A 144,179-nucleotide genomic window follows, 5' to 3' on the forward strand; every position below is an offset into this window, starting at 1 on the left:
CTCCTCTGTGTCTTGAATCTCCTTCTGCCCTCATCTTATAAAGACACTGTCATTGGATTTAGGGGTCACCTGGATTATCCCAGATGATCTCATCTCAAACTATTAAATGAATTACATTTACAGGAATGCTTTTTTCAAATAAGGTTACATTCAGAGTTTCTGGGGCTTGGGACATGGATGTCATTTTAGGGAAGCATCAGTCGCCCGCCACCACTCCTGAAAGCAAGACTCTGAAAGAGGAAGTGGGAGCTGTCAAGTTTCATTAGACTCAGGGCTGGCCCCGGGGTGGCCTTTGCCCCATTCTCTGGCTGTTGTACATCACAGGTCCTGTTAAGATTCAGTGCACAAGGGGTCTCCATGTGGGTACCAGCCAAGAAGGATGGTTTATCGGAGTAATAGTTGGCTACAAGCTACCTCACCTGCTGACCTCGCTTCTCCCAGAACTATCTTTTTCTGGACCCATTCTCCCTGCAGCCCCACATGTGACCCTGCCTTAGTAGTTAGTCTTAGAGGGACTGAGAAGGAACCTGGCCCCTTAGAATAAAAAGGTAAATGAAAAATAACAATGTTAGGTGGTTCATTCCCTTCCATAAAGAGTTCCCTTTTAGTCATCCTCTTCAAGCTTTAATTCAGATTCACAGCCTGTATGAAACATATTTTTGATGGAGTGAGGGCAAGGGTGGTTGTTGGTGCTTTCCAAGGCCCTACATGAAGGCCGACTCTTGCTTTGCTATATGTGGCCTAAGCACAGAGCAGATTATTGCCAAGGAGATGTAGCTTGGAAGGGCACGGGCTTTGCAGGAAGATGGCCCCACACTCTTGTTCTGCACTTATGGAGGCTCTGAGACCTTGAGGGTAATAAGGTGCCTCCCCTGTGAAATGCAGGGAATAAGGCTTAAACTCCCAAGGTGGACTTGAGGATAGCATTAGTGATGAGGAGGAGGAAGATGTGATGTTGTGAAATCAAGGCGACCTGCCCAGGGGGGATATAAAACGTATTGAAGTAAAGTCAATTCAAATGAAACGAAACAAAACAAAAAATGTGCCTTTGCTGGATATCTAATAGTCAGCTACATTATAGAGATGTAACTCTTAATTCCTTTTATTTATATACATTCTCTCTTTTTCTTTTATTCATTAATGCTTGTTCCATACATCTGCTGGTTTGTGAATACCATGGAAGAACTTGTGATAATCTCACATCTCTGAACTTGATTCAGGGGTAAGAAAAAGAACCAGCTCAATAATTTCCAGAGGACTTTAGTTTGGATTTACCCTGCATGGGAAGGAAACACCAGATTAGGTAGACTCCAAGGTCACCTGAGTCTCCTTCCCTCTCCACATGTACATGTGGTTTCTCAGAGTCCCTTGCACAGAAGTGAACATCAGAGCAAGAAGTCACACTCTGATGAGAGGAGGGTTCAGTTTTACTTTGGGTTTCACTTCCCCTCTGTGCTATGTTCCTCAGAAGTTTCTTAAACTTGCTGGCAAACCATGTCTTTGTCTCTCTAAACAGCCCCTGTACCACACGGGGCGCTTTGTTGGTTCACGAACAGGAGCTGAGAAGAACTCCACAGGCCACAGAGCTGACGAAGGGTCCAGGTGTCAGGGGTAGAAGTAGACTTGTCCAGGTCTGCTTGCTGGGGTGCTGGGCCAGGTGGCAGCTTCTGGGGTCCTTTGCCTCTGCTGCACTGGTCAGAAGTCGCTCTGTGTTGATGACACTCCCTGTCACCTGTGGACTACATTTCCTTAACCATCAGGGCCATTGCTCTCTTCCTCCTCTCTCCTCAGTGCTTTCCTTTCACACTTACTTCCTGATCTATACAGGTATGAAATGGGGAGTTATAAAGCCTGGTTTTAAATTCAGTTTAATTGCCATTTCTTCTTCTCAGATCTTTGTCACGTTTTCAATCTGTAAAAGGGAACGTTTTCAATCTGTAAAAGGGAAGGACAACATCTTACCTGGTCCTGGTGTGTGTGAAGATGATGTGATTAAATGAGGTAGTGTCTCTGAAAGCTCTTTGTAACTTGTGCACGCTTCCCAAAAGTGAGCAATCATTTGTATGTTCCTGGTGGATGGTGAGTGGTCAAAAACGTGGACTGGTCAGAGTGTTTTGAGAAAGTGCAGAAAGGAGGACAGGTAGATTTGGGCAGTTGGCACTGAGCTAGGTTTTCTAGGTGCAGGGGAGAGGACCTTGAAGATTTTCCACAATCATGCCCATTTTATAGATGAGGACACTGAGGCCAGATGGGTGAAGGGCTGGGCTTAGCCCCCAGACTTCCTTCCCTACCTTCATGATTTTACCTGAATTTATTGTCATTTGCAAATATCTCATCTATGGATTTGTTTATTATCTGCTCTCACCTCCCGCACACCCACCTCCAATACTACCCAGACTCTCAGCCTCCTGGGAGCCAGAACCTGATTGACTGGTTTGTCTCCATGTGCCCAGAGTTGTGGGCAGTGCTGGCACAGACCTGGGCCTGATGGAGAAGTGCCCAGTGGGTGATGTGTCCAATCCCTCTCTTGATTCCTAGTCTGAGGTTTTGCTGGCTTGTCTACCTTTCCCTGTTTCAGGGGTGGTGTGTGTATCCTGGGAACGTCTGCTGGGTTGCCCTCTCTTTCTTTTAGCCCTTGGGAATCTCTGAGGGAGAAATCTTCAGCAGAGACTTAGCTGTCATTTCCCACCCACTTCTAGGAAATGAATAGTCACAGAGGTTGCTAGAGGTCAAGAAGCTACTCATATGGAAAGTGTGAAAGATGTGAACTCCATGAGGTCATGGATAGGGCTGCGTGCTTGTGAGTGGGTTTCAATTACTTGTGACTGGCCCAGAGGAGACCCGGGGTAATGTCTGTTGAAAGAGTGAGGGAATGAATGAATGGCTTCTTTAGAATATTGATGAACTGGGAGCACAACTGCAAGATGGCTGTTGGAACACCTCTTGGATGGCCCCGCAATACTCTGAAAGAGGGGGATGAGGGCAGTGAGATGACGAGAGGACGTGACGTGCTTTCATCTGTCACTGGAAGTCAGAGTATCTGGTTGGGTAGTTTTCATGCAGATGGGGGTGGGGCGAGGAAGCAAGTGCAGCTGCGGTGGGGGTGAGCAGGCCATCACTGAAACCGTAAATATGCCACGGACCCATGCTGTGATGCTGACAGATGCCCTCCCTGCAAGACTCAGATGGGAGGGACTCGCCAAGTCCAGATTTTAAATTAGATTCACCTGAGCCCAGTCAGGGACCTGTCATCCTTCCGATGGAATGGAAAGGGGAGGGGGCTGAACGGAAGGAAATCTTTGTAGCTGAGCCTACCTGACTTTCCTCAGTGGGAGACACATGAATCCTGTTTCATGTCAAGGAGAGGTAGTTAAAATGCAGACTGCTCACTCCTGGTCTCAGAATTCGGGAGGTGTGGTTCATGCCTGTAGACCACTTATCTTCCCTTCCTTTGATCTATCACTTGATGTGGAGAAAGGCTTTTATGTGTGATTCCTATATAATGGGTAATTTAGTCCATCCCATTATGAAAAAGTAGTAAGTCTAGTTCTAGTACATTTGCTTCAGTTATTCTTTAAAGTATCTAGTAATGTATTAATCTCATGTGCTGAACACTTTTTCTCAGTTGTTTAAAATATAATTTGGGGGCTCCTTTTAGACAGTTTAAAACTAGTAAGCTGTGAGTTAAAGAAATAAAATAAAATAAGGATGAAGGCATGTACTCTGCCAGTGCGCAAAGAAAGGTGAGGTCAAGGGAACATATTGGCACAGCAACCAAATAGGACTTGCTTTATTTATCATTGAAATTAGCATATCTTAATTTATGCTAAATTTTAGGTCCATTTCTGATCTTTTTATGCAATGACCCGTGCTTTAAAAAAATGTCCTCCCTCGGTTCAAAGTCTGAGCATTGTATTTCTGAATTATCTTTCTCAGCTGGTCAAATGAAAGTCCTAAACTAGTTTACAAGGAGTCAGCTGTGGAAGTCTAGCTAGCTTTGAGGCTCAGACCTGATCCTGTCTGAACGAAGTGGCTGCCTGTAGAAAACTTCAAGTTCATCAAATTCATGTGAGCCATGGCAAACCAAGACTAGTAACTCTCGATTCACAAACCATGTCTGCTCTTTATTTTAAAAGGATTCAGAACTTTCAAAGCTGAAGAAAAAATGTTTCTTCATGTTTGTGTTTCTCAGAGGAAATTCTCTACAAGACTGATGATTCCCCAAGAAAGAAAAGACTTTAAAATAATAATTGGCTAAAGTGCCCTTTAAAATATCATTTAAACCCTTTGAAATAGATACTACCTGCACTTGAGTTTTCTTGGAGAGGGCTTAAAGAAGTAGAAAGTGAAAAGCAACAATAACTTTTGAGTTTGGGCTTTGATTGAAGAAGCATGAGGATCTTGGAAGCCCCCAAGGTCTTACAGGATGGAGGGAGTTTTGATTTCTTTTCTCACTGAAGGAAGAGGGTAGGAATGTGTGTTTGACCATGGTCAAGTAATTTCTGAATAATTCTGAGTATACCTAATTCTGTGGTTTATGGACTTCCTGCTCCAAAGCAGAGCTCTGCCCAGTGAGTTGCTTTATGGACCAATTTGTGGTGGTATTGAGGTGACAGTCCTTGTGAACAGGACAGCATGAACTTGGAATACGTGTGCAGGGTATAAAACCTTCGTGTAGCCCTGTGGGTGAGGGGAAGCCTTGGCTACTGAGAAGAGGGGTGGTAAGGCCAGCACATAACTTCTTCTGCTTCAATGCTAAAAAGTTCTCTTTCAAAGCAAAATATTTCACACTTTCCCATACACCTTCTTCCTCCTTAAGGGAAAATAAACACTTTTAAACATTTTCAACTCCGTACAACATACCATTCTGTGCTTCAGAGTGTCACTTTTACATGGTAACCTAAAAGTATCTGTAACATGGCAGAATACATGAGACAGGTACGTGTCTCTCTCCCTCTCTCTCTCCCTCTCTTCCAAACAGGACATGGATGTTCTTGTTTCTAGAGAGGCAGGGCAGAGAGAAGCTCATCAAAGCTATGGTGCTTGCTGTCCCAGAAAAGGAGGGAAAGATGGTTCCCAGGCTGGTAGGGATTCAGGTTGATGGGTGCTGAAGCAGCTGAGACCCTTGAACTGCTCAACGGTAGACCTCTGGGAAGGAGATGGGGGTCAGAGAGGGAGGAAGGTAACATCTGACTACACACTGGGCTTGCCTGCCTGGTGACTGCTCCGTGGGCCACACCTGAGAGCAGGCAGAGGTGGACTGCGGGACACCTTGCAGGCTTTAGCCATGATGATACTGTGCTCAGGATAGTTTTAGATGTTAGAGGCTCTTCTCCTCTTTCCATGGAGCCAAGTTAGTCCCATGGATGCTGCAGTGAACCTGGGAGAGGGAACATGGCCCACATAGTGGCAGAATTTCCTTGTAACCCAGTCAGATGGGGGCCAGGGTAGTGTTTAGGTCCACAAATTCATTGACATTTCTCCCTTCAAAAAGTGCAGTTTGTTTCCTTTCTCTTGAATGTGGACTATACACCATGTCTTACTTCCAATGAACAGTCTATGGCAGAAGTGATGGATGCCACTTCCAAAGACTATGGCTTCTATCTTGGGTGTGTTGCTGCCACCCGCTCTCTAGCTGCCAGAGAAGAATTGATGGTGTCTGCCAATAGCCATGTGAGTGACAATGATCTCCTAACTGACAATCATCACCTCTGCCGGACGCTATTCATTAGAAGTGAGTTACTAGGACCAGCCCAGACTCACGGGAGGGGTTTACACAAGGGTGTGTATATGAGGAGTTGGGGGACCACTGGAGGCTACCATATAGGCCACTACAAGTACCAATTTAGCTTCAAAACTATATTTTAAGGATGAGGCAAAATTTTCCTTCTGTAGATCTGGCTTGCTCTAGTATTGAAGAAAATTTGCTGAAGAGATATCCTTGGTACAGTGTTTTATGGAAACATCAAAACAGGAAGCAAAGCCCTGATTTCTTGTCAGGTCACAGGATCTGCTGGATAATGTGTGGAGAGCATTGTCTGTAGCCTGATGTCAGTCTTTCCTCCCTAACAAACCAGGTCTTATGAATAATCTCTACATCAGAGCTTCTTAAACCCAGGCAGGTGCAGCATTAAGTCACTTCACGTTGACTCCAGAATCAGCACTTTGGCTTGGGAAGGTGGCATGTGGCACGCTTTCCACAGTGATGGGATTGTTCTCAAGAATCAAGGAAGACACAGATTGCCCTCATTAAAATCATCCACTTAGGGAAATAGTTACTTTAATGGCATCTATAGAACTTAAAAATGAAAAAAACAGTATTGATAGTTTTCTTTTTTAATTGGCAGTATAAACACAGAGAAAGAAAAATGAGGATGAAACAAAACAGTAACACATCAGGAACTTTCTGCTACCAGGCTTATAATAACCTTTTAGCACAGAATCCATTCTAGTGCCTATCAGAGAATGAGAGAGAGAGAGAGAGAAAGAGAGACAGAGACAGAAAGAGAGTGACAGCGACAGAGAGAGAGAGAGTGAGGGAACCTGACTGATATACTAGAATTCTGCAGTTACTAGACCTTAGAAACTGCAAAAAGATGAGAGGCTGTAAATAATATATGATGCCAGGTACTGAACCAGGAGCAGTTTTCTCCCTGTGAGTCCAACCATTTACATTTCCCTGCATGTGTCCCATCGATGCCTAGCCAAGTGAGGGAACACTCCCTGTTGGGTTCTGTCCCTCTTATTTTGTTGGGTTCTCACAGGGCTTCCAATTTCCAAATCCCTGCCTCCTGGGTGTTGTGTGTTCTCCTGTTCTTCAGGTCTGTTTCTCAGGATTTTGAAACACAGATTTGTAAAACTATGATCTCTCTCTTTTTACAGAAGGAAAAAAAAATGTGCTAAATGAGATTTTACATAGACACAATAAAAGTGTCTAATAGTAACTCTTGGACTGTGTGTCTGACCCATGTAATAAACTGTCAAGCACCAGGACTGTTCAGGCAGCAGGTGGTGACATTTAGCCCAGCAGCTGCCCCAGGGACGTGGGGCTCACAAGGGGCTGGATTTGCTGAGTCCTTCCACTTCTAATGGCCAAGGACTCCCTAACTATAAAGCTCCTTGGAGACACTGGATGTGTCTTGTTGATGTAAGTTTTGTCCCAGCTTCCTGACTATATAGGGCTTTTTGAATGAATTTATATATCCCTGAATCTGTGAACAAAACATTCTAACATTGTACCAGGTTTTGAATGAGCTACTGCAATGTGGGTTAAGCCTTCCTCTTTGTACCAGCTGAGGAAACTCGGACATGCTAATTAAACTCCCTTCTATGCAGTGCAATACTACACACTGGTAGTATTGATTCTGTAGGGTCTAAAAGTATAAACACAGGAAAGTCACTAGAGACTGCCTGGCATTTAGTAGATGCTCAATAAATGTTTGTGCCTCAGGCATAGTAAGCAAATGAATGATATAAACTTCTTTTTTTAATGTTAAATTTGTGTTTATTCTTTTTTATACAATTTTTAAAGGTTATACTCCATTTACAGTTATTACAAAATATTGGCTATATTCCTAGTGTTGTACAGTGCATCCCAGTAGCTTGTACCTCTTACTTCCCCCACCCCAGTATTGCCCCTTCTCCTTCTCCCTGTTGGTAGCCACTAGTTTGTTCTCTATATCTGTGAATCTGTTTCTTTTTTGTTATATTCACTAGTCTGTTGTATTTTTTAGATTCCACATATGAGTGATATCATACTGTATTTGTCTTTCTCTGTCTGACTTATTTCACTTAGCATAATGCCCTCCAAGTTCATCCATGTTGCTGCAAATGAAAAAAATTCATTCTTGTTTATATCTGAGTAATATTCCACCATATGTATATATACCACCTCTTCTTTATCCATTCATTTGTTGATGGACACATAAGTTGTTTCCATATCTTGGCTATTGTAAATCATGCTGCTATGAACATTGGGGTGCGTGTATCTTTCCAAAGGTCAGGGTACCAGCATCAACATTGCTAATTATCAGGGAAATAGAAATTAAAATCACAATGAGATATCACATCACACCGGTTAGAATAGCCATCATCAAAAAGAACACAAATAACAAATGTTGGTGAGGATGTGGAGAAAAGGGAACCCTCGTACCCTGTTCGTAGTAATGCAAATGTGTGTATCTTTTCAAAGTTCAGGGTACCAGCATGGTTGGGCTCTGGTGACACCTCTCTTAGTGGTTTACAGATAGCATCTTCTCCCTGTACCCTCACATGGCTTTTCTTGACGGTACATGCATGTGCAGAAAGAGAGATCTCTCTCTTCCTCTTCTTATAAGGGCACTAATACCACTATGAGGAATCCCTCGTGACCTCATCTAAACCTGACTACTTCTCAAAGGCCCCATCTCCAAACACCATCACATGGGGGTTAAGGCTTCAAGATAGAAATCCTGGGCCTACAGAAATATTTGGTCCCTTACAACGATGGTACAAAAATGGACTCAGACTCTTCATATTTTCCCCTTCAATACAGAGGGTCAAATTAGGCTACAAGAGTTGTCAATTTTTAAATTTGTTCAGTGCAGTTGGAGCCCCATGTAAACCAAACTATTTAATGGGTTTGAGAAAAGACATAATGTCTGTGTGTATAACACTCAATATTTTGAAGATTAAAATGTTTTTATCCTGGAGAAGGAGTCTTGGGTTCTTATTTTTCACTAGAATTTCTTACTGCTCTACTGTCAAACAGGTAGCCCATCTATCAAATGTGGTGCCTGCCAGCATTCCTGAATAACCATATTGGTGTCTACTGCATATCACTATAGAGATCTGAGAATTCTAGAAAAGAAAGACTCCTGTTCAAAATACTCCAGTGATTTGTGCAACACATGTGCTACTTGAAATCACTCAGAATTGGATCACTGCATTTGTAGAAGTAGGCATCTTCTTTTGAAGTCATTGTATTTAATTGAAATTAAAAAAAGAACTGTTTTTTAAGGCTACAGCATGAAAAAATGAAAAATGGTGACTTTCTTCCTGCATCTTCCCAAGAAGTTTAAATATTGTTTTAGTGCTTGGCTTATGGGTCCTGCAAGTTCTGCAGAGTTCACAGCTGTTTAGGTTTAAAAGGTAATTGCATTTAATTATCAGTGTCAGATAAAACATGCACAGCTACTCTGGCCCATGTGGAACCACAGTAAGGAGGAAAGTGAGGTTGGCCACAGAAAAGTTACCCTTGAAGATACAGCTCTGACTCTTTTGAAAAGAAGTTCCTCACCGTAAGACTTCTCTGAACATTTATCAGAAGAAATTACGGTAGAGACTCTGGATATGAAGACTGTTGGAAGAGTGGAAGATTAATGTGCCACTTCTCAGATTTATTTTGATAAATTGTACTGTATCAATATGTAAAAATCTAATAAATATAACTCTTTAAAGAGGGGGCTGCTCTAATTTTACTGTTTCAGAGAAGAGGTTTGGCAAAAAGTCAGAATGTGCATTAAAAACACACTTTCAAGAAGTCTAATAAATAAAGTCTTTGAATTATGGTTTCCCAGTGAAAGGCGCTTTAAATCATTTGGATAAAGAATTTAACTTAGACCTTTAAATAAGAAAGGCAACTTTTCCTTAACTTATTATTTATAGATAGTTTGAAAATAAAATCTATGCATGCTGATTTCTCCTTCCATTCTTTGTAAGGCAAATAAATATATTGTCAAATTTTAACAGCTCAGGTGGTTAGCCAGAGATTGTCATCATTTAAAGGGGAGACGCGAAGGCTAGCTGGCATTTACTGAGCACCTAGTGCTGGGTGCTGTGTGAAATGGTTTGCATATACTGTGTCATTTAGTCCCAGCTGTAGAAGTTAAGCAAGCAGGCCCTGTGTCCAGAATGCTGTGTGACCTTGAGGAAATTACTTACCCTCACTGTGTCTTAATTGCCTCACCCTATGAATGGGGTCAATAATAGTACCCAACTGATAGGGTTGCAGGAAGTTAACTGAGTTTGGACATGCGCCATGCTTAGCCCTGTGCCCAGTATATGGAGTATCAGTAAATGCTAACTCCTAGAGTAGTCCCCGTTTTCCCCAGGCTCAGATGAGTAAGAGACTTTCCCTCAAGTATATATCTGGTTAGAGACAGAGCCTGGACCCAAACCGTGGGTGTCAATTGTATCTGGAGACATCCTCAGAGCTGTGCGCATTCAGAATAAAGCTCTTCACCACCTTCATCTCAGACTCTGTTGTACTTTTGTTCATTCATCATGTATATATTTTATATATATGTATGTATGTTATATATCTATAGTATGTAATATATATAATATAGTATATATATGGATTATAGTATATTGTAATACAGTATATTGTATGATAAATTATATAGTAATATGTAACATGTTCCACATATATGATGAATAATATAAAGTATATGTTATATACTATTGTATTATATAGTGATATTACATGTTACTATATAATATATTACAAGGTAAGGTATATTTTATGTTATGTATCATGTTTTATATTACATATAATGCATGTTATATATTTACTGTATACTTTTATCATATACTGTATTACAAAATGCAGTACATACACTATGTAATATATAATATTCATACATGTATATATATGTGCACATGCATGTATGCATGTACAAATAATACACATACACAGATAGCTATGCATATATGTCCTGAGGATTTACCCTATGCTGTGCACTGGGGATAAAATGTGGCAAGAAAGATCCTGTCCTCAGGGCCTGGGTTACAATTGAACGGGGAAGACAAGATGCACCAACAATTACAAGGAAGTGTGTTAACTGTTATGGTCAAGGGAAATGCAGGTTGCAAATAGGGCACATAATGATGATGGAGTAGGGGCAGCTACCTGCTGTGTGATGAATGACAATCTGGTCATTTCCACTAGACCGCATTTGTTAAGGCAGAATTTCAATTGACTAGAACGCCCCGTTTCCTAAATAACTTGGATAATTGAGCTATTACTGAAATAGCCACAAAGATCAGAAACAGTCAAGATGATGCTCAAAGCAAAGTTTATGTTGACTGCAGGCAGCTTGGTAAGTAGAAAGAAGATGCGCTCCAGTCAGCCACACTCGCGTTAGGATCCTGTTGCTACCGCTTATAGGTTGGGTGATTTTACTGGGACGTTCAACTTGCCTGAAATGCAGTTCCTATGTCTTTAATAGGGAAACGATGTTTCCTTCATAGCAGCTGTGTTTCAATGCTTTCTTCCCCTAGCTTCATGCCCAACATAGAGTCTCCTTGTCCCTGGCACATGTGCGGGTGAAAAGTGTCCAGGCACTGAATAGGTCAGTGGGTCGGGCTCCTGGTCCCGGGATACTTTAATGCTGAGTAACTAGCCAGAGCATGAACCCTCTTGGCGACTGTCCATTCTTTCCATAGGTTTTTTTTTAAGCTCTTTATTGGAATATAATTGCTTTACACTATTGTGCCATTTTTGCCGGAAGACAAAGTGAATCCTCTGTATTTATACATATATCTCCATATCCCCTCCCTCCCACGACTGCTTCCCACCCTCCCTATCCCAGCTCTCTAAGTCATCACCCATCATTGAGTTGACCTCCCTGTGTTATGCAGCAGGTTCCCACTAGCTATTTTACATTTGGTGGTATATGTATGTCAATGCTACTCTTTCACTTCATCCCAGCTTCCCCTCCTTCTCCTCCCTCCCACCCCTGCCCCGTTCCTCAAGTCCATTCTCTACATCTGCATCTTTATTCTTGCCCTGTCACTGGGTTCATCAGTACCATTTTTTTTAGATTCCATATATATGAGTTAGCATACGGTATTTGTTTTTCTCTTTCTGGCTTACTTCTGTGCCATAGATTCTTGATGAAAAGTCTAAGCTTTGGGTGGGATAGGAAAACAGTCAAGGATTTTTGAATTTGTGATTCATTATTGGGAGTTCATCAGCGCAACCTCCCTTAAGTCAACTTGTGGGTCGGCTCTGAACTCTCTAGGGCTGTGGAGTTTGGGGCCACTTTCTTGGCTAGTTTGGGATCAGTCTGTCCTTCCCTTTGTATGCTCAAAGTCAGTCCCGAATTCCTTCCCTAACCACCAAACCCTGCTTCTCTCTTTAGAAAATAACGCTCTGCCCCGAGGAAGCATTTTATGACTTGGTAGTGTTTGGAAGATGATGCTTCAAAATGAATTAGAGCTTAGTTTTGCGCTTAGTGGCTCCCCTAGGCATTGATTTGAAAGGCACTGGACTCAAAATATTCACTGGGGAGAGGTGCGTGGACTTTCCCATCTCTTTTCTGAATCTATCATCTAGAAAGCCTCGCTGGAGAACTTCTGCAGCTGCCGCATGCCTTCTTCCATCCCTGGATGGCCAAAATGCCAGGGAAGGGTGAGTTGGGGAATTATAAATGCTTCTGGTATAAACTCTCCATCCTCTCCTATGCTGGCACAGGAACACATATTTAGTGGGAAATGTATTTGCTTAACACTGTATAAAACTATTTAAAAATCAATTTTTATTTACAAAAATGCTGTCTTGTGTCACTGAGCCTTAGAACCAACCCTTTAGCCGTTCAAATATAATAGCAAAATACATCAAAGAAAATGACTTCATTCCTTTCAACATTCATCTTCAGGCAGATGCCAAGGGCCATCACTTTTCATTATTAAGGTAATCCACATTTGTTCATCTCTCCAGCACCCACAGAACACGAAACTGCATCCTTGATGAATAAATTTTATTTCTCCGCAAGAGGAAAGACACACAGCAAGGCAGTTACCTGTCAGGAAAAATCACATTGAAAAGCCCATCTGAAATGAAACGTATGCCATGAAATGTGAGATTCTTAACTTCATCGCTACTGAGCAATTGTTAATTAGATTAATTACTCTTTGGTACACTGAGCTGGAAACTTCATCTTCACGTAATAAGGTGTGAGTTTGGTTGCTTTGCTTGCCAGGGACTGATCTTTGGGTTTAAGAAGCTGTGGGAAGAAGTACAGCCATAAGATTACTGCAGAGGCAGCAAAAAAATAAATTAAAAATAGTCTCAAAAGCCTTCAAGTGTCTGTGCTTCCTCCACAAACCCACTTGTCGATTAAATTAAGACATTCCTTCCAGCTCAGTTCCCCAGTCTTCAAATGCTCCTCAATAAGCTGTTTGAGATCTTAGCCCTTCTAAGAAATGAATCATATTTTCTCTGTCATACTTGATCGCTGTTGACTACTAATTCACCCTGTATTGATCTCAAGTCCATATTTCTTACCGTTTAGATGGAGAATTATCTCATGCTTTTAAAATGCTGCCAAGTTTCAGAGGCCCTTACAATGGCAGTACCCAGAGGCCAAGCTCATCCTTGTGAATCTTGGAAGAACTGGGCACTTAGGCATGACTTTTTGCCTCTTAATTTGTTGTGCCTTCTTTGGTCTGTGGGTCAACAGGCCTTGTTATTTGAGGGGAGGGAAAGGAGACACAGTGGTTGAGAAGGAGTGAAAGTAGGTTTATAAAAAGATGCCATCTCTATGGAGAAGCTTGCTGAGTTGCCTTTTTCTAACATTTTTCTCTGGTTCTGGAAATTCAAAAGAAAACTTTATGAAAAATGCTCCTTGGTGCTGAGTTGTTGTTGTTGTTTTTTTTTTTTTTAATCTTATCTGAATTGCAGACAATGTGACAAAGGGAAGACTTTAAAATATCATTTTCTCCTAATTAGAAATATAATATCCATTCATTATGGAGAATGTGGACAACTAAGGATAGCATATATAGGCAAATACAACTGATCCACACCTCACCTCTCAGAGGCTGCTGTATTGTCAGCCTCTGTATTTTGAAAGAAAATAGCATATAGTGTTCAAGAATGCAGACTCTGACCCCAGGTGCTTGGAGTGTGAGTTTAGGCACCACTATCTACTATGTGACCTTGGGCAGTGTGTTCGTCTGCATCATGGGGATCAGGTTAGTGATGACTTTGACCCTTTAAATGGAACAAATGAGATGGTCCACGTAGGGAACCCAGACCTGTGCCTGGGGTATGTGCAGCTCTCACCCTGTGATTTTTTTGTGCTAGGATTTCCTCCCTCTATAAGCAGGCAGGTACACATGCGATAAACATTTTTAAGATTAGCTGCCATGTCAAAAATGTGTTGATCGGACATTTTGTATTATTTCATATTGAGCACCTGAATTTAATGTACTTGTTATACAACTCCACTATATCGAGTCATAGTAATTTATATTTTTGCATAAATCATAAGCCTGAATAGGAAATGAAGGTCCGTTTTTTTTTCCCCGGGCAGCCAAGAGTGCGATTCCACTGTAGATCTTGGAAATGAAGCCAGATGCCTTATGGGATGGTAGAGGGCCAACTTGGCTCTGGGTACTGGCCTCATATTAGAACAAGGGAAATGAAAGAGAACCTTCCTGTTACCTTTCCCAATAGGACAGTTATTGAGGCAAAGAAAGGAAAGCGAGGAAAGCATTCCCAGGGCCATTTCCCACCCCTTGAAGGTTAACAGAAGTCTTATTGAAAGCAGCTCCTCAACAGGATTTGAACCTGTGACCTATGAAACCTGAAGCGGCCTCACTGCCCGGTCTCCTGGAAAAGCTCTCATTCCTGTGAGTGGAATCAAATTGACCAGAACTGGCATCCGGCCAAGATCCCACGGACAATACATACTTTTTCTTGGAGGTGGGAAGAGATGGTGGGAGGGAGTGTCCAAGTTGCTGTAATGACTGTCTTTGCAAGAGATGCCTTTGGCAGGCAGAGTGCAATTACCTGGGTTGAAGTATAGCCAAGACCTCGGGGTTAATATCTCTGCTTATGTAAAAGTGCCAAGGGGTTGTTAATGACCCTCCAGGTTAAGACCTAGGCTTGTAAGAAAGAAGAGACTGAAAGAAGAGAGGTTTTGGATTAGAAAGAAGGAGGTTTTGAGTCCCCTACCTCTTCATCAGTCATGACTTCAGTGTTGGCTCAGAGGCACAAGCAACAGCACTCTGGTTGCCCCGAAGGCCTTTCTGACCTGCTCTGTACATCAACCTTTCCGAAGTTATTCACTGGTCTTCTTGTTGAGGTGGGGGCCCTAGTTTAATGGTGTAGCGGAATAATGCCAAGTTGGTTAGGAGTGGGTTGTTCTGCTGACCACGGCTGGAATGGTTTCCAAACTTCTTAAGTCCTGGAAGCTCTAATGGGTCTGGGTCAAGGGTCTTTAGAATAGCAGTGCTGCTACACCCACCCCCAATCCCAGACCTAAACTGTCCCTCCCCACATCCATCGCAGCCCATCCTTCCCTTGTACCCACCCGATTTTTCTCGCTCTTTCTCTATCATGCATTTATTGAAATGCTGCATTTGCAATACTTAGAGATTTTTGCCAAAATTATGAATATACATTTGTCTTTTCAATATATCTATACAGTTTTTATACATACTTTTAGTTTAGTCTGGAAAACTAGCTCACTTTCCCACCACCTACATTATCTGGAAGGTGAGCAGGCCAGGTCATTTCACAGATGAAGAAACTGAGGTCAGAGAGTGCAAACAACTTGCCCAAGAGCAGCAGCTGGTAAGTGGTGGAGCTGAGGTTCGAACCAGCCTTGACCTCAGAATCCTCCTGTGGTCTTTCTACTTATATTAGAAAGGAGAATACAGAGTATCGTGACTCAATCCCTTTTCCACATTGCTTCTGCAGGAGAAGGGATGGAGCTCTCTAGCTATGTCTCTTGGTTTTAGATAGTAGATCAGACCATCACTCAAATTAAGGTGCTCTGTGCTTGCTGTTTGCAGGAGATAGACCTGCATCCCTTCAGCGGGGCTGCCCTGAAGGCAATGTCTCCAGCTAGTCTTTCAGCCTCATAGCTCCTGTCCTGTGGCTTTCTGGCTCCTGGTGCCTCTCCGTCTTCCTTGTCCTGGATTAATCGATTTTATTTTTTTTCTGATCAACCCTCCCCCATCTGTGCAACGTACCCCGTCTCATCAGGATGTCTTTTTGATTTAAGACCAAGCCTCTTCTCTCAGGTCAGAAGGGGCCCTGCTGGGAGCCGCTGCTGCTTTCAGCATTCTCCTCCCCAGCAATCTTTCTCTGGAATGACATGCCTCTCCTCACACCACACCTCATTTGGTGCCTTTGTTTTCTCGTTTCTTTTCCAAGTCCTGGCAACCAAATAGCACCTCACCACGGTTATAAACTTCCACTGTACGTTGTCACTGATGTTTCCCAGGATCGAAACTGCCTTTTTTTTTTTTTTTAAACTTCTTCCATCTGAGGCTCAACGTCATCCCTGGAACAGCCCAGAAGAGCCCGGTGAAGCACAGAGCAAGCAGGGAAGACTCCATTCTGGCTAGAGAAGGGACAAGATCTCAGAGCTGTAAAATTGCAAGGGAAACAGAGAGAAGTCACTCCCCACCACCACCGGTATGCCTTCTCCACTGTCCACTCACACATTTGTTCAACAGACATTTATGAAGCACTGGTTTCTTAATGCAGCAAACGTGGCGTTGGGTGCCAGGACTACACTGTAGAGTAAGAAGTGGCTCTCATCCTGGAGGAGATACTGAAATGAGCGTGGTGAGCACAGGGGCCAGGCACACTTCAAAATGAAATGAGAGGCACAGATCTGCAAGCATTTTCTGGAAGGGGAGGCACTCTACAAACATGAGGGCAGTTAAAATTTGAGCTCAAGAGTTCAGAAGAGGAAGGGACAAGTGTGATCAGGCAGTAGTCACAACAACTGCAAAAGCCCAGGGAAATGAGAGAGCATTGGTGGAACTGCAAAGAAGGGAGAAGGATGAGGTTACTGCAAAAGGAGACAGACTACAGGGCTTGAGACTGACTAATGAATGAGTGAGATGACAGGTTATTAAGAGGTCCTATTTCTGTCCAAGGTGATGATTGCATAGTGGATGCTGCCACTTGTGAGATGGGTATGCTAGCATAAGTCTGGTAGAGTGGAGAAGATGGGTTTTATTTTGCACATGAGTATTAAGGAGGGATTTGGACAGGTTGACAGGAGCTTGGTAGATAAATCTGAACCTAGAAGTATATTCTAGTGAGAAAGGTGTTTGGTGGTCTGCTGTGTAAATTTCCTGTGACCATCCCATTCAAATCCCTTGGAGAAGAACAAATGGCATCAGAAAGCTAAAACATCAGGACAAGTTCAGCTGCCCCCAGGATATGGACAACACAAGAGAGCATGGCCAACTCAGGTCCTTCTCTGTCTTCTCCTTCCAGAATCTTGTAAGAGGGCAGGAGCTCTGATTTGGCAGTGAATGAGGTTGGCAAAGCTGTTGACTGTGCAATTGACACAGTTGACAATGCAGTTCTCAAAGCGCTTTCAGCATCTCCTTTGATCTACCTAACAATAGTGTACAAAGATATTTTCATTTTTCCTCCTTGACAGATGAGGAAATCAGCTCAGGGAGGTCAGGAAACTGAGACTATGCATCTTGAAATTGGTGGAGCTGAAATGAAAACCAAGGTCTTCCTCATTTCTGTTGCTCATCTTTCCCCACACATGGCCCTCATCGGTAATTGGAGAACAGCTACATCTGTCCTCTCCGAAGCCAGGGCTTTGGAGGCATAACCCTAACAATTTCTGAGCCCTCTCCTTGTGCTTACATCTCTGTGTGGTTTCTATGGGAATCACTTGCATGCTATGGTCCTATGGCGAATAACAGACACCTCATTGAAATGAGGACATTAAGGTTCAGAGATCAAGTAGCCTGACCAGTGGCAGGACAGGAATTTGAATTTAGATCCCTTTAACTCAAAGCTATGATTTTGTAAATGAAGGCTGGGAAGGAAGGAAAGTGCTTGGCCACAGAGAAAGCAAAAACAAAGAATTACAAGCGGAGAGGTTTGTCTTATTTTTCTTAACTAATACTTTTGGCTGACCAGAAAATAACACATTACATTGTAGAAAATTTAAAAATGCAAAAAACCAAATAAAATCATTAACTCAATAAAACTGCTCACCAGTCTGTAAGCTGCCTGGAGGTCAGGATATTTTCTCTTTTGTTTACTGCTGAGTCCTAACAACTAGAAGACTGAGTCATTGGCACATTGAATACGTGGAAAATGATCTGAAATTCCACTACCTAAAGATAGGAACTATTTTTGTGCCTATTCTTCAAGAACTTAATCTGTTACATATATATTATCTATCTATCTCTATCTATCATCTATCATCTGTCTATCTATCTATCATCTATCTATCTATCTATCATCTATCTATCTATCTATCTATCTATCTATCTATCTATCATCTATCTATCTATCATCTATCTATCTATCATCTGTTTATCTTTCTATCATCTATCTATCCATCTATCTCTGAGAAAGAGGGAAAACACACAATATAGGATTCAATGGTTGAGTTTATTTCATAAGCTACTATTTTTTTTCCTTTCCTGGTAGAATGCTTTCCCTTTCGTGGAGGATTTGATTTCACTCACTCCAGTGAAGGATTATTCCCCTGTGGATTTGGCTGGCCTTGGATTCAGGGGGCCTACTTAATGCCTTCCCCGCTTACACGTCCCTCTTCACTTCTCACAGCTTGGGGAGCTCCAATCAAAGCTCAGAGAGTTTGTTCCTACAGTAATAGAGGTCTTGGGTACATTTTGCTGAGGAGAGTGGCCCTAATGCCAGGATAAAAGCAACTTTGCAGGAAGGGCAGTTGGCCTGAGTGTGGGATGTGTGCATAGACAGCAGGGTGCACCCCATCAGGGGCTGTTTCCTCCTCTGGCCTGGCTCCTCATAGTGGGACTTCAGGGGGCCTTTTCTGGATTTAGCAGGCCCTTTGGAGGAAGACTATAGCCTGAGGAAGCTGCTCTATGTGCATTATATGCAAACTTTGGAAATGTGGCCTCTTCTATTTGAAATTTTCCCTTTCCACTTTCTCGGGATTTCAAATAACCCCTTCCTTCCTGACAGTGGTGAGCTGCCAACTCTGACACAAATGAAGAATCCAATTTTCTTTGAATTGAAAAAAGGAAAAGTACCGTTAGTGAGTTTTCATCATTAATTTGGCTTTTATAAAATATAAAACACTTGGTTACTGCAGTCCAAACACACATCAGCCTTGTGGTGAGGGACTGGGGCTGTGGAATACAAATCATTCTGACCAAGTGTATGGAATAAATTTGCCCTGTGTTCACATATTACTAATGTAAACTCCAATAAAAGACAAGGAACTATTTACAAAATCATGAGATACTGGACCCCTGGGAAATTTTTTCTACCCTCTTTGAAGGGGAAGGAACTGAGGCCCAGAGGGCCTAGTGACTTGCCTGGGGACCTCAGAGTCCCAGCCCATGCTCTGCTCCCCAAGCCCAGGAAGTCTGCTGAGCTTTAGTTCTACCCCCTACTTTGCCCAGCACAGGCCTCAGAGTCAAGCCTTTCCTGGGGCTCAGAAGGTCTGGCACCCTCCCTTACAACTTCCTCCAAGGCCTCAAACATAGGCCATCAGTCCCAGACTGGACATCTCATGCTCAGTGGAAGAATGCCTTTGCCTAGGCATTCATGTCCATCTTAAGAAGCCAGGGAGTGGTACAATGTCCCAAGAGCCCCATGAGACATAATGTGGTCATTTTACACATGAAGAAACTGAGTCTCAAGAGGATAAGGTTACTTGCTTAACAAGAGGGTGGTGGGCATGTAGGGCCTGTGTCCCATCTCAAGCTTGTGTCAAAGCTCTTTGTTTCTTTACCCAAATGTTCCACAGTCTCCACTAATGATAATAGCTACTGCCATTTACAGTTATATGCCAGGATTTGTGTTAATATAATCCTCACACCAATACTATGAAGTAAGGATTGAAGCAATGGTGGAGGGCAGAAGGGGCAAGGGAGAGACGCAAACCTGATCTGGGGACCATCCTAATGTCTGCATGCCTTCATCTTGCTGCAGACACCAGCCTCTGTGTGACTTTGGACACAATGTGAGGATGATGATGCAGGCTTTGGAAGCAAGCCAAAGGGAGAGATTTCCTTTCCCTTCCCTCCTTTCTTAGAATTACACACAAACAAAACTCTTATAATAGTCAGCTCAGGCTGCCATAGCAAAATACCACAGACTGGGCAGCTTTAACAGCAGACATTTATTTTCTCACAGTACTGGTGGTTGAGACATCCAAGGTCAAGGTGCTGGCAAATTCTGTTCTGGTGAGAGTCCCTTCCTGGCTTGTAGATAGCTACACTGCATCATCATATGGGCTTTCCTGTGTGTGCATTCAGAAGCAGAGAGAGAGAGAGACAGAGAGGGAGAGAGAAAGAGAGTGCTGTGGTGTCTCTTCTTATAAGGGCACTAATCCTACCAGATAAGGGCCCCACCCTTTATGACCTCATTTTACCTTAATTGCTTACTTAGAGGCCTCCTAGCCAAATATAGCCATGCTGGTTATTAGGGCTTCAACACAAAGACTTTGGGAGGGGCACAAACCTTCTGTCATTACAAACATCAAAGTGCAAATGCCAACAAACAAGCCCAACAACACTCCCCCGGGGCCTCCTACTAGTCTGTTGGGCTTTCACAACTTAGGGGGCTTCCAGCTTTGTCTAAATAATTTTTTAAAACATATTATTAAAATGCTGGTTTCTTTCAAATTAACTTTCCAAATGTGGCACAGTTAGTCTTCTACTGTGGGTCAAGACAGTTCTGCCAAGGGTGCCCAGCCTGGCTGCCTGGAAGAAATGGTCAGGTTCAAGGTCAAGAATGTTCTTTTCATAATTGAGACTTGTGATTGTGCAAGGCACTTGCCATGATCTTAGCAAAAATAGACACCCTTTCCTTGTCACTATGGTTAAGACTAATCTTAGCACTTGCATTAGGGGTCACTGTTAACATGAATTCATGAGTATCATATGAGTTCATGCACATAAACAGTGCCTTGCCCACAGCAGGCATTATATAAGCAAGTGCTGTTATCATTGGTGTTTTGTTGTTATTGTTGGTTGTTGAAGTCATTCTCCAGTTCAATTTAACTTCATTTTACTAAGACCTTGACTGGCTACCCTGTACTATGCTAGGCACTGGGGATTCAGTGTTGGAAATGCAGACATGTCCTCTAAATGCATGTCATCTCAGGGGTACCCGAATAACACTGGAGCAGATTTGCTTGGACAGTTGGTAAGTGCCACACTCAGTTTGGAGGTAGCAAGGTGGACTAAGGGGTGTCCTGGGCCTGTCAGAAGGTCTGGGTTTTAATCCCAGACCAGCTGCTGACTAGCTCTGCCACAGGGAGAAGCATTTCTCTGGCTTTAGTACTTTCCTCTGTAATGGAAAGGCTTAGATATATAATTTCTAAGGCTTCCTCACTCTGGGTATTCTCTGAGGTAAGGTATGGAGACATCCATGTCAATGGACTTCTCTGTCCCAAAATATCTGCTACAAAATTATTTTTCAGTTCATCAGCTTCTGTAGATTAAATTTAGATTCAGTTTGGATCTATATATCATAAGATACAACTATAAAAAAGAATCAATTTTCTGAACCATTTAGTCATTAGTGAAATCTAAATATCTAGATAGTTCATGGACTTTACAGCTCTTGTTGACATATTTCCCATCATGAATGACAGAGCTGTCACTCACCATCTGGATGAACTGGGATCCTTTGCCTGACAACTCACAGTATCATCTTTTTAAGGATCATGCTGGATAGTTCTTAGGAGATGGCCCATCACCTGTAAGGGATTGCCATCTCAAATAGAACATCTTTTAGCTTTGACTTTGTACAGTCCCATATGCAGGCAGTTTGAGATGGAATATATGAGAGCTTTCTTCTAGAAGAGGAAGAGCCAAGAGCCACATCAAAAGAGCAGTGAAAACAGGAACTTCTAAATGTTAGGGCTTACGTCATCCTGGCAAATTGTTTATTTGCTTGTTTCCTTTCTGGTCCACAAAGCCTGATGATGGGTTGCCATTGGAGCTCATGATGTTAACCTAGTGGCTAGACTGATGAAGGGCATCTGTTCTCCACAAATAGCAGGTCTCATTCTAAGAGTGTTGACTATGGTAAAGTCTTTTAAGTTTTGATGAAAAACTCCTTGGCTTAGAGGTCTTCCCTATACCCGGAATGAATGCAATTGACTGACTGTTAGAGAAGACATTTATCAGCAGGCAGGAAACACACTCAAAAATGTCTTTTCTCACCTTGTGGGTAGGCATGTTCACTGAGACTTTACCAGCATGTTTGGAATTTGTTGAATTCAGACAAACCTGTGATGTAATCATGCTGTTGATGAATTATACTGCACATCACAATTCCTAGGGGTGGATACATCATATTCTTAGTGGCTAGAAAAGAGTACAGAGATCCTTCCTACTTTTCCTAACTTTACTTAGTTATAAATGACATGAGAGCCATAACCCATCATGATTTTCCCCTCTTTGAAGGCATTCTAACAGATACTAAAGGTCCTAAGAACTCACATCTGTGTTAATATCTGCAAAGCTATGACATTTTGCCTCACTCCTAAAGAAGAAATCATTCAACTTATTTTCCTTTGATTCAAAGCAATACAAAAATTTCCCCCAGAACTCTGTTTTACAACATCTCCAGAGAGAAAATAAGAAAACATTCTTTAATTCCAGGAACTTGGAAAATTCCAATAAAGTTCTTTACAGCTGTGTTACCTAGAATCAAAATCTTTACCTTATAATTCCATCTTCATATATTTTAGAAACATATTTATATTTTTCTAAACTTAAATATTTACAAGCTTTCTCTTTTCATCATGAGTATTTGACCAATCTTAAGGAGAAGGTTGTTTCATTTAGAACTGCAAAAAAGAGTGGCATTTGTAATAGGGTTTCTACCTCATATTATTCATCTGAGAATTTTGTTTGTGGAATCCCCTTTCCAAATGACTTTGTAGTGAGCATCACAGTAACATTACCCTAACATAAATTTCCCTAACATAACATTACCCTAACATAAAATTCACTTAAATTGTAAATCTTAGCAGTTTATCACCAATTCACAAATGGTACCATTTTATATATCAAATGAAGAAAAGTAGGGTATTAGAAAATTATTTTAAAATGTGATTTACAAATTGCTTATATTGTTGATATATGCAACAAGTGAAAAGAATCAAGTCAAAACAAAAAACAATGGAAAAGTTAAATGGGTGTATGCTTTCTGCCTTGAATAGAGATTTCAAGCTTTTAACTTTTTTTTCCATGTTAGTGCTCTAGAGAATTTTTAGGTAAAAGTCAGTTCACTTTATGGTGGAAAGACTGTCTTCATTCTTTATATGAATACAGAAAATAACCAACACCATCAGTAGTTATAAAATATTGCCTATTGAGGTAACCCTTAGACACTGAATCATGAGTTTCTGCCAAATCTTGTTTTTCCATAAGGCTAGTTATTTTTTCCTCTCTTTGGTCATATGAAAAGCATCTCACAGGATCATAAGGATTGTACATCATCTGTAATAATATACTATCCCTTTCTTTAAAGGTCACCATAGAATGAACAATTGATTTCCCTTCTTATTTAGCTTAAATGCTGGCAGCAACCAAGACATTTTTGTCATTGCATCTCGCCAGCACCTAGCATGGGCATTGAACCCAGCGATGCTCAATCAACATAGGCTGAATGCCTGTTGATTCGCTGATTGGAGAGATGGCTTTCCTGTCCCATTGCACAGTGTGTTGGGATCCTGACACATGTGAGGACCAAAATTGTGACAGTGCTGCTGAAAGCTGAGTTGCAAAGGGCTCTCCTCCTATATTTTCTGGGGTTTTCCAGCAATGAATACTGAGAATTGTGTTCTCTCAGGTATTTGAAAGTAGAATATAGGAGGGTCTGTTTGTTTCAGAACAAACCAATAAGTGATAAAACCATTTGGAAAGCTCTTGGAATGCTAACTTGAGCCTGGTCTTTGCTTTGGAGGACTTTCTGGGACCTTCCCCAGCATAACAGCCACTAGTAGAGATATACTCTAGAGCTGGTTGTATTTGGTTTAGTTTTGAGTTATCTTGGTCTATAAATAGTAAATTAGAAATGAAATGATTTTTATACTATAATTTTAAAACTGAGCTGTAGATTACACCTTCCATTACAGGTCTCTGGATTAGGGACCACTCAGTTTATACACAGGGACTTGGGCCTTTTTGAACACTTCTTAAGTGTCATTCTACTTAATAGGAAAATAGGCTACAAATATGGCAACCTCCCAGCATGCCAGATGCTCCCTCTGATCTGCCGCTCCTTAGAGGAGGCCAATTAAAGACTGCATTGATTTGTTTATGTTTCTGTTAAAAACAAATTTCCAGCCTTTCTTTTGCCACATGAAACATAAGGTTTCATCCATATTCCTTATTGTTCATCCTGTGAACAAAAAGGAATGATGAACTGAGTGTTGGGTGTAGCCTTGATGTGCAGTTGTCACACCTGAGCCAATGAGACAAGATTGCAAAGGACCTTGTTAATTGCATGCTGAGGGAGAGACCTTTCTTCTGAGGATGGTTTTAGGATAGATCTGAAACAAATAGCCCCTTTGCCTCTTGTGAGGACTCAGGATGCACGTGTGCAATGCAGTTATTTCCTCTTATAGACCCATGATGCTGACTGAACTTGGAAACACTGCCTGAAGATCAGGAGGAAAAATAAGAAATTTAGAACATCTTTCTCTGTGTGTAGCATATGCACAAAATATATGCTCACTCTTTAGAGTTGTGGGTGGCAGTATTTTTATACTCACAGAGAAAACTAGCACATTTCCCAACTCTAATTTTTTGTTGTTGTTGTTCTTCCTGTTTAGAAGCTGTTGTGATGTTTATAAATACCCCCAAAATAGCTCAATGTGAATTTTTTTGTGAATAGCAATTGTTTGAGAAAAAGCAAAAGGAAATATTCGCAGTAGAGGCGGCTTTGCTTCTCTTGAAACGGGTGATTTGCCTAAAGCACGTATTTCAGAGGCTGCAGAAACAAGCCCATTTTCTCTCAGCCTCTGTGCCACATGCAGGTCAGCCTTCAGCCGTGTATTAATTTTTATGAGCAAGTTACAGGCTTGGAGAGAGGCGGGGGCTTTGGTAACAGAGAAACAGAGTGACCTACACTCTGGAAGAGCAGGGAGAGGATTCTTTAACTACAAGCAATTGATTTTATTTTCAGTTTTAAGGATTTCATCACTAACAAGGATATACAAACTAATGGAGCTCTCTCTGTCACTGGTGGATTAAGTCCTACAGACAACATCTGAGGGGTCCTTATTATCAGCAGTAGAGGGATTAAAAGCACTTGGGTCATTTAACTCCCATCTCCCCTCCATATCACCTCCAGATGAAAGTGGAGAGAAATAGGATTAATAAACATTGCAAGAAGTTTTTTTTTTTTTTTGTTTTTTTGTTTTCCCCTGGAGACCACAACTTATCACGCTGTTCTCTCGTTATATATTTCCCTATCAAGCTCTGCTTCTTGGTGAAAAAATCAGTGCTTCTGTGTCTTTTTAAAGTAGTTGGGATCATTGGAGCACATAGAGGAGAACAAACCAAACTTGTGGTCCAGAGACAAGAAGGATACAGGTGTTGATGTTCAGGTGGGGAAGAAAGTATGCCAGGAATGCTGACCTATGCGTTCCCAGGAGGAGTACTTGCTTTCTCTGCTCTTACAATCTATTGCCCCCATCATGGTGAAAGGCTCAGATCTACCTTGCTAGCGAACAGCAGGGACTTGGTAAATTAACTTGTGCTATTTTTTACAGGATACACAGTGCTTTCCTGGATGTTACCACATCTGATCTTCACAATAGAGTGTTGGTGTCTGCATTGCACAAGAGAATTAGAGCTCTGACAGGTGGAATGAAGGGCCTATAGTCATGCAACAGGAGTGTAGCAGTTCCCATGGAAGCCAGATCTTTATCTACGATCTGAGTTCTTTCTAAGTTACCAAATTTCTCTGAATTACAGAGGAAAGTAGAAAGAGAATGTGTGTGTCTGCTCCCCCTCCCCCCCACACCCCACGCTGCACCACTTTGTTGCCATCTGGTTTTTCTTGCATTTTTTATCATATCCAATTCTGGGAAATTAGGGTTTATGAGATAGGCCCAGCTGCCCACTGGCTGAGTTAAGTTATGCTGCCTCTCTATGATGTGTAAGTACCACATAGACAAGACAAGGCTTCAAGTTCAGAGAATCAGGAAAATGGTACCAAAATGTCCCTTAGTTATGGGCTGAACCCATCACTCATCTTCCTAAAACTGTATCTTCACCTTCCATGGCCTTTTAGTAGTGAAAAGCTTCCATGATTGAGAACAAAAGTCCCATGGGTTTATTGCCTAAGTTGGGGGCAGTGGCCATAATACTTTATGATAATTTGTATTTTCTAACAATGAAAACAAGCAAATAGTTCACCTGCAATCTCGCATTCATCTTATTCACTTTGAATCTTTTCTTGTCCTTTATATCCTATTTATATTTTCCATATCATATCATGTTAAGAAATCCCATATAGTAGAAATTATTTCCAGCAGGAAGAATTATTTTATATATTTATGTCTAATTTTTGTGATATTTAAGCAGCTTTACTGAGAAATAAGTAACAAACAATAAATTGCATCTATTTAAAGTGTACCATTTGTTAATTTTTGACCTACAAATACATTTGTGGAACCATTGCACTGTAAAGACAATGAACACATTTATCACTTCCAAAAGATCGCTCATGCCCCTTGGAAATCCCTCTCTTCTTGCCTCTCCCACCCTCCATCCCCCATGCAAACATTAATTTATTGTCTAACTATAGATTAGTTTGTATTTTCTAGAATTTTATGTAAATGAAATCCTATCATAGGAACTATGTTTTGGTCTCACTTCATTCACTCAGCTTAATTTCTTTGATTCATCCATGTTGTATGTACCAAATGTTCATTTTGTTTAACTATTCAGTAGCACTCCAATTTATGGATATACCACATTTGTTTATCTATTCATCTGTTGATGAACATTAGAGTTGTTTCCAGTTTTGGGCTATTGAAACAGACCTTTGTATGAACACGTTTAATTTATCTCAGGAAAATATCAGCGAAGTGAAATTGCTGAATCATGTGGTAAATCAATGTTTAACATTTTAAGAAGTTGCCAAACTGTTTTCTAAGGTGATTCCACCATTCTGCTTTCTCTGCAGTGTTGTAGGACAGTCCCTCCATATCATTGCCAAAGCTTGAAATGACCATTCTTAATTTTAGCCAATCTAATAGGTATAAAAGCGTTTTCTCACTGCAGTTTCCATTTTTATTTACCTGATAACTACTGGTGCTGAGCAACTTTTCTTGTCTTATTTGTCATCCACATATCTTTTTAAATATTATGCCCATTTTAAAAATGTGGTCATGTCCTTATTAGCAAGGTTTGAAAGGTCTTTATATATTCTGGATACAAGTCTTTAGTAGTATGTGGTTTTCAAATTTTTCCTGCCATTCTGTGACTAGTCTTTCATTCCCGTGTCTTTCAAAAGAGCATAAGTTATTAATTTCGATGAAGTTAAAATTATTAAATTTTTATTTTATGAGATGTTCTTTTGGCATTATGTCAAAGAAATCTTTGCTTAACCTAATTTTGACAAATATTTCCTCCTTTATTTTTCCCTAGACATTTTATAGTTCAGTTTAGTCCTATGATCCATTCTGAGTTAATTGTTGTACATAGTGTAAGGTATAGATTAAAATTTATTTGTATGTGGACATCAGATTGTTCCAGCCCCATATGTGTTTTTTTTTTTTTAAATTGAAGTGTACTTAATTTACAAAATTGTGCTAGTTTCAGGTATACAGCAAAGTGATTCAGTTATACATACATGTATATATATCTATTCTTTTACAGGTTCTTTTCCATTATAGGTTATTACAAGATATTGAATATAGTTCCTTGTGCTATAGAATAGGTTCTTGCTGTTTATTTTATACATAGTAGTGTGTGTATGTTAATCCCAAACTCATAATTTATCCCTCCCCACTTTTCCCTTTGGTAACCATGTTTGTTTTCTATGTTTGTGAGTCAATTTCTGTTTTGTAAATAAGTTCATTTGTATCAGTTTTATTTAGATTCTGCATATAAGTGATATCATATGATATTTGTCTTTCTCTGACTTAGTATGATAATCTCTAGGTCCATCCATGTTGCTGCAAATGGCATTATTTCATTATTTTTTGTGGCTGAGTAATATTCCATTGTACATATATACCACATCTTTATCTATTCATCTGTTGATGGACATTTAAGTTGTAAATAGTGCTGCAATGAATATTGGGGTGCACATATCTTTGAAAATTAGAGTTTTCATCTTTTCTGAATATATGCCTAGGAGTGAGATTGCTGGATCATATAATAACTCTATTTTTAGTTTTTTAAGGAACCTATATACTGTTTTCCATAGTGACTGTACCAATTTACATTCCCACCAACAATGTAGGAGGTTTCTCTTTTCTCTACATCCTCCCCAGCAGTTATTATTTGTAGACTTTTTAATGATGGACATTCTGACTGGTGTGAGGTGACTTCATTGCGTTAATTTTGTTCATTAATCTTACATCCTGGAAATTTACTAAACTCATGAAATAGTTCTTTTAGCTTTTGGGTAGATTCCATTGGATTTCCAATGTAAAGGGTTATGTTGTCTACAAATAAAGACACTCTTAATTCTTGCTTTCCAATATTAATGTTTTAAATTTATTTTTCTTGCCTTATTGCACTGCCTAGAACATTCAGTGCAATGTTGGGTAGAAGTGGTGTGAGTGATTATCCTTGTCTTCTTCCTGATCCTGGGGGAAAACATTCAGTTTTTCATATTGATTATTATGTTAACTGTAGGTTTTGGTAGATGTTTTCTATCATGCAGAGAAAGTTCCCTTGTATGCCTAATTTATTGATATCTTTTGAGAGGGCTGCATGTTCAATTTGTCAAATGTTTTTTGCACCTTTTGAGTTGATTACGTGATTTTCCATTTTTACTTGATAATATGGTAAATTACATAAATTGATTTTCTAATATAAATCAAACTTGCATTTCTAGAATAAAGCCCAATTAGTCTTGATATATCATACTTTAAATGTATTGTTTTAGTCATTTTGCTAAAAATTTTGTTTAAAATATTTGCATCTACATTAATGGGGAATACTCTATAGTTTTCTTGTTACATTTCTATTATATTTTGATAGCAGGGCATTCTGGCCTCATAGAATGACTTGAACTTAATTTCCTCTTCTTCATTATTCCAGAAGAACTTTCCTAGAATTGGTATTCTTTCTTTCTTAAATGTTTGGTAGAATTCACAAAGTAAAACTATCTATAGTATTCTCTTTGAGAATATTTATAATTACAATAATTAATTTCTTTAATACAAAGTTATTCCAATTAATTTCTTCTTGAGTGAACTTTGATCATTTGTGTCTTTTTTTTAATTTAAAATTAAAAAAAAATTTTTGGCTACGTTGAGTCTTCATTGCTGCATGATGGCTTTCTCTAGCTGTGGTCAGCAGGGGCTTCTCTTCGTTGCAGTGCACAAGGTTTTCATTGACGTGGCTTCTCCAGTGGAGCTCGGGCTCTAGGTGCATAGGCTTCAGTATTTGCATCATGCAGGCTCAGTGGTTGTGGCTCACAGTCTCTAGAGTGCAGACTCAGTAGTTGTGGCACACAGACTTAGTTACTCTGTGGCATGTGGGGTCTTCCTGGCCCAAGGATCAAACCTGTGTCCCCCTCATTGGCAGGAGGATTCTTACCCACTGCACTACCAGGGAAGTCCTGATCATTTGTGTCTTTAAAGGAAAATTTCTATTTCATCTAACTTGTCAAATTTTTTGCCATGAAACTTTGAAAAGAAACAATTATTATCCTTTTGATAACTGTATAATCTGTAGAGGTGTCACTTCTCTCCACCCTAACTTTAGTAATTTTTTTGTTTCCTGATTAGTATGGTTAGAGGTTTATCAATTCTACTGATTTTTTTAAAAGCCAATTACTGATGTTATAAATTCTCTATTGTTTCTGTTTTCAATTTAATTGGTTTCTACTCTGATCAGCATTATTTCATTTTTTTCTGTTTGCTTTGCTCCTTATTTTTTTATTTTTAATTTTTTTGTCTAGTTCCTTAAGGTGGAGGCTGAGGTTACTAACTGAGACCTTTCATCTTGTCTAAATCAGGCCTTCAGTATGATAAGTTTAACTGCAAGTAATGTTTTTAAGATGACTTACAGCTTTGTATATGTTGTGTTTTAATTTTCATTCAATTCAAAAATGTTCTGACACTTCCCTTTGAACTTTTTGAACCATATGTTATTTAGAAGTATGTCATTTATTATTAAATATGTAGTGATATTCCAGAGATCTTTATCTTATTGATTTCTATATTAATTCCATTTTGGCCAGAGAACATACTCTATGTGATTTAAATCTTTTAAAATGTATCAAAATTTCTTTTATGTTACAGAGTATGGTATATCTTGGTAACTGATACATTGTGTGCTTGAAAAAAATGTATATTCTGTGCTCTGGGGTGGAGTGTTCTATAAATATCAATGAGGTCTAGTTGGTTGATTGTGTTATTCAGATCTATACTATTACTGATGTTTATTTACTTATTCTATAAATTATTGAGAAAGCAGTACTGTAATCTCCGACAACAGCTGTAAATGTCTATTTTTCTTTAGCATGCTATCAGTTTTTCTTCATGTATCTTGAAGATCTTTTATTTTTTTTTTAATTTTTAAAAATTTTTTCTATTTATTTATTATATTTTTGGGGACACCAAGTTCAATCATCTGTTTTTATACATATATCCCCATATTCCCTCCCTCCCTCGACTCCCCACCCACCTTCCCTCGAGTCCCCCCCATCCTCCCCATCCCAGTCCTCTAAGGCATCTTCCGAACTCGAGTTGAACTCCCTTTGTTATACAACAACTTCCCACTGGCTATCTATTTTACAGTTGGTAGTATATATATATATCTGTGCTACTCTCTCGCTTCATCTCTTCTTCCCCTTCACCCCCCGCCCCCTCCTAAACCTAGGGTTCTCCAGTCCATTCTCTGCATCTGCATCCTTATTCTTGTCACTGAGTTCATCAGTACCATTTTTAGATTCCGTATATGTGAGTTAGCATACAATATTTGTCTTTCTCTTTCTGACTTACTTCACTCTGTATGACAGACTCTAGGTCTATCCACCTCATGACATATAGCTCCATCTCATCCATTTTTATAGCTGAGTAATATTCCATTGTATATATGTGCCACATCTTCTTTATCCATTCATTTGTTGATGGGCATTTAGGTTGCTTCCATGTCCTGGCTATTGTAAATAGTGCTGCAATAGACATTATGGTACATGTTTCTTTTGGGATTATGGTTTTCTCTGGGTATATGCCCAGTAGTGGGATTACTGGATCATATAGTAGTTCTATTTGTAGTTTTCTAAGGAACCTCCAAATTGTTTTCCATAGTGGCTGTACCAACCTACATTCCCACCAACAGTGCAGGAGAGTTCCCTTTTCTCCACACCCTCTCCAACATTTGTGGTTTCCAGATTTTGTGATGATGGCCATTCTGATGGGTGTGAGGTGATACCTCATTGTGGCTTTGACTTGCATTTCTCTGATGCTTAGCGATGTTGAGCATCTTTTCATGTGTTTGTTGGCCATCTGTATGTCTTCTCTGGAGAAATGTCTATTTAGGTCTTCTGCCCATTTGTGGATTGGGTTATTTGCTTTTTTGGTATTAAGCTGCATGAGCTGCTTGTATATTTTGGAGGTTAATCCTTTGTTTGTTGTTTCGTTGGCAACTATTTTTTCCCATTCTGAGGGTTGCCTTTTAGTCTTGTTTATGGTTTCTTTCGCTGTGCAAAAGCTTTTAAGTTTCATGAGGTCCCATTTGTTTATTCTTGATTTTATTTCCATGATTCTAGGAGGTGAGTGAAAAAGGATCTTGCTTTTATGGATGTCATAGAGTGTTCTGCCTATGTTTTCCTCTAGGAGTTTTATAGTGTCTGGCCTTACATGTAGGTCTTTAATCCATTTGGAGTTGATTTTTGTGTATGGTGTTAGGAGGTGCTCTAATTTCATTCTTTGACATGTTGCTGTCCAATTTTCCCAGCACCACTTACTGAAGAGGCTGTCTTTTTTCCATTGTATACTCGTGCCTCCTTTGTCAAAGATAAGGTGCCCATATGTGTTTGGGCTTACTTCTGAGTTCTCTATTCTATTCCATTGATCTCCTTTCTATTTTTGTGCCAATACCATACTGTCTTGAGCACTGTGACCTTGTAGTATAGTTTGAAGTCAGGAAGCCTGATTCCACCAACTCCATTTTTCCTTCTCAAGACTGCTTTGGCTATTCGGGGTCTTTTGCATTTCCATACAAATCATAAGATTTCTTGCTCTAGTTCTGTGAAAAATGCCATTGGTAATTTGATCAGGATTGCATTGAATCTGTAAATTGCTTTGGGTAGTACAGTCATTTTCACTATGTTGAGGCTTCCAATCCAGGAACATGGTATGTCCCTCCATCTGTTTGTGTCGTCTTTGATTTCTTTCATCAATGTCTTAAAGTTTTCTGCATACAGATCTTTTGCCTCCTTAGGCAGGTTTATTCCTAGGTATTTTATTCTTTTTGTTGCAATGGTGAATGGGAAAGTTTCCTTAATTTCTCTTTCTGCTCTTCCGTTGTTAGTGTATAGAAATGCAAGAGATTTCTGTGCATTAATTTTGTATCCTGCTACTTTACTAAACTCATCAATGAGTGCTAGCAGTTTTCTGGTAGAGTCTTTAGGGTTTTCTATATATAATATCATGTCATCTGCAAAGAGTGACAATTTTACTTCTTCTTTTCCAATTTGGATTCCTTTTATTTCTTTTTCTTCTCTGATTGCTGTGGCTAAAACTTCCAAAACTATGTTGAATAATAATGGTGAGAGTGGGCACCCTTATCTTGTTCCTGTTCTTAGAGGGAATTCTTTCAGTTTTTCCCCATTGAGAACGATGTTGGCTTTTGGTTTGTCATATATGGCTTTTATTATGTTGAGGTAATTTCCTTCTATGCCCATTTATCATAAATGGATGTTGAACTTTGTCAAAAGCTTTTTCTGCATCTATTGAGAAGATCATATGGTTTTTATCCTTCAATTTGTTGACACGATGTATCACATTGATTGATTTGCATATATTGAAGAATCCTTGCATCCCAGGGATAAACCCCACTTGATCATGGTGTATGATTTTTTTAATGTGCTGTTGGAGTCTGTTAGCTAGTATTTTGTTGAGGATTTTTGCATCTATATTCATCAGTGATATTGGTCTGTAGTTTTCTTTTTTTGTGACATCTTTGTCTGGTTTTGGTATCAGGGTGATGGTGGCCTCATAGAATGAGTTTGGGAGTGTTCCGCCTTCTGCAATATTTTGGAAGAGTTTGAGAAGGATAGGTGTTAGCTCTTCTCGAAATGTTTGATAGAATTTGCCTGTGAATCCATCTGGTCCTGGGCTTTTGTGTGTTGGGATATTTTTAATCACAGTCTCAATTTCTGAACTTGTGATTGGTCTGTTCATAGTTTCTATTTCTTCCTGGTTCAGTCTTGGAAGATTGTATTTTTCTAAGAATGTATCCATTTCTTCCAGGTTATCCAATTGATTGACTTATAGTTTCTTGTAGTAGTCTCTCATGATCTTTTGTATTTCTGAGGTGTCCGTTGTTACTTCTCCTTTTTCATTTCTAATTCTGTTGATTTTCATCTTCTCCCTTTTTTTCTCGATGAGTCTGGCTAATGGTTTATCAATTTTGTTAATCTTCTCAAAGAACCAGCTTTTAGTTTTATTAATTTTTGCTATTGCTTCCTTCCTTTCTTTTTCATTTATTTCTGCTCTGATCTTTCTGATTTCTTTCCTTCTGCTCACTTTGGGGTTTCTTTGTTCTTCTTTTTCTAATTGTTTGAGATGTAAGGTTAGGTTGTTTATTTGATAATTTTCTTGTTTCTTAAGGTAGGACTGTATTGCTATAAACTTCCCTCTTAGAACTGCTTTTGCTGCTTCCCATAGGTTTTGGATTGTTGTGTTTTCATTGTCATTTGTTTCTAGATATTTTTTGATTTCCTCTTTCATTTCTTTAGTGATTTCTTGGTTGTTTAATAGTGAATTGTTTAGCCTCCATGTGTTTGCATTTTTTGCAGTTTTTTTCCTGTAATTGATATCTAGTCTCATGGCATTGTGGTCTGAGAAGATGCTTGATATGATTTCAGTTTTCTTGAATTTGCTGAGGCTTGATTTGTGATCCAAGATGTGATCTATCCTGGAAAATGTTCCATGTGCACTTGAGAAGAAAGTGTATTCTGTCGTTTTTGGATGGAATGTCCTATAAATATCAATGAAGTCGAGATGGTCTAATGTGTCATTTAAAGCTTGTGTGTCTATTTATTTTCTGTTTTGGATGATCTGTCCATTGATGTAAGTGGGGTGTTCAAGTCTCCCACTATTATTGTGTTACTGTCGATGTCCCCTTTTATAGCTGTTAGCATTTGCCTTATGTATTGAGGTGCTCCTACGTTGGGAGCATAGATATTTACCATTGTGATATGTTCTTCTTGAATAGATCCCTTGATCATTAGGTAGTGTCCTTCCTTGTCTCTTTTAATAGTCTTTACTTTCAAGTCTAATTTGTCTGATATGAGTATTGCTATTCTAGATTTCTTTTGACTTCCATTTGCATGAAGTATCTTTTCCCATCCCTTTACTTTCAGTCTATATGTGTCCCTTGGTCTAAAGTGGCTTTCTTGTAGGCAGCATATAGAAGGGTCTTGTTTTTGTATCCATTCAGCCAGTCTGTGTCTTTTGGTTGGAGCATTTAATCCATTTACATTTAAGGTGATTATTGACATGTGTGTTCCAATTAGCATTTTCTTAATTGTTTTGGGTTTGTATTTGTAGGTGTTTTCCTTTTCTTGTGTGTCCTACTTAGAGAAGTTCCTTTAGCACTTGTGGTAAGGCTGGTTTGGTGGTGCTGAATTCTCTTAACTTTTGCTTGTCTGGAAAGCTTTTGATTTCTCCCTCAAATCTGAATGAGATTCTTGCTGGGTAGAGTCTTCTTGGCTGTAGGTTTCTCTCTTTCAGGACTTTCAGTATATCCTGCCATTCCCTTCTGGCCTGCAGAGTTTCTGTAGAAAGGTCAGCTGTTATCCTCATGGGTTTTCCCTTATATGTTGTTTGTTGCTTTTCTCTTGCTGCTTTTAATATTTTTTCTTTGTGTTTAATTGTCGTTAGTTTGATTAATATGTGCCTTGGTGTATTTCTCCTTGGGTTTATTCTGTATGGGACTCTCTGTGCTTCTTGGACTTGGTGAATTATTTCCTTTCCCATGTTGGGGAAGTTTTCCACTATAACCTCTTCAAATATTTTCTCAGACCCTTTCTTGTTTTCTTCTTCTTCTGGGATGCCTATTATTCGAATGTTGGTTTGTTTAACGTTATCACTGAGGTCTCTGAGACTGTCTTCTATTCTTTTTATTCTTTTTTCTTTTTCCTGCTCTGTGGCATTTATTTCCCCCATTCTGTCTTCCAACTCACTTATTCGCTCTTCTGCCTCAGTCATTCTGCTGGTTGTAGCATCTAGTGTATTTTTAATTTCAGTTATTTTGTTATCCATTGCTGTTTGTTTTTCTGAGTTCTTATGAACTGTTTCTTGTACTTTCTCTATTTTGTTATTGAGATTTTGTATCATTTTTACTATCATTACTCTGAATTCTTTTTCAGGCATTTTTCCTATTTCCTCCTCATTTATTTGGTCTTGTGGAATTTTTTCCTGCTCTTTTGCCTGCATGGTGTTTCTTTGTTTCCTCATGGTTGTCCAAACCTTTGGGGTTGCTTGTCCTGGTGATAGAGGTGTTTATAGAAGACTGTCCAAACCTCAGACTAATGTCTAAGTGTTGGATTAAACAAATATTAAGTCTAGGAAACACATACATGTATAAGACACACAATTACTGAATCCATTAGGACATAAGGCTCTGGAAAGACCTGACAGAACCCCAGTATGCTATCAGATATTCAAAGAGAAACCCAACAGAAATTGACAACTGAAACAGAACAAATCAGAGACAAAAGCAAAAACAAACTAACAAACAAATAACACCTTATACATACAAACACTAATCCAGGGAGATTTTGTAAGCTAGAATCAAATATAGAGAAGAGCTAGAGTACCACCAGACAGAATGGAGATTCTCAGAATGAAATTAGACAATTATACTAAGAACTAAGATAAAGACAAAAACCTGATATTAAATACCAAGGCAGTGCGTCATCTGGAGAATAGAGCAAGGAGTCTGAGCAGATCGATAGTGTTGCTTATAAGTATGTTAAGATAAAATAAACTAAAAATGGCTGGAAGAAAGGGGAACAGAAGAGCATAGTGTGATTGGAAATATGTAAATAAAACGAAAGGAATAGAAATGTATAGAAGATAGGGATGAAAGGAAAGTATGAGAGATATATTGTCCGTACTACCAAAAACTTAGCTTGAAATAGAAGTATATAAAAAGGTAAAAAAATAAAAATAGAATAAAAACTAGCATTAAAAATTATGTTATAAAACTTGTAGATCCCTTAGGACTAAGATCGTAATTAATAAAGGAAAAAAAAATCCAGAACTGACCCCAGAATGGACCAGTTCAATAGGATTGATACTAATATTTCTATTTCCTTAGAGTCTCAGCTGTAAGTGTCCTTCTACTTGCCTTGGGTTTTTTTGCATTATTCTGTGACCAGCAGAGGTTCCTTTATTGTTCGTCTGTAAGCGTCGGTGTGTTGGGAGGGAGAGGGTACAATAGTGGCTCCTTCCCCTGGGAGTGAGTGAGAAGTGGCGCACTGTTGTTTCAGTCGGTCTTGGAGGTGCCTGTTGCAGAGGTACATGGGTGGCTCAGGTGTAAACAGAAAGTCTCAAAGTTGGGCCTCTCTCAGGTTTTTTTTTTCTCTCTCTCGGCAGCCTCCCTGCTGCTGGAGTTCCAAGGGGTTTTAACCTAGCCCCACCCGAGTGCCTGAGGGTACTTGTTATCCCTGAGCACCTTAGGCAGCCCACAGGGTGTCTCTCCACTGCCTGTTGCAGAGGCGCTGAAAGAGAGAGAGAGGCTACGCCTATGGCTCCTCCCCCCACCCATGAGCCTGCAGCCTCCAGCCACCATCATGGCCGGGCAGCTCTCAGGGGCGGGCACTCCTTGCCGCTGACCTCTTCCCTCCTGTCCTCTCGGTCCATCACCTTACTGGCAACAATTTTCCTCACCCTGAACCAGCTCTCCGGTTCCTATGCTCCCACTCCCGGACCCTCTGTTCAGCTGTGAATCTATGTCTCGGTCCAGGAACGCTGAGCTGCAGTGCGGACCCTCCGTGTGTTTCTCACTCCCTCCCGCCTGCCACAGCTCCGCCGCTTCACCCTCTTTGAGCCTTCATAGATGCCTCCCTACCGGTTATGTTGGGATCCTTGTGGTCCTTTCTGGTGTCCAAGGCCGTCTGTTGGTGTTCAGCTGGTTCTCTGTGGGAATTATTGTGTCCTTCGGTGTATTCCCAGTGCATCTGTGGAGAGGGATGCATTCCACATCCGTCTACTTCGCCACCATCTTTTTCTCCTCCGAAGATCTTTTATTAAGTACATGCTATGGTTTGAACGTTTGTGTCCCCTGAAAATTAATATATTGAAACTTAATCCCAAATGTCATAGTATTTGTAGGTGGAGACTTTGGGAGGTGATTAGGTCATGAGGGCAGAGCCCTTATTGGTGGGAACAGTGCCCTTATAAAGGAGACCCTAAAGAGGTCTCTTGACTCGTCTGCCATATAAAGACACACAAAAAAAGTTGTCTATGAATCAGGAAGCAGTTTCTCACCAGGCAATGAATCTGCTGTTGCCTTTGTCTTGGACTTCTAGCCTCCAAAACAGTGAGAAATAAATTTCTGCTGTTTGTAAGCTACCTAGTCTGTGGTATTTTGTTCTAGCATCCCAACAGATTAAGACAGTACATAATCATTTAGGCACGTTAGATCCTCTTGATGAATTGAGAGTTTTACACAATGAAATCACATTTTTATGCCTGGCAATATTCTCTTTCCTGAAATAAACTTTGATATAATACAACCTCCTCAGCTTTAAAAAAACAAAAATCCATAGCACATTTTAAAAGTAACAATTTTATTGAGATTATTCAGCTTTCGTAAAATTCACCTGTTCTAAAATGTACTACTCAGTCTTTTAGTATACTCATATAGTTGTGGAACTATGGCATTATTTAATTTTAGAACATTGACATATGTATTCATTAGCAATTACTGATTATCACCCCTCTCCCTAGCCTGGCAACAACAGTAAAGTTTTTGTCTCTATGATTTGCTTATCTTGGATATTTTACATGGATGGAATCTGGAATCATGGAATATGTATTCCTGTGACTGGCTACTTTCACTTAGCATAACATTTTCAAATGCGTCCATGTATCTTTCACTTAGATTTTTCTTTTATTTCTTTTAGCAATGTTTAGTAGTTTTCAGTGTATAAGTCCAACTTATGTGGTTAAATTTATTTTTAACTATTCAAATATTCTTGTGATAATCTAAGGAACTGTTTTATTTATTTAATTTAAATGTTTACTGATAGCATTTAGAAATAAAATTGATTTTTTTAAAATATTGATCTTGTGTCCCATGGCTTTATTGAAATTGTTAGTTCTAATAGTGTTTGTGTGTAAATGTGTGTGTGTGTGTGCACGTGTGTATGAGTGTATGTATTTGGATTCCTTAGAGTTTGTTATATACAAGAATATGTCATCTGAGAATAGAGATATTTTTACATCTTCATTTTTAATCTGGATGCCATTTATTTCCTTTTCTTACCTAATTGCTCTGACTAGAATTTGTAGTACAATGTTGAATAGAAGTGAAAAGCAGACATAATAATTCAGTCAAACCTATTATCTGTAGGTTTTTATATATGCTCTGTATAAGGTTTAGTAAGTTTTCTTCTATTCCTAGTTTGTTCTTTTATCATGAATGTGTGTGGATTTGTCAAATACTTTCACTTTATCTATTGAGATGATCATGTGGTTTTGTCTTTTTTATTAATATGTTGTATTTCACCGATTTTTTTTTTTTTTATGTTAAACCAGTTTTGCATTGCTTGGATAATCCTGCTTGGTCATGATGTAAATCCTTTATATATTGCTGGATTTGGATGGCTGATATTTTGTTGAGAATTTTTGTGTCTATATTCATAAGGGATATTGATCTTGTGATGTCTTTGCCTAGTTTTAGAATCAAGGCAAGACATATGGTCCTAGGCTTTCTTTCTGGAGACTTTCAAAATTATACTAATTTAATCTTTAACTCACTTTGGTCTATTCAGATAATTTTGTTTTTTGTTGAGTCAGCTCTGGTCATTTGCGCCTTCCTAGGATTTTGTCTACTTCATTAGGTTGTCTAATTGTGTTAGTATATAGTGTCCATAGTATTTCCTTATAATTCCTTTTATTTCTGTAAAGTTGGAAGTTATGTGCCCTGTTTCATTCCTAATTTTAGTAATTTGAGTCTTTTCTCTTTTTCCTGGTCAATCTAGTTAAGGTTTGTCAGTATTGTTGATCGTTGTAAAGAACAAATTTGATATTATTAATTTTCTCTAATGTTTTTCTATTCCCTACTTTATTTGTATCCATTCTATTACAATACTTCTTTTTTCATGTTTTCTTTGGTTTAGTTTGCTCTTATTTTTTCAGTCTTTTAAGGTGGAAAATTAGGTTATTCAATTGAGATCTTTCTTTTTTATTACAGAGTTTACAACTATAAATTTTCCTGTAAGCATTGCTTTAGCTATATCCTATAAGTTTTTACATGTTGTGCTTTCATTTCAGTTTATCACAAATACTTTTCTAATTTCCCTTGAGAGTTTCTCATTGACCCACTGGTTATTTAAGAACGTGCTGCTTAATTTCCACATATTTGGGAATTTTTGAAGTTTCCTTCTATTACTAATTTCTAATTTTATCCTATTGTGTTTGGAGACATACCTTGTGCAATTTCAACTCCTTTGAATTGATTGAGACCTGCTTATGACCTAACATATGGTCCCTCCTGGAGAATGATCCATGTGTACTGGAGAAGAATGTGTATTTTACTATTGTGAGGTGGAAGGTTTAACTGATGTCTGTTAGATCTAGTTGGTTTCTTGTGTTGTTCAAATCTTCTCTTTCCTTGTTGTTCTTCTCCTAGATGTTCTATTAATTATTGATAGTGGTATATTGAAGATGCAACTATTATTATTTGCTTGTCTATTTCCCTCTTCTGCCTGTAATGTTCCTTTCCAGGCCCTCTGCGTGACTGGCTCCTTTCATCTTTAAATAACTCCTCCCCAAATATCCTATAGAAAGTAGCTCCTTCCTATTATTCTCTATTGCAGAAGCATATTTTTCATTATAAGCACAAATGTCATTATTTCATTTATTGACTTACTCATTGTCTTCTCTTCCACTTTAGAAAGTGAGCTCCATGAATACAAGAACTTCTAAATTTTATTCTCTGTGTTTTCCCAGCACCTAATATATAGAAGATACTCAATAAATATGTGCTAAATGAAAGAATTTGCTCTCTTTACTGCTCTGAGGTGGCTGTTATAAATGTGTTTGCATGCTTGCTTTCCCTGCAATCCTTTCTTATTTTATCTGTCTCCCATGGTTTCCTGTCTCTGCCTTGATTTCTGCTCCATTTTATAAAGACCATTTTGTTTTTAAATTGTATTTAGGATTGCCGACAAGTTGCTTGAGTTTATTGCCCTGATGTTATAGAAAATTATTTTCAGAGATCTGCTTTTTTCCCAGTCTCTTTCCTTTGTTCTGAATCATTTCCTAGAGGACTGGTAAGGATTTTAAGATTTGTTTTCTTTCCTCAGTTAGAATGAAGAATGCTTTTCAGGTTCTCAGTACTATGCTTAGAAAAGGATTGTGATGGTACTTGATGCCTCTTAGCAACTTGGTGCCAATCATTCTCCTTCTCAGATCTAAGGCTTAAAGATGGGTTGACATGTACTGTGACAGATTAGTCTCTTTGGCTACATAAAACCTTACCATCAAATTAGTGGTTCAAAACAATACACATTATTTCACAATTCAATTTTTATGATTCTGGGCATGGTTTTACTGTGTCCTCTGTTCAGGGTCTCACAAGGTTGCAATCAGGTTGATGGCTGGGCACCATTCTCATCTGGAAGCTTGACTAGGGGAGAATCCACTTCCAAGTTAATTCAGGCATGTAGCAAAGCCCATTTCCTTGGGGCTGTTTGACTGAGAGCTCTGTCTTATTCTGACTAGAAGCTGGACGCATCCCTTAGGTCCTAGGCCTCTGCTGCTCCAAGTAACCCCCACCCCCACCCAGCCCCTGCCCAGAGTCTCTTGCCATGTGACTTTCTCCAAAGTTCAAAAAATGACAGTTTGCTTCTTCAAGGTCAACAGGAGAATCTCTCTTACTCTTGTCCGCTCAGAGCTCGCATGCTCTCTCTCTCTCTCTCTCATGTGTATTAGGGAGAGAGAGAGCTTTTTATCACAGCTGCCTGGTTATCTGGCATTCTGAACTTTATAAAGTACATGGAAAATGACAGACTTCACCATATACTCTTCCTGTCTCTGTTCTTCCTTATTGCATTTTATTTGTGAAAACCACCCTCCCCAGGGAATGATTTTACATTTTAGTTTCTGATGGGTGTGGGATTAGAGGTCATGATACAGGACTGGGGAGGAAAACTGACCTCTGGCTGCCTCAGGGGGTATGCAGGAGAGGGATGGTTACATGGCTACTTAGAAATCTTCACTTACTTCTGGGTTTTCCTGATTATTTTAATGGGAAGCAGCTGCAGTAGGTAACCATTAATACAATATGACTTTAAACTCAAAATCAAGAAAGCATTCTTTTTTGTGTGTGCTTGATCCACCTCTGTCAAGTTTCAGATGGTGTCTTCATAGTGTTGTTGTTCAGGGATTTATGGAGAGACTCTATGCTTACTTATCCTGTCCTAGTTATTATTTTATAATTTATGTAGGTCTAGCTGTAGTAGCTGGCATCTGGTAATGGTGGTCTCTGGTCTCTAATGGTCCATTCATAGATATACTTCTACAGCACATCTTTATTAAGTGCCTAGTATGTACCAGGTCTTGTGTTGGGAGTGCAAAGTTGATAAAGAGATATGACTTTGATAAGTTCTTTATCTGGTTGAGAGGCAAAACATATAAACAATATATATAATATAGAATCTGGGTATCATAGAACAACTGAGACAGGGGTTTGCTTAAGGGATGTGAGGGCACCAGGAAACATCTCTTAGTATGTATGATTGCCTGAATTGGATTTTAAAGAAGAGGACATCACTGAGAAGACAAGAACTACGACATTCCAGGCAGAGTGCCACAAAAGACTTAAAAGTTAGGTCCAAGTGTCATTGCATCTATGTCACAGCTATGTTGGCTTTCTTAAACAAAAATTAAAATAAGCCTTTTAGATGCAGCCTCCTATTTGTATTAGCTTTCAAGAGCTGCCATTACAAAGGAACACAAACTGGGTGACTTAAAAAACAGAAACTTATTGTCTCACAGCTCTGGAAGCCCAAAGTCCAAGATCAAATTGTCAGCAGAGCTGATTCCTCTTGAGGGCAGTGAGGGAAGGATCTGCCCCAGATCCCTCTCCTTGGCTTTGTAGGCTGCCATCTTCTCCCTGTGTATGTTCACATCATGCTCCCTCTATGTATGCTTTTGTGTCCAAATCTCCCCATTTTATAAGGATACCAGTCTTGTTAGGTTACGGCTCATCCTAATGACCTCATTTTCACTTGACTGCTTCTATAAAGTCCCTATCAGTACAAGGACCAGCACATTCTGGAAATCCATGTCTGTTGAGTGAACAAATAAATGAATAAAGAATACTTATCACTGGCAGCCAGATAGGACCCCTCACTGACTTGGCCATCACGTTTCTGGTTCTGAAGCTGGGATCGAGCAGCAGGCGTGATACCGGCTCATGAATTTATTTCCCGAGGTATTGTCTCAACAAGTTATCTTGGGTTCATATCCTGTGCTTACTACTCTTCTCATCTTCTCTGTGCTCACCTAATTTCTGCTCACCCTTCAGCCTGTTGCCTCTCTTAAAATGTTCTCAACATTTTGTGCCCTTTCGGAGACCCCTTCAATCACTAATTATTTTGTGTGTGAGTCTTACCTGCTTACTCAGACATAAACCGATCAAAGAAAAATGTCTTGTCATCATTTTTCTTATATTTTTATCGTTACTATTACTATTACTACTATTTCTAAAACCACCAGGATGCTCAGTGACAAAACAGCTGTGACTAATATTTGTTGAGTACTTTCAGGAAACTAGGTACAATGCCACATGATCTTTAACCCTGACAATAACTGTATGGCTGACAAAAGGTCATTAGGAAAATGGAAATATTTACATATCCCTGACAGGTAAGAATTGAGCTCAGATCTGTCTGGCTCCAAATTCTTGTGTTTAACCATCACCCATACTCACTGACCCATAGTAGACATTCAATTAGGGTGCTGCTGTTGTAATTCCTACTACTCCTTTTTCCTCCCTGCAGGTCTCAGAGCTTGCACGGATAGATTTCTTCTGAATCATTATTTTGACCAATTATTTTGGCATATTTGACGGTGACCTCTGAATTCAGGGAAAGTGAACCCTTGTTTGGGACGAGAACCAGATGCTATGCCTTCTGTGGCTTCCTTACAGAATCATGGCCAATGATGGAAGAGAATGAGTTCATCAAAATCCAGATGTTTTAACTTTAGCATATGTTGGTGGGACATTGAAAAATCACTGAATGACAGGTGACATTTTCATCTTGAAAAGCGATGATCTCACCTTAAATATTTTAGTGTGTGTTACAGAGAATCTTGGGGTCAGGACCCATCATGGGGTAAGTGCAGGACAGCCACTCATTAGGGTCTTAACTTTAGACTTGTGGGACCATTTCCAAGTAAGGTGATTCCTATAGTCACAGATATACTAATAAGGTTCAGAAAATAGTATTCATCATTGTACTTAATTTTTAAATGCTAACAATTTAGATTTTTTTGAAGAAATTATAAAATTTTATTGAAAGGCATTGGCAATGTCTAAATAAAAGATATAAGCCATATTTATGGATTGGAAGATTAAATACTGTAAAGATGTCAATTATCTCCAAAATTATTGTATAAATTCAAAGCAATTCTTTTTTTTTCCTTTTTAACCATTTTTAATTGAAGTATAGTTAATTTTAAATGTTGTGTTAGTTTCAGATGTACAGCAAAGGGATTCAGCGAGATATATATATATATCTATATATATATATATTCTTTTTCAGATTATTTTCCATTATAGGTTATTACAAGACATTGAATATAGTTCCCTGTGCTATACAGTAGGTCCTTGTTGTTTATCTATTTTACATACAGTAGTGTGTATATGTTAATCCCAAACTCGTAATTTATCATAATTTTTATTACTCTGCTTTTGTATTTCTCAAAAAAAAATGATGGGAAATCAAAATATTTTAAGTGTTCCAGGCCTCTCTTGACTTCTGAGCCCTGAGGAGGGGGTCAAGGAAAATCCTCCTACTCTTGGCCCTTCCCCTACCAGAAAGATCAGAGGATTTAGATGTTGGGTCTTGAGTTAGATTACTTCCGCTGACACATAAGTGGATCTTTCCAGTGCTCTGAGGAGAGGAACAGCCATAGGTTGTCTGCCAGGAATGACTTTGAGAACACAGAGCCGGACCACTTCATTCTTAGACAAGGAGATGGAGGCCCCACAGCACTTGGGTCTTGGCCACCACCACCATTCACCATTTGGTTAGCAGGTGAGTGGGATAAAGTTAGTTCATCTTTGGCCACTGCTTTGTCTTTACTCTGCCTCTCCAAGGTTCAGGGGCCAGAGCTCAGGACAGATTCTGCACCCTACTCTGCCATGTGCTATGGCATCTTAGGGACCCCCTTGTGGGGTGGGGTGGGGTGCAGCAAATTCATGGACTGTGTGATCTGGAGAGAAAGTTCATACAGCAGCATTTCTGAGGGTTAGTCTTGCTAAGCCAGAGACTGATGGAAAGTTGTGCAGGTGAAACCTCTCCAGCTGGTCCATGGAAACTGTCCTCAGGCTACAGTGGTTCATTCTTGCGGCCAAAGATGACCTTAGCAGGGCTGCTGGACAAAGCATTTAAAGAGTTGCACTGGCCTTGAATCTTGGCTTCATACCCTACTAGCTGGGTAAGTTTCTCTGAGCCTCAGTTTTTACCTCTGTAAGTTGGGAATCATGGCCAACTCAACAGGTTGTTGTGGGGATAAGTTGAAATATATAGCATACATAGTGTGGGGTCAAAGAACATTTGGTTCCTTTCCCCTCAAATTCTTGGGTACAGATTAGAGTGTGAACCCTTCCTGAAGTAAAATGCAATTTATTCTGCAAATATTTACACTAACAGCAAAGAGCTCAGTGTTAACCAATCTGAGATTTATGCAACCATTTTTTTTTTTTTTGCATTGTATGTTACCTGCATCATCCAAACCTAGGATAATTCAAAAACATTACTGGATACATTACTTAGAGCTTGAAATTTAAAATAATAACAAAAGTAACCCCCAAATAATAAGGCTTTTCTAATGATACCATGTAAACCTTGATAAAAAAGTAAATGAAATCCTCAGTGACAAGCAGGACTCATGTGTGTAGCTGTAAAGCAGCTATATTTTTTGTCTTTCATTTACCTTTAAATTCACTCTGAATAGTTGATCCACATTTCAACCCTGACTTTTCTCATCACCGTTAGATATTCCAATCACTGGAGTCACAAAACATTGCTTCAATTAAACAATTTAAATGTCTAGTTCTATTAATAAGAAGGAAATATCCTTCCTTCAGAATTACTTTTGTCTTCTAGCTCTGCAAGCTGTCTGCTGGGCAGATGAATGGGGAGTCTGCCTGACTTCTTCCCACCCAATGCTTCCACACTTCCTCCCCTGTCTTTCTCAGAATGGCTTATGAAACCTACAAGATTGAAGTCCAGGCAAGGAAAAGATTGAAAGGAAACAGCAGAGCATGAAAACTCTTACTTGACTGGCGTTGTCCTGGAGGTTGAGCTCTGGTGCTCTCTATTTTGACATTTATTTAAAACTAACCTTTTCTAGACTTCCTGGGTGGTGCAGTGGTTAAGAATCTGCCTGCCAATGCAGGGGACATGGGTTTGAGCTCTGCTCTAGGAAGATCCCACATGCCACGGAGCAGCTAAACCTGTGTGCCACAACTACTGAAGCCCATGTGCCTAGAGCGTGTCCTACACAACAAGAGAAGTGACCACAATGAGGAGTCTGTGCACCACAATGAAGAGTAGCCCCCACTCGCCACAACTAGAGAAAGCCCCTGTGCAGCAATGAAGACCCAATGCAGCCAGTAAATAAATAAATAAATAAATTTATAAAACTAACCTTTTCTATTCTGAGATCACTCCCTTTCTATTTCACTCTCTCCCCTCCCCTCTCTTTCTCTCCTGCCTATACATGTGTGTGTGTGTGTGTTCACACATGCACATGCACACACATGAATGTTAGGCATCTCTCACCTGCAGTTCTCTTGTTGGGCAAATTCCTCCAGTTCCAGCCAGTCACATGTGACTCCTTCACAGCCTTCAGCTACCTTCTGCTGAAGTTCTCTCTTCCCAGGCCATCCTCTGGGATAGCTCCAGGGCAAGCCCAGCTCTTTCTCCTGTGTGGTTCACAACTGGACTGCAGGAAACACTCAGACACTCATTTTGGGAGTGTAAGCCTGTGCTAGCGCAGCATCAGGCTCCCCCACGTATTGCCACCACAGAAGCAGCTTATGTACCCTCACACAACAAAGGGTGTGCATTTGAGCTATCTGGACACACATAAGCTATCTGAGTTAGGCTGTTGGAATCCCTTTCTGCATGAGGTGTTGACAAAGAGTTCCTAAATTTAGAGGGAAAAAGAAAAAAAAAAAAAAGATGCCCATTCACATTGAATTTTAGATAAACAAGGGAAAATTAGTTTAAGTATATCTCCTGTAATATTTGGGACACCCTTATGCTAAAACTTATTCTCTATTTATCTGAAGTTCAAAATTAATTGGGCATCCTACATTTTATCTGCCAACCCTGGGCTGGTCATTCAGAAATGCTTCAGTTCCTTCTGTATATTCCCTGTAGGGGAGGTGTTCAGTACTCTTATAACAAGTTTTTAACTACCTTTTTGAAAATGTTGCATCACTTTGGAAGATCACTTTGGACATCACTTTGGAAGACCAATTATCTTCTTACAACTGGTTTTTAACTACCTTTTTGAAAATATTGCATCAGTTTGCAAGAGCACTTTGGATATCACTTTGGAAGACCTATCATCTCAGTGCTTCAGCTGAAATATTTCATTGAAATATCCCATTACCTTAAAAAAAATGCTCTTTGTTTACCATTTTCAGCACCCTGCCCTCCCCAGGCCTCAGGAACTCTATACCTTTAAGACATGTTCAGCTACATTTGACTTAGCTATTTCATCAAAGACTTCTTTACTTTTATAATTTGGAGACAGAGATTTCACAGGAATTGCTTAGACTCAAGCGGAGGCGTTGGGATTCCTGATGTGTTAGAAATCGCTGTGTTTTCTTCAACTTTTGGAGCACTGCTGGCTCCCACCCAGGGTTGGAGCACAGGGCCTCTGATTCACAAGGAACCAAGGCCAAGGTTTCTATGTAGGTTTGCCTTCTGGGGCCAGAGCTACTGCCGCTTCTTCTTTTTTTTTCTTTTAAGTGGATGATATATGATAAAAATATTGTTCTTAATCAGAAGTATATTAGTAATTCACCATAAATGAGTAGTTACAGGGAAACTCTACAGCATATTGGGAGAGGATTATTTTCATAAGAAACACGTATTCATTTCTCTGTCTGCCTTTTATCAACATGTATTTATCAAAATGTGGAAACTTGTCCATTGACCACATTTTAATTATTCATAGGTTGCTTGAAGACAGCTGCAGTCTAGGAAGGAAGAGAGATTGAAAAGAATAGAGTGCCCTTAAAATCTGGCCATAATTTTATGTAGAGGACTTTGTTGGCTTTACTCCAAAAATGTAAAGAGAAGCCTCCACCTAGCTTTTCCACATCATTCTGACATTTTCCCATGTAGCATTTATACTGGTTCCCAATTGACTTAGCCTTTGTCATGTATATTTATGCTTTTTTTTTTGACTATGTTTGGTTCTTTGTTGCTGCACTCAGGCTTTCTCTAGTTGTGGAGAGTGGGAGCTACTCTTGGTTGAGGTGCATGGGCTTCTCAGTGTGGTGGCTTCTTTTGTTGTGGAGCACAGGCTCTAGGTGCAAGGGCTCAGTAGCTGCAGCACATGGGCTCAGTAGTGGTGGCACATGGCCTCTACAGTGCAAGCTCAGCAGTTGCTCTGTGGCACGTGGGACACTCCCAGACCAGGGATCGAACCCTTTTCCCCTGCATTGGCAGGCGGATTCCTAACCACTGAGCCACCAGAGAAGTCCTTATGCTTTTTCTTTAGTAGTATTTTTCAGATTAAAATTGTATAAGTTTATCAGAGAAGATCTGGAACTTATATCAAAAGAGAGAAAACAGGTCCTTAAATCCTACCATGAAGGATTACATTTTGGTGATTATAAAAATATTATACATATCATTTTTCAACAAAACAAAAATCACATGGGATATACTATTTTGTAATTTCCTTTTCTCTGTTAAAAATACACCATAGAATTCTCTTATTTAAAAAATTATCGTATGTTATATTTTGGTTGTGGAGTATCTCATCATAAGGATGTGCAACAAACACCCTTTGTGTTGGGTAGGTGTGTTGCCTTCCTTTTTTAAAAATTATTGTAACTAATTCCTTAGAAAACATCTTTGAATACAAATCCTTGTGTTCATCTGATTATTCTTTTCCTATAAATTTAGATTAATGGAATTATATGTTTCAAGGGGAAGCATACTTTGGAGCCCTGCTTTTAGGAAAAACTGTGGCATTGCCCTTCCACTAAGGTTCTATGAGAATGAATGGTTTTCTAGAAAACTTCCTGAACCCTCATTAACATTGGGTGTTACTGTTTTTGAAAACAAAAAATGATATTGAAGTTTATTTAGCATGCAAAATTTTTCAAACATGTAACAGATAAGCCAAACCGGATGGATTTTCAGATCTTTGGGCTTCATTTCGTTGTTATTGAAAATTGGGAGATTGAACAAGATTATCTCTATCTTCCTTGCCTCCTCTGACAGCATCTGAGTCAGCATGAGCTAGCAGCAATGCGTCCCCAAGCTTCCTCCCCTGTAAGATGAGAGATCAGACATTTCCCACAGTCCCAAAATAGTTCTGAAAACAAAAGACACCAGGTAACATCCGCTTTACAATATCCACCTTTAATTCCAAGTAGCTTGATTTTAAATTTGCTCATTGCTACCTGACGAAATAACACCTTTACACATCTCATGGCATTTAATTTTCCCCCTTTTGCCCATTCCCCAGATGCAAGTATGTCAAGCTTCATTCTGACATAACAAATAAAAGCATTTATTAGTGACAATCCCCAGAAATGAGGTGTTGACTTAAAATGACGATAATTGTTAATATTGTTGGTGAACTTACCAAGTGCTCTGTGTTAAGTGCTTCACACACAACATTTCATTTCATGGAGATGCCACAAGTGAGGCTTAGAGAGAGAGGGTACCCCAGGACACACAGACACTGTGCAAGGGACAACCTGAACCCCGATCTTGCTGGCTTCCACCTGTGCCCTGAGGCAGGTTGCCAGCACGTTGCCACGTGCTCAGGGCTCCTATATCTGCTTTCTCTTCTGCAGGGGACTGAAGGCAGCTGCTGGATAGGCCGAGATCTATGTCAGGGAGATTGTATTTTGGAAAATTCTCAATGTTAGGTAGTTATTCCTAAAGTCATGATTTATTTTAATATATTGGACCCCCTATAGGTTAATCTCTTACTCTAAACAAGAAGTATGATAACTTTATGCATGAACTAAAGAAACTGGCCTTTCTAGACAGAAATATAAGGGAAGGCAAATAAACACCAGAGGCCAGTCATGTGCCAGTCACTGTGCGAGGCATGTTTGTAAGGGAAATAACCCTGTTACAATCCAAGGGCTTTATTTTTTTCAAATACATCTCGCAAATTACGGTTTCTCCCATTAAAGCTACAATTCCTGCGAAGTCATAATCTGTACATAAGGATGTGTGTGTGGAGGTGTGGGTGTGGGTATGTGCGTGCATGCTCATGCCTGTGTCTTTGTGTGTATATTCTTGTTTCTCAGCTTGTTAGTTCTCTTTGCTCTCACTAAAACAAAACAGAATAAATGTGATTTTTAAGCAGACACAGTGTATGGTGTCTGTATGTGTGGGGTCCTGCCTGTACCTGGGTGTGTGCCTGGGGTGCACGTGAGTGCAGGTGTGTGATCTGTATGCTTCATATACTGGAAGGAAGAACATTAGGGAGACATGAAGGGTAAACAGTGGCCTGGCCCCCTTTCTGAGTCCTTCATCTTTGGGATGTGCAGGAGTAAGTCTGCCACAAACAAGAGTGTGCGAGAGCAAGTTGGTGGCTCCCAATAGAATCACCTACACAAATCAGAGTTGATTGGAATCTCCTTTTGGTTTTGGTTTCAAAAGCAGTTGTTAAAAATATTTTCTGTACAAGCAAGGTCCTCCTTGAGCAAGGAAGCTCTTTGGATCAGCCTTTATTGGTGCTTGGTTAGGTAATTTTCATTAATCCAAGTTAGTGTTTTCGAAACTTTAAATATGGTATCATAGTAATCTACTTTTTCTTCTACAAATTAAGATGTAGAAAAGGAACTTTGAAGCCAGAAAAATTAAGCAATTTCAGTTATGATTGAGGTAATGGTGGAAAGAACGGCGTTTGCTCACTTTTTCTCCCCTAGAATAAGGATGGTGATCCTGATGGCTGATGAGGTGAGAGGGTTAGTTTAGTAAGCATCCAGGCAAAAGATTCATATTTCATTAGATGTTCTAATGAGGAAGTGCCAGCCAGCCTTGAAAGTTTTCATCCTGCTACTTCTTTGGGGAAAAAATGGAAAAGAGATACAATGAAATTCCAGTTGTTCCAAATGTATCCACAGATAGAGTAAGGTACACAGTAGACAAAGAGCTTGCTCTCACTGAGCTTCTGTTTTAATGAAGATGTGAGATTAAAAAAAAAATAACAACCCACAACTCAGTTGATAATGTCTTATGTAGATAAATCAAGAAATAGCTGTATAAGCAGCTCTTGAGAAGTTAAGAAGTAATCACAAAAAGGAAAAAAAAAAGGAGTTAGAAGAGTTCTGGGGAACAGAACTGGGGTGAGGCAGGCATTTAGGTCTTTATCCCATCGTAAGCCCTTTACCCTAGTTACTTTCTTAAAATGTATTTTAATTAGTACTTTGATATCATTAAACGTTTATTTAAAAACAAAACTTCAATGAAAGAAAATCTGAGGGACAGCAGGGTGGAGAGGGGAAAAAAGAGAGACTGGACACTGTGGATGAGACTGTGGTTTTGAGAAGCTTCGAGAGGAGGAAAGGGAAAGTAGTGGTGGAGGAGAACAGTGCGTAAAGACTTTGTTTAAATGCAGCACACCTGTGGTAGGAGACGGCAGCAGGAAAGGGCACGGTGGGGCTGCGCAGATGCCTCTACTGCCCTTTCCGTTCGAATCTCAGCGCCAGCATCGCTGTGAGCAAGTTCCTGTGCACCTGCAGGCTCCTGCTGTCTGATTGGTCCAAGTCGGAAGCTCCGTGTAGACTCCCAGTTTCAACAGTTTAGAAAGGTAGAAATCAGGAGAGGGGGTGATGGTTCTAACAGAACTCCAAATTGCAAGCAAGGAAGGTCTTTGGGTGAAACTTTATTGGTGCCTGTTTAGTTAATTTTTGTCCCCACCATATTTTATAATTTTGCCATAAAAATTTGGCATTCCAGAACCTAGCATTTTTTTGGCAAACAGTTGAAAGGTTTAGATGCTCTACGTGACATTTATCAGGATAAGAGGGTTGTTTTAGTCACTGGGTCATTTTTCAGATTTTCAATTCTTAATGAATTTTTAAAAATGAGTTGTTTTCAATATCTGAAAACTAATTTTGTTTTGTTTTGCTTAGAATATACAAGATTGAAATTTTGGTGACTGGTTTGATCTTATATATATATTTTTTCCATCTTTTCGCCTAGTCCCAATAAACCCTTTAGAGATGTGGTGGATTAAATGAATACTATCTATTTTGGCCCAATTTTCAGGATTAAAAAAGTGGGTTATTAGACCCCAATACATACAGGGCTCTATTAAAATGGAATAATCCTGGCCTAAATAGATCCATTCTGGGTCGTTCTAAAGAGCAGAAAGCAGGGGATGGATATGAGAACTGTGTCAGTCCATGCCGGTCCCAGGATGACCTGAAACTCGCAAGGCTCAGGGACCCAAGTGTCACTGTCACGCTCTGGTTACTGTTAGAGCAAGTGCAGGAACCACAGGGAGGCAGAGGCCCTGGGCCAGTGCAGGTGACTCCAGCAACTGGCATTGAACCAGGGGAGGAGCTAGGGGCGATCCGCCTGCTTTTTGCTTCACCTTCTCTTTGATTCAGAACGTTTTCTTTCCACAATAGGAAGGATATATGTTAGGAGAGAATGGGAAACCAGGCTGGGGTGCAGTAGGAAGGGGGCGCTGCGAGTGAATTCCCAATTACCCCAAGGTGCTGAGGATCCTGGCTAAGAGGAATTATCCTCTAAGAGCTGAGTCTCCTGCTGAAGAAGATGGCTTGATTGTTCGCCTGCTTGTGAGGAACTGTGAAGAATAGAAAAGGAAAAAGATAGGCTTCGAGTTAGGAATTGTAACTGATTGAAAGGCTTTATCATCGTAACAGCTATTAACATAATGGCTATTTATGTCAAGGGTTACATTTATATCATATGTCTGTACTAATTATTTTTATTAATGATCATCCTAAGAATAGCTATCACATGTTGAGGTTTTATGATGTGCTAGGCACCGTGCTAAGCACATGGATGGCATCTTTGCAACTTTTCCATAAGGTACCTGATCAAACTGGGAGGTGTCTATAGAAATATAGAAAAGTGATTGAGGGGGAGCAGTTGATGTTATGCTAATGAAATAATAATATTACTAAATAACAAATACATGACCACGACAACATTGGAAAAGATAGTAGAATTAGGATACAAAAATGCTTTGGCAGGCTGGAACCCTGGGCCGTTGTTAGATGGATATATGTCATGACAGAATGGAAGGATGTTTTCTTAGTTAAAAAAAATTAGCAAAGTCTATTAGGAAGGCATGGCTTAGCAGCAAGCAGCACAGTTAGAAAAGATCTGTGAGATTTCTTGTATACAAATCATTCCTTGGTGTTTGTGGCTGCCAAAATATCTTACCATGACCTTGGTGGCATTTGCAGAGGTAGAACACGCAGAGCAAGTGAGGTGATTAACCTGTTATGTAAAGTGTTTTCTTTCAGATGCAATATTTAAAGAGAAGAGTAAATGAAGAGAAGTATGTTTAGAGGATAGTCATGTGGCATGCAAAGGGACTTGAAACCATTCAGACGTGGATCTGGTAAAGGAAAGAAGCTTGGAGAAGAAGAGACTGCTTGGCTTGGGGAAGAGATTGGGTGTGTGTGTTGGGCTGGTGATGGGGAGAAAGGACCTGAGTCTTGCCATCAGAAATCTGAAGGGTTAAGGAGGGAATCGGATAGACAAGCTTATTAGAGCTACAGAAGTAAAGCCAAGCCCCAGAGATGGCAGTTATAAGTATATAGAGTTCACATCAGGTTAAGGAAGTATTTTCAAATATTTGGAGAAAACTTCAAAGCGATGAGTGGTTCCAGTAGAGCTTTCAAAGTGGTTTGGTTCTAAAATTCTTTTAATTCTATAAATTTAAACCTGTACCTTTAAATCATTGCATTTAAACAATGGTCAGTAGGTGGCGGTAGGATACCATGGATTTTGCCAGTAGCATCTGGAATTTCACCCTTAAATATTCTGGAAGTACATGATTTTTTTCTAATTATTGTTTGAAGGTGTGTCCTAATCCATTGTTCAGAGAAAAATCGCTGATTTGAAAAACAGGAAATAATATTTTCTAATTAAATGGACAAGAATCATTAGCAAATACTTTCATTCTATTCTAGCGATACCCTGTTTCTTCATTGGCCTCTAAAAATTCATGGTAGGAAGTGTGTGTGTGTGTGTGTGTGTGTGTGTGTGTGTGTGTGAATGCAAGGATGAAAGGTCTGGTTTGTTTTTAAATAATTTCAAAATTTAATGTAAATTTTTGTAAAACTTTAAAAACACCTTACTGAATTGAATAGAAAATGTTTCTACAAAGCGATTTATTGAAAAAATCTTCCCTTCCTTCCACAAGCCTATTTGTGTACTTAGATATCTATGCATTTTAAAACAAAAGTATGTGTTCATAAATGCACCGCGTCAAAGCAGTTTTTGTAGTATTTTTTAAAAATACATTTTGTTACGGATTGCTCAGTTTGGGAGATTTTCATCTGTACGAGATTTGCTCCCCCTCTGGACACCTTTAGGAGCTTTGTAATAAAGAGAAGGGCCTGGATTTTCAAGCGTGCAAGCCTAAGAAATATTCTTTAAAATGGGTATGTGTCCAAAGCAGGTGGAAAAGACAGCATACTGGTCTTTAATATGGAAAGAGGAAGATAACGTTGCCTCACTCCCTCCATGTTTTTGTTTTTTTATTTTTGGTTGTTCAAAAAGCACAGCATTCATGTCTGTCAGGTTCACAGGTATATGACATCGCAGCACTTTGTAACCATCCACCTCTGAGCAGCATATCTGCATTGTGTGTCAGTTTTATGTATTCTAGGCTGGTTCCATGTCCAAAAAAAGTTGGAAAACAGTTAGTGCTAAAGCACAGTGGCTTCCCTTATTCTTCTCCATTCCAAAGTGGTGAAATATACCTGGGCTTCCAGGGAGACACATTGTTTTAATTTGTTCACATTTTGGGACTCTTTAGGACTGCGGGAAATAATTCCAAAATATAAAGACGCCCTTGATAGAGTCTTAGCCAGACATTTTCTGAGATGACTCTTCTAGACAAAAACCAAGCAAAAAATGAATGTCTGCACAGGCTTCCCATCTGATTCTCTTACACATTCACTTTCTCATTCATTCTCTCTCCTCTCTCTCTCTTTCTCTCTCTTGTGTTTCTCATTTTTATTTTAATTAATGGGAATCACGGACAAAGTTGTCCTCCTCTGTGAGGTAAGTGGGAGCTGGGAAATTGGTGCCCCATCACAGAAAGGCTGTGTGACCTTGGCCAGGACCCTCGACTTTCTGAGCCAGTCTACCTATCAATGTAGCTGCTCTCCTGCTGATTGATATTTGACAAAGATTTATGAAATAAATGTCTGAAAAGTTTTGTTAGGGCTCTCTCAACAGAAGGCTCTATGTAAAAAGAAAGTAATATGCACTGAACCTATAACTACCAAAGTGTTTCTTTTTGGCCCATCAAATAAGCATAATTAATGCCATATATATAGTTTCCCTATTAAGCCTTTATGTCACCCTTTTAAAGGAGAAAAATCAGAGGGCACTAAATGTTCTCTGGTTTAGCAAATAGTGCTAATGTTCTTTTTCTATGAAATATATACATTCCTCCTACATGTGTAGATACAATATATAAATAATATGCCCCACATTTTTCCTGCCTCAATGTTTCTGCATGTTAAAAAAAATTTAGCTAAGTAAAATTCAAGCTCTTTCTTACAAGCATTCATTTTTTATTATATAATTCTTCAATAATTAGAGTATTCCTTGAAGGTAATACTTTTATTTTTGCTTTGAGGTTTTTGAACTGAATATTACTTAATGAGAGGGTGGAGTAATACATACTTTAGAAAATACATAATTTAAAAATTTTGGAGACTTGCTTCAACTAAAGAATCTTGCTAAGACCTCTGCGCACTTGTATGCTGATTTCTAGGTTGTGGAGTTGAAACTCATAAAGATAAGTCCTATCATTTTTTAACCATATCTTGATGTGAAAGAATTTGTCAGTAAGCAGATATTTTCATGCTCACAAAATAAAATTTTTAGGAGAGTATCACGACAGAAGCATTTCACACCAAAACAACTTGTTCAGTTTGAACTCTTGAGAGCTCATGTTATTAGTTTGTTTATTTGTTTGTCTTTTGCTGTGAGAGAGAGTTAATTATTGAAGCATGGAGAACAGTTTGTACCCTGGCTTGTGGTTGTGCTTTGCGAACCTGAGTCTAATGAGATCAAGTTCTCACCCTAGCCCTAACTCTACACTTGCTGACTTCTTTGTTTTAAAATCGGAACATCTGAACACTGGTGAGTTATTTAAAATAATAATCTCTTTTTTGATGTTGCTGCAGCTTCATGAAGAGTGGTTTTTTAACAACACAACAGAGACAAAGCTTTGGATCTGATATAGGAAAAAGGCGTGATGGGTCAGGTAGACACCTCTGGCACGTATATTTATTTAGCGGCTTGCTATAGTGCATATTATTAATGATGAAAATCATAAACTTGCATGCATTGTTTATTTTTGTAAATACACATAATGAGGCTTTCAGAAGAGGGATCAGCTGCCCCTTGCAGCTATGACTGTCTGCTGTGGAAGTAAGGACTCAGGGACCTTGGAGTATGTGGGTTCCTGACCTGGTCCATTTCACTATTTATGGTCTTGGAACGTTTTGTTAAGGCCATCTATAATTTCCCGGAGCTGGCATCTAAAATGAACTGCAGGTCTCCTTTAAATCTATATGGCAGATGAGATTTGAATATCTATAAGTGGATTTGAACATCAACAGCACCTGTAAAACAAAATATGCATTAAAAGCCATTAGTTTGTAGCCATAAAATGCAAAAAAGCTTCCAAGTGTCCTCTGTTATGGGGAACCCTCTTTAGGCTGGAGATAGGTAATTTGATAAGTGTATCTCTAATCCACTCTGATTTGACTCTGAAAAGAAGAAATGGAATAGGCAGAAACTCCTCGCTACCTGAGACCAGAAACATCTTGGCTCATTTCAGTACTTTGAATTTTTGTTTTTTTACGCCAACCCCCGAAAAACACTTTCACTCGACATTTGTGTTTCTTTCTGACCTTTCTTTGATCAGTCTGGATTATTTGGTTTTGGTGAAAATAGATGGGATAGAATGAAAGAAGGCTCGATTTAGAGAGGCAAGTCTAATCATGCATTATCCCCAAATTCATCTGCCTGTTACCTGAACCCTGAGCTATCATGCCTGCCTCATGTTAATTTCTCCATCTGATTGAGGAATCAAAGAATCACTGGGACACATTGGAATGAAGGAAGAAAATATTTGTTTTTGTAAATTTAACAAAACTTGGCTGTAACAAATCTTAAAAGTGCATCTTTCATAGCGCAGCCACTCTAAATATTACATCTGCTTTAAATATTGTTGGGTGTCTGAGGTCTTTGTGGAGAAGGTTTGATGCCGTCTTTTGTTGTAGGACGACTAGTGTATTCTGTGATGCAGGAGGGTTGCCTGTTCAAAGGATACAGCCTTACTTAGGGTTTCTTTTCTTTCTTTCTTTTCTTCTCCTCTCCCCCACCCCCACATTGTGGTTTTTCCTGGGTTGGGGGTGGGGGCTGGGGGCTTCAGTTTAAAACAGTCACATGGAATTCCCAGTCTTTCTTCTTTCAAAAAAAAGACAAATCCTTCATGATCATAATTACAAAATCTGCAGTAAGATTTGTGAATTGAATATACATGAAAATATATTGGCTGATATCGCAAACTTTCTCCTAAATTAAGTAGGTAACTCTAAATTTGGTGCTGGTGGAATGGAAAGTATTTATAGATATTAATTACCGTCAAACTAATTTAAACTATCCCTTATTAATTTTCTTCCGGTTTTACAATTTTCAGGAGTAATTGCAGCCACTTACACGCACAACCCTCCCATAATATTCTTAATGATATTAACTATCTACCCCCCCACCCAGCTGAAATAGCATTTTAATGTGTCCTTTATTCAGATTTTTTTTAAAGGTTTTATTCATTCAAACTGAATATTAGTTTAGAAAGTAGAGAAACCAGACACGGGCAAGGAAAGCCAGGCCTGCGATGTTTCACAGACAATGATTTGGGTGAGGTGACTGTGTGTTTTGTTGAGAAAAGGACGGATGGGATATTGACAGTTTCCCGTCAATAGCTGGGCCCTGGAGGCTTGGCTCTTTGGGCCCACACTGATTGACTACTCCTTAATAGACATATAATTGTTGACAAATACCTTCCAATAGACGGTGGCAGCGCCCAGCAGACAAAGGAGATTTCAGGATGATAGAGACCAGAGCCAGCCATCTGGTAGAGGCAGAACCTCACAGGGGAAAGGACTTTTACTTATGGAGAATCCTTCTGAGAGAAGGCGGGTCACGGCACCTCCATCGCAGACCCTGAGCAGTCCTGCCTCAACCGAAAAATTAAAAAGGCTCATTGTCTCTGTGTATCATGGAGTTTGCTGGGGAGGGATGGACCCAGACTTCTTTTCGTGAGGCTTGTTGTCAAATCTATTGATTTTCCTACATTAAAAAATTATGTGTGTGTGTGTGTATATATGTGTATATAAAATATACAGATACACATATATAAATGTTGAGATCTAGAGTATTTTTAGCGTGTTTAATGGCATTATAAAACCTATCTACCTGATGTTCACAGAAAACAATAGGCTATTGTTGATTTCAAAGAGCCTTGGGCAGTGATAGAAATATGGAGAAAAATTTTGCATTTGGACATCAGCTCTATTTACTACTAGAATATCAGAGAAGCCTGGTGCTGATCCTATAACACGAGGGCATCCAGGAGCATTTGGGAACCTCCATCTCAGCTTCTATGCTCGTCTGGCCAAGGCTGCCTTCCCAGATCAATGCCGGGCTGAGAAATTGCTCTTGAAAGTTGGCCTCGCAGGATGCATTCCCTCAGTCCGTTCAGTTTCAGTAATTCCCCTCCTTGGGGGGCATACTCTCCACCAGGAGAGGCCACAATTGCTTTCAGTGCGTGACAGGAGCCTGCCGACAATGGAACTAAGGGAGGTTATTTAGATCTACAAGCTGGTGGGAGCTAATAAAATAAGATAAAATATGAAAACAAAGTTCAAATGCGACCTCGGCCTACTCAGCATAAAACACTAGCAAAGCTGCAGATCGAGCCCAGTTTAAAGCAATCAGTGAAGCGGGGTCCCGAATAGGGTCCTGTGAACGCATCCAGGTGACAAGGCAGGCTGCCTCCTGACATCCTGCGTGAAGCTGAACTGGCTTGTGCCCCAAAGCCCTTGAGTGCTGCCTTTGATTCTTATTGATCAAATACGCAGATGAAATCCCACATCACAGAGCAAGGCAAAACCTGAGCTTTCTGTGTCAACTTCTAGGAATCCCGGTGAAGCCCTTTCCGAATCATTGTTTTATGCGTGAAGGAGAACTGGAGTGTACACACATTTCAGCAAGATGTACAAAGTGGGCGAGGAGATATGTAGGTCTGATAGCTCCCAGGCTTCGTGGCAGAAGGACGAGCCAGATAAGAATGTTATACTTGTTACCTGTTGTCAAATTCAAACCTGTAGTTAGGATTTGTTCGGGGAGGGCAAGATTATTTTGAAAGTTGCTTGTTTGTAATCTGTAAGCATTCCTAAACAGGCAGGCTTCTGCAAACAGCTGCCTCAAAATGTTGTGTGTGTGTGTGTGTGTGTGTGTGCGCGTGTGTCCATTAATTCAGAATTACTCCAATTACAAGCTTTTGATGCTCTGAAACCCTCTTTCTAACCCAAAAGAGATGGAGAGCCCTCGGACTATCCAATCAGATCATTTTCCCTGCCGCCTGCAGCAGATGTAAGCAATTTACTTTTTTATTTCTGCATATTCAGTGTGAGCGGAGCTGTTGGGGACCTTTCACCCCAGAGCCTGCAGGATTCTAACCCTATCAAATTAAAGCATTTTGCTCACTTATTCCCAAACGCTTTGCTGGTGCTAAGCAGACATCCCGCTGCATAGCAATGGCGGGTGTTCGTGTCCACTCATAGCCCTAGCCTAATCAGAGATTATTAAGGAAAATATACAGTGCTTTAATTTGATGAGATTGGTTATAGGTAGTGCAGTTAAAGGTCACACTCCTGCGTGTATCTCCCTCCGTCTCTGTAATATTTTCTTCTCGCTTGACAGTCCTGAGCTGCAAACAATAGGCCAAGGCGACACATTTATTTTTGACATGCTGTGATGGGCTCAATAGGGATAAAGCCGAATTATTTAAAGATTGCATAAACAAACATCCTGGGCAAGGTTTTGGTGACATCTTTCCTTTTGTGCTCTGTGGATGCTGTTGCCTTAAAAGAACATATTCAAGAAATGCCTCCTTTGGGCAGGGAGGCGTTTACAGGGAAGGTGCAGAGAGACTGCTGCCAGATGGCTGGGTCTGCTGCCTAACTCCTGTTGCAGGCTGGTCGGGGAGGGCCCGGGCTCCCAGCTCCCAGGGAAAGATGCCTCTGAAGAACCGATCTGCTCCTCTGACCCTGGAAACTTCTCCACCTGCTGTTAGCTAATCGAGCCAGCCTGCCTGCACCGATGGGAGTGGCCGGGCTGCTGCGGGCCACGGGGGCTGTTTACTTGCATCCCCGTGCATCTTTGGAGAAAAAGTCAGGGTACTGGAGGTGACCTAGTAGTTCCCCATCAGGGTGAGAGAATTACCTGACTCTCTCTGCTCATTTGAGGGTTGACTTTCATACCAAGTTTGTCTCTTTCCCCTGCAGGCCCTTTCTGACTTCACTGGCTCTAAGCCTTGGGATGTATGGGCAAGGCTGAGGGCCCTGCTCCTGCGTGGAGCTGAGGCATTTTTCTCATTCCTGCTTTTCAGATTCAGACACTGTGGAAAGCACAGGGAAAGGCATCCGAAGAAACAAGGGGAACTTCTAATCTTCTGTCAAACTTAATGGTTTCTGTGTATGTGTCCATGCAATAGACCAACTGCAGGCTGATTTACCTAGAAATTTACATGAAAATTGCTTTATGCAGCTGTATGTAAAAATTCAAGCCGCAGAGTGTCACTGTACCATGCAGGTCAGAGCGAAGCCCTGTGGTATTGTGGCTGAAAACAATTTGTTTTCATTCATGGGAGGAGAGGGAGGGGTGCAGCAGGGTGGGGGGCCCGAGGACAGGAACAGGGCTCTTCAGGACAGTCCTGTGTGTAAGGGAGCAGAGCCGCAGGGGGATGGGCAGAGGGCTTCCTCCTTTCTGAGCCTGAGCCTGACTCACATCCTTAAGGCCTTTTTTCCTTGAGAAGTTTAATATTCTAAAGGAAAATTGTGCCTGGTTTGTTGTCCTGGTCCCACTCTATTACCTAATGCTCATACTAAATTATCTGAAAGATTTCACTGCTTTAACTGGAAAATAAGAAGGGCAAGCTCCTTAAGAAATTGCTGTGTTTTCCTTCAGAGGGGTTGACGATTCCACAAAATCCTCTCTCTATATATGTTGATTTATTTGCAGTGTTCATACTTTTGAAATGCGACACTTTGGGGTAATAGAGAAATAATCATAATCATCATCATAGTTACAATAATAATAAAAAAGATGCAGAGGACTCTGAAACAATTTCTCCTTGGGCATTTAGGTGACGGTGGGTAGGCGTGGCCTTCCAGGTCTGGCTCAGGCCTTGAAGAAGCTCCCTCCCTGCCTTCTCACTGAAATAGTCACAACACACCAGGGAGTTCTGTGTTCATTCCACAGGAGCTTTGACTGCACTTGAAGTTGGGTGTTCAGCTTGTTTCCCCTGCATGCACTTCACCGGGCCAAGACAGCTCTGCGTCCACAGATCAGAGGCCTTGTCACCATCCTAGTGAGGTCACCTGGGCTCCTGCTGTGTGGGAAGAGGACCTGCCCTCCCTATAAATGCTGGGTCTGTGGCCTGGAAGTGAACTCCTCCCCAGGCTTCTAAGGAGGGATGCTTTGAGCCAAAAATGCCAACAGCAGCTTCTTAGCTTTAGTTAATGCTTTATTAATTTGTATATTGCGTGTGTGTATCTGCATCCATCAAAAACTATCATCGTTTTAGGCTATGAAATGCTTCCATAAAGACAATTAATATGATGGTTCTCGTTTGCTAGAGTTATATGGCTAAGTGAATATCTTTATTTAGAACACTTTGTTATAGCTGGGATCTGGAGAGTTGTGAGAATGCCTTAGAATTTGGTGGTGAGGGATGGCTGGATGAGGGCAGCCTCCTCCATGGGACCAGCTCTGACCATTTATCTGCTTGATGTACCATCTTAGTACTTTTTTCTCATATTTCTGTTGCTGTCTGTTGATTCCCATTTTGAAACTGATCCCTTGGGCATGTGTCCTTTTTAATTTTTTCTTTGTTTAGCTCCAACCTAGATTTCCCCTACTACAGAAAAAAACCTAGACAAACGAAAAACAAACAACAAAAACGCTAAAAGTTCCACTATATTTTCTTATGTAACATGCAAAACAATTAAAAAATTGTTTATGTTTCAATCTTTCCATTTTAAGACCATAACTTTGCCACGAGTGGAACCTCAAATTCTTGTCTTTATTTAGGTATTTAAGCTACAACTGGGGCAGGCTATTGCACTTCTTTTGAGGAGAATCCTGAAGGCAGGCCACAGGCCAGATGAGAATATGCTCTTTTGAAGAACAAGTAAAGCATTAGCTTGGCAAAAACTTTTCTTATATTGGAGGGCCTTATCATAAAAACCTGGTTATTTAGGAATCCATAAGAGAGATTATAACATTAGATGATTTTATTCTATAAGCTTTATGGTATAAGGAATGATGTTAGTTGAAAAGTTAATTTATCGGTAGACAGACGAGAGGAGGCTGAGGGAAAGGATGAAATTGACCTTGCAGGTTGTTGAGCTGAGTATACAATCTAACTAGGCAGAAATGCTTGAGCTCCTTCTTCTATTGGACATCCATTGCAGTGGTGTCCATAGCACTTTTTTTTTAAATCAAAATATTCCTTTCCAATTGTCTCTGACTGATGTCATCATATTATCACCATCAGTCTTGTAAATGGGATTTATTATTTTGTTTTGATGGCTGCTGCAATGTTATAAAAACTGCCATTTCCCTTCATGATGTTTCACGTGAGATCCACGTGTTAAACGACTTCAGCTGTCATATGCCTCAGTGGATGTGTCATGTTATCAGACATGACCTGGTGATCAGGGGAAACTGGACAGGGATGTTTACTGAAATTTAGATGAATCTAAAAACAACAATAACGACAAAAAATAAAAACAAAAGAGGTTATTCCTAAGGGTTTTTAGCACAATGATTTGTAACTTCTGGGTTTTTATTGTCTATGTGAATATATGGCACACCTAGTGTCCAGGAGATGAGTTTATTTCCTCCAGTCCTGCAGGGAAAAAAATAAAATAAACTGTGGTCTGGAATTTAAATGTTAGCATGTACTTAGTCTAACATAATGTGATAGGCTTAAGTAAATTCAATCCTTCTATTGTAGAGAATTATTTTCCTAATGTATTATTGTGATTCTTTCCATTTATGAATCAGGTTGCCTCTGAAAGACCTGAAACCTATAGTTGTTGATTTTCATGCTGAGACCCTCTGTTTGTAATTCTGAGAATGGCCACTAGGTGGGAGTGGTGCTAATGAGGGTGGTTGAGGTCTCATATGAACTAAGGGGAATCTAGAGGAGTCTAGAGATTTTGTGACTTCCTTGTATGAATATGGCTTCCATGTACAAAATAGAGCTGTGTATGAAAGCAACAATACAAATATACCATTAACCACTAATTACAGTGTTTGTACATGAAACGAAAAAGAAATACAATTTGAGAAGGACAAAAAGAAATAAAGCCATTTTGGTATTTAAAGCGCCCAGTCAAATAACTTAAAGTGTCTTAGTTTCTAATCATTTAGCACTGCCAAATTTATAATACCATTAGGGATAACACTATAAAGCTACTCAAGCACAAATGTTTTTACTCTGCTAATAAAAATACTTTGTTTTTAGGCATCTGTTGAGAAAGTAAAGGGGATAAAAGAATCATATTCTAAGCTGTAAAAAAGATCCACCCTCCCTGCCAAATTTCAAAAACCTTACATGGGTGAAAAAAATTTAAATCAACCTATTTAGAAAATTAGATCAGGAAACAATTATAAATACCATCATTTTAAAAGCCAAAATACAATGCTGTTTATAAAAATATTGGATGCTTCCAAAACTGTAGTAAAAAGCAAATTCATAGCATTATTAATAAGACAAATGAAAAGCAATTAGGTAAATCAAGAAAGTAGATAAAATTGTAATTATAAAGAAACAATGTTGGTAAAGAGTAGAATCCATAAAAACAAGGGTGGTTAAATCTGAGACTATTTTTATGAGAAAAACAATTCCTGCTATACCTCTAGAATTCTCCACCAGATAATAAAATAAATAGTACAAATAAACAACATTAAAATTGATAAATTTGTCTAACAACAAATATGAAGATAAGAATTATAAGGTCTTTCTCTATAAATCTATTTTAAATAAATTGAAGCACTCTGTACAATAAAACATTATCCTTTCCAGAAAATATAAAATACTATTAATTTTAGGTGAATAAATAACCTGGGTGTGCTAATATAAAAAAGCAGAAGTAAATACTTACACATTAAGAAAAAAAGGCTAGAAGACAAACAAATGGAATCAAATATTTAAAGAATACAATATTTAAAGAATTTAAATGGTTAAATAATACAATATAGGGCTTACTCCCGGAATGCAAAAGGGATACACACATCAATCTCAAATACAATTAAGTTATAAAACTGGGACGACACATCTTAAACTACTGATAAGCCTATTCTTACAGACACCACATCTCACGTACTTGCATGAGAATCAAGAAGAAAACAAGGTTATTAATGATGTTTTATATATCATATGAAATGTGTTAAAGTGAAGCAATCTAAACTCAGAAATGAGAAATACAGTTCTAAATTTTGCAGATAATAACTTTTAACCTACAAAACCAGAAGTAATTACTTAGAAATGATATTAACATGAATAAGATAATTCATTAAGTTAGCTAAATCCTAAAGAAATAGATGTGAATCCCCCACCTGCTTCCTACATATAATCAATAAACATTTGGAAATATAATGGAAACATCTAATTCAGAAGAGAGAATTAATTGAAGGGCACACAAAGCCCTGAGTAAATGAGAAGCCATTTTCAAAAGAGAGACATGCTATTGCAGTTCCATGCTGATTTATTTACAGTTTTAACAAAGTCATCAGATTCCCAGTGGTATTGTTTTGGCACTTCTTTGTGTAACTATAAAGTTCATTGAATGAATGAAGAGCTTGAATGACCCAACACACTGAGAAAAGAACAGCTAAGAAGGACTTGCCCTAGTAAATATTAATTTTTTAAAGTTGGCAGTGATTTGAAAAGGGGCACTGGCATGAGAATCAATACAGTAGATTGATGGAAAAGACGAGAGTACCTCAGCATAGGTCCTAATGCAGATGTATTCATTTAGCAAATGTTTAAGATGGCATCACAAATGAGGGCAGGAAAAATATTTTTCAAATGATGGAATTGCAACAGTTGGCTTGTAAATGATCACATCAGCATATCATATCAACAGCTCCGGAGGAGGGTGAGGTCCTCCCAAAGTGTCATCAAGGTAAGAACACAGGACCACCACATTTGAATTCATGGCTGAACACTTCACACTGGTAATTGTCTCAGATGTTGCCAGGAGTCCAGACTCCCTGGTTACTATTGCATTCTGCATTCCCATTAACCCCACACTGTTTTGTGTATCAGCTACACAGACCTAGTTCACCACTCATCTTCTCCTTTCCTCACTCCAAGAGTTTTCTCATCTTGATGTCCAGATCTGTAATCAACAAGAACTCCCCTACACATTTACATTCCCTAGGATGTGGATCTACTAGAAGCCTGGCTATTACCTGAAGACACCTCTACACCTCTAACACTGTGGGTCTTCAATGAAAACTATTTTTTGCTCATAGTCTCATATTTCAGGGTCTGGAGATGGACTTTCTTATTGCCCAATCCACAGCATTCCCCTTGTTCTTGGTTAAAAACCACAGCCTTTTCAAGCTGTACCATTCTGCAGGGTATCAGCTGTCATTCCCATGTCCTAGGCATTCATCCACTGCAGACTCTAGCTCTTAGTTTTACTTTTCATCTTTGATGCTGTTACCATTTTTGGTGATGTACCATCTTCATGGATGACTCATCCAACATACGGACATTTGTTTTCTTGACTTCCTCATGGCAGGTGAATTTTACTTTTACTCGTAGCCTTCAACTTCACACTCCTAGGTTCCCACCCTGGACCTTTTCTGCTTCTGAAATCTCAATCTTCAACCTACAGTATTCGGATCACACCTCATGTTCTCGGCTCACTTACTTGGAAAGCAGTCACTGTAATTCCTCATCATACTGAGAAGTATTTTGTTTCTATCCTTCAGCCCCTTTCATGACTTCTCTTCCTTCATTTCTTTTGAAAACATGCCATTATAATCATGACATTGCAAACAGGGGTCATTGCAAATACCCCTCTGTTGTGTTTATCTGGCAAAAAGCAGGCTTGTGTGAGCTCAGTTACCCTGCCATCCTGTTACCTACAGCCAGCAGTTGAAAGTCACCAGAGAAAGTAGCACAGCTGAGCTGACTGATTTCACTTTAGATTAGTCACCTCCAAAGAGCAGCCAGAGGTTTCTGGAAGTCCTGTTGGTACATTCCCTGGTAAGTTCATTTATCCTCTATTGGAGATGATTTTCTCATACCATTTCCTTCCTCTTCAAACCTTCATCTTGTTTCTTCATATCTGCAATTCTAGCTGCATCTTCTTCCCTCCTCTTCCCTTTATTTTATTGGAAAAAGGAAAACCAACCACTTGTGCTTTGGATTCCACCTCCTCTTGCCTTTTCAAGCTCTTTACTTTTTTATTTACATCTTTTCTTTAACATCAATTTCCTCCTGGTTACTGAACCATACCTGTTGGCGTGCAAACATGTTGTGGTTTCTATCATTAAGAAAAAGTAAAACCTAAGCCTCCCTAGCATCAGACACCCCTCTAGATATCACCTCATTCCTCTGTACCCATTTACAGCACAAATTCTCTGCAGAAGGCTCTCCACTCACTGGCTCTTCTCCTCTCCTTCATCGACACTTCCACCCACAAAAGAAGGCCAGCTCTGTCCCCACGACCTCATTCAAGTGGTTTTCAGAGACCCAAGTAAGCCCCATGCTACCAAATTCAGTGGATCTCTCCATTTTTACTTTAGAGCATCATTTAAAATGTTTTACCCTCTTTCTTCTCCTGACTGGTCTTGTCTCACCGCCATTCCTAATTAACCTCTTTGCCCCTGACACTTCTCCTCTCAAAACCCAGGACTCAGTTTTTGACTTTCTTCTCTCCCCCATTTTCACCTTCTCCTTGTTTCCTCACATCCAGTCCCATGACTTTAACTACTGATGGGGTTCAAGACATGATGTTCCAAAATATGGCAGCTTGCATATTGAATATTTTAAGCTGAGAGAATTTGAGAAATGGCAGTTTCAGGAAGGACTTTTTGACTTTCCCTTGAAGCAGGTCTTTAGACCCTCAGGTGAGAGGTGCCTTCCCTATACCCAGAGGAAAACAGCATCCTTAACTCTGAAGAAGGGAGGTTTGGAGAGGAATCTGAAGGAACAGACTTTTCTAAGTTCCCCCACTTTACTACACTTAGCTCATACTCTGTCCTATCACAGTTTCCATGAGTTCCCACTCTTCATCAAACTGAGCATAAGAACATCTAGATTTAACTGCTTCTTCTTGTCTTCTCCTTAGGAAGGATCCTGTGTCACATTAAACTTATGCCAAATGAATTCATATGCTTTTCTCTTGTTCATCTGTCTTTTGTTATAGAGACCCAGCCAAGAACCTAGAAGGGTAAAAGGAAAAAGATACTTTTTCCTCCCCTGTAGTACTTTATGTTAATGACTTCCAAATTCATGCCTCTAACTCTGCCTACTCCTCTGAACACCTGACTAAGGTTTTCACCTACCTACTTGACAGGATTCAGATAGGACTCTCTGCCACAGCATGACCAAATGGAACTTGCAATCCTCCCTATACTCAATGCAGCCCTTCTCCTGAGTTTTTTCTACCTAGTCCATCCCATCTCAGCAAGAAGCAAGCAGGTACCCTTTCACTTGCATAGAAAACTTAGCAGTTGTCCTACAGTTTTTCTTTTTTGTCATCTGTCCACTTCTCTCCATCATTGTCTCCTGGATGAATTAACCTAACCCATCTCCCCTGATCCTCCTACAAATCATGTCCACCCCAGAGTGAGAAGTTCAAAATCATATACCATACCAGTCCATTCTCCCAGTTAGAACTTTCTGAAGAGTTTGCTATAAACCTTGAAGTAAAATAAAGCCCTTTATTATGACCTTCAAGGCTCATGATGTAGCTCTCTCCTTCCTCTCCCAAACTCTGAAACCCTTGGAAACTTTTTTATGCTTCAGGGCCTTTGCACATGCCATGTTTTCTGTTCTCTCAGCCTTTTGCACTCCCCACTTATTTTTATCATTTGGTCTCCTGGTCAAGCACCGCTTTTTTCAGAGAAGGCTCCCTTCCAGGAGCTTCCTATCCTAGTAGACTGTCAAACCCCGCTCTTATCCACCCCTGTGCTCTATTATATTTCTCCCATATCAGCTTGTTCTGATCACAATGTTAAATACTCTTCTGGGAATAAATGTTATAGGAATAATCAGAGTTGTGGGAGAAGATTTATGTGCAAGGTTGCCTATGTCAGTGTTATTTTATAGTGAAAAAATGTTAGGAATCAACTTAAACATTTGGAGGTAAGTGTAAGGCTCAGTAAATTATAGTACATCTGAGGACAAAGCATTTGTACAAAGACACTAACGTTGTGTTGTTCAAGAATGGTTGACTTACTGTTTTCAGTTTTCTGCAACCACAAAAAAATTCTACTCAACATCTATATCTATCTATCTATCTATCTATCTATCTATCTATCTATCATCTATCTATCTATCTATCTATCTATCTATCTATCTATCTATCTACCTATCTATCATCTATCTACCTACCTGCCTACCTACCTGTCTACCTATTGATATAAGGGTATAATGACTGATGTTTTTATTTTGTAGGATGGATTCTCAAGAGTGTAATTATTGTACTAAATAGTAGGGTTTTCAAAATTTGAATGGACACTGACAGAACATCTTCTTAAAGTATTTTAACCATTCATACTGTCTGTTTCACCCAAGTGTTGTCAGCACTGATTGTTTTTGATCCCTTTATTTTTTGCCAGTCTTTTATTCTAGAAATGGAATTTTATTGTGTAATGTGCAGTTCTATGACTATTAGTGAATGTCAATAACTTCAAAAAACCATCTCCTAATATCCCTTCCTAGCTTTTTTTCTGCATTCAATGGTAGAGTCAGGAGGAGGGGGAGAGAGACTTCCAAACTGGCCCAATGACAACCCTCACTAACTGAAGACATTTGCTCATCATTATTTTCATAACAGCTAAAATCTGCATAACAATTTCCTATTTATAAAATACTTTCATATACATCATCAAATTTAATACGAGGTACAAACCATGTGCAGAATGGTCTGTAAAGCACAGAAGTAGCTCATTACGCGTAAATATAAAATGCCTTTTACTGCACTGAAGATTGTTAAGAGAGAATATGCTTTTACTCACCACTGCTGTCTTTAATCCTGATCTGGGAGGAGCCTGGGAGTTGTATACATCCATACTTGCGTTTGCGGTCCTGTTCCATCCTCCAACTCTCAGCACAGACTACCTGAATTGTATCGTTCTTGATACCAACTGCTATTTGGGAATGCATTTAAATTCTGCATGTGTGCCTCGAAGCTTGCAAAAAACAAAACATCTCAAAGTGGCAATTTCATGCCTACATTAAGGCTCTGCCTTAAGATGTTGCCACTCTGGGGCTGTGTGAGGAGAGAAAGGGCAGCAGCCGAAACACACAGGACAGGCAAGCCTTATGCAGAGGGCCCTTGCTCACTATGGCATGACCAACAACGTCTCATGAAAAAATGATGGTGTGACTGTCATTCCCACTAAATTATCAGGGCACAGTTTGTCATGTCAAGAGGCATCCAGGTGGTCAAATTAAGAGAGGATCGCCTCTCTGGGTCTCCCGTGAGGAGAAAACAGCCTTCTGCAGACAAAACTTGCTTCTGAAAAGGCTCAGCAGGACACAACATCTGAAGGTATTTGCCACTCTCTTGATATGGAAAGTCAAATAGCTCTCATTCAGGAGCAAAGCTCATCTTCTCTTTTTATGTCTTCAGTGCTTATTGACAAAAGCAAACTTCTAATGGTAAAGTGGAATTGTTCTGCTGGTGCTTTCCTGCAGAGGAGGCATGGGCTGGGCAGGCAGGGCTCAGTGATCCACCCCTCTGGGGAGGGATGGTGGACACAGGAATAAAACACAGACACTGAGAGAGGAAAGCACATCGTACACCTCACATCCACATCCCCTTTCTTGTGGGCACTCATAAGATATTGACATGTGGAAGTGTCACCATGATTTGGGGCCAAGACAATGTATGGTGGCTTCTCCTCCCCTTCCTGCCCCACCATCTCAGATCTTCAAATAGGGGAAACTGTATAAGGAATAGGAAAGACAAGTGGTCTCTAGGGCCACCATGTTTACCAAGTCCAGGAGGAGCTATTTACACATGCTACAATGCCAATGACACCCCCTGAAGTTGTACAACACTGAATTCCCGACTGACTTTTTTTTTTTTTTTTGCATCATTTAGTGTCAGTCAGAAGTTTTTTGGTCATCCTCTCCTACTCCACAAGCATCCATCTTCTTTGGTAAGGATATGGAGAATTCCCCCAATCTCCCAGATAAGCCGACCCACTGTGAAGAAAAGACTGTTTCAAATCATTCCACATTCAATTCAGGATTCATCAGCCATGAGAACTTAATTTAGGGAAATCAGGTCTCCACAATCCTATCTTGGAATATAGAAAAGTGTGAAGGTATGTGTAGCATTTTAGAGAATTTTGGAATACACCATGTTAGACTATGGTGTGCCACATGGAAATAGCTTACACTTGCATGCCTACACATTTCACCCAGTGAAATTTATCCTCTCCACTAAGTAAGTTGTTCACTGCCTTTAAATAACTACTGAATTTAAAAAAATCTATAGGTCACCCTGTGTTGAAGTCATCATTTGCATTGAGGCCACAGAGAAGGGCCATGCTAGGATGAACTAGTTATGAACTAAACTCACAGGGGCTCCCCTGGTAAGAGAATGAGTCAGTCCTATACCACCTCTTCCTTACAAAGGGGAGGTGACTGGCTGGTCTGATTTTTTTTTTAAATCTTATTTATTTATTTATTATTTTTTGGGGGTACACCAAGTTCAATCATCTGTTTTTATACACATATCCCCGTATTCCCTCCCTCTCTTGACTCCCCCCCACCCTCCCTCGAGTCCCCCCCACCCTCCCTGTCCCAGTCCTCTAAGGCATCTTCCATCCTCGAGTTGAACTCCCTTTGTTATACAACAACTTCTCACTTTTTTGCACCATTAACTTTAATGCCTATTGGTAATCTTGTGTCCCTGATTTCTTTTCTTTTTTTTTTTCTTTTTTTTTCTTTTTATTTTTTGGTCTGATCTTTTAAAGGATACTTTTAATATTCCAATCACCCAAATGGATTAAAAAATTCCAATCATTTTAACCGAGTCTTTGCCATTGATTATTCATGTTTCCAGATTCATTTCTGATTCCTAAGGCTAATGCAGTCGAGCCAGATGTGTTGTGGGTTCTGCCCATCTGACTTGGGATCCTAGGTCTCACATAACCAGACTGTGGGGCTGTAGACAATGTAAAATCTTTGAGCCACATAATGGGACATCACTCAGGGCTTGCTTTCTGAGACTTTCTCATTCCATACAGAAACACCTACACAGTCCCTGGTTCACTGTAGGTGCTTAGTGGAGAGCAGTTAAACCTAAACCTGCCTAATGACTAAAGAAGCAGGAGGAAGCCAGTATCTGGTGAGTGCAAAGAGCCTGGGTCCTATACAAGTAATTCTTTCATAATCTTCAGTTGTTCTCAATGCCCTTCAAACCATGCATCCAACCTCACTCTTCTAGTTAAAATGATCTCAAACCATTTTAGCTATTTTTTTTCCCCCAAGGCTGCCTTGCCATATGAGTATTTATTAAATACCTACTACGCTATGGGTATTCAAGCCAGTTGAGGGTGATAGAGGTTTTATTTTTTATTTATTTATTTTTCTTTAACTTTGTTTTTTTAATCTTTATTGAAGTATAATTGCTTTAGAGTATTGTGTCAGTTTCTGCTGTACAACAAAGCGAATCAGCCACATGTATACATATATGCCCGTATCCCCTCCCTCTTGAGCCTCCCTCCCAACCTCCCTATCCCACCCCTTTAGGTCTTCACAAAGCATCAAGCTGATCTCCCTGTGCTCTGTAGCAGCTTCCCATTAGCCATCTATTTTACAGTAGATCTGGGTTAGAAATGGACTGTGCCCTGAAGAATTCATATTAAATGGGTTAACTCTGAATAAAAATGTCACACATGGTGATGGGGCCCATGCTGCTGATGGGATGAGAGTCTCATTTTCCTTGAGCCACATCCTTCTAGAGAGGAAGCCAAGGTTATCCTTTTATCTCGACATTGCCAACACCTAGTATGGAGGTCAGCAGATCCAAGTGGAGTAACTGACGGGCTGAATAAGATGCCCCAGCAACTGCCAGGCTTCCCCACAGTGCTGCACTCACACACACTCAAAAATGTCTCATTTCGATCAGTGTGAAGAGCTGTTTGTTTCCATTCTGTTCTTTAAAGAGGTCCTTTTATAAATGAAAAGCACTACAAAGCAAAAATTACAATGCAACACATGCTAAAACGTGACTGAGATGGCAAAGATCTCAAATCCAACAACTGAAATGGAGAAGCAAGAGAGGTGGTTAAGAAAAATAATCGGGAGGCACAGAAGGGCCATCGGAGGGAGTTTCTAGAAAGCTTTCTGTGCCAGAGACCCTTCTAAGAAGCAGCAGTCAGACCTACTTACCTACTCTGAAGGAAGCATTCTGATCTACACCCAACTCAAAGCAGGAGATGGCTGTTTTCACAGTGCAGTGAGAAATTCTTTCTCTCTGGTCCAGTCTTTGATGGGAGAGAAGGAACTTGCTGGCTGTTTGCTCTTATCCAGCGATGTTGCCAAGAAACACACTCGAACTTGAATTCCTAGCCTGTGAGCATTAGCACCCCTGTGTCTTGTCTGTTGAGCAACGCCAGAGAGGCAAACGCTTGGAAATCACCAGGGCTGCCACTGCTCGGTGTTGAACTCATTACCCGTAAGCACTGTCTGCCTTTCTGAAATAGAAGGAAGAAGAAATTTCTGTCCTGTACCTTTAATTTTACTCAATATACCTCAAGCACTGTGTTCCCCATCTCCTCATGCGCAGGCATTGGTTAACTTACTCTCTGCTCCCCATTGCATCAGGCCCCAGGATCATATTATTTGAGCTGTCTCAGTTTTGGAATGCCTCATATTTTTATCATCTGAAACTTTATAAAAAAACAATTATTGAATAATGTTAGCCTAAGTATCAAGTACCCTGAGAAAGTGTTTGGCTATTTTGTGCTCTCATATATATGGTCTTACTTAAATTTCAACACATTTTGAGGCAGATGGGGAGGGAATATTATGCTTATTTTATTGCTAAAGAAACAGTGGCTCAGAGAAGTTATTTCATTTCAGGAAGTTATTTCATTTCAACCAGAATTTCATGTCTAATAGGAATGGAGTTGGGGCATATCTGACAATAATTTCCATTCAAACAAACTCCATTACATGTCAAATCAGTCCTTGTCCTAAAGGGATTCTGAGCTAAAAGAATTAACCAATGTGGGAAATGTGAATCTTGAATAGAATGTTTTTCAATCATCAACATGTGTACTGTTAAATATTGATTTGTTTCCTAACATCTCCCTCTAAAATTTACCCAGATATTTACTGATCCTTATTTCCCAAAATACCTTACAGCAAACAGATGAGCCCACTAACACATTGTTCCGTACCGTTAATTACGTTCTCCTGGGGAATGTTAAGAACTAAGTTTGGATGAAGCATTGGGAAGTGGGGGCTGAACCCCTGCTCCTCCTTGGGGCCCGGGGCAGGTTAATACTGGCCTCTGGCAGATGAAACAGGGCTCCTCGGCCCCTACAGAGCCTCCTAGCTACATTGGCCTTTGCTCCATGAACCCTGCCCTCTTATTTACAATAGGACATTTCTAAAACAAAGCCAACATTTGTGAAAGGTCAGCCGCCAGGAAGAGCAGAGAATATCAGTGAAAGTGACAGGAAGAAGATAAACAAACTGGAAAACATCTGTCTCAAATGTTTACCCAGGCTGGCCATTTTGGGAGAATGGCCTATGGGGCTAATAGCTAAGACCCCGGAAGGCGGCAATCCTGCCCTCTCCTCCCTACCCCAGACGTCACGGGGACTTGTAGAGGCTGGCTTACTTAGTGGCTGTTCCTATTTATGCTTCTGATTATTTATATATGCTGCTGTCTGGTGTTAGCACATAGACTAGATCATGCTTGGAAAACATATTTAGCAGATGGTGAATTCTAGTACTAATTCAAGGTGGTGAACTTGGGGTGGAGTGGGGGCAGTGGGGAAGGTGGGGAGGAGAGGGCAGAAAAGGCATTTCTTTTTCTAACGTCTGGTGTGCTGCACAGCTATTTTTCTTTTTTTTAAAGGGCTGGGCATTACTGCACAATCACACAAAAACAGTGTATCTGGAAAGAACAGCTCCCAGACGGTTGAACTATCAAAGCCCAAAGCATGCTTGTGCCATGATCCTACCTGGTCTCTTCCAATCTCTTTCTAATGGGTCCAAAGGATTCATTTTGTCCTATTGCAAAGATCATTGCCTTGGGGAGGGACGCATCTGAAACCCCATCAGCATGGTACTGACAGTGCAAATCTCACAAACCTGAGCTAGGTTATCACTCAATTCGTCAGTGACAGTTATAGAGAGCACAGGAAGCAGCAGTGCTTTAGGTGGCCGTTTATAGGAAGTATGCCCAGGGCGCCTGAGGGCCCAGAGAACCCTGAAGGGGATGCATGTGCTTACTGAGCCCATCGTGGGCTCCAGTGGAGATGATGATTTACTTGGATAGTATTAGGTGAATCTCATGGCAGCATCTATCATGAGAGACAAACTTCCTCTAGATTTACCATAAGATTCTGGACTTTGTCTTTGAAATCAATATCATAAGATATTAATGTTTCTATATAGGTCAGTGCCAAAGATTTGCGGTGTGGCACTACTAAAATTTATTAATTTATAATAGCAGTAAGGATAATTCCTGGAAATTTTTGCTCTTGCAAGAATAGCGGACGGCCCTCCCCTCCTTAAAAATATGTGGCTTATTATAATAGGGATCTGCATATCCTGGGGGCTGAATCATTTTCCTTGAAATGAAGCAACTCTTAATGATTAAGTCTTGATAAAAAGTTGCCTATAACACTGGTAGGAATCCTATCTCCTGTACCACACTTATTAAAAAATTCTACTTAATAACTTTTTAGATTGTGTAGGATTTTGTGAAAAATCCTAATGAAATTATGCGTTATTCCTCTTGGTTTTATTTAAACTTTTTTTTTTTTTACTTTTCATGTATTTACATATACATACATCTATAAATGAAAGCATAGATATAAACATGCATGTATCATTTTTATATGTGGTTTATATCATGTATTAGGTATATATACACCTCTCTTTTTCACACCCACACCTACCCCCCCCAACACACACACAGCCTTTCCTCTTATAAACTTTTCTTTATTCTGTCAAGGTTTTTCCTATACTAACTGAACCTTGAGGATGTCTTAGCATTGATTTCTATTTGTGTTCCTATTGCCAATACATCACTGTTTTGCCAAATGTGTGTGTTATCGTGAAGGAAGTACAGCAAAGACTTAAAGAATGTTTTGTTTTGGGTCAAGCTAACCTGGTTCAAATCCTGGTTCGGCTTTTATAGGCTCCATGAATTTAGATGCATCATCTGACTTTCTTGAGCCTCTGTTGGCTCAGGCTCTGAATTTGGTATGATAATACCTACTGTACAGAGTTTTGCATCTATGTTTATGTGGAAGATGCTGCAGAGAAGAGCACCTGAAGCTCAATAATAATGTGTTGTAATAACCACTATAATTATAACCATAATTGATAAATTACATTAACTTTTTCTATTTATATTATCAATAATAATTATTGCTATCAGGAAGACAGGGTAACATAGTGGAGAGTACATGGATCTGTGGTTGGAAAACCTGGATTTTTCTTTTCACTTAAGGAAATGTTCTGATTTCTAGATGATTTCTTGTACTGCATCTTCACAGTGTTGGGGTGAAGATAACTGTAGTTAAGGAAATAACATAGGTTAAGCTTCTTTATGAATTGTAACACGACCTCCAAGTGTTGGTTATCATTTTTGCTGCATCTCATCATCCTTGACATATAAGACAGGTTGGATTTACTTTGGATCCCACCCAACAAGTTTTAAAATTTTATACACACATTTAGATGGAGTACTCAAAGATCCTTCCAATATGGTCTAAGATAATTTTATAGTCATGGTTCCTCAGAGCAATGTTAGGATAAAATTTCAGTCTATAAAATAATTTTCTATATTCCACATATATGGGTTATTATATGGTATTTGTTTTTCTCTTTCTGACTTACTTCACTCTGTATGACACTCTCTAGCTCCATCCATCTCATTACAAATAACTCAATTTCGTTCCTTTTTATGGCTGACTAATATTCCATTGTATATATGTGCCACATCTTCTTTATCCATTCATCTCTTAATGGGCATTTAGGTTGTTTCCATGTCCTGGCTATTGTAAGTAATACTGCAATGAACACTAGAAAAATGGTGCCGATGAACCTAGTGACAGGGCAGGAACAAAGACACAAAAGTAGAGAACAGACTTGAGGACACAGGAGGAGAGGGGGAGGCTGGGATGTAGTAAGAGAGTAGCATTGACATATATACACTACTAATTGTAAAATAGCGAATGGGAATCTGCTGCATAGCACAGGGAGATCAACTTGGTGCTTTGTGATGACCTAGACAGTGGGTATAAGGGAGGGTGGCAGGGAGGCTCAAGATGGAGGGGATGTGGGGATATGTGTATAAATATAGCTGATTCACTTTGTTGTACAGCAGAAATGAACACAACATTGTAAAGCAATTATACTCCAAATATATACATTAAAAAAGAATGAAGGATAAATACTTTTTTTAGAACAAAAACAGTTTTATAGTCCATAGCAATTAATATTTTCCGTTGTCTGCATGAGTTTAAACAACAACAACAAAAAGCCAGGTACACCAACATATGCCACAATTAACATCTTTAACAGTTTTTTTTTTTTTTTTCAGGGAGTCGGGGAAGGGGGTTCTTTTTTGTGCAATTTTCAAGCAGCTCATATAATTCAGGCTTTACCTCTCACCAACTGATGATCCAAAGCAAACTGCTTTAGCTTCAAAGCCCTCAGTTCTTCCACTTAAGATAGTAGGGCTGGCGAGGGTTGTATTAAGTGATCTTTTTTCTAAGATCTCTTACAGCTCTAAAATTGAATCATTTACTGAAGACAGAGGTGAGTACTTGCACATATGAGAATGCATGTATGTGACATTTTTACATGTATATATATTCAGTTATATATACATAGAAGGAAGCCTAGAAGGAATCTTCTCATTTTGAAAGAGGAATTGAAAAAATGATAGACATTTGAAAAATTAAAATTAAGGTTAGATAATGCCAATTTTCTGAGATTTAAAAAAAAAAATAACCCTTTGGCTAGCACTACCATATCCAGATCCGATTCTTATAATGCACAGACTCTGCTTTAAATCATGGTCTCTTAATTAGGGTCATTGCTACAAATGAAAGCTGATTTGGGCGCTTGTCTAATAAGAAAATGCCAGTTACGGTATATTATCAACCCCGACTTGCCAGGCATTGAATTTCCTGATATGGTCTGCTGGGAACCTTAAATGAACAAGAGCAATTACAAACCTAAAGTCTGCAGCCATTTGTTGGCGTTATCTCAGGATAATTTCCCTGAAACATTCATGATGAAATGCAAAGGTAGATAATTTAAAAATCCATTTAAAATAGCTGTGGTATAATTTAAGCTAAGGTCTTTCTCTATAGTGGACATTACAGCAAGACAGTGCATTTTGAAATGGATCCTTTACAAATGATCTTTTCTTAGCTATCATTGCCATCAGAAGCACTTTAAACACGTTTAAATAATTTTCTTCAGCGTGGTATGAGTGAAACAAAAAACATTGGTATTATCAGGTTTTTGTTTAAATGAAGAAAGGCATAAAAGTTCATCTTAACAGAAGTCTGCAATGGCTCCTAAGCACCCAAAGGAAAGAAAAAAACTATGAAAAATTCAACAATTAGGAACACAACTACATTTTTCTCTCTTGGCTTTTTTGCACAATGTTAAACTGCACGTTCTTTAGGTGACTTGAGTAGCAAATTAAAAGGTGAAGACGTGGTTATTTTGTGGATACATAGGTATGATAACTGTGCGGAGGGAAAACTGATTTTACTTTTCATTTAATTTTCATTCTATCAAATAACTTCTCCTCTATCAAATGTGTCCCATGATAAATGGAAACATGATGAAAAACAGTGTGCCTTACAATTAACTACGAAGATAAACAAATATCAAAATTACAACACCACATTCGTGGGTGTTTCTTTCCATCTCACTATCTCTATCCCTCTCTCCTTAATTTCTCCTCTTATGTTCTCCAGCAGGGACTGAATATCAAGATTAAGGTTCAACACTAGCCCAATTTTATTGTTGATCTCTCAACCCAGAAAAATATGGGTTTATAATGGAAGTCCTGACACAGGCTGGGCTCTAATAAACTACAAGATGGACCAATAAACTACAGAAAGAGCCTATTACCAAGAACCATTACTACTCAGAGACCAGAGCAAAATTTATTTTGTTCTGATTCTTGCTGGAGATCTCTAACATAACACAGGCGATTTTAAACTTGGTTCCGTGTTGAAGGGAAGCCATCCCACGCTTATCGCAGAGAAAAGCCGTGGACTCCTAGAGAGGGGGCTCTTCCTGTAATATCTTATGTCTGTCACATCAAAGTGGGAATGGACTCATCTCTGAAGGAAACTTACATTGGGAGGATACAGAAAAGGCCATGGGTCATATCTATGATTGGCTTTGAAGACAGCCACTTGAGAGATGGTTAACATACACATTGTTTTGCAGCTTCAGTGGTGTCCTGGCATTCCGTGGTCTTTTCTTCATCTTCAAGTGACTTGGGTGTATTATGTTACAAGGGGTGCAATGGTCACCCTCAGACATTTAATTTTAGCCTCTCCTCATTTCTTTAAGTTCCATGTTACCTTCTCACTTGTAATATTCTGATCACTTAGTAATGACAATTTGTTGATTATGGTCACTTCATGTTACTCACGGTAAAATGGTGGTCAAAACTCCTGCCTCCCAGGCCCATGTTCTGACCCTTGAACTCATTCTTCTTCCATACAGCAGATATTGACCGAGTACAGAGCTGTTGTTGTTTACAGTACAAGGTTCATAGTTTCTGGTGCTGAACCCAGAGTTTCACCTTTTTAAGATGGGCTTTCAGAAAGATGGATGCAAACAGTTTCAATTTTGAGGAATGGTACCTGGGTGACTACTTCTATCTCTGTGAATCTGTTGCCTTCTTCAGATTGTAGTGACTTTGACTCTGATTCATCCTCGGGATTTTTGCCTCTTGTTTTTGCCCCACTGAGGATTTCACGTCTCACTTGCTTTCCCAGAATTGAATGTTGTTTTTTTTCCCCCCAATTTTTCCTTGCCTTACAATTCAGTCTTGGCATCTAAACTCCTACCTTCTCTGGGTTGTCACATTTACATTTCCAAACTACCCCCCACCTCCTATCCCACACAAATCACACCAGCTCTGACTTGGCCAATGGTGACTTTGGTGATAGAATGGATCTGCTTTTTACCAAAGGCTGAACAAACTGTGTATGTATATTAAAAGCAAACTCACAGACCAAATGTCTAAATCATCATAAAATCAAACAACTCAAGTGAGTGTTTTATGCAAACGTACAAATTATACCCTAGGGAAGAACAACAAAAAAATATCAAGGAGTAAGAAGGAAACAGTGGTGAGTCAATACATCCTGTAGAAAGATCTTTCTTCACTACTCTGTCATCTTTCTCTCAGCTTCTTGGTTGTTACAGTAAATAATTAGAGGGAGAGCAATTCTGAGCCATTTTATGTGAACATTGTTAAAGGAAACAAAGGTGAAGGCAGACAAACATAAAAACTACTAAGAAACCCTGAACAGAAATGGCTAATTATAGAGCTGCTATTAAAATGCATTTTTTCCCCTTCTTGAAAAAGAATTTTTGTTTGATAATTAACAGACCTACAGGGCGCATTACATTCTCAGACTCTGAAGGTATTGATCCCTCTGTCTCTTGCTGCCACATTTGTTCTTTCTGGGTCTTCTTCCCCTGAGAGTTTTGCTGATTTCATAATTGAGGGGTGGAGGGAAGACTGGGGAAGTCACCAAAGATGACCTGCTGTGTGAGGGACAGGCATAGCATCTGCCTGGGCTGTGGGAGGGGGGCTACTCCATCACCCATGAGATTTGCCTTCTTTTATTTTATGTTTTGGGCGATAATTTTCACAACAGTAAGATTCCTCATCAGGGTGTGGTTTAAAACACAAAAACATCCATGCAAAGTATGCAGAGTTAATCTGAACGCATTCTCTATCACTGGGGATGTATTTATCCTTGAAAACAAATGGTTCCATTTAACCTAGATCTCTTTGTGTTTCATCATTTGAAAGCAATGGAGGGCAAACAATTTTGACAACCGTGAACCCAATGTATAGCCCAGAAGCTCTTGGGTTGGAGTGAGTCTGATAATCAGACACTCCCCCATTCCATAAGGGGGTTTTCCTTTGAGCTGAGGCTTCCCTAAAAAGAGCATCATCTTGCCTCTTCTTAGAGACCAAGGCTAGAGCTGAGAGGACCCTGAATTTTTCTTCTAGGCTGTGAATGGTGGGAGGCAGACTTTGAAGGCATCTTAGAAGCAAGCTATGTGTCGGTCCATCTCAATGGTGAAGGAGGTCTTGTCTGAATGGCATTTTGACTGGCAGCAGACAGTTTATTTAGCTCCAGATGACATCCAGAATTGTTCACTGGCAAATAGCTCCCATGAATACTCTGACCAGTATGTGAACACTGGCTGAACGCCCTGTCTCAGGTAAGGTACAATCATGCAAACCAAAAGTCAAGGAAAAGATGCAGTGGGAAAAATGTAGAACTTATCATTTTATTCTCCTAAAAATTTAGATTTTTTTAAAAGATCTTATTTTAATAGTAGGAGACATTTTAGGACTGAAGCGCAGTTTCGGATTGAATACAGAGTGAAATGGTTTTTCTTTCAACTTCTGAATTGTAGACTTCTTTCCTGTGGATCTTGCACATAGTAGGTCTTCAATAAATTCTTGCTTGACAGTTATATATTTTTGAAATAATATACTCTGGGAGTCAATAAAATAAGGGGAAAAAAAGGGATTTTGTATTAAATTTCTTTCTTTCTTTCCACTGTCCCAAACCTGCTGGAGAGAGTTGACAGAATGTATTGGAAAATCAGTGACGAGGACAGACTCTCCTTCCTTTATGTGGTGGGATTAACAAAACAGGTGTTTGAGGGAGGCGGAAACAAGTGTTGGTTACAGGAGAACAAGGTCCGATCTGTTCTGACAACCTGGCAATGAAAAGCCTTCTCATCTAGACAGAGTCACAGAAACTCCACGATCTAACCAAAGGTAGCCCTTGAATGCCAAGAATTTATACAAGGCATAAGCTCCTTTGTGGGCTCAGTCTCTCAGGATTTCCCTTGCCATGCTGGTCCATGGAGATTAGACTGCCCATGTGATGATTACATGTGTTGCCTGCCTGTGTCACACATGTAACCTTACCACTGGGGCCAGAGATTTATTTCTGACATCTGGTGCAAGTCATCAAAACAAAAGTTGAAAGGCAGCGAGTTACGCTAAGCTGTCACTCAGACCCTATCTGTGTGCTGGGGCCCCTGCATCCCTGACTAACCAGCCTCCTTAGAATATCATCTGAATGTCTTTTTCTCTTTGGCAATCCTCATGGCTTGTCTTGTTCTTTTTCTTTTTTTGAGGCCAAAAGCCTGAACAATAATTTGATTCTTTATGTAGGCAGTACTTTAAATGGTCATGTCTGAAGTTTAGCTGGTTCATAACCTCTGCAATCACAAGGCTTGGCGTTTGCCTTCCTGAAGCATCTAAGTGAACAGGCAGGAATCTGTCCGCATCCTTGGCCCCAGTCGCCCTCCTTTCATCCTCCTCTCTCCCACACATGCCCTCACTCTTGAGCTACTCACCCACCAAGGCAGGTCTGGCCGTGGCAGTGAGAGGTCGACATCAAAGCACGTTCCCAGCCAGCGGCTTGCCTCTAATGCTGGCATAACAGAGAGAAACAGAGAGAATGTGTGAGTGAGAGAGAGAGGGGCCAAGAGAGAGAGCGGGTGAGGGAGAAGTACCGATCGCTTGAATGGCCTCTCACACAGAAGGAGCCTGAAGAATAGAACAAAACCTTCCATTCTTTCCCTCTTTGTAATAAGCAGGGGCAAAATGGGCATGTGTGGTGCATAGCCGAGTTTGAACTGCATTAGCACTCTTTCAGTTTACAAACAAGAGGCCTAATTTAGAAGAAAAATCTCCTATCTGATTATTTCTTTGTGTTCATCCGTATGGAAAAAATGTCTGTTCAGAGAAGGGGGGGTGGGTGGGTATTGAAGGTGGCTTATTAGCTCTCAGGCTGAATCATGATTGTGAAGGGCAAGTGGGAGATCATTATTCATCTTTAATTTCCAGACTAAAAAAAAAAAATGGATAAATGAAGAACTGCTAGTTTTGAGCACTCACTGTATGAAAATGTTCAGTAGATCTCCTTGTCACTCTCTCTAACCAGCTTCTTCACAAGCAACACAGCAAATCCTTGTAGTATGTGATCAAATGTCTCTTTTTCTTAATTATGTATTATGGCAATATGAGAGGATGCAGTTAGGGTCACTGATGGATAGAATGCTCCAGAGAGTTTCTTGAAATCTTCTGGGCTAGCAAAACCATCACAGGTGCCAAGTCCCTGGGTCCTGACTGCTGCAGTGCAGTTCAGGGGTGCCACCATCAGGTTTTCCAAGTGATCAGCTCAAACAGGTCAGAAGGACAGGGATGGGAGCTTCATGGAAAGGATAAAGGATGGTCCCTTTTCACTGTTGAATAATTCCACAAATCTCCATTTGGAAGGTTTATTGATTTCTCAAAAGTGAAGGAGAGGAAGAAAACATAAGATGGAAAAGACTTCATGGTAGGGGGAAAGTTGTCTTTTCTTAAGATAATATCTGAGGGTTTCCTAAATCAGGTGAAATTGAATTTTAAAGATAAAATACATTTTAGGGAGAGATAAGATGAGCCCAGATGTCGGCTTTAAAGTACATTTAGTCTTTCATTTTAGATCACTCTTTCCTAAGTTCTTAGAAGCATTTCTTAAGTTGAGTACTCTGGGGTCTTAGAAATGTGGTTGAACACTGCACAAAGCCACAGCTTTAGAAGAACAACAGGGGGCTTTAACCATGCAGACCTGGGGTAGTCTCTTGTGTATAGATAAGAATGAGAACTATGCCAAGCTTGGAGAACATCTTCACTGCAGATCTACATCTAGGGACAGTCCTAAATCATTGGACCTCAACAGTTCAGATGTCTTCTTTCTCGAAGGCAGGAGAAATACAAAAATATTTAATCTGATTTGTGACCACGGATTGATTGGTAGTATTACTCAGAGTACAGGTTGAATGGACTTCGGAGTTCGTGTCTGGGCTCCGTGACAAAAATGTTGTGATAGAGTATTGATATCTGCTCTGTGTGTGCAGAGTTGTGTGCCTGTATTTGGGTGTCATCTGGGACAGAGGTGTGTGTGCTAAGTTTTGCTATACCTGCATTGGGTTATCTAAAGAATCCTTTCATTTCGTGAGATCCTGGACACTAGAGGGCTATCTATGTTTTACTTCTATTTTGTGTTGTAATTGATAATAAGTTGTCTTTCTCTTGGAGCATTAGTGTAGCAGACACTGTGGGTCTTGTCTTCCTTGAATTTACTCATTGATGGGAAAATCAGTTTTTACCCCAGCTTTTGCAGGGAAGAGACTTCATCTTGCTTAATATATGTCAGTGATGAGGATCTATTCCCCTGACAATGTTTTGGGAATAAGCATATGAAAAAATTGGGATCAAGAAGGTCTCTTTCCTTGGTCAAAATTTAAGTTTTATTTACTGTAATGAGTGATTCAAAAGAAGAAGGCAATCTCTGGTCTTTGTTTCGTGAGAAGATGATGGTTAGAGCATGTTCTCTCACTTTTAAAGAAAGGCACACAGGGAGAAGCTCTCCTTTTCTGCCTCTGGCCATTGTTGTATGAGAATATGATGATTGGACCACAAAGGGAGAATCCCCAATACAAATGCCAATGCTCTGAAGTGCTGATTTTGTTGAACAATTAGCTTTTCTCTAGAAATAATGTGCCCTTATTTTCTGAAATTTTATGTTTCTTTAATTTTCATGGGGTAATGAAACACATAACAAGAATGGATTTGACAGAAGCAAATCATATGTTTATAATATGTGAAGGCTAAATGATATGATGAAATAGTACATAAAAGATGGTTTTATCACAACAGTTTTTAATGAGGCCTATATGGGAGACGATAAGCTCGTCATATGAAAAGTTTACTTAGTTGATCAATTTTGGCATGTCTATACACATGTGAATGTTCTTTTCAGTGTAAGGTCTTTCACATATATTCACATATAATTGTAATGATACTGTTTGTTAAATTTGTGTTTATTCATTGCTAATATATTTATAGATATGAATTCTTGTATTTATAGATATATTAATTTTGTATCCTGTAACCTTTACAAACTCAATCATTAGGTCTTGTATTTTTTTTCCCTAGGTTGCATTGGATTTCTGCATAGACAATTACATGAACCATGAATAAATCAAGTTTTGTTTTCTCCTTTCCAAACTGGATGCCTATTATTTCTTTTTCTTGCCTTATTCAATTGGCTAGATCCCCCATATAATGTAGAATAAAGATTGTGAGAGTAGACATGCTTGTCTTACTCCTGCTCTAAGGGGAAAAACATTTAGTCTTTCACCAATAAATATGTTGTTAGGTATAAGTTTTCTTAGATGTCCATTGTCAGGTTGAGGAAGTTTCCTTCTGTTTCTAGTTCACTGAAAATTTTTTATCAGAAATAGGCTTTTCTAAATGCTTACTTTTACTGTATGTAAGTGATCATAATACTTTTATCAAATTGTGATCACATAGTGGATCACATTGATTGATCTTTGAATGGAAAATTAATCTTACTTTTCTATAATTAGCCCCAATTTGTCATGATGTTTCATTTTGTATAAATTTGGGGGTTCAATTTGCTAAAACATTATCTAGAATTCTTGCTTATTTATTCAAGAAGTATATTTTTTCCTTGCTTATAGTTTATTTGTCAGAATTTGAGCTGTAGGTAATGCTGGCCTCATAAAATATACTGGAAAGAATCATCTCTTCTTCAATTTTATGGAAGAGCTTGTGAAGGATTAGTATTTTATCTTTCTTAAATATTTGGTGATATTAATCCATGAAGCCATTTACACCTGGAATTTTCTTTGCAGAAAAGTTTTTAACTATAAATTTAATTTCTTCAATTGACACAAGGCCATTCTGAGTACCTCTTTCTTCTTAAATGAGCTTTGGTATTTTGTGTCTTTCAAGGAATTGACCAATCCCATCTAGATTGTTGAATTTACTGGTATAATGTTGTTCATAACTTTTCCATATCATCTCTATAATATCTGCAGAATCTGAAATGATGCCACCTCTCACATTCCTGATATTTATAATTTATGTGTTCTCTCTTTTTCTTTACTGATAAGGCTAGCTAGAATTTTCTCAATTTTATAGATCTCTGTAAGAACCAGGTTTGGTTTATTGATTTTCTCTATTTTTTTATGTTATCTATTTCATTAATTTCCACTTTGATCTTTATTATTTATTTCTTCCTAATTTTGTGCTAATTTGTTTTTTTCCACTTTTTCTTACTTTCTTTTTTTAATTAATTTATTTTTATTCATTTATTTATTTATTGGCTGAGTTGGGTCTTCATTGCTGCTCACGGGCTTTCTCTAGTTGTGGCCAGAGGGGGCTACTCTTTGTTGTGGTGTGCGAGTTTCTCATTGAGGTGGTTTCTCTTGTTGTGGAGCATGGGTTCTAGGCATGCGGACTTCAGTAGTTGCAGCATGTGGGCTCAATAGTTTTGGCTCAGTAGCTGTGGCACATGGACTTTGTTGCTCCGTGGCATGTGGGATCTTCCTGGACTAGGGCTTGAACCTGTGTCCCCTGCATTGGCAGGTGGATTCTTAACCACTGCACCACCAGGAAAGCCCTCTACTTCTTTTTAAGGTGAAAGCTGAGATCATTATTTTGATACCTTTTTTCTAATATGAGGTGCTAATTACTATAAATTTTCCTGAAATTTTTGCTTTAGAAGCATCCAACAAATTTTGATATGTTTTTGTTTTAATCCAGTTCAAAATACCTCCTCTTTGGCCTTTGATGGGTTATTTTTGTATATATTATTTCATTTACAAATTTTTGGGGATTATCTAAATGTCCTTTTGTAAATGATTTCTATCTATTTATTTTATCTGTCTACCTATCTGTTGATGTTTATTGTGGTCAGAGACTACCCTTAAAATTTTATCTACACTTGTTTTATGGCCTAGAATATAGGTAAATGTTGGTAAATATTCTGTGTGTACTTGAAATGAATGTGTATTATATTGTTGTTGGGTGGAGTTTTTGTAAGTGTCAATTAGGTCAAGTGTTTTGACAGTGTTTTTCATCTTCTATATCTTTATTGATTTTCTGTCTAATTGTTTTATCACTCATTAAAGAAGGTTATTTAAGTCTCCACCTATAATTGGGGTTTTGAATATTTCTCCTTGCAGTTCAATCAATTTTTGATTTTTGTATTTTGAAATTCTGTTGTTGGATACATAAATACTTAGGATTATTATGTTGTTACATTGACCTAGTTATCATCAGAAATTTTCTCCCTCTGTCTGTAATAATATTTTTTTCTATGAGGTCTGCTTCCTCTAATGTGAAAATAGTTACTCCAGCTTTCTTTTTATTATTGTTGTAGAGGATATGTTTCCCCATTCTTTTTATTTTAGCCTATTTGTGTCATTATATTTTAAATTTATTTCTTGTTGGATCTTGCCATTTATCCAAAATGATAATTTTAAGCTTTTCATTGTCTTTTAAGATTATTTACATTGAACAATTATTGATATGATTGGACTTATATATATTTCTATTTTTTTTAACATGTCCTATCTATTTTTTTGTTCTCTTCAACTCTTTTTTTCTGCTTTCTTTGGGATTAAAGTGTTTTTATAATTTCTTTTTATCTCCATCATCAGATTATTAGCTATACCTTCCTGTTTGCATTGTTTGTTTGTGGTTCCTTTAGGGTTTATAGAATGCATTTATCATCTACTTTCAAACAATATACCAATTAATATGTATCAAGGAACATATGCTATATTATAGTCCCAGCTCCCCTTTGCCTTTCTAATATTGTTGTATATTTTACTTCTACACCTTTTACACCCCCTAAGAGCATTATTTTTTAAAGTTATTGTCTTTCTGTATATAAAATTGATAGTACAATCAAGTTCTTATTTTAAAAAAATAGAAAAAGGCTTTTATAATTCCCTATGTAGTTTCCAGTGCTATTCATTAGTTTGTGTGGGTCCACATTTCTCTCTGGTATCATTTTTACTTCTGAACAATTTCTTTTAATATTTATTTTAGCACAAATCCTCTTTTGCTAAAATTTTTAGCTTCTGTATGTCTGAAAAAGTCCTTTATTTTGCTTCATTTATGAAAGATTTTTTTTTTTTTTTTTTTTTTTTTTTTTTTGCTGGGTATATAATTCTAAGTTGACATTTTTTTCCCCTTCAATACTTCAAAGATATTTCTTCAGTGTATTTTGGCTTAAATTATTTCTGACAAATACATGTAATTAATATCTTTGCTTCTCTGTAAGTAATACATTTTTTGTCCTCTGGCTGCTGTTAAGATTTTTTCTTTTTTATTTCTTAAAGAAATTTGATTATGTTGTATTTTGGTATGATTTTAGTCCTATTTCTTGAGGCTGGATTTCTTTGAACATGGATCTTTGGGGATAAAATTTCATGAAATTTGGAAAAATTTCAGTTGTTATTTCTTCAAATAATTTTCCTGTGCCACCTTTCTTCCACTTATTCAGGGATTGCAATTACATGTACACTAAATCCAAGCTGTTTAAAGTTGTCCTATACCTCAATGAAGTTCTGGTTACTATATTCAGTCTTTTAAATTTTGTGTCTTATCTCAGGTTATTTTATGACCTCTAGTTCACTAATCTTTCCTCTTTCAGTATCTAATCTGATGTTAAATTAATCATAATTGTTTTTAATCACCTTCACACTATATTTTTCCTTTCTAAAACTTTAAAATGTTTTTATATCTCCATCCCTCTTCTTAGTGTGATATTTGGGGAAGAAAGCTGATTAGTGTCAGAAGACCTGGTTTGAAGCCTCACCTTCACTTCATATGACCCAAATCCCTTAACTAAGTCACTAACCTCCATGAGACTCTGATTCCTCATCTGTAGAATGAGGATAATAAGAAGGCAAAATGTTATCAAGTCAGAGGAAAATTCTGTATTTTAAAATTCTTTGTTATGCAGTCCATTCTCTACATCTGCATCTTTATTCTTCCCCTGTCCCTGGGTTCATCAGTACCATTTTTTTAGATTCCATGTATATGAGTTAGCATACAATATTTGTTTTTCTCTTTCTGGCTTACTTCACTCTGTATGACAGACTCTAGGTCAATAATTTTAAAAATACAGGCATCAGTTAGAGAAATGTACAATCATGCAGTCTTGAGATTTCTTGACCACAGGAAATATCAAATGTTGACTGTGTGCCAACAGAAAAACTCACATTGATCTTCAAGTTCTGAAACCATGTAACGGAGATCTGTGCTTTGGGTAGGCAAGTGTAATAATAAATTATTCCCCTCCCCCCAAAAAAATAAAAAATAAAATTCTTTATCAAATGTAAAGCTTTATGCAAATATGAATTTGTTCAATGATCATTTTGTTTTTCAATAAAAGTAAAAAATTACAGAAGCCTTTTTATTCCCATGTGAAAGATTAGACAGTGCCATCAAACTCATTGGTATACAGCTTCAGCTCCCCTGTTTAGAAAATATTTTTATTGTCAAAGATTTCATTTGACCACCACATGCATGATGTAGTCCATGGTATCAAAGATTTATATCTAGCAGTTTAAATGATTTTTTCATGATTACACAGTTGGCATTTGGAAGGAACAGGATTTTCCACTGTGATGTATAACCTTATTTAATACTTTATAGTGATGACAGAACAAAATTTGAAAGAAGAAAATTTGAATATGCAAATGACTGTCCTCTTCCACATATATCCATAGAGATGATTTTGTAAATACATAATGAATAAAGAAATCCAAAGGGCATGTTTATTTTACTGTAGCTTCTAAATCTGTAAATCATCTCACATTTAGAGATTCTTTGAGTAGTTGCATTTTTCAAGTGACTATTTTAGGTAGACATCATGAACTGCTTATTCAGTAGTCATTCTTGTCCTTCCATTGGTGGCAGAGATCTGACTTTGTTTGGATGTATACTCATCTTCCCTCCCACAAACTCAGTGCTAGATCCTGATTACAGTAAATCAATAATGACAACATATTTATAAAATTAATCCCTGTTGAGGCATATAGCTGTAAATCAATTTTTCTACCACTGCTATAGAAGAATTTTGTGATGTCTGTATATTACAATGCATCAATCTATTTTCTTATAAATGATTATAGTGGTTATTATCATTATTTGATTTTTATTATCATTTAATGGTTATATATTAATGGTTATTATTTTTTGCTCTTATGACACTAATGTCATGGACATTCTTATACATGTCCCTTGGAGCCATGAACTTTACTTTTTCTTTCTTCAAATAAACAACTTTCAGCTTTTATGCTCTCTACTATGCTGTAGTTCCATATTTTGTTATTTTTTTTATATCTCTACTTTTTAAATAAGAGTTTATCCTGTTTGTCTAAATTTTGGTTTGTTTTAAACATTTATATTTAAATATGTTTTCTTCCTAATATGAACAGGATTTCCATGGTCATTTGACAGTTTCATCCCTTAACTGGCATTTAAAAATGTTGTTTCCTTTCTCCTTTTTTTTTAATTGAGGTATAATTGACATATAACCCTGCTTCAGGTGTACAACATAAAGATTCTATATCTGTATATATTGCAAAATGATCACAATAAGTCTAGTTAGCATCTGTCACCATACACAGATACACAATTTTTTTCTTGTGATAACAGCTTTTAAGATCTACTCTTTTAGCAACTTTCAAATATGTAATACAATATTATTCACTATAGTCACCATCTGTACATTATATCCCCATGATTTATTTATTTTATAATTGGAAGTTTGTACTTTTTGATTCCCTTCACCCATTTTGCCCCACCTCCCATCCTGCCTCTGGCAAGAACCAATCTGTTCTATGTACCTATGAGCTCACTTGTTTGGCTTTGTTTTTTTAGATTCCACGTATAAATGAGATCACACTATATTCTGTCTTTCTCAATCTGACTCATTTCACTTAGCATAATGTCCTCAAATTCCATTCATGTTGTTACAAATGGCAAGATTCCATCCTTTTTATGACAGAATAGTATTCCGTCGAATATATATGGAATGCTATCGTAATATTTTCTTTATCTATTCATTCATAGATGGATACACAGGTTGTTTCCATATCTTGATTATTGTAAATAATGCCACAATAAACGAGGGGGTGCATATATCTTTTTGAGTTAGTGTTTTTTTTTTTTTTCTCTGTCTCCCTGTGTATTCAACAATGTAATGAAGAGGTCTTCCAGGTAGTAAAATATATATATATATAAAAACAAAAAGAAAATAATAGTCATCATCATTTATCATGTGGGTTATACTAATCATTTTCATTTTATTTGCATATAGGCTTACCTTGGAGATGTTACAGATTCAGATTCAGACCACCACAAGAATGTGAATTTTGTGAGAAAGCAAGTCACACTTTTTTTTATTTTGGTTTCCCAGTTATGTTTTTACTATAATATAGTCTATTAAGTGTGCAATAGCATTATGCCTAAAAAACAATGTACATACTGTAATTAAAAAAATAGTTTATTGTTAAAAAGTGTTAACCATTATCCTAGACTTCAGTGACCTAAATACAATCTTTTTTGTTAATGGAGGGTCTTGCTTCAATGTTCACAGCTGCTGACTAATCAGGATGGTGGCTGCTTAAGCTTGAGATGACTGTGGAAATTTCTTAAATAAGACAACAATGAAGTTTGCCACGTTGACTGACTCTTCCTTTCATGAATGATTTCTCTGTAGCACGAAATGCTGTTTGATAGCATTTTACCCACAGTAAAATTTCTTTCAAAATTGTAGTCAATCCTCCCAAACTCTGCCTTTGCTTTGTTTACTAAGGTTATATAATATTCTAAATCCTCTGTTGTCATGTCAACAATCTTCATAGCATCTTCTCCAGGATTAAATTTTATCTGTAGAAAACACTTTTTTGCTCATTTTAATAAGCAAACTATCATCTGTTAAAGTTTTATTGTGAGATTGCAGCAATTCAGTCACATCTTCAGGCTCCACATCTAATTCTAGTTCTCTTGCTATTTCCACCATATCTGCAGTTTCTTCCTCCACTGAAGTCTTGAACCCCCCTGAAGTCATCCTTGAGAGTTGGAATCAACTTCTTCCAAACTCCTGTTAATGTTGGTACTTTAACCTCTTCTCATGAATCATGACATTCTTAATGGCATCTAATATGGTGCATCCTTTCCAGAAGGTTTTCAATTTCCTTTACCCAGATCCATCAGAGGAATGACTATCTATGAAAGCCATAACCTTACAAAATTTATTTTTAAAATAAGACTTAAATGTCAAAATTGCTCCTTGATACATAGGCTCAGAAAGGATGTTGTGCTAGAAAACATGAAAACAACATTAATCTTGTTGTAAATCTCCATCGGATATCTTGGGTGACAAGGGACAATATCAGTGAGCAGCAATTTTTTTTAAGAACTTTTATTGAGATATAATTGACATAAAATAAACTGCATATATTTAAAGTGTACAATTATTTTTCTTATTAGTAATGTATACATGGCAATTCCAATCTCCCAATTCATCCCACCCCAACTTTTCCCACTTGGTGTTTGTTCTCTACATCTCTACATCTGTGTCTCTATTGTGTTGTAAACTGATTAATCTGTACCATTTTTCTATATTCCGCATATATGTGTTAATATACAATATTTGTTTTTCTCTTTCTGACTTACTTTGCTCTGTATGACAGTCTCTAGGTCCATCCATGTATCTACAAATGTCCCAGTTTCATTGCTTTTTATGGCTGAGTAATATTCCATTGTATATGTGTACCACATCTTCTTTAACCATTCATTTGCTGATGGACATTTGGGTTGCTTCCATGACCTGGCTATTGTAAATAGTGCTGCAATGAACACAGGGGTGCATGTGTCTTTTTAAATTATGATTTTCTCAGGGTATATGCCCAGTAGTGGAATTGCTGGGCCATATAGTAATTTTATTTTTAGTTTTTCAGGGAACCTCCATGCTGTTCTCCATAGTGACTATATTAATTTACATTCCAACCAACAGTGCAAGAGAATTTCCTTTTCTCCACACACTCTCCAGCATTTACTGTTTGTAGATTTTATGATGATGCCCATTCTATCTGGTGTGAGGTGATACCCATTGCAGTTTTTTTTTAGCATTTCTCTAACAATTAGTGATGTTGAGCAACTTTTCATGTGCCTCTTGGCTATCTGTACATCTTCTTTGGAGAAATGCATATTTAGGTCTTCTGCCCATTTTTTGATTGGGTCACTTGTTTTTTTCATTTTGAGCTGCATGAACAGTTTATATATTTTGGTGATTAATCCTTTGTCTGTTGATTCACTTGCAAATATCTTCTCCTATTCTGAGGCTTGTCTTTTAGTCTTGTTTACAGTTTCCTTTGCTGTGCAAAAGATTTTAAGTTTCATTAGGTCCCACTTACTTATTTTTGTTTTTATCTCTGTTACTCTAGGAGGTAGGTCAGAAAAGACCTTGCTATGATTTATGTCAAAGAGTGTTCTTCCTATGTTATCCTCTAGGAGTTTTATAGTGTCTGGCCTTACATTTAGGTCTTTAATCCATTTTGAGTGAGCAGTAATTTTTGAAAGAAACCTTTTTTTTTTTTTTTAACTGAGCAGCAGGTCTCAGCTATGGGCTTAAAATATTAGGTAAACTATGTTGTCAATAGATGTGCTGTCATCCAGGTTTTGTTGCTCAATCTATGGAGCATGGGCAAAGTAGTTTTAGCATAATTCTAAAAAACCCTAGGATATTCATAGTGGTAAATGAGCACTGGCTTCAACTTAAACTTAACACTGTGTTAGCCTCTAATGAGAGAGTCAGCCTGTCCTTTGAAGCTTTGAATCCAGGCATTGACTTCTCTTCTTTAGCTATGGAAGTCCTAAATGACATATTTTTCCAATAGAAGGCTGTTTTGCCTACATAGAAAATTTGTTGTTTAGTGTAGCCATCTTCATTAATTATCTTAGCTAGATCTCTGGGTAGTTTGCTGCAGCTTCTACATCAGCACTTGCTGTTTCACCTTGTTCTTTGATGTTATAAAGACAGCTTCTTTCCTAAACCTCATGAACCAACCTCTTCTAGCTTCAAACTTATCTTCTTCAGCTTCCTCTCCTATCTAATCATTCATAGAATTGAGGAGAATTAGGGCCTTGATCTGGACAAGGCTTTGGCTTAAAGGAATGTTGTTTAATCTTCTGGTTTGGTATTCTATTCAGACTATTAAAACTTTCTCCATATTGGTAATAAGGCTGTTTCACTATTTTATCATTCCTGTGTTTTGCTTTCCTTCAAGAACTTTTCCTTTGCATTCACAACTTGATATGCCTAGCTTTCGGATTATCTCAGCTTTCAACATGCCTTCCTCACTGAGTTTAATAATTTCTAGCTTTTGATTTAAAGTGAGAAATGTGCGACTCTTCATTATATGTGAACACTGAGAGGCCATTGTAAAGTTTTTAATTAGCCTAATTTCAATATTATGTCTCAAGGAATAGGGAGGCTGGAGGAGAGGTAGAGGGATGGGGGAATGGCCAGTTGGTGTGGCAGTCAGAACACACACAGCGTTTATCAATGAAGTTATCTGTCTTATATGCCATGAAGCCTGGCTTCCCCAAACAATGACAAGAGTGATATCAAAGCTACTGATCACAAATCACCATAATAAGTATAATAATCATGAAAAAGTTGAAAATATCGCAAGAATTACCAAAATGTGGCACAGAGACGCTAAGTGAGCAAATGCTGTTGAGAAAAAAGTGCTGATAGATGTGCTTGAAGCAGGGTTGCCACAAGTTTTCATTTGTAAAAAAAATGCAATATCTGTGAAATACAGTAAAGTGAAGCATAATAAAACAGTGTAGGCCTATATATTTTAGTCATCTTGCAAATAATTTACTAATTTAAGAAAAAAGTTAATGAAAAACAAACATTAGAAATTTTAGTAAGAATTTAACACAGTAAACAAAATTTTATTTCAGATTTTCCTGATTTTGAAAATATATAAATATACAAAAATGTATATATAAACATAAATATTATACCCCAACCATGCAATGTTTTCAAATTCAACTAACTGTTCATCACTGTAAATAGTCATTCAGCTTGAAAATACAGATTCCAGATTTCAAAACATCTCTAAAAATTCTAACTTATTATTATTTCAGCTCCTTGTGTTGTTAAAATCAATACTTTTGAAAAATTTGAAGGCTCATCAGTTTCTTGAAGAGAATCAACTATCTTTTCTACTCCATAATTGCAAAACATTTTCTTTTTTAGATTTATAAACAGAAATTAGGATAATCAATTTAATAAGTTTATAAAAAACCTGTATTTTTTTTGTTTTTACTTGTAATCATCTCTACAGCATGCCTCCAAGATGTCTCCATGTGATAATTACATTTTGGTGGCAAAAGCTAGAGTTATTTGCTACAAGGATCATTGATCAAAACAGAAATGCCAGGCAAAAAGCATATATTAGGAAAGGGAGCAGAGAGATGGTGATAAGGCATAATAATAAAAAGGGAAGCTCATAAGTTTTCTCCCTAATTTATATTTTTAAATGTTTTATGACAAGTATACCATACATCAAAAAGAGGTAAACATGTTCTAAATTTTAACTTATTTTTCTACCAAAATAGGGCTAATTAATCTTATGGAAATTGATATTTAACATTCTTTGATTTACATATATATATTTAAGCTATTTATTGGAATATAATTGCTTTACACTGTTGTGCCAGCTTTTGCTTACACCAAAGTGAATCAGCTGTATTTATACATATATCCCCATATTCTCTCCCTCCTGTGACTCCCTCCCACTCTCCTTGTCCTGGCCCTCTAAGGCATCACCCATCATCGAGTTGATCTCCCTGTGTTATGTAGCAACTTCCCACTAGCTACCTATTTTACATGTGGTAGAGTATATACGTCAATGCTACTCTCTCACTTCATCCCAGCTTCCCCTTCGCCCCCCACCCTGTGTCCTCAGGTCCATTCTCTACATCTGCATCCTTATTCTTGCCCTGTCACTGGGTTCATTGGTACCATTTTTTAAGATTTCATATATATGAGTTAGCATACGGTGTTTGGTTTTCTCTTTCTGGCTTACTTTGCTCTGTATGACAATCTCTAGGTCCATCCACCTCATTACAAATAACTCAATTTCATTCCTTTCTATGGCTGAGTAATATTCCACTGTATATATGTGCCACATCTTCTTTATCCATTCATCTGTTGATGGGCATTTAGGTTGTTTCCATGTCCTGGCTACTGTAAATAGTGCTGCAGTGAACATTGTGGTACATGCTTCTTTTTGGATTATGGTTTTCTCTGGGTATATGCCCAGCAGTGGGATTGCTGGGTCATATGGTAGTTCCATTTTTAGTTTTTTAAAGGAAATTCCATGCTGTTTTCCCTAGTGGCTGTACCAGCTTACATTCCCACCAACAGTGCAGGAGGATTCCCTTTTCTCTGCATCCTCTCCAGTATTTATTGTTTCTAGATTTTCTGATGATGGCCAACCTTGCCTGTGTGAGATGATACTTCATTCTGGCTTTAACTTGCATTTCTCTAATGATTAGTGATGTTGAGTACCTTTTCATGAGTTTGTTAGCCACCTGCATGTCTTCTTTGGAGAAATGTCTATTTAGATCTTCTGCCTATTTGTGGATTGGGTTATTTACTTTTTTGATATTAAGCTTCATGAGCTGCTTGTATATTTTGGAGGTTAATCCTTTGTCAGTTGCTTCATTGGCAAGTATTTTCTCCCATCCTGAGGATTGTCTTCTTGTCTTGTTTATGGTTTCCTTTGTTGTGCAAAAGCTTTTATGTTTCATTAGGTCCCATTTGCTTATTCTTGGTTTTATTTCCATTATCCTAGGAGGTGGGTCAAAAAGGATCTTGCTTTGATATATATCAGAGAGTATTCCACCTATGTTTTCCTCTGAGAGTTTTTATAGTGTCTGGCCTTACTTTTAGCTCTTTAATCCACTTTGAGTTTATTTTTGTGTATGGTGTTAGGAACTGTTCTAATTTCATTCTTTTACATGTTTCTGTCCAATTTTCTCAGCACCACTAATTGAAGAGGTTGTGTTTTCTCCCATTGTACATTCTTGCCTCCTTTGTCAAAGATAAGGTGCTCATATGTGTGTGGGTTTATCTCTGGGCTCTCTATTCTGTTCCATTGATCTATATTTCTGTTTTTGTGGCGCTTCCATACTGTCTTGATCACTGTAGCCTTGTAGTATAGTTTGAAGTCAGGAAGCCTGGTTCCACCAGCTCTGTCTTTCCTTCTCAAGATTGCTTTGGTTATTTGGGGTCTTTTGCATATCCATACGAATTGCAAAATTTCTTGTTCTAGTTCTGTGAAAAATGCCATTGGTAATTTGATCAGGATTGTATTGAAGCTGTAAATTGCTTAGTATAGTCATTTTCACAATGTTGATTCTTCGAATCCAAGAACATAGTATGTTTCTCTTTCTGTTTGTATCCTATCTGAGTTCATTCATCAGTGTCTTATAGTTTTCTGCATACAGGTCTTTTGCCTACTTAGGCAGGTTCATCCTAGGTATTTTATTCTTTTTGTTGCAATGGTAAGTATGAGTGTTTCCTTAATTTCTCTTTCTGCTCTTTCATTGTTAGTGTATAGGATTGAAAGAGATTTCTGTGCATTAATTTTGTATCCTGCTACTTTACTAAATTCATCGATTAATGCTAGTAGTTTTCTGGTAGTGTCTTTAGGGTTTTCTATGTATAATATCACGCCATCTGCAAAGAGTGACAATTTTGCTTCTTCTTTTCCAATTTGGATTCCTTTTATTTTGTTTTCTTCTCTGATTGCTGTGGCTAAAACTTCCAAAATTGTGTTGAATAATAATGGTGAGAGTGGACACCCTTATCTTGTTCCTGTTCTTAGAGAGAATGCTTTCGGTTTTTCACCATTTAGAGTGATGTTGGCTGTGGATTCGTCATATGTGGCTTTTATTATGTTGAGGTAATTTCCTTCTATGCCCATTTTCTGGAGAGCTTTTATCATAAATGGATGTTGAATTTTGTCAAAGGCTTTCTCTGCTTCCATTGAGATCATGATATGATTTTTACCCTTCAATTTGTTAATATGATATATCACATTGATTGATTTGCATATATTGAAGAATCCTTGCATTCTAGGGATAAACCCCACTTGATCATGGTGTATGATCTTTCTAATGTGATGTTGGATTCTGTTTGCTAGTATTTTGTTGAGGATATTTGCATCTATATTCATCAGTGATATTGGTCTGTAATATTCTTTTTTTGTGACATCTTTGCCTGGTTTTGGTATCAGGGTAATGGTGGCCACATAGAATGAGTTTGGGAGTGTTCCTCCCTCTGCTATATTTTGGAAGAGTTTGAGAAGAATAGGTGGTAGCTCTTTTCGAAATGTTTGATAGAATTCACGTGTGAAGCCATCTGGCCCTGGGCTTATGTTTGTTGGGAGATTTTTTAGATTGTCTCAATTTCCATACATGTGATTGGTCTGTTCGTATATTCTATTTCTTCCTGGTTCAGTCTTAGAAGATTGTACTCTTCTAAGAATTTATCCATTCCTCCAGGTTATCCAATTTATTGGTATACAGTTGCTTGTAGTAGTCTTTCATTATCTTTTGTATTTCTGCAGTGTCCGTTGTTACTTCTCCTTTTTCATTTCTAATCCTGTTGATTTGCCTCTTCTCTCTTTTTTTCCTGTTGAGTTTGGCTAATGGTTTATCAATTTTTTTTTTTATCTTCTCAAAGAACGAGCTTTTAGTTTTATTGATCTTTGCTATTGTTTCCTTCATTTCTTTTTCATTTATTTCTGATCTAATCCTTGTGATTTCTTTCTTTCTGCTCACTTTGGGGTGTTTTTGTTCTTCTTCTTTCTTTAATTGTTTGAGATGTAAGGTTTGGTTGTTGATTTGAGATTTTTCTTGCTTTTTGAGGTAGGACTGTATTGCTATAAACTTCCCTCTTAGAACTGCTTTTGCTGTGTCCCATAGGTTTTGAGTTGTGTTTTCATTGTCATTTGTTTCTAGGTATTTTTTTGATTTCCTCTTTGATTTCTTCAGTGATTTCTTGGTTGTTTAATAACATATTGTTTACCCTGCATGAGTTTGTATTTTTTGCAGTTTTTTTTCCCCCTGTAATTAATATCCAGTCTCATGGCATTGTGGTCAGAGAAGATGCTTAATATGATTTCAATTTTCTTGAATTTACTGAGGCTTGATTTGTGACCCAAGATATGACCTATCCTGGAGAATGTTCTGTGTGCACTTGAGAAGAAAGTGTATTCTGCCATTTTTGGATGGAATGTTCTATAAATATCAATTAAGTTAAAATGGTCTAATGTGTCATTTAAAGCTTGTGTTTCCTTATTTATTTTCTTTTGGATGATCTGTCCATTGGTGTAAGTGGGATGTTAAAATCTCCTACTATAATTGTGTTACTGTCATTTTCCCTTTTATGGTTGTTAGCATTTGCCTTATGTATTGAGTTGCTCCTGTGTTGGGTACATAGATGTTTACAATTGTTATATCTTCTCCTTGAATTGATCCCTTGATCATTATGTAGTGTCCTTCCTTGTCTCTTGTAATAGTCTACTTTAAAGTCTAATTTGTCTGATATGAGTATTACTACTCCAGCTTTCTTTTGACTTCCATTTGCAAGGAATATCTTTTTCCATCCCCTCACTTTCAGTCTGTATGTGTCCCTAGGTCTGAAGTGGGTTTCGTGTAGACAGAATATGTAAGGGTCTTGTTCTTGTATCCACTCAGCCAGTCTGTGTCTTTTTGTTGGAGCATTTAATCCATTTATATTTAAGGTAATTATTGACATGTATGTTCCTATTACCATTTCCCAATTGTTTTGGGTTTGTTTTTGTAGGTCTTTCCCTTCTCTTGTCTTACATGCCTAGAAAAGTTCCTTTAGCAACTGTTGGAAGGCTGGTTTGGTGGTGCTGAATTCTAACTTTTGCTTGTCAGTAAAGTTTTTGATTTCTCCATCAAATGTGAATGAGATTCTTGCTGTGTAGAGTATTCTTGGCTGTAGGTTTTTCTCTTTCAAGACTTTAAGTATATCCTGACTCTACCTTCTGGCCTGCAGAGTTTCTGCAGACAGATCAGCTGTTATCCTTATGGGTTTTCCCTTACATGTTATTTGCTGCTTTTCTCTCACTGCTTTTAATATTTTTTCTTTGTGTTTAATTTTCATTAGTTTGATTAATATGTGCCTTGGTGTGTTTCTCCTTGGGTTTATACTGTATGGGAATCTCTGTGCTTCTTGGACTTGATTAATTATTTCCTTTCCCATGTTGGGGAACTTTTCCACTATAACCTCTTCAAATATTTTCTCAGACCCTTTCTTTTTTTCTTCTTCTTTTGGGATGCCTATGATTTGAATGTTTATGTGCTTAATGTTGTTACCAAGGTCTCTGAAATTGTCTTCCATCCTTTTTATTCTTTTCCTTTTTCCTGCTCTGTGGCAGTTATTTCCACCATTCTATCTTCCAACTCAGTTTCTTGTTCTTCTGCCTCAGTTATTCTGCTGTTTATACCATCTAGAGTATTTTTAATTTCAGTTATTATGTTTTTCATTACTGTTTGATTGCTCTTTAGTTCTTCTAGGTCCTTAATAAATGTTTCTTGTATTTTCTCATTTGTTTTTGCAATTTTGGATCATCTTTGCTATCATTACTCTGAATTCTTTTTCAGGCAATTTTCCTACTTCCTCTTCATTTATTTGGTCTTGTTGTTTTTTATCTTGCTCCTTTGCCTGCAAGGTGTTTCTTTGTTTTCTCATTTTGTCTAATTTATAGTATTTGCTGTCTCCATCCCCTATGCTGACTAGCAGTAATTCCTCTTGTTACTGTTTCTGCCTGCTGTGGTGGGGTCCTGGTGGGAGGGTCTAGTGCCTACTTTCTGGTGTGTGGATCTGAGTCTTTTCCCTCTGATGAGCAGGGCTCTGTCAGGGGGTATATTTTAGGGTATCTGTGAGCTTAATATGGCTTTAGGTAGTCTGTGTGCTGATGGATGGGTTTTTGTTCCTTTCTTATTTGTAGTTTGGCATGAGGTATCCAGCACTGGCAGTTGCAGACAGTTGGGTGAAGCCAGATCTTAGACTCTGATAGAGGCCTCCATTAGAATTCTCTGTGGTTGATCATCCCTGTGGCTGAGGACTCTCTACTGGTCTAGCGTCCTGTACTCAGTGCTCCCTCCCCAAGGCCTCCAACATGACTTTTGGTTGAGGAATGCAGACTCCAGAGGTCTTTTGTCCTGGCAATTAAAGGGATTAAAAAAGACTATCCAAGTCCCAGACTAATGGCAAAAGTTTAAGTCAAACAAATACTAAATCAAGGAAACATGTACATGCAAAAGAAACACAAAAACTGAACCCAATAGAACATAAAGCACTAGAACAACCTGAGAGAAGAACCTCAGAATGCAATCAGACAATCAAAGAGAAAACCAACAAAAAATGAAAACCAAACTAAACCAAAACAAAACAAAACACAAAACCAGGGAAATTGTGAAAATGAGGATCAAATATAATAAAGAGCAAGAGAACAACCAGACAGACTGAAGATCCCTAAAAGGAAATCAAGCAATTATAATTAGAACTAAGATAAAGACAAAACCTAATAATAAAACTGAAAACAGTGTTTCATCTGAAGAATAAAACAAGGGAACTGAGCAGATGGATAAAAATGATTAAAAGTATAATAAGATAAAATAAACTAATAAGGGATAGGACACAGAGCATCGGAAGAGTGTAGTATGTCTAGAAATATAAAAAGAAAAAGAAAAGAAAATAGAATGTATAAAAGAGATAGAAGAAAAGAAGATAGGGGAGATAAACTCAGCACTACAAAAAAGCTAGCTAAAAATCGAAATATATAAAAAGGCTAAAAATAAAAACAGACATAAAAAGTAGAATAAAAATATGTTATAAAACATGAAGGACTTATAAAATGTTAGGACTAAGATCATAATTTAAAAAAAAAAAAAAGCTAGAACTGACCACAGAATGGATCAGATCAATAGAATTAATAGTAATAATTGTGTTTCTTTGGAGTCTCAGCTGTAGGTGTCCTTGTACACATCTTGGGCCTCGGGCCACCTTCACCTCCCCAAGAGGCTCTTTTCTGCCTCTGGGTTGGACTCTGGACCTGCTGTGGGTCCTATGGGGTCCACTTAAGCTCTGATCTGGCCCAGTTCCTGTGTATGCTTGTTCCCACAGTCCACAGCTGCCAGAGTTAGACCTTTTTCCTTTGTGGGAACTTTCATTGTTTACTCAGATATTCCATAGACATATAGTCTACCTGGGTGATCATGGAGATTTAGTCTGCAGTGTGTATATGTGATGGAAAAATTTTAGAACCTCTTCTTTAGTCCCCTTGTCCCTGGTGTTCACCTTGGTTTTGTCCCTGCTTCTGTGTGTGGTCTAATCACCAGAGTCTGGTTCTGAGGCTGCCTTGGATCTCTTTGGGTCTGCCTCAGTGAGGGTTTCCTTTATTGTTCATGTGCAGATGCAGGTGTGTGGGGAGAGAGAGGTTTTTAAAGAGCCTCCTCTCCCTGCATGTGACTCAACAGTAGCACCCTGCTTGGATCCTGGGAGCCCTGGGGGTGATGCCAAATGCACAGGGATGCCAGCAGCATGGGTACAGGAAATCTGGCCTTAGTGTGGTTCTTTACTGGTGCCCAGTGCAAGGCGCCTGATGGGCAGCCCTCGGGGGCTTTTTGTATTACTCTGTGACCAGCAGAGCTTCCTTTATTGTTTGTCTGTAAGTGCTGGTGTGTGGGGAGAGAGAAGGTACAATAGTGGCTCCTTCCCCTGAGTGTGAGTCAGCAGTAGCACCCTGCCTGTGTCACAGGAACCCTGGTGTCAGTGGTGGTGCCTATTGCACAGGGAGGCCAACAGGCTCGGGTATAAGCCAAGTGTCTCCAGAGCTGGCCCACTTTATGGACTTCTTCTGGCTCTCCGTAGAAGGCACAGCAAGCTAACCGTCCCCAGGGGGCTTTTTCTATCCTTTGTCAACTGCAGCAGCCAGGCCCATAGGGGCCTCCCTTTGTTCATCACAGGCACCAAAAGAGAGGCTACAATAGTGGCTCTTCCCCCCTGCTTGTGAGTCAGCAGTATTTTGTCACCACAATGGCTGCCCAGCTTTCTGTGGTAGGCATTCTCACTGTGGATTTCTTCCCTCCTGTCCCCTCAGTCCATTTTCCAAAGCCAACAATATTTTTCACCCTGAACCAGTTCTCCAGTTCTCACATTCCAGCTCCTGCACCCCCTGTACAGCTGTGAACCCATGTCTCAGTCCAGGAAATGCAGAGCCGTGGTACAGACCCTCTGTGTGTTTCTCACTGTTTCTCATCTGCCACAGATTGGCTGCTTCACACTTTTTTGGACAGTCCCAAATGCCTCCCTTCTGACACAATCAAATTCCCATTGGAGCTGGGGTTTCCCAGTCAGATAAGGGGGGTTTCCCCAAATTTGGCAATCTCTCCTCTGTTTCAGCTCCCCCTGCCCCAGGGTGCAGCACCCATCCCTTTCCTTTCTTCTCCTCCTCTTTCTCCTTTTTTTCCCCCTCCTCTGTCCTACCCAGTTATGTTGGGATCTTTGCAGTCCTTTCTAGTGTCCAAGGTCTTCTGCTAGTGTTCAGCCAGTTTTCTGTGGGAATTATTGCATCTTTTGATGTATTCCTGATGCATCTGTGGAAAGAGATGCACTCCATGTCCTTCTAATTTGCCACCATCTTTTTCTTCCCTGATTTGGTATATTTAGATACTTATTTGGTTATCTTAGTTATTACTCATGATATGGTTTCTTGTAGGTCAAGAAAGTTATAAAGAAGAAATACTATCTCATCCTTTTTAAATTTAAGGTGATTTTGTTGCCAAGAAGATTTACTAAAGGCTGTTCAGATGGAGAGGTTTCTGACAAAGGAAGATGAATAGAATCTTGTGAACATCCAAGAACTAGAATTATATCAGTGTTACAGAACTGAGCCTCTACCTTTTTCTGTGATTCCTACAATAGTGCTGTGTAACAAATACCCCCAGTTGCTGTGGTTTAAAACAACAAACATTTATTCCTTGTACCCAAGTCTGTTGGTCAGCAATAACTCCAGGTCAGTCTGGACTCTAGGCTACCAAAGGACTAGGGTATGTTCCTCTCACAGATCTCACTCTGGGGCCCAGATCTCAAGGTGATCATTGCAGCATAAGAGGCTAAGGGGTCAACATAAGCATGTTTATGTCTTCTGCTACCATTATGTTTGCTAATACTCCACTGGCTAATGTGATTCACAAAGCCCACTATAAGTGGTCTAGAAAAGAAGATTCCACACAAAGCGGGAGGATCCTGAGAGTTACACGACAAAGACTGTATATATTTTTACTGTTAATCAAAGTATGGGGACCCATAATTTAGTCTACAACAGTTTTTGTGGAGTGTGATGTGAGATTTAAGGTTATTCTGAGGCTCTTTGCAAAGGATTCTCGTAGCCTTAATTTTAGAGAATTACCTAAGTCATTTAATCTATGATCCTTCCCTCTTTATCTTCTTGACCTCAGGATCATTGACTTTAGCCAGTAATATGATCCATTCCTTGCCTGTTGTACTGAAACTCCAAGGGTCCAAAATGTCCATGTGGAAGTATCAGCTTTCAATTTAGAGAAACTATTATTTGATACCATGATGGAGGCATCTAATTTTTAGATTTAAAACTTTTAGATATGCAGGGCTAGCCTCTTTTTCAGAAAAGCCAACATCTTGAGTGTAAGTCAGGTCTTGTTGTGCATGGTGGCAACTTTGCTCCCATATATATTTTTGTTTTGTTTTGTTTTCTTTTGAAAATGGGAGAAACATTGCTACCTGTTGGTTATTTATTTGGATCATATGCTAATCATATAGGACAAGCTTTCAAGTCAACAATTGGATCTATAGCTGAGTATTTAACAAGGCATTCTAATATTTTATTAGGTCAATGTCTTATGGATGATAAATGCATGTTGTGACCAGGAAATAAAATTTCAACTTTCCTAGGTGAGTGTAGTAAGAGAATATTTTCAACACACTCAAAAAACTGCTTAGTTTCTTTCGCTAAGCCCCTTAACATTTCATCAAAATTAGGTAATTCACTAGAATCTGTGTTTGAGGCCCTGTCCACGTGTTGGTTGTGTGACTTTATGTCACTTAATTTTTCAGAAGGATACTATTCCCATATTTGCAAAATGGAAACAAAGAAACCTGTTTGGACTTTGCAGATTAAACTCATGCATTTATGTGCCAAAATCCAGCTAAATTTCCAGAAAGAAACTTTCTAGAAAGGAAGAAGAAGAAAATGGGAGAGAAGAGGTCAACTGGGAGAATTCAAGAAATTTTTTTGTTTTTAATTTTTAAAACATTTTAATAAAATTATGTATATGTTAGGTACACTACATGATGTTTTAATATACAGTTTGTGCATAATTATTTGTATATAGTTAAATAATGACTATAGTCAAGCAGATTAACATATCTACCTTCTCACATAATTACCTGTTCTTTTTTTTTCTTTCCCTGTATTGAGAGTAACTGCAATCTGCTGTCTTAGAAAATTAAGATGGCAAGTGAATGAGTAGAAGATGCTTCATAAGATTGATGAAGGCTGAAAACCAAGTGGTTTCCCAACAAAAGCAAACCTTTTGACCTGTAGAAGTCCAGAAAATCTCAGGAACTGGAGGTTTCTTAAAATGTGAGATGGATAATTAGGCTAAAAACAAGAAGAATGGTTGAAAGTCTGGATGAGGGTAGTTGAATACCCCAGGTATCTCCTCTAACAGGAAATAGGAATTTTTCTCTCTCAAGAAATTGAATTAGAGGCTCGGGACTCAACCCTTGGCAAAGCTGAGAGTGCAGGTTAGGTGGTGTGCTAAAAACAAAGGAATTAAGTAGATGTCTTCATTGTAATCATGAGACCATGTGATGGAATTTTATTTTTGATGTTTTAATTTGACTAAACTTAATTCCCTTTATAGTATTTCTTGTTGGGGTGGGCTACAGGGGAAGTCATGATGTAGCATATACATACCTTCTCCCAGTTATAAAATCAAGTTCTAACCTAGGTGCTGCTGTGAAGATATTTTGAAGATGTAAATAAAGTCCCTAATCTATTGAGTTGAAATTATTCAAAAAAGATTTTTGTAGTTGTACCCAATTAAGGTAAGCCCTTTAAAAGAGGGCTTAGGATATTTTTGGATGCAGAGACTCCAAACATCTGCCATCTTTTCAATTGCTCTCTCTGCCCTTGGATCTTCCTTCTAGACTGAAACATATGGACAAAAAATTCAACCTATGCCTATAGAGTTCCATCCTGATTCTGATCTTCTCTTCCTGACTGTCTGACCTACAAGCTTTGAACTTGCTTAGCCAGCTCCTACAATTGTGTAAGCCAATCCCTTGTAATAAATCTCTTTATATATGCATACATAGATAGATATATCTATATCTGTATCCATATCTATATATCTATTTTAATCTGTACATTTATATCTCCTACTGGTTCTGCTTCTCTGGTTAAACCATGACTTATATAGATCATCAGTATCCTTCTAATGTAGCTTCCAGAATGCCAACAGGAATACTTGGTACTGCCACTTGGATGAAGAAGGGTATCTCCAACATAATTTCTTAGTCCTCAAATGTTCCACAACAGAGTCGTATCAGTCAACAATGTTTTTTCCCCATATATGTCTTTGATCAAAATTTATTTCACATTAAATAGAAATGGACACCAAGAATCAGAAGACAATTCAGGAAATGGAGTGTGGGTGAGGATTGTCTGGAAAAGAGTGAAGGAAATGTTCTGTATCTTCATTACGGGTGGTCGCATGGTCATATGGGCACATATATTCATCAAAACTCATCTAATTGTATAACTAAAGTTTTGCATTTCATGTTATATAATTTACTTTAATTTTTAAAAAGTGCAAAAAAAGAAAAGTAGAAAAAAATTGATGAAGTAGACATTAAATCTAGGACATTCGATTGAACTAATAGGATTTCTAAAGAAAACCAACAGAATAAAATTATAAATTAGGTGTTTTTTTTTAAGAAATGAAGGATAAGAATTCCCAGATTGAAATGGCTCCGCTAAGAACCCAAAATAATGAATAAGAAAAGACCAGCATCCAGGCCCCATATTTTGAATATTTCAGAATTTTAAGGATAACTTTTTAAAGCTCTCACATAAAAGAACAGATTGCATACAGAAAATGAATAATCAGGATGTCTTTGGCTCTTTCAACAGAAAGATTGAAGAGAAAAAAAATGGACAAAGGTCTTCACAATTATGAGTGAACGTTTTTCAATCTAAGGTAAGGAAAAACCATTAATGAGTTGTGAGAGGAAAAAAATATACATTTTATCTTTAAAGTTTCTCCAAGTGTAATTTTTCATGCTTCTTTCTCAGGAAGGTATCACAGGATTTGTTCCACCCAAACCAGGACGTAAGTCAGGAGAAGAGAAACATTGAACAAGGATCTAGTACATGGTGATGGACAGAAAATACCTGGATGATGGCTGCATTGTGGCCTGAAAAACTGTTCAGTTTGGGACAAGAGTCCTGAGGGTTCAGAAGAAATATATGTTTTTTAAACATGATGATACATTTACCTGATTATATATATCATCATATTGAGAGAAGTTCAGAATAAAATTATTTGATACGTACGTAGGAAACTAAGGGAATGTGTTGCCTTTAATAACTTAAAGGGGACAGTAAACAAAAACAAGAAGTTGAATAAAACGGAGAAATGAAGAAAATTTCATATTTTCTGCCATAGCTGAAAATAATATTTAAGTGGTCACAGTACTATAAATACTAAATATCAATTTAACCAAAATTGTTTTATAACTCCTGTATCTGTGTGTGTTGTGGGAGGGGGATCAGTACCTATTCTTACCTTCCGTCCTAGGAGTCAATATATAATGTCTATAACTGAACAGTTGAGAAATAGCGATGCAAAAATACCCTTTATAAATACGGGGATAAAAAACAGAAGCAATCAGTGAGAGAGCTGAAAAAGATTATTCTCAGGGAGTAGGTCTTGGGGGTGAAGGGTCAAGGAACAGCTATTTTTCATCTTGAACTTTACAAAACTTTTATGCAAATAAATATCAGGTGGAAACTGAAACAAGATAAAAAATACTCAAGGGGTTGCTCTAAAGATCAAACATGATTATGTGGTCTATTGCAATTCACTGTGTAAGTACTTGTTACTATTGTTGTCATAATTAGAAGCACACAATGGCTAGATCAGCCTCATAGGAATCAAGATGATGTCGTTGTTGTCATAGTCCTGCCATGAGCCACCAGTGTGACACGGATGAAGTCACTCATGCACTTTAAACATCAGCTCATTCAACTATGAGATAAAATAACAGTGTTTGCTTGTCCACTCCATAGAGCTCTGTAAAGCTCAAGTGTATGTATATAGAAGTATTTCACTCACTCTAATTGCTGTTCTTCTAAAGGACAATCAATTATTATCATCTTCTAAGATCTGCCTCATTAGGTTGGATATGTGGGAAATTTTGGACTAACTTAGACTTATATTTTCCAAAGAGATTTACTTCTGCTTCCTGGGACTAGTCGTCTGGGAAGTTTCCTTCATTCATTCATTTCCAGAGGAACAAATGTAGGGGAGCAAAAGATGCTCAGGATGCTGGTCCAGCCATCGTATCTTGTCCTAACCCCGCCTGTCACCCTGGCTCCTTGATTAACGGGAGTTTACTCTTATTGTCTGTATCAAGCAGGAAAACAGGGGCATAAATATTTAACCTTCAAAAAAGAGACTCATTTACTGGAAGTCTGACTGTATGAACCAGGGTTATAAATCTTTCTGAGGTATTTCAATATGCATAAGAGAATGAAACCACATGAATGACGGAGCTAACCTTAACCTTTGATTGTTTAAAAGCATAGTTTTTTTTTCTCTCTTAAAAAAAGGGGGCCTCTGAACATATACACTATTGTCAGACACACACGATGAAATTTATCTTTTAAAGTGGCCCTTGCTTTTTTTCCCCCTCTACACTGAAATTTATATCAAGTCTGTCAAGAAGCTGAAAGGAAATTATATTTTATAGCTGCCTATAGGTTTTGTTATGCTGGAAGAGAATCATTTCACTTTGCTCACAATAGATTGAAAGGCAAACTCTCATTCTTTGGCTGCCTGTCAATGAGAAGAGGGCAGAAGGGGGATCTTCAGGACAAAGATAGGTGACAGAATCCTGGAGACCAAGGTCCATTGTGCTACTTATGTGTTCTTGCTGAGGGTTTACATTTAATTAAAGGAATCTGTTAATCAGCAAAGATGAATTGAATTCCTTCTTTATGCACAATGCTGTCCTAGATGGTAAAACAAAATTTAATTGAAGTAGATATAGAGATTACAAAAATGCTTACAGACCTGAACTTGGGAGTAAACAATAGCTGAAGCTGTAGGAAGGGGTATAGAGGTCTGAGGATCTCTTATGTGCAGCTGGTTTTACATAATATTTTATTTAACCATTGTGATTTTCTGTCTCAATCCTCATTCCACATATGAGAATATTGAAATTCAAAGAGGTTAACTTCCCCAAAGTCACCCATATGGAAAGTGGCAGAGCCTAAAAGGAACCTTGTTATTCTTGACAAGTTATTTTTCCACCTCTTGACTTTCATTTGGATTTATTTCAACAAACACAGATTTACTGAATATCTAGTATGAACCAGTCACGAAGCCTGACCTCAGGTATTTTGGGTATTTTTTAATAAAAGAGATATTTTTATTATCATCAAATACCTAATTTACTGTATTACATTTATTGATGGCTGGAATTCACTGCATATTCAACTTCATTCGAGCCCTGATTTGGAAGACAGTTTTCCATCAGGTGAAACACCTTATTTATTTGTTGTTCAAGTTTTAGGTTTCACACTCCTTACCTTTCTTTTATATTCCTCATCTTAACATATGGTGCCATTTAACACCCTGTTACTCAAAACACCGTGCTAGGCATCATCCCTGAGCCCTCCCTTTCCCTTGTTCCCCAAATACAATGCATTACAAAATCTTTTTTTTTTTTAAGCTCTTTATTGGAATATAATTACTTTACACTGTTGTGCCAGTTTTTGAGGTACACCAAAATGAATCAGCTGTATTTATACATATATTCCCATATCCCCTCCCTCCCTTGACACCCTCCCACCCTCCCTATCCTGGCCCTCTAAGGCATCACCCATCATCGAGTTGATTTCCCTGTGTTATGCAGCAACTTCCCACTAGCTATCTATTTTACATTTGGTAGTATATATACGTCAATGCTTCTCTCTTACTTCATCCCAGCATCCCCTTCACCCACTGCCCCACCACCTTGTGTCCTCAAGTCCATTCTCTACATCTGCATCCTTATTCTTGCCCTGTCACTGGGTTCATCAGTACCATTTTTTTAGATTCCATATATATGAGTTAGCATACGGTGTTTGGTTTTCTCTTTCCGGCTTACTTTGCTCTGTATGACAGTCTGTAGGTCCATCCACCTCACTGCAAATGACTCAGTTTCATTTCTTTCTATGGCTAAGTAATATTCCACTGTATATACATGCCACATCTTCTTTATCCATTCATCTGTTGATGGGCATTTAGGTTGTTTCCATGTCCTGGCTACTGTAAATAGTGCTGCAGTGAACATTGTGGTACATGCTTCTTTTTGGATTATGGTTTTCTCTGGGTATATGCCCAGCAGTGGGATTGCTGGGTCATGTGGTAGTTCCATTTTTAGTTCTTTTAAGGAAATTCCATGCTGTTTTCCCTAGTGGCTGTACCAGCTTACATTCCCACCAACAGTGCAGGAGGATTCCCTTTTCTCTGCACCCTCTCCAGTATTTATTGTTTCTAGATTTTCTGATGATGGCCAATATAGCTGGTGTGAGGTGATACCTCATTCTGGCTTTAACTTGCATTTCTCTAATGATTAGTGATGTCGAGCATCTTTTCATGTGTTTGATAGCCACCTGCATGTCTTCTTTAGAGAAATGTCTATTTAGACCTTCTGCCTATTTGTGGATTGAGTTATTTGCTTTTTTGGTATTAAGCTGCATGAGCTGCTTGTATATTTTGGAGGTTAATCCTTTGTCAGTTGCTTCACTGGGAAATATTTTCTCCCATTCTGAGGATTGTCTTCTTGTCTTATTTATGGTTTCCTTTGTTGTGCAAAAGCTTTTATGTTTCATTAGGTCCCATTTGTTTATTCTTGGTTTTATTTCCATTATCCTAGGAGGTGGGTCAAAAAGGATCTTGCTTTGATTTATGTCATAGAGTGTTATGCCTATGTTTTCCTCTGAGAGTTTTATAGTGTCTGGCCTTACTCTTAGCTCTTTAATCCACTTTGAGTTTATTTTTGTGTATGGTGTTAGGAACTGTTCTAATTTCATTCTTTTACATGTAGCTGTCCAGTTTTCCCAGCACCACTTATTGAAGAGGCTGTCTTTTCTCCCATTGTATATTCTTGCCTCCTTTGTCAAAGATAAGGTGCTCATATGTGTGTGGGTTTATCTCTGGGCTCTCTATTCTGTTCCATTGATCTATATTTCTGTGTTTGTGCCACTACCATACTGTCTTGATCACTGTAGCCTTGTAGTATAGTTTGAAGTCAGGAAGCCTGATTCCACCAACTCCGTCTTTCCTTCTCAAGATTGTTTTGGCTATTCAGGGTCTTTTGAGTTTCCATACAAATCATAAAATTTCTTGTTTTAGTTCTGTGAAAAATGCCATTGGTAATTTGATCGGGATTGCATTGAATGTGTAAATTGCTTCGGGTAGTATAGTCATTTTCACAGTGCTGATTCTTCAAATCCAAGAACATGGTTTGTCCCTCCATCTGTTTATATTGTCTTTGAGTTCATTCATCAGTGTCTTACAGTTTTCTGCATTCAGGTCTTTTGCCTCCTTTGGCAGGTTTATTCCTAGGTACTTTATTGTTTTTGTTGCAATGGTAAATGGGAGTGTTTCCTTAATCTCTCTTTCTGCTCTTTCGTTGTTAATGTATAGGAAATTCTGCAAGAGATTTCTGTGCATTAATTTTTATCCTGCTACTTTACTAAATTCATCAATTAGTGCTAATAGTTTTCTGGTAGCATCTTTAGGGTTTTCTATGTATAGTATCATGTCATCTGCAAAGAGTGACAATTTTGCTTCTTCTTTTCCAATTTGGATTCCTTTTGTTTTGTTTTCTTCTCTGATTGCTGTGGCTAAAACTTCCAAAAGTATGTTGAATAATAATGGTGAGAGTGGGCACTCTTGTCTTGTTCCTGTTCTTGGAGGGAATGCTTTCAGTTTTTCACCATTTAGCATGATGTTGGCTGTTGGTTCAGCTTCTCATCACCTCTTACCTTCTGCTTTCCTTGACTTCTTCCCCAGAACTCTTTCCTCCTAGATTCCAGGGCAACATCCTTCTTGCTTCCATTTTGCCCTAACCATTCCAATCCATCTTCCACACAGAAGCTATGCCGATCTTTTTCAAACATCAAAATTTCCTGTTTTGAACTCTCCCAAGTTTTGTTTGTTTGTTTGTTTGTTAGAACAATCTCCAAACTCTCTGCCATGGCCATATGGTCTGGCCCTTTCTGGTCTATGCTTGTACCCCACATCCCTTGCTCTTTGCCCATATGGCTCTACCTGCCCTGTTCTGTGAGTGCACTGGAGCCTTTTCCACATCTGTGCCTTTACACCTGATGTTCCCTCTGCTGGGAATGCCCATCCCTCCCCAGCTCTGCTGAATGGCTGCATCCTTCTTAATCTTCAGGTCTCTCTCAAATGGCACCTTCTTAAGAAGACCCTAATTTCCTATTTATTGTCCCCCCCATTACTCTTTGTCCCAACTTGTCTTCACAGTCCTAATGACAATCTGTAATTAATGTGATCATTTGATTATCATTGAAAGGCTCTGTCTGCTAGTTTTCTGTTGTAGTTCCAGCACGGAGAACAAGTGCCTGGCATCAATAAGTCACAGAATAAATATCTACTCAGTGGATGCATAAGCCTGGGTAGGTTGGTTTAAACCTTGCAACTGAGGAGAATCATAAGCTCATGAGCTTTTTTGGAACCTGTTACTCCTTTTTGATTTGACTTGCAGTCTTTGGACCTGCAGTGATTGAGATTGGCTCCTGCTGGTAAAGAAAATGAAACAGTCTGTCCAGTGTTCCCTTTCTCAGCTTCTGCTATCATGCCACTTTCATACAACAGACATGTTCTTGATGCCTGTATTGCATCAGGCATAGGAGATGCCTTCAGGGTAGGGAACCAGGTAAGGCGGTGAACACGACAACCAGGCTGACTGGGAGAAAATAATAGTACCTTCCTCATAGGTTGTTTGGAAGATTTAATGAGCTTATATTTGTAACTTCTGAGTGCATAGTGTGAAGTAACTGCTATATAAATGCCAAAATAAAATAAAAAATAAAATATTCCCTTCCTTCCAGAAGCTGATAGGTTTTTGGTAGCTTATCCCTGCTTGGTCTCAAAAGTCATCAAAAATCTTTGCTAACTCTTCTCACTTTTCTTTCTCAGTCCTGGAGTAGCTGTGCCCCCTGGGTCTCACTGGCTTAGTTTCTGGTCTGCTGATGGTTCTCTCCATTTTTCCTTTTGCTTTCTTTCTTTTTTTTTTTAATTTTTTTTTTAAATTTGTTTATCAACCTAATCATTTATCTCTTCAGAGCAGACTGAAGTTATTTGTCTCTGTTTCTTCAACATAAAGCAGTACCTCGCACATGGTAGATGTGTGATGAACAAATGAATGAGTAAAATGAATCACTGAGTCACTCTAAGCTTAACCTGACAACTGGGCTCTGAGCCCACGGCCCGTCCAGACCTCACTTCCTGCCCAGTCCTTTAAGACTTTCCTTCATGCTCTGATCTGGGCTTTTTGCTCCGTCTCTTTACTGCTTTAACCACACACAATTTTGGGTTGTCTTGTTTATTTGTTTATTTTTTGTTTTCCTAACACCATCACAGTCCTTCCTTATAGCTCATTTTGCTAAACTTTTATTTGAACTGATTTTTCCTTGTTACAAGAAACCCCTAACATCTGAAATGGTACCTTCTGACTCCAAATTTCTTCTGGAATTTTTTCGGTTCCTCCATGAACTTAATTGTCTTTTCGGTTCCTGAAAGCAGGAACAATATTTGAGAAGTCTTGCTTTTTAATCAGTGGAGTTAACAGGAAAGTTTAACCTCTAAACCAAACCTTTAAACACCCAACTTGACAATTTATTACATTGGCAGTTATTGCTGTTAGACCAGCTGTAGGAACAAGTAACTCATCTAAAACACATTGTTTGCCTGCTGTTGCTATTAAGACAGGTGCAAGACTACATGACATCAAGCAAGCAGTCCTTTGGGCAGACAGCAAAACAGACAACCTGGAGTTGCCATTGACACCCCTCAGCGTGACTTCCTGGTGCCTTATCAAACTAGCCATAAAAACCAGTCTTTCGGTGAAATACAGATATTTTCTTGGAGATGGGAATGGTTATGTACATTAATTCTACCTCTGTTCTTTCATAGGTAACTATACTCACCATTCAATTTGAAGAATCAAATATAGCCCAAACAGCAGAAGGTCAAATGGAAGGAAAACTTAAAGAAAAAAATGATGCTATTGCGGCATTGGTGTGTTTATGTACTAATTTGATTTCTGATTAAACAGACAAAACTGTTTCCGTTTTATAAATGCACTGAAATAAGTCATGATACTGATAGGACTATTCCAAGTCTAAGTGAAACTTCAAAGTTGAACTTAAATATTGTAAAGGTCTCCATTCCCTAAAGTCAGGATTAAATTAAAATGGGATAAGGAGCTGACTTTCATTTTTACTATCCGTCTGAATGCATGAAGTGTTAGACTCTTTGCAGGATGAACAAGGGGCCACATTTCTCTTACTGTGAACTAAACATGTCCTTTTAATATAATGCCTTTAAAAGAGAAATTGTACTGGTGGTAATTGGGGGTGGGGTGGGGATTAGAAATCATAAAAGTTGGAGGACAAAATGTGTAGATTTGACAGATTGCAAAGATTTTTTTTGAGATTCCCATTACTCTCTTAATACACAGCAAGATTGTCTCCCTGTTTTCTAATTCATAGTAACAATAACAATAGAAGTTTTGAGGGGTTTCTAGAGGCAGGCCAACTGATAGCCTGGCAGTAAGAGCGGATTCAAAAAACGAACAACATTTTTTAAAAGTAACAATTGTAGAAAAGGAATTCTTTAAGGCCGTTTAGTGTGGGGGTAAACTGTCTTCCTGAGGACACTCCTATCACAGCTTAATGCTAAACTTGACGTTCAGTATAATGATTCCTAAAGGCAACTGCAATTATATCAATATGTGTTATAAGGGATTTCACAGTTAGCAACAGTTCCACCCCCAAATATTCAGAAATGGGTATGAGTAGCTGCTCAAAGTATTAAGTTTTAATCACCAGAAAATTGACTCATTAGAAATATGTTATCCCCTAGTAACTGTACATAAGCATAGCAAAGAAATGATAATTAATAAAAATAATTAACAACCAACCTCCTTGAGAGTTTACTCCCTTCCAGGCTCTGTTTGGAAGACTTTACATAATTGTCTCATGTGATTCTTGCAAAAACCTGAGGCACTACCGTGTTTGCTTGTTTTCATGAGGACACTGAAGAACAGAGAGGGTAAGCATCTTGCCCAGTATCACACAGTGAAGGTAGAACTCAAATCTATATAAATGCTCATGCTATAAACGCTATAGTACATCATCTCTGAGGTTACAAAGCAGCCAGATTTCCAGGTTTCACCCTCTGAGTTGCAAGGGGGAAGAATATAAGTGACATAAAAATATTATTAGTATGTAATTTTCCTGAAAATCCAGAAAACAAAAACATATTTTATGGGATTTTAGTGTAAACATACATTTTATTATATGGTACAATATATAATCATGCAAAATTTTGGCATCACAGTCGGCTGTCATAAATTAATGATTTAATGAAATAGCACTTTAAACCAAGGTGAATCAAATATTTTATATAAGAAAAAGGAAATGGGAGGCCTAACACTAGGAATCTTGTGGATGCATGCTTTACATCTTCAAAGGAGAGTTAATATCAAGAAACCCTGGTTCAACACTTTTGGGGACCCACTATAGACAACAGGAGATTCACTTGTGAATACTAAGGACTAAAAAGTTTAAGCCATATAAGCTCATGGGAGACACAAAAATGCCCTTGACATAGAGCAAAGAGTGGAGATTGGTGTAATATGCAAGATTTCCTGCCCAAAAGCATTCGTCAAATAAAGAGAAAGAAGCACAAGCCTTATTCCCATTCCTCTTCCCAATTCTTATCAAGTTCAAACTCTCCAGCATGGTTCCCAAGTGCCTGTCTGATTTGGCTTTGCTCACCCATCATCTACTTCCCTCCCTTGCTTTTCAGATTCATTAAAGCTCCTGAAATGCCCTGGGCACATAACCTCCTCCAGGCCTCTGAACCCCCCTTCTCTCTGGCCAGGACATGCTTAAGAGACTAATCTCAATTTCAAGTTCCAGTTGCTACTTCTCTTGGAAAGCCTGCTTTGGCATAGATGCCATTGTGTGACCCTCTGGGATACTTTCCTCCCATGGTGACACTTGCCCATGTGACTGTGGCTGCTCTTTGAAGTGTGCCTTTGGTCCTTCTTGTCCCAGGTTGTAAACTCTGTGTGCACAGGGAGGGTGTCTGTTCTCTTTGTCATTGTAAGCGGAGTGCATAACCTATGAGAGACACTGAACAGGCTGTGTTTGAATGAATAAACAAATGTATGATTTAATTCTAATCTCCTGGTATTCTACAGAGGGTTCTGTTGATAAAGTTTGCTCCCCAATGTTACCTTGTTTCTGTTACAAGAACACTGTGCCCCCGAGATGGCAGCAGGGTGCCTGGGATTGTCAAGCCCACCTTTGCCACACGTGATCCGAGGAGGTAGGTAGGTTTTCCCTCGCCGAGGTTTTAAGTTTGTATATCAGAGAGGTTCTCTAAAGAAATTTAAAATAAAAATTACATCCCGTTGAGCATTTGATGACAACCTTTAGTAGAGAGAATCACGTTATATGAGCTGTCTGGAAACCCTGAGAGCTATGGCCCCGTATGGACAAAGCTCTCCTTTGCCGGCAAAGGCAGTTTTTGCACATCCCCAGGCACCAGCACTAGAAAAGGTTCTACTGTCACTTGAATCCTTTTTACTGACAATCTCCCTTTACCACCTGGTTTTCAGGAAGCTTAACAGAATTTTTTCTTTTTCTTTTGTTAAATCATATTCCTAAGCTTGGAGCATCGTGTTTCCCCTATTTAGCATTCTGTCCTTGGTGTAAGTTTCTCCTCAAGGCCACTTTCACTTCTCCAACAGTCAGGCTCAAGTATATCTAAATCAAGACATGCAGACATTATCAAGGCCCATTTATCCGCACTAATTAAAAGGTGAGTGTCGGTGCTAACAGCTGGGCTCTGAGAACAGCACGGGACAACAATTACAGCAAAGGGCTCTTCGCAATTCGGCATATTTCTTTTGCATCTTTCCCAGAAAAGCTTACAAAACAAGCCCCCAGCTCCTTAACAAGGCATTCAAAATGGTTCACTTCTGGCCCCAAACTACCTTCTGGAAGTTTCATCTCTTTTAGTCTTATACACACACTGGATGCATGTGAGCCAGGCAGTTTCCACATCGGCAACCTGGTTCACATTTTCCCTACCTACCTGTTGAAATCATATCGACTCTTTTTTTTTAAATTGAAGTATATTTGATTTACAATGTTGTGTTAGTTTCTGGTGTACAGCAAAGTGATTCAGTTTTATATATACACATATATATGTATATTATATATATATATATATGCAGTTATATATACACATATCTATTCTTTATCAGATTCTTTTCCATTATAGGTTGTTTGTTTATAAGGTATTGAATATAGTTCCCTGTGCTATACAGTAGGTCCTTGTTGTTGATCTATTTTATATATAGTGGTATGTATCTGTTAATCCCAAGCTTCTAATTTATCCCTCCCCCTTTTTCCCCTTTGGTAATCATAAATTTGTTTTCTACATCTGTGAGTCTGGAAGGACCTAGAGATGATCATACTGAGTACGTAAGTCAGACAGAGAAACAAATATCATATGATATCACTTGTATGTGGAATCTAAAAAAAAAGGTACAAATGAATTTATTTACATTGACTCTTTCTTATTTTTTTTAAATTTTTTTTATTGGGGTTTAGTTGCATTACAATGTTGCATTAGTTTCTGCTGTACAGTGAAGTGAATCAGCTATATGTATACATTCATCCCCTCTTTCATGGATTTCCTTTCCATTTAGGTCACCACAGAGCATTGAATAAAGTTCCCTGTGCTATACAGCAGGTTCTCATTAATTACCTATTTTATACACAGTAGTGTATATATGTCAATCCCAGCCTCCCAATTCATCCCATCTCCCCCCACTCCCCCTTGGTGTCCATGTTTATTCTCTCTGTCTGTGTCTCTATTTCCGTTTGCAAATAGGTTCATCTTTACCATTTTTCTAGATTCCACATATATGCATTAATATACGATGTTTGTTTTGCTCTTTCTGACTTACTTCTCTCTGTATGGCAGTCTCTAGGTCCGTCCACATCTCTACCGATGACTCTTAAAGGCAGCAAACAGCACCATGGCTTAGCTATTTAATTTAGATTTTAGAGTAATTCCTAGGAGGAGTGTTTGCTTCGAAGGGAATAGATGTTCCCATTGATAATCATCTGGGGAAGAAATTACTCCTGGGATGAGGACAAGGTACAACAAGAGGAAATAAGAGGTACTTTTCTTGGAATGGTGTCAATATGGCACAGATTTCAAGTTGTGAAGATACCCAGGGCCTTTCTGGAGGGATCTACTCTTGGAAAATTGTAGGGTGGTAAAAAGCTAGGCAGGAATCTTGCCCAGAAAATTCCTAACATCAGATCAGGCTTTGGCAAATAGTTCAGAGGGCCTGGAGCCATAATAATATAGAATAATTGCAGGCAGGTAAATGGTAGCTTTTCGTTTGTCAATTTGGAGAATAACAAAATAAACTCGCTCTTTGTTTGGGAAGAGATGTTAGAGATCCAAATTGACGTTGCAGCTTTGGTTTGCTTTTCAGCTAGGAACCTGGCAGCTATTCTGGACACTCCCAGAATATTGTAGTAATTATTAAAGTTTGAGAACAAACCCTACTTGGTCCCCCAAGGCTCTCTGTCTCTGGAATAAACCCTGTCATTGCTCCCGTAATCTCATTTAGAACAATAGAATATGTCTTTGTAATAACAGTACTGTGAATCCTATATACTTATGAGGACAGCTGGGAAGGAGAGGCAAGTGTGCAAAGGGGATAAGGAGCCTCCTGTAAGAGAAGAGAAAATATTTAGGCACCTTGCCCTTTTGACAAAGCATCTCCCAGGATGGTGATACTCCATGTGAAATGCCAAAGGCCCCCCTCGTCCCGGCAGGAAGTCTAAAATGGGTGACCGAAGGTCAATGCCAAAACTGAACTGTTTGGGGAGATACTGCTTCTGGACACAGAATGTGGCTGAGGCTAGAATCCTCTCCTAACCAAGCCACCGGGACTGTGCTTTGAGGATCATGGGTCTGCAATACAAATAAAATCTACACTTGTACCATTGTTTTTTTCAAGGCTTATATTGGGCTGAAATGGAGCTTAACACCAGCAAGTCCTCTATTCCCGCCTCTGCACCTGGAGAAATTCCTGCAGGAGGGAGACCCATGGAACAGCATTAAACTAGAAAGAATGACCTGAGGGACGAGGGTTCTCAGGCAGGGAAAACAGTACATACTAAAACCCAATGAAGGGGTGAGTTTGAGTCACAGGAGAAAACAGAGAAGTGGCAGGCCCAGGTATTTTCGGCATATCCATGAAGCACATGCTGGCACACGCACAACTGGTACTCATATCTTGATGCATTTTTAAAATGTTTTATTTTGAAAAACAATTATAGATTCACAAGCAGTTATAAGACACAGTACAGAGTGATTCCATGTACCCTTCACCCAGTTTCCCCCAGGGTTCCAGCTTGCATTAACTATAGTACAAGATCACAACCAGGATATTGACATGGATACAAGCTACCAACAGAGTTCACCTGTTTTAAATGCGCTCATTTGTGTGTGTTTGCTTTAAAACAATTTTATTACCTGTGTAAATTACTTGTCAAGATTCAGAAGAGTTTCATCATGTGAATCCCTCCCCCTGCTGTGTAATAGTCACAGCCCCTTCCATCCCACCTATCCCCAATCATAGCAACCACTAATCTGTTCTCTCTCTCTCTCTAATTTTGTCATTTCAACAATGTTCTATGAATGGATTTATTGGGTATGTAACTATTTGGGATTAGCTGTTTTCATTCAGCATAATTCCATTGTGATTCATCCAAGTTGTTGCATATATCAATAGTTTGTTCCTTTTTTATTGCTAAGTAGTATTCCATTGTGTGGATATACTGCAGTTTGTTTAACCTTTCACTCATTAATGGATATTTAAGTTGTTTCCAGTTTTTGATATTTATGAATAAAGCTGCTATAAACATTCATGTACAGCTATTTGTGTAACCTAAGTTTCTATTTCTCCAGTTCAATTGCAAAGTCATACGGTAAGTACATGTTTAGTTTTATGAGAAATTGCCAAGCTCTTTTCTAGAGCATTTCCCTTCAGCAATGTGATATTATCATTTTTAAAAAAAATTTTACCCATCCTGGTAGTGTGTAATGATATCTCACTGTGGTTTTAATTTGTATTCTCCTAATGGCAAATGATGTTAAACATCTTATCATGTGCTTATTTACCCTCTGTATATCCTCTTCAGTGAAATGTCTGTCAGAGACCTTGGCCTAGTTTCTAATTGGATTATTTTGCTTCTTACTGTTGAATTTTTAAAAATTAATCAATTAATTTATTGGCTGTGTTGGGTCTTCATTGCTGTGCATAGGCTTTCTCTAGTTGCAGTGAGTGGGCACTACTCTTTGTTGTGGTGCACAGGCTTCTCATTGCCGTGGCTTCTCTTATGGCAGAGCACAGGCTCTAGGCATGCCGGCTTCAGTAGTTGTGGCACGTGGGCTCAATAGTTGTGGCTTGCAGGCTCTAGAGCATAGGCTCAGTTGCTGTGGTGCATAGACTTAGTTGCTCTGTGGCATGTGGGATCTTCCCAGACCAGGGCTCGAACCCATGTCCCCTGCATTGGCAGGTGGATTCTTACCCACTGTGTCACCAGGGAAGCCCGAGGTTTTTTGTGTTTTTTTTTTTAATACGTATGCATGTATCTGTTCTTTTTCAAATTTTTCCCCTGTTTTGGTTATTACAGAATGTTGAGCAGAGTTCCCTGTGCTGTACAGTAGGTCCTTGTTTGGTTATCTATTTTAAATACAGCAGTGTGTACATGTCAATCACAAATTCCCAATCTATGCCTCTTCCTTATCCTTCCCCCCTGGTAACCATAAGTTCATTCTCTAAGTCTGTGAGTCTGTTTCTGTTTTGTAAATAAGTTCATTTGTATCTCTTTTTTTTAAGATTCTATGTGTAAGTGATATCGTATGATATTTGTTTTTCTCTGTCTGACTGACTTCACTTACTATGATAATCTCCAGGCCCATTCATGTTGCCACAAATGGCATTATTTCATTCTTTTTATGGCTGAGTAATATTCCATTGTATATATGTACCACATCTTCTTTATCCATTCATCTGTTGATGGACATTTAGGTTGCTTCCATGTCTTGGCTACTGTAAACAATGCTGCAATGAGCACTGGGGTGCGTGTATCCTTTTGAACCATGTTTTTCTCTTACTATTGAGTTTTAAGAGTTCTTACATTCTCAATACAAATCTTTTGTTGGATACGTGGTTTGCGAATGTTTTCTTTCACTCAGCAACTTATCTTTTCATCTTTTTAACTGCTCCACAGAGCAGAATTTTTTACTTTTGATACAGTCCTATCTCAATTTTATTTTTTATGGATAATGCTTTTGGCATCAAGTGAAAGAACTCATCTGGTCTCACATCATGAAGTTTTGCTTTATTTTTTTTTCTAAAAGAATTATAGTTTTATGTTTTACAATTAAGTCTGTGATCCATTAAAGTGAATTTTTGTACAAATTTAAGATGATGTTCACTTTTCTGCCTATGGATGCCATTCGCTCCTGCCACATTTGTTGTAAATGATAACTTTCCATTGTTCAATTAGAACATATTTTAAAATACTAAGCACTGCGTTAATCTATTCTACATGACTTATATGCAACTGTCACATGGAAATATGCCATTCCTTCTACTCTCTTCCCTTCATTGCTCAGTCCAGCAACTGTATTTAAGCAAACTTGTGTAACTATAACTCCAAAAAGGGTGACCATATTGGATTGGTGTTTTTAGAAGTTCTGCTGCTGAGTAGCTGAGTAGTCTTAAGCATACAATTACCTATTTAGTTGAGCTTTTCATTGTTTCAACAGTAAAACACAAAAAGGCAGGTTTACATGGCTTCTGGCTGGACAACTGTGTGTTCAGAATGCCTGAGACCAAGTTGATCTTCGAAAGAGGCTCCGTGAATTTAGCTGAACACCCAACTCATAGAACAAATGTGTGGTTACCTACCTCCCTAGATTAGATACCTGGCCACTGGCCAACGAGCTGGAGGCCGGAGATAGAATAACTGTATGGCTAATTCCAAAAGAAAACAAACAAAGAACTCCTCCGGATGATGGAATACCTTAGAAATAATGTACTATTTGGTTTTGGTTTTTTTTTTTAAAGAAAAGCATGGGCTTCCCTGGTGGAGAAGTGGTTAAGAATCTGCCTGCCAATGCAGGGGACATGGGTTTGATTCCTTGTCTGGGAAGATCTCACATGCCGTGGAGCAACTAAGCCTGTTCACCACAACTACTGAAGCCCACATGCCTAGAGCCTGCGCTCTGCAACAAGAGAAGCCACTGCAGTGAAAAACCCACACACCACAAGGAAGAGTAGCCCCTGCTCGCCACAAGTAGAGAAAGCCCATGTGCAGCAACGAAGACCCAATGCAGCCAAACATTTAAAATAAATAAATAAATAATAAAATAAATCTTTAAAAAAAAAAAAAGAAAGATAAACATGCACACGTAATTGTTAACTCAGAAGAACAGAAGAAAGTGGGAGTTAGTGAAACTGAGCAGGAACCTGTGGGGCTCCTGGGCACAGAAGCCTTTAAGTGTCTTTAGTTTCTTGTTTGTGGGGAAGAGGTTTCAGCCTCCATGACCTTCCCTGAGTTCCAAAGGGCAGGTTCAAGCATTTGCTAATCAGGGAAGGGAGGGGATGCAGAGACAAGGGAGGAGCAGGCAAATGGTGGTGCAGGCTTGGGGCAGGGTTCTAGTTCTGCCTCAAAGGATACACATAGCAGTATCTTTGAGGTTTTCTGCAGAACTAAAACCCCCAACAAATGGAAGATGGTAAGCAGTCGATGACGCATTCTTCATTCCAGAGAGAAGGTCACAGTTTGATAACCTCAATAACCATAGAAGCTTATCAGGAGACCTGAGGCCAACTTAAAGGAGTGCAGGCCCTGCACACACCCTGTTCCTTATCAGCAACCCCACCATTGAACCATTGCTATTAAACTCCTCACCAAATCCCCCCAAGTGGGGACACAGTCCACTGTGTCCTACTTTGCCTGGAAAAGCACTAAAGCTATCCTTTTCTATTTTACCCAAAACTCTGTCTCAGAGATTTGATTTGGAACCAGTGCGCAGAGAGGCCAAGTTTTCAGCATCATTGGAAAATCAATAGTGATTGCAAATGAGGGCAAATTAGCCATGTTAGTACTGTGGAATATCAAAACATCCTACTAGAATACTAGTACTAATAATGTTGTATTTTTGGAAGTGTGGTGTGGTCGCCCTCATATTGTACACTACCAACTGAGAGGGAGGCAGCAAAGAAGGCTGTGGTCCCTTGTGCTTCCTGCTAGAATACTTCCAGGAAGGATCACTGAGTTTGGAGATCAAATAAATTATCCTCAGGGAGAGCAGATAGACTGCAAAGAATGGATCTGGTGCTAGAAGAAGAAAGAGTTTAGAAAGGAAATGTGATTAGGTTCCACTGGAAGGATTAAGACCCATGCCAGGGACCATCTCCCATCACTTTCTAGGCCTCTTATCCCTGACCCTATCACCACACTCTGCTTCTGATTTCCTTAACACTTCTAACACTCCTCTGGAATAGATGGAGTTCTCTGGGAAATACTTTTTCATTAATGCATATTACAAAAGATGCTTAATTTTATTAATAACTTGGGAAATGGAAACTTAAGTGAAAAATATAATACTTTGGAATGAGGAATAATCTTGAACAAGAACGGATGTGGCAGATTTGTTTCTAAACCATGCACCTTTGTTCTTTTTCAGATTGTAAGGTAGACTATAATTCTCAGGGCACAACAGAGATATAAATTATAACTCAGTATTTTGATACTTAAATATAGCACTGTACAATGGAATTGCTGCGGCTACACTTTCCTTAGCAGGCTGTGGGTAGATGAGGACCCATGTGGTTATGCCCCATCCCCTAGATTTGGAGGCGTCCCCTCTGGCTTTGGGGCTGGAATGCCCTTCACTGCCTGGTGATAGAAGCACAGACACTCAGAGGTGGGAGACATTGACAATGCCCTCTAAGCTAACCTTCAAATGACTTGTGAATTCTTTACATTATCCCCGGGAAAGAGAAAGCCAAGATTTGCTTGAAAAATCTTTGGAGAAATTTACTCAGTTCTCCCCAGTCCATTTATGCTTTCGCTCTGTTTTATTTTTTTTTCTTTCCTTTTATTGAAGTAAAACTCACTGCCTTGTAACTTCTTGACAGAAGCTCTATGCTCCAGAGTACACAGAAAAAGTTGAAACCTGCGTGCATATGACAGGCTTTTAAAAATGTGAAGGCAGTTCTCACGTCTCCCTCCCTAAGCTTTTCTTTTCTAGATGAAATAACTGCTTCTATTTAGTGAATGTGAGCTGTGCAAGGCACATGCCTGATATGTTACCCAAATTGTCTCCTGAATCCTGTCAAGAGCACGGCCGGGGAAAGATCATTATTGACACTTCAAGATGAGGAAACTGAGGTTCAGAGAGACTATGGTCTCAGGTTCCCTAGCTGTGTTAAGGCTGAGACTGGAACCACCAACCAGTTACTGCAGAGCTGATGCTGTCATGCAGCTTGACCCTGTGGCTAAATACCCCCAGTTCCTTTAACCTTCTCCTCATCTCCCAGACCCTATTTTATCATTGTTGTCAGTGATACCTCTGGCAGTGGGCATTTCTTGTTTGCCCTGCCTCTGGCTTCTGTGAGAATGACTGGTCCCCACACTCCAGGCAGAGGATTACTTACCAGCTGGCATTTGCATGTGTGACTCCATGACCTTTGCCACATCAGATTTATACAGAGGTGGGAGCCTTACCCAGGCCAAATATAGTCAACATTTGGGATTTTTTAGAGTAAAAAAGACTTTTTTTTTTTAACTGAAAATTTGAGATAGGAGACATCCTTTCTGATGAGAGTAAATGTAAGACATAAAAAGTCAGAACTGCTGGCAACTAACCACCTTATAGAGAAAGTTTGTCTCTAGAGAGTAAGAACAATGATGACAAGTCAGAGGGGCAGAGGTGTGAAAGAAAGAGGAATGTGTGTGTGTGTGTGCGTGCGCGCGCGTTGAGAGAAAGAGAGAGAGGGAGAAAGAACAGTGGTGTTACCAGTGTTTCTTCCTAGTTGTTTCTAACGAAGCTCTGTCCCACTGATGGTATATTCAACATTTGATTTTCATGAGCCAACCTCCTTAATACAGCTGTCATTGGGTTTTTCTTACTGATAAACATCAGAGTCCTGTCTAAGACCAAAGTGGGATGTTATACGTGACAGACCCTAAAACGTGGAATTTGAAAAGTGCTAGTGGGGTCGTGTGCAGTGAGCATCCTTCTGTCTCATGCTGGGAGGTTAGCTTTGTCTTCATTATGCCATAGCTCAGCAGTTGGTTCAACTCTTGCTTGTAGTCCCCTGGGACTCAGACCATATGCCTATGAAGTCTGTAGCTTTAGGCAACTTGGTATAAAAATGTTGAGATATTTAGTTTGCCACCTACTCCTTGCCTTCAGTAAGCTGTCTTCAATAAGGTGCTGCAAGATAGCTGCAGTGAAACTGGCTTATTTGAAAGCAAATAAGAAAGATCAAGATTGGTGTGCATACTCAAAAAGTATAATTTTCAAGATTAAAAGACTATAACTTTCGTTCAAATACATAGTGATCATGTATCAAAATTTTTTGCCTTCCAAGAAAGACATGAGAAAATGATAACTACATATGCAGTTAAGTGAAAGAAAAACAAGCGCTGGACATGATATTGCTTAAGTAGGTGAACAATGGTTGATAGCGTTCAGGGCAATTAAGCCATAACCTTTTTAAAAAGGGTCATCTTTTTACTAAATAGAACGCATTTTCATCATTATAAGATTGAAATTATTTGCATTGCTATCGAACAAATCACTTGCATTGCAGTTGGGCAAAAATCACTCATGATTTATCAGTTTTGTACAATCAAACGTCAATCTTTAAAAGGTTGCAAAATATGAGTGCTAAGCAATAATAAATGGCCAGATGACCCTCAGATAAGCTTATCAGACAATTCCCTACATTGCCAACAAAGATCACTCTATCTCTCTTATTTATTTGCTTCACTCACAAGTATTAGACTTTTTTTGTTACCAAAACATAATATTTCTATGAAATCAAGCACTTCTTGTGTGTAGTTCATGGTCTTTGTAAAAGATCAGCAAATTTTTGCCTTACTCTAATACTACAGCACTGATTTGAAATCCTGGAATCTTTAATTTCGAGTAGGGATACTCCAGAAGAACCAGAAGCATCACAGAAAATCAGACTCACCTTGTCCATACATGTACCTATTCCCATTTATTCTCTTCCTTACAGAGACTCCTGGGGACACTCATCAGCCTGGCTCAGCTCTCTTTTGGGCAGCCTGGATTATCTTTCTTCTATTGTACCCCAAAGCAGAGTATCTAAGTCTGAGGTTAAGAAGTTAAAAAAGTGCAAAATCCAGGTTCAAAAGGCACGACAAAGCCATATACAAATACTGTTGATTACTGGGAAGCTTAGGAAGACCCTCATTTTCAAATTGATACATGAAGGACTAAGTTTTCATCGGAAGGAATTTGATTAATCCTGATAGTGGTAGCACTCAAATTTTACTGCATATCACAATTATTAGGGATCATGTTAAAAGGTCAATTGCTAAGCTCCACATCTAGAAATTTAGTAGGTACAGGTTAATGCCCGCTAATCTACATTTTTATAACATTTATCCTTCATGGATTCAGATACTTGTGGTCTGGGATGCCCCTTTAAACCATTCCTTAGGGTTATACTAGATACATGTACTCACACCATCGTAAATGCAATGCTAAGAGAGCACACTCTTTACAAGGGGTCTCCCCATTCTCCCTTTGGTATCTGCCTATTAAAGACACTGAATGAGGAAAATACCACACTGGACAAAGGATGAGGGAACCAGGTTGGCTGGATGAGAGAATTCATCTCACTATCAAGACAGTAAATCAACTAATGGGCATCCAGAGGCTTTTTTGACCACATCGCTTCTCTTTATATTCCTTATTGAAAGGAAATAACATACAGTGTAACAGCGAACACAATTTGCTGTTTCTACTTTTCTCTTTTGCTAACGGAGAGTTTTATTGAAGTTGCCTCTGGTTTTTCCTTCACCATTGTACATCAAATATTCTGGGCTTAGTAAATTTCAAATTTAGATCATCTATTTCAGGTGTATAAAGAGCTACATGTAGATTGACTAAGATTAAACTGTACAAGGAATAGAAATACCTCTGAGAGAAAAGAGTGAGCCTAGGAAATTGCCTCTGGATGAACTAGCTATTTTGCATTTAGATCATTCCTATCTGGAAGGGCTGGAGATAAATGCATTTGTGGGAGTACATAATATTAAGAAAAATTATCCAATACTTAAAAAGAAGGGAAATAGTCTTTCATGGTACATTGAAGCCATGCTAGAGCAGTCCAGGATTGTAAACAACATCATGTATATGAGAAAAAGGATGCATGCCTACTAGGAACCCATGGGGTGGACTGTAGTAGAAATACTTCAACGTAATTTTTTTTTTAAAGCTCTTTATTGGAATATAATTGCTTTACACTGTTGTGCCAATTTTTGAGGTACACCAAAGTGAATCAGCTGTATTTATACATATATCCCCATATTCCCTCCCTCCCCTGACTCCCTCCCACCCTCCCTATCCTGGCCCTCTAAGTCACCACCCATCATTGAGTTGATTTCCCTATGTTATGCAGCAACTTCCCACTAGCTATCTATTTTACATTTGGTAGTATGTATATGTCAATGCTACTCTCTCACTTCGTCCCAGCTTCCCCCTTTTGCCCCCCCAACCCTGTGTCCTCAAGTCCATTCTCTACACCTGCATCTTTATTCTTGCCCCATCACTGGGTTTATCAGTACCATTTTTTTTTAGATTCCATATATATGAGTTAGCATACGGTATTTGTTTTTCTCTTTCTAGCTACTTTGCTCTGTATGATAGACTCTAGATCTATCCACCTCATTACAAATAACTCAATTTCATTCTTTTTTATGGCTGAGTAATATTCTGTTGTATATGTGTGCCACATCTTCTTTATCCATTCATCTGACTTTAACTTAATTTAATCACCTGATTAGTTTATTTGTGTTCTCATCTTCTTTATTTATGGTCTCATCTTTATGATTAATTAGTTTATTTGCATATCTCTTTTCTTCTGGGGATTGTACGACCCCCAATTCTAATAATATGGTTCTCATTGCACACATACAGGGCAGTACTTTTCTGATATGGTAAACTGATCCAGATAAAGCATTCCACTAAAGCTGCACAAAGAATTGAATGAAAAGAGTCTTTCCCTTGGATTGTTTAAAAATAATATTTCAAAACAAATCAGGCAATCTCTCCTAGAGGTGAGAGTTGTCAGATATTCAACACAGGATTTGTTAGTTTCCTGGTATTCATTTGTGACAGGAAAAAAAAAAAAAGTTAGGAAGATCATCTCTCTTTACTTACTCTTTGATATTGAAACTATTTCTTAATTGAGAAAATGACTCTGTCAAGGTGCAGTTAACAATTTAATTATGAAAGGAATTAGGGAATCGGACAGTGGTAACAGCGTCAGCTTTGGGTCAGAGGGGTTGGGTGTGGCCCACGCACCTGTGGTGAGCTATTTGAGTGAACCTGGGCAAATGCCTTTAGCACTCTGGTCTCAGGGTCCTCATCTATATAGTAAGAAAGATTACTTAAAGGTTGTCCTGAGGCTCGAGTTACTTGATGAAAGAACTTCATGCTGCAAATACAATGAATGAGAATATGAGGTGAACAGAGTGAGTTGAGCTATCCTCTGGCATACTCCATCTCAGAATAATTCTTTATAACAATAGCTACCATCTACTCAAATCATGAAACGTGCCAAGAGCCATACCATATACTTCATGTATACTTGTTTGTTGCATTTAATCTCACTCTCACTCTGTAACCTAGATCTTGTTATCCAAAATCTAAAGACAATCTGAGGCCTAGAGAATTCACATAGTAGGAGTAAAGTCCCACCTTAGAGTCCATGCCTGGCACTGACTCTGAAATCATGAGCTATGAAAGGAGACATGGACAAACTGGGCTCATCAGAATTAAAAATCTCTGCTCCATGATGTACCCTGGGAAAAGGATGAAAAGGCAAGCTACAGACTGGGAGAAAATATTTCCAAATCATGTATCCAACAAAGGACCTCTACTGAGAAAACTCAAAGAACTCTCAAAACTCAACTATTAAAACAAACAATCCAACTAGAAAATGAGCAAAAGACGCATACAGACAATTTATGGAAAAGAACGTGAATATGGCAAATAGACTGGGCAAAAGATGTTTAGTCTCATTAGACATGAGGGAAATGCAAATTCAAACTACAGCAAGATGATGAGACACACCTACAAGAAGAACTAAAATTAAGCAAAAAAAAAAAAAAAAAAAAAGGATAACACCAAATACTGATGAAAGAATGGAGAAACTGCATCACACATACATTGGGAATGTAAAATGGTTCAATCATTCTGGGAAAGGGTTTGTCAGTTTCTTCAAAAAAGTCAACTTGTGCTCATCATACAACTCAGCAATTGCACTTTGGGCATTTACCACAGAAAGTGAAAACTTATATCACAAGAAAACCTATGCATGAATGCTTGTAGCAGCTTGATTCATGACAGCTCAAACCTGCAAACAACTCAAATGTTCTTTAACAGTGTGTCTCATGCACCTGCACCTGAGATAATATTTCATCAAGCTAACACACACACACACACACATGAATGAGTGTATGTAAAACTAGCGAAATCTGAATATGTTCATTTGTTTGTTGATGTCAATTTGTTGTATCAACTTCCTGGTCATGATATTTTAGTATAACACATAAAATCTTACCTGTGAGGAAAAGTGAGTGAAGGGTATATGGAATCTCTTTACTATTACTGTATAACTGCATGCCAATATTTAAAATTCTTAAAATGAAAGTAAGTCTACACTGTAGAGTGAACACTCTGTGTCACATCTGGGGCTCTGCTTATTTGGTGATTGACACTAGGCATTTTACCTAACCTTTCATGGCTACAATTTCCTCATTTGGAAAATGGGAATAGCCCCAGCAGTATTTAACTCATAGCAGTATTGACCAACTGGTGGCAATATGTGTAAAAAACTCAGTACAGTGCCTGGAGCAGAGTCAGCAATCAATAAATTTTTCTATTATTATTAAAATAGTTTAAAAAAGAGTGCTGAAATTTGAACATGAATCTAACACAAAATTTTATTATTTTATTAAAAGTTAAAATGATGGACAAGCTGATTATTCTTTCCTCTAATTTCCTCTAAACATCATCAATATTGGGTGCCATCCCCCTCCCCCCCAGCCATTGTAATTTAATTGGCCTGAGATGGGTTCCCCAGCAATTGGCTTTTTGTTTGTTTTTTGTTTAATGCTTCCCAGATGATTCTAACGCACAGCCTTGGCCAAGTCCCACTAAGTGTGCGTAGTGGTTACTTTTTTATCCTGTTGTTTTAAAAGTTTAAAGTTGAATTAGTCCCAAGTTTGGTGACATTGACAGTTCTGTTTTCCCTGCTGTGGCTAAGGACACAGTTTCTCAGAGGAATACTCACTTAAATAATTGCAACCACACCTGGATGCATGTGGCTTTGATAATGGGGTCATTCCTAATCCATAGCTTACTCCTCAATCAGATCAAGGTAGCATTTTCCCAGGAGGATGTTGGCACGCCTTGAGGAAGAAGCAGCCACCAGAACATCGTTATAGACTCTCAGCTCTGCTAAGACTGAGCAGACATGAATGAGAACACCGAGAGGAGAATTTCTCCCTCAGTCACCTATGAAGGGCAATTCAGGGCCTCTCCTATAGAGCAAATTATGCTTTTCCATTCATACCAGTCAAAGGCAGACAAAAAACATGGGAAATATTCTAATCAATACCACTTGCCTGCTTTCAAAAGAGAGACTTAAAAAGAAGAAAACCTCTGTTTTTCAGTTTTTTGAAATCTATGCATTCTAACAAAATAGAGGATGATACTATGAATTAAAAGCATTTTTTTTTGGTTTGTTTTGCTTTTTTTTTTTTTTTTAAGGCATGGAATTAATCTAAGGACAATCTAACATATTTACTCATTTCATACAGAACTTCTTCATTACAACTGCCCACCCTCAGCCTGACACACACAAACACACACTGAGGGTCTTCAAAGTAGGTGCCACAATCCACTCCTGGCCCCTCACTGTACATGCAGGCAGTCCTCCTTGAAGAGCTGAAGTGTCCTCTGCAACCTTGAACCTAGACTGGCCCCCAGACTTGCTGTGACCACATGGCCTGTGGTCTAGCCCTTACAAAGTTTACAAGATTCTGATTTTGTTTTTTTTTGGAATTAGCAACAAGGGTGCTTGGTCCCCCTGCTGGAAAGAGGCCATGTGGAGAGGCCTTGGAGATGAGGGAGAGGGTGTGGGCAGGAGAGCCTGGTCCCACCCAAAGTGAGAACAAAAGCTCACATGGGTGTGGGAGGCCTGCATGGTGACCTTACAGCCCAACCCAGCATCAGCTGACTGCCACCTCCCGAGGGCATCCTGTGAATGGTGTGGGGAACAGGATTGTCCAGACCAACCCCAGAAGCATGAGAAATAGGAAGTTGCTCTGGTTTTATGCCACTGAGTTTCAAAGTTTTTGTTATGCAGCTGCGTATAGCTGATAAACACATGCCATCTTTCTGATTTTAGGAAGAGCTGATGCAACTCATCTGGTGCTCATGTCACAAATATTTTGATCAGTGCTCATCTGTACTCAGTCTCCAAGAATTCTATTATGTTTTTCTTAAGAAACATAGTTCTTGATGTTATCAACTTAAACACACAGGAACATACACCACCAATGACCAGCACCACCACCGCCAATAATAATAACAACAAAAGTAGTATATTGTGACTTGCTTCAAGTGTCCAGCTGGAGAGTGAGAATCAGTGATTATGTTACAGAATCAGGGATGACTCAACTCAGAGATATAAATGTTGGTTTAACTCTGGTTTACTGTGCCTGAGATGGGCAGTTCACAGGCTCCATGGTGTGGCCTGTTTGAGGAACTCAAAAATGGCTCTTCATTACAGATTACACATCTAGTCCCTTAATAAATTTTTTTTTGTTAGTGCATTAATATATATTCATCAATAGATCAATTTGAAAAATGCTGAGTTCTGTTAATTATACTATAGACCTGTGATAAAAACATGTTTGAAGAGAAGTAATGTGAAGAAAGGGAGAGAATCATTTCATAGTACAGATGAGATGCCACAGCATACAAAGCTGAGAAAAAGCAAACTTATTTTGGGCTCCAAAATCGCTGGGATGTAGCCGTGAAGTTAATACTCATGTTGCTGATGAAGGGTGTCAAACTGAACACTGTGGATTATTCTAGGCCATTAATAACCACAATCTGCTTGGAATAACCATGGCAACACCAGCAGTTAAGTACAGTACAATCACCCTAATTACCATAGAATTAGCACAAAACAAATGTTTATTCTTTTCCTAAATAGAAGTATCATTATGATGATAACAGTTTCCTATTTATCCCAGGTTTTCTCCTCATCACTCCTGCTCCAAACAACAGGAGGACACATCTTTACCTGACATTTATTTCTGATTTCTTTTCCCATGAACCAAGGAGGGTGCAGGGCTGGCCTTTCATCTCCCTTCCCTGCTTGCCTCAGTCTGATACACTAGAAAGCATAACACACACATCGATCCACTGGTCACTGTCTGGAAGCCAGGATGGGATGCTAACCTTTAAACACGTGCCTTCAGTTTTCAGATTCAAATAACCAACCTGAATTGCATGTTAATTGCAATCTCGTAAATTCTGATTTCTTTGGTATGCACAGAGCACAGCCCCATGTGGTCCCAGCATATATGGTCCAGCGGGAGAAGACACACCCAAGTCCAAGGCTAGTTACCTGCCTCTGTTCATCCTTGAACGGTGGGCACCTGACAAAGACACAGCCAGCCCAGGTGTCATGCCGTGGGCCGGCCAGCGGAAGCTGAAGTCTTGTCACAGCCTCTCTGCTTGCTGGCCTCGTGAGCCGTGACGACAGCTGGCACTCGGCTGTCCCCAAAACCCCCTTTCGCAGTACCCAGCGCCGCACTTCCACAGTGATTGAAGCAATTAGCTGCCGAGCGGCTGATGTACCCCGCAGAGGGCTGGTGGCTCGTCTGACACATCTGGGCACTGAAAGTAATTGAAACAGCTGCTTCCGCCCATATGGCACCAAAAGCTGGTCGTGCAGAGTCTGCTGCCTGGGCTGCACCAACCTCGGGCAAATTAGCCGTCATTAATCCCCAGATCTGACCAGCATACGCAGAGCCACTAATCAAGACAGCTGGGGGCGGGGAATGCTGAGAAAAAAGAGTCCCTTTAAGATTTCTAAATGGAATCCGGGTTAAAAAAAAAAAAAATTAAATAAATAAAACACACAAACCCAAATTACAGCCTTCCTCTTCCTGAGCGCTTTCACTCCCCGCTTCCCCACACCCGTCGAGGACGATCTGTGTCAGCTGGTGTCTTCGTTAGAGATTGCTAAAATTGCAGTGCAACTTTCCGCAAGTGTCACACTGCTCAGTGCAAGCCTGGCATCCTGCGGTTATGAATAGCTTGGCTCGTGGAGAGTGAGAATGGGGTATTGTGCAGCCTTGGTGCTCTGGCTCCGAAGCCCAGGCAACCACAGGAATTACAGCCCGATGGGAGAAGGTGAGCCGCACCTGACTAGACAGGAGAGCCCAGGTGTTCTGCCTTCCCTCTGCGAGGTGCGATGCTGATATTTGGGGGCACCTGGTTTCCATCTCTGGACCTCAAAGGGCTGGGCCGTTCTTCGCAGGGAATTCACAGACCAGGATTTGGTTGTTGCAAGTGGGCCTTGGTGACAGGTGAGAGGTCAGGTGCCACCTGGCAGGTAAAGGGGAGCTCTCTCATCCATGACACTGAGATTTATGACAGGACAGAGGCTGCAGCTTCAAAGGACTGTTTTGCCTCAACTTCTGGGTTGTAGGATGGGACTGGCGGCTGCCTCATTTACACCCTACGACTGTTGTCATTATTCAGAGGGCTTCTCATTATGCCTGAAAACACCCCCATGCGTTAAAGAGGTGGTGTCCGTGCGTCTGCGTTGGGGCGGCGAGCGGATGTATCATCGCAGAGGTGTGAGTGCCCTGCGGCTTTATGCACTGGGTGTGTCGCTAACCCCTGAGGCCAGAGAGACAGTCCAGATACGAAGGTTCCTTTCTTTGAGAAGTTTCTGGAAAGAATTAGATTGGAATAAGAGAATAGAGGTGCCGGTAGATTCACCCTCAGTTACCCTGGTTCCTGATTTCATCTCCGAGTTCCACAGGGAAATACCTGCCCTGGGACAGGAGCTCTCGTCTCCACTGTGCAGGTCACCTGCCTTCCTGGTGTGGGGAACGTTGACTCTCTCCTGATGGCTCACCTGAGCTGAGCCGTCTGCTGTGATAACTAGCATAAAACGAATAATAAATAACCCCTACTGTATGAGACATTTACTTAACAGTGTGTGAGACTGTTTCTAAACAGTTGACAGAATTTTCTTCACCCATCTTGAGGTCATTGTGTGTGATGACCTTTGTCTTCTGGGACTTTTCTTTAGAGACTGAAGGGGAGAGTAAAATCACCCCTCAAAAATACAAAATAGCAGTTAGTCAAGATGGCTGCTTTGAAAACATGGTTAAAGTGAAAGTAATAGAAAAATATTTTCTGATCTATCTTGAAACCCATCACAGTTACTATCATGTAGGATTATTTTCTCTCTTAATGCAGATATCAATGATCTTTGTTTTTCTTTTACCATTTCCCCCCCCTCAGATGTTCCTCTAAGTGGATGCTTAAGGGCCATGGGTATGCCTTTCTCATGAACACGTATTCTGTTCTCTTGCCCTCACTGCAGATTTATTCCATTTTGGCTGAATCGCTTTATTGGACAGATAAGCACTTGCTACCATTTAAAAATAATATTTGTTGAAAAGTAACAATTGCTACTGCTTATTAATTTATTTATCTGACAAACATTGATTAAGGGCCTATCTATGTACCAGGCACTGGGCACATCACTGTGAACAAATCCTTGACCTTGTGGAGCCTGTAATCTAGCGAGGAGAGAGAGACACAAAATTCACAAATAAAATCCACACAGTGTGCCCAGTGCTGGTGAGGGGTAGGGAGGAAAAATAATAAAGCAAGGAGGAGAAAAGGCACTTCTGAGGGGTGTCAGGCAGGATTGACATCTGTGTAAAGACCTGAGGGTGGGAGAGCAGGAGCCATGCTGCTGTGACCAGGAGGGACCTTCCAGTGGGCAGAGCAGATGAAAAGGCCTTACGACAGAGCTTGTGATTGGTGAGTTGGGGGACATTCGGTGCCCAGGGTGACTGGAGGGCAGTAATTGTCAAAGATAAATGAAGCTGGACACCAACTAAAGCTGTAAGGACAAACCTAAATCAGTAAGGTACCACTGCAATAGGGAAAAGGGGCCAGTATGAACTGAATTCAACTTTGATCTGAACAGAGGTGACTGGGCATTTTAAAGGGAAAATGAGGGAGTAGGGAGGAGGTAAGTGGGGGCTCAGTAGAGGCAAGGATGTGAAAAAATACAAAAAGTGGCAAGGGGGTTGGTTCATAGGAAACCCATCTGGGTTTGCTAACTGGCACTTATGAAACTTAGGCTCCTAGCCTCCCATAGAGGGGCCCTATCTTCAGATACTGGCTGGAACAGACAGTGCATTCTTCTGGCAGCCCTGAGTTTTCTCAGGCAGGCACTTTAAGGGGGCTAGGGTCATCCTAGGGAGGTGGCCTTGAGCTGTAAGAAGCTATGTTCAAGTTTTTTATAGGCCAAAGTTGAGGACTGGTTGAGAAAGGGCTCAGAGGAGCTTGACTGGAGTTTGGTCAAGGAGGGAATCTTTGTTGGGTGTGAGGGTGGGGAGTTGTAGGAGTTGAAGCCAAGAAGAAAGGGGTGATGATGGATGGGGCATGCTGTAAAGTCTCTGTAGATGAAAAACAACTGGAGACTTGGGGCGGTGGAGTGGACTGCTATGTTCAAATATTTTAACAATGTGTTGACTGCTCTGAGAATTGTCTGAAAGGGACAAGGGAAGGAGTAGGAGACCAGTTAGGAGGTTATTGCAATAATGTAAGTAGGAGATGCTATGGCTTCAATGGTCATGGTCGTTTTGTGACAGATGAGGGAAGGCTGAATCTGTGCCTGTGTTGAAGGTTGAGCCGAAGAACTGGCTGAGGAAGGGGATTAAAGAGAGTCGAGCATCCCTCCCAGAGTCAGCCAAGGTTACTAAATCCTTGCTCTGTGCCAGACTCTCTCTTAAGCACTTTGTATGCATTCTCTCGCTCATTTAATCATCAAACAGTACCATGAGCTGGGTGTAACGATCTCCCCCATGCTACAGAGGCAAAGCAACTTGCCAAGGTCATGTCAGAGAATCCATGACAGAGCTGCTGGTTGGGGGTGGGGGGAGCATGGGACTGTGTGATTTCAACGCCCTAGAATTTCATCACTGCTGTCCTTCAAAGAGCCAAGGGGAATATCAAATGGAGAGCTCATTCTTAATTTGGCTTGGCTTTTTCAGCCATTCTTTTCCCTGTTTTAGCTTCAGCTTCTTGATTGGTGAGAACAGGGAGAGAATGATTCTGATATCATGCTTCTGTTTATAGGCCTTTTATTCCAAAGATGTCTCTATTTAAAAACAACAAAACATGCCTCGCCTCAGTGGTTCTTTATTCCTTCGTCAAAATGGGACCCTGATCCCCCAGTAAGTTACCTATTTTTCTCTAGTTCCTCTGTTGACTATACCATATCCTCCGGTTTCCTTAAACTTTTGGGATAAAAGTCCTGATCTAATCCTGATAGAATGACTTCATTGTGAGATAAATGTTTCCAAACATTATCTAGATAGGAACTGCTAGGACTCAGCTGGCTGAAATTTATTTTCTTTGTGTGACTATATATCCCCACTGAGATTTGGTGATGCAATTTGGAGTTACATTTCAAAATTCCACAGATGTTTTTAAATGGGGGGATTCACCTCTTCAGACTCCTACTTGACAGCAACTAGTAAGTTAAGAGCCCATGTTCTGGAGTTAAATTGCCTGCAGTTGAATTCTTGCCCTGCAATTCTTAGCTGTGTGATATTGGGTGCGTTCCTTTACCTCTCTGTGTTTGTGTGTCCTCTTTTATAAAATGGAGATGAATAATATCGATGTTAGAGAGTAGTTGTAAAGACTAAATGAGTTAATGTACGTAAAGTCCTTAGAACTTGAGCCTAATAAATGCTTAAGAAATAGGAGCAGTTTTAAGATAATAATACTACTATTGTTGCTACTATTAATACTATTATTACTATTACCATCATCATTATTACCATCAATATCATGTAACACAACTGTGGCTAAAATGCACCTCATGATGTTGGGGTTGGTTGAAGACACTCAACTGGAGATCAGTGAAACTGAGGATACCCACCTCAATAGCTTAGGTGTGTTTTTCATTCAAATCCAGATATACCATTTGCATATACATCTTGGCAAATTACTAAAAACATATGCTTTTAAATTATGGGTTCACAGACAATTCGGAAACCATGACTAATTGTGATTTACGGTTAATTACTGTTAGTTCCAACCGAGAGTTATGAAGGGCTTTCCTAAATCCAGCCCTAACATTTATGCGCCCAGTGAAAGAGCACAACTGGAGGCCACATCCTGAAATAGGAGGGAAGGGGGTGGGGTGCACAAGTCTAGAATGGCTCTTTTCAAGAATTAGGGAAGTATAATAGTATGGGACAAAGGTAGACTTGAAAATTCCCCTCCCCCTTCACAGGTCGAATACTTCTTTTGTCCTTCCATCGCTCAGTGACGGGCAACATTTTCATTGAAAAATGTGCTTCCCTGTTTTATCTCCAGGATAGATTTATGTTTTCCTCCCTTGGCATTAGTTCATTCTGCAGAGAGATTTAATTAAGTTATAATTACAAAAGAGGCAAGAACTAACTGCCTCTTTACATACAATATACTCTATAGATTCTGAGTGAATAAAGACCTAACACTGTAAATGAGTAAGAGAGACGGACTAAGTTGCTGACTTAAAAAAAAAAAAAAAAAAAGCAGTGTGAGAGTTGTCAGTTGAGTTTTACTTGGGGCAAAATGAAGACTATAGTCTGGGAGACAGCATTTCAGATAGCTCTGAGAAACCACCCAAAAGAGGTAGGGGGAAAGGTCAGTACATATGTGATTTTGGTGAAGGGGGAGAAAATGCAATCAAGCACATATTTCTTTTGCAGAAGGTTGCTGCTAGTCATGAAGAGCAGATGTCACCATGAAAGACTTTAGTGTTTTTCTAGACATGAGGAGATACAAGAATTAGGCTCATAAAATCTTCTCCTGAAAATATCTATCTGGAGGCCTGTTCTGCCAGTTTATCCCAGAGCACAGAGGGCCTCCTTCCTGACCCTGAAGTCTTTTCAGGGCATGTTGAAGGTCAGGGGTCACAGTAGCTTATGATTTAATCCTTGTAGAGAGAGATGGCTTAACACACCCCATCCCATTGGTGAAGAGCAGTTTCAGTGTCTGTGTTACTGAATCCAAGCTTGCTCTGCTCGCCGCAGGACAATCCAATGAATTGAAGACGAGGTGTTGAGGCATGGAATACGACTTTATTCAGAAAGCCAACAAACTGAGAAGATGGCAGACTAATGGCTCCTAAAAAAAACATCTTATTGGGGTCTGGATGCCGTTTTGTTTTATAGAATCAGAGACGAAGAGGCCGTGAGGAAGTTAAGTAAAAGGGCAGAATAGAGAGGGAGAGGCTGTGAGGAAGTAAAGTGAAAGGGCCATCAGGCCTCTAAAAGATCTCCGGGAATGGCCAGCCTTTGTGAGGGGATATGTTACTTTCAGCCATTCACATAGATGCGCAGGGAAGAGTATCTGCCTGTCGGCTGAACAGAGACACTTTAGTTCAACATTCAGGCAGAGAGGCAGTGTTCCCGGAGGCAGGCCATCATGTATGATTACAGTAACAAAAGCAACAAAAGCAAAGGTTAAAGTCAAAGAAACAGATCTCACACGGAGTCCGATTTAGCTCTACATGGCAACGTGTACTTGTGTGTGCGTGTGGCGTGTGTGTTTGTGTGTGTGTGTGAGAGAGAGAGGGAGAGAGACAGAGAGAATAAATCCTCTCTGTTCACATTAACAATTTTTACCATGGGGTGGAAGATGCGGTTGGGGGTGGGTTACAGGTAATGATATTTTATCCTTTTTTAGTTTAATACTTGAGAAAAATGAATGAGAACCTCAACATTGCTAAAGAAGCTGGCAAATGAGTTTTTTTCCTCTCTGTCTTTCTGCTAATATCTCTGGCTCCTATTCTTTCATAGCATTGTGATAAGTAGGAGTAGGAAATCAATTCATAGGATAAAAAGACACAGTCCAGTTATTTCCTCTTTTCCTTATTTGCATCTCCATTCTATTGTGGTCCCTGTGAAAGGTGATCTTTATGGACACTTAAAAGAGGAGAGTCAGCATCCCAACCACAAAGAGCCTGATGCACAGCAATATATTCAGTATTATTTTGCAAATTTCCTCTCTGAAAGCTGATAAGTAAGCAGTAGAGTTGGAAAATGAAATCCTCCATTCACTTCAGATTCAAACTGTGTCTCAACTGCTGACAAAACATAATCAATCTTTTAATTACTCAGTGATGAAATCCCAATAAAGATCATATGTTTTGGCAATAAATTTCTTCACTTATTTCCAAGTGTATTTTTACAGCCTAACAAGACAAGAGCTCTTGCAGACATTTTTTACTTCATAGAAACTACTCACATTTTCATTGATAAAAAGGTACTAAGCCCACATGTTGTAAACAGTGTTAAAAAAAAAATCAGTGAGTATTCTCAGGACTAGAATTCTCCGAATATGATGTGTACTTGTGCAATTTTCATGGTTTAGGTCAGATGAGTATTTTTTCTGTACACAGGCTGGTGTGAGACGTACAGAGCAAAAAGTAAGACACGCTGTGATCTTTTTATGTTTATTGTATTTTTTTTAGTGATATTACTGAACATAAGTTCCTGTGCCCAATGCACAATAAGGCCAAACAAATGGAAACATCAGCGTTCGGAGTAGAGAAAGGTTTATTGCAGGGCCAAGTGAAGAAGATCAGGCAACCTAGGCCCAAAACCCTGAACTCTCAGATGGTTTTCTGGGAGAAGTTTTTAATAGGCAAAATTTGGGATGAGGGCTACAGGGTGTGTGACTTTCTTCTGATTGGTTGGTGTTGAGGTAAGAGGGTGGTGCTCCAGGAATCCTGTGCTCACCCTCCACCTGGGTGGGGCCCTTAGTTCCTGCAGGAGAACTCAAAGTCATTGTTATGTTCACCCCTTCAGGAGGAACCAGGACCTTGCCTCATTGCCCAAGGGCAGGGTTGCTGGTAAGATCAGGGTGTGGGCATGACCTGCATTCCTTCAATCCAGAGATCATCTGGATTCAGGGGGCGATGGGCAATCTATGACCTTTTCTCTGGAATGAAGAATGCTTCATCAAGCAGTTAATGTCTTCCATCCATTGGGGGTTTTAATTCTGCAGAAGAACTCAAATATGTTGTTATGTATATCTCTTGATGGGGAACCAGGACACTGCCCCCAAAGCTGCACTATTGTTTCTTGACTGTGCCTCCCTTGTTGCCACATCCCCTCTCTTCCCTGATAAGCAGCTATTTGAACCTTCCCTTCAGAACTTAGGGAAGGGGACACAGAAAGGCTTTTGTGCCCAGGAGCCCCACAGGGTCCTGCCTGGTTTCAATATTATATAACTTACTTTTCCCAGTATGTATCTTGAGTGAACTCTAACTAAAACCATGGTTTCCCTGGGTATATATTACTGGAAGGACACTGATGCAAGGCCAGTCATTTACATATTGTATCCCAGCTTCAACCCTGCCTTCTGTGATATGGAGGGGGGAGACCCAGAAACCACATTTCAGCTCTGCCAGCATCTGTTATAGGCTCTGCCAAAGTTGGGTGACAGGGAGAGATGGCAAGACTGGGGAATGAAGGAGGGTCTAGATTGTCCCCCTTTGCTTCCTGTTGTTTTCCGTGTTGCTATAACGATGCAATTGATTCCTGGCCCAGCTTCATTTGCCACTTACAGATTCATACTCATTCTGCCTTCCTAGAGGTCTGAGAAGCAGCTCAGAGTTGGTCCTTCACTGAAGTCTGAACCTGAACACTATGGAGATCCTCCTCTGAGCCCCCAGGTCCTGATGCCCACCACCACTTCCCTATATTCCCCCAGTTATTATCTTTGGATTAATTAACTCAGTGGGTTTTTTTTTGTTTTTTTTGTGTTGTATTTTGTGGTGTTTTGTTTTGTTTTCTTCTTTAAGCATTCTAACACCCATAGAGACGATTCCTTATTTTAAATTCTGGACTCTGGCATACAGCAAGTTTATATATTCCTAATGATGCAGAGGTACTGGAAGGAAATACAAAAGCATTAATATGCTATCCGAAAAAAATTTACTAGAGAGGTTTCATATTTATATAGTCAAATTATTATTGATTGATATTCTATATAATCAATATTATATACATATAGTCGAGTCTCATTATTTGTGGTTGTTATACAAACTCACCCTGATCACTTGGTGAATGTGCTGAATCACTGTTCCTAGAGGAAATACAGGATTAAATTCCTGTAAGCCTCTGATTTTAATATTTTAGTCAACCAATCAATACATAAACTTCTATGCGTGTTTCTGTTTAAAACATCTTATTTAACACACTCTGTTTACTTATCAACATTGCACCCATGAGCAACAGTACTAGTGCCTGAATGAAGCTTATCTAGCACGTGTATTTTCTCCATAAGTCACACCACAGCCTTCTTGCACTTAGGAAGACTAGCGTGCGCTTTAGCTCTATGTTTCGGGGGTGTTTTAAACAATGAAATTACCAAAAAAAGAAACAAAATGCAAAATCTAGTGAGATATATGATGAAAAGGACACTTGTTTACAGCATGAGAGCAGACACAAGAAGACAGAATGTTACCTTATGCAGCCTTGCTTGGGAACTGGGCAGGTGTCAGGTGACTCACAGTATTCGCCGTTCTGCTCATATCCACAAATGATCACAAACATGCCTTGAATACAAGAGCAAGTAGGTGAATTGGCAAATGTAGAATCTGGGAACAGTGAGGACCTACAATCTGTTTATCTATGTATTATCTATCTATCATCTATCTATCTATCTATCATCTATCTATCTATCATCTATCTGTCTGTCTGTCTGTCTATCTATCTATCTATCTATCATCTATCTATCTATCATCTATCTATGATCTATCTATCTATCATCTACCTATCATCTATCTATCTATCTATCTATCTATCTATCTATCATCTATCTATCTATCTATCTATCTATCTAATCTATCTATCTATCTATCATCTATCTATCATCTATCTATCTATCATCTATCATCTAAAATCTCCCAAATGACCTCTTGGTTTTAAAGCAAATGTTTACTAATAAAAGCTTGTATTTTCTGCTCTTGGCCCAATCTTCCACCGAGGACTTGTAGTTGTCCCGCAATGTCTCCACCCCCCAATTTCAATATTTTTGTGAATGACAGCAGGTCCTCTGGGGTACTAGTGAAATAAATACATTAACTTGTATTTTGTATTTTCTGTTTGCAACGTTCATTAAGAAGGCCATGCCAATATCACTGAAGGCAGTACTCACCCTGGTCAGGACAACAAAGATTCCCTTTGATCCTCCCAAGCCACCTGTATTCTGGATTGGTGTGGAATCCTGAAGTAGGAAGAAGTAGGAAAAAGGACCACTTTACAACCCTGTGTTATTAAGTATTTAATTGCAAGGTGAAATATAACCTAATGGAATTCAGAAAATTGCTTTTCTATAGACCTGTGCCAGGCTGGCTGCCTAATATTTATCAGATCTTTAACAAACGCAGACTTTGGTGCACATTTTTGGTTGCCCATCCAGCTGATATTTCCCCATAGCATCCCTCAGTAATAAGGCAGTCATATATGTCAGGTGAGACTTGACCTGCCCCAAGTCCAGGCTGAAGAATTTTGATGAGGTACAAATCATGTAAATTCCATTTCTCTAACCAGGGGTTA

General features: G+C 39.0%; 1 long non-coding RNA gene across 1 annotated transcript; it reads left to right on the forward strand.

Moving 5' to 3' along the window:
- The first annotated feature begins 56,341 nt into the window (after positions 1 to 56,341).
- On the forward strand, positions 56,342 to 114,972 carry LOC130846726 (uncharacterized). Its single transcript, XR_009051618.1, has 3 exons — positions 56,342 to 56,410; positions 107,508 to 107,574; positions 114,808 to 114,972. It is a non-coding gene; the product is annotated as an uncharacterized LOC130846726 (long non-coding RNA).
- The last annotated feature ends 29,207 nt before the right edge of the window (positions 114,973 to 144,179 follow it).

Source organism: Hippopotamus amphibius, chromosome 2 (genome assembly GCF_030028045.1).
Source record: "Hippopotamus amphibius kiboko isolate mHipAmp2 chromosome 2, mHipAmp2.hap2, whole genome shotgun sequence".
Classification (NCBI taxonomy): Eukaryota; Metazoa; Chordata; class Mammalia; order Artiodactyla; family Hippopotamidae; genus Hippopotamus; species Hippopotamus amphibius.